At 44.1% G+C, this 121,978-nt stretch overlaps 2 protein-coding genes, 1 long non-coding RNA gene and 1 pseudogene across 18 annotated transcripts; 1 reads left to right on the forward strand and 3 right to left on the reverse strand.

The window, feature by feature from the left end:
• Positions 1-16,515: 16,515 nt before the first annotated feature.
• Positions 16,516-64,064, reverse strand: Cdc27 (cell division cycle 27). Of its 13 annotated transcripts, none has more exon segments than NM_001024793.2 (19): positions 16,516-19,599; positions 20,872-21,028; positions 22,115-22,189; positions 24,226-24,354; positions 27,412-27,529; positions 29,225-29,433; positions 31,186-31,338; positions 34,119-34,288; positions 34,871-35,078; positions 36,203-36,302; positions 40,612-40,727; positions 41,679-41,793; positions 42,899-43,110; positions 43,214-43,368; positions 44,019-44,116; positions 47,037-47,162; positions 50,737-50,884; positions 52,749-52,824; positions 63,915-64,064. In NM_001024793.2, coding segments are annotated over 19 exon segments (2,475 nt in total). In that variant the 5' UTR covers positions 63,942-64,064; the 3' UTR covers positions 16,516-19,516.
• On the reverse strand, positions 45,593-46,914 carry LOC148003129 (uncharacterized). The gene is made up of 2 exons (XR_015632160.1): positions 46,745-46,914; positions 45,593-46,623 (listed from the first exon to the last, which is right to left on the reverse strand). It is a non-coding gene; the product is annotated as an uncharacterized LOC148003129 (long non-coding RNA).
• Myl4 (myosin, light chain 4) lies at positions 63,688-99,449 on the forward strand. Of its 4 annotated transcripts, none has more exons than XM_087574347.1 (8): positions 63,688-64,311; positions 90,357-90,517; positions 92,855-92,882; positions 96,429-96,578; positions 96,853-97,026; positions 97,483-97,560; positions 98,289-98,332; positions 99,322-99,447. In XM_087574347.1, exons 2-7 carry the CDS (start codon positions 90,395-90,397, stop codon positions 98,315-98,317), a joined length of 582 nt encoding a protein of 193 aa, XP_087430473.1. In that variant the 5' UTR covers positions 63,688-64,311; positions 90,357-90,394; the 3' UTR covers positions 98,318-98,332; positions 99,322-99,447. The 4 variants fall into 4 exon arrangements, with proteins under 4 accessions (XP_087430473.1, XP_087430470.1, XP_087430472.1 ...); XM_087574344.1 differs by having other exon boundaries at positions 63,688-64,165; XM_087574346.1 differs by having other exon boundaries at positions 63,688-64,165; positions 90,364-90,517.
• A 13,891-nt stretch (positions 99,450-113,340) lies between these two features.
• Positions 113,341-114,102, reverse strand: Gstp1-ps2 (glutathione S-transferase pi 1, pseudogene 2; annotated as a pseudogene).
• Positions 114,103-121,978: the final 7,876 nt, after the last annotated feature.

Below are 121,978 nucleotides of genomic sequence, written 5' to 3' on the forward strand. Positions count from 1 at the left end.
TTCTATCTTTCTTTCCCTTTTCTCTATCCTTTTTTTTCTTTCTTAGGTGAGGGGAAAGAGGTTGAGAAGAAATAGAAGGAGATATAGAATTATGTAGAAATAACAGAATAAAGGGATTATTGAAGCCACTCTTCAACTAAGTTATACTATTCTCAAATGAGGTCATTTTTGTTTACAGTGATATGGATTATTGTATAATGATACAGATTTAAGGTTTCCATTGGGATAATCCTTTGTATATTGATACAAACTTTAAGGTAATTTTGTTACCAAATAATGTGTGCATGTTTCAAGTCTGGTATAAGTGTTATGCCTTTGCAACTCATTCAAAAATGCAAGGTTTAGTCCTAGTCTTTTTTTTTTTTTTTAAGATTTATTTATTGTTTATTTCATGCATGTGAGTACACTGTCGCTGTCTTCAGACACACCAGAAGAGGGCATCAGATCTCATTACAGATGGTTGTGAGCCACCATGTGGTTGCTGGGAATTGAACTTTGGACCTCTAGAAGAGCAGTCAGTGCTCTTAACCGCTGAGCCATCTCTCCAGCCCAGTCCTAGTCCTTTTAATAGCTGCTGTCCCAAACTGTTAGGAATGGTTAAGAAATACAAGTTAAGGGTCAGGCAATCAAACTCATGGTCATGTCAAATACTACTACAAATTTTCACAGAAATAGGCATCCTGGGGCTGGGGATTTAGCTCAGTGGTAGAGCGCTTACCTAGGAAGCACAAGGCCCTGGGTTCGGTCCCCAGCTCCGAAAAAAAGAACCAAAAAAAAAAAAAAAATAGGCATCCTGGGTATTAAACAGGTAGTAATTAGCTAGAAATAGGCAACATTTGCTTGTTCAGGTATGCTATGAATAGAGAGATGGTCTTTAGAATCCTCAGACATCCACAGAATATGGTATTTTTTAGTAATTTAAGGCTTTTTTTTTTTTTTGCTTCCCTCTTTTTTTTTTCTTTTTTTCGGAGCTGGGGACCAAACCCAGGGTCTTGCGCTTGCTAGGCAAGCGCTCTACCACTGAGCTAAATCCCCAACCTCTCCTTCCCTCTCTTCTCCCTCTCTTACCTCCACACCCTTGCCTCCACCATCCTAATAAACTGTTCTACATGGAGAAAAAAAAAGTTGTTTTTTTTTTGACATTGAGACATGTCAGCTCCTGGCAGCACCACGTTCGACTTGAAGAAGATGGCGAACATTGAAGGACCCCCATTTGGAGATGGCTTTATTTGTGGCAAGCTAGCCACCGGGCAAAGAAAATCTCCTAACTTCATTTGTAGACCGAATGCTGTCCCAAAAGGACAAACAGACTCAGGGAGGTTAACTGCCAAGCTCTGCCATGACAGGGTGAGCAAGTCTTCCATAATTCCCACTTCATAAAATGTCTGTCAGAGGCTGATGATCTAATGTTTTATAATACAGAGTAGCTGTCCAGAACAGTCAGATAATATTTATTTCCTTCTCCAGTCTCTGATGGGGTTGAAGACTAGATAGTTATAGTCTCACAATTCAACTTAAGTTGTTTAGGACTTCAGAAGATTTTTTTTAAGGCCTAAGAAGATGTTTTTAGGATAGTAATACAAGTTAGGATAGAAAACAGTTTTGATACAGAACTTTAAACTCACCAAGATAGGAGAGATGATAAAAGAATGTATCTAAGTTACCAAATATGAATGGACTGGACATTATGAATGTAAATCTTTTCTTTTTTTTTTTCTTTTTTTTTTTTTCAGAGCTGGGGACCGAACCCAGGGCCTTGCGCTTGCTAGGCAAGCGCTCTACCACTGAGCTAAATCCCCAACCCCATGAATGTAAATCTTAATAGTTTTCATCATTATCTCATAATTGCTATTATTGTAGCATTCAATTTATAGAGGAATGTAAAAAAGCCTTTCATTGTACTCAAAGGTGGAATTAAGAGAGAATATCTCATGTCTATGTGCATGTGGCACCTGCCAATAATAAATCTGATGGCCGATGGCTCAGGCAGGAAACAGGAGGTGAAACCTGTGGGAGGCAGAAAGGATTCTGGGATAGAGCCAGGCCCGGGGGATGCACCCAGGAAGATGTGACACGACTGACACATGTACCTGAGCACAGGTGACCAGCCACATGGCAGAACGTAGGTTGGAATACATGTGTTACTTTAAGTCGTGATCTAGTCAGAAATGAACCTAGCTGTGGCCAAGGTCTTTGTAAGTATATTTTGAGTCTGAGTCTTATTTCTGGGAGCCTGGGGCTGGGAGGAAGAACGACCAAACTTTTACAGGGATACAGGCCTGTGGATGTTTTTAGAAAAGACTAGGAGTTGATGGGATGGTTTAGCCTTTAAGAATGCTTACTGCTGGTCTAGGGGACCCCATGCCAGGGGATTCTATATCCTCTCCTGGAGCCTTTACAGACATTCACACACATTACGCGCGTGCGCGCGCGCGCGCACACACACACACACACACACACACACACACACACACACACTTTTGTTTTAAATATAAACAAAAGATCCTTTTTAGGGTACAACAGAATACAGAGGCAGTCATAAGAATGAGGCCTAGAAAGAACTTCGATTTGTTCTCCATCACCCCACTCTAACCCTGAGGCAGGAGAAGGATGGCATGTCCCTCTCCAGGTGGCTGGGTGTGACCCTCTGCTCTGCAGAAGGCATTGCACAAATACATGTAGGTTGCCCTCAAAAGGCTGCTATAAAGGGCATGGAACGGGGGGAATAACCAAAGTTATCAGACAGGGAAGGTGCTTCCGGGGTCAGTGACCTCTTACAGGCATTCACGTTACAGAATCCAGAACATCTTGTGACCCTTACTGAAAGCACAGATTCCTGTGTGATTCTGGGAACTCAATTAAGACAAAGCATTAGGACCAATCCCCAACACCAGCACCACCAGATCTATACTGTGCAACCCTCAGTCATCCTGGTAGACTGCAAGACAGCAAGCTGGAGCTGAACGTATATATGGTTAGTAGCAAAAGGAACAGGAATAACAGCAGGCAAAGCGCTGAGTTTTTTTTTTTTTTTTTTTTTTTTTTGGTTCTTTTTTTTTTTTTTTTTTCCGGAGCTGGGGACCGAACCCAGGGCCTTGCGCTTCCTAGGTAAGCGCTCTAACCACTGAGCTAAATCCCCAGCCCCAAAGCGCTGAGTTTTAACACATGTATCTGATATACTTTTCCCAGATACTTGTCCTGGGTCTGAACTTGGGACCCCTAGGCAAGATGGCTTGTTGTTTTGTTTTGTCTTATAGAAATAGGTAGTTATTTTTATTTTTATGAGCCCGAGTGTTAGTCTGCAGGTATGGGTGTGTGTCGCCAGACGTGAGGAGGTAAGAAGAGAGTATTGGATTCCTTGAAACTGAGATTAAAAATGGTTGTGAGTGGGCTGGAGAGATGGCTCAGTGGTTAAGAGCACCGTTTGCTCTTCCAGAGGTCCTGAGTTCAATTCCCAGCAACCACATGGTGGCTCACAACCATCTGTAAAGAGATCTGATGCCCTTGTCTGTACCTCGTGTGTATCTGAAGACAGTTACAGTGGACTTATATATAATAAATGAATAAATCTTTAAAAAAAATGGTTGTGAGTGACCATGTGGGAACTGGGAACCAAACCCAGGTGCTCTGCACAAGTGCAATCTCTCTAACCACTTTTGTTTTTATTGTTTTGGAGAAGGGTCTTGCCATATATCCCAGGTTAACCTCCAGCTCATGGCAATCCTCCTGCCTCAGTGGCTGGCTACATGCTAGAAATGATGCCCCACTAGTCTCAGTCTGGCCTGGTTAGTTCAGTCTTTGAGCTTCGTTTTATTCATCCCAATTTAAAAAGAGAGGTTATAGTGATTTGAAATAGGTATGGCTCCCATTTGACTGCTTGGCCCATGGGGAGTGGCACCATTAGGAGGTGTGGTCTTGTTGAAGTGGGCGGGGCCCTGTTGGAGGAAGTGTGTCATTGTAGGGGTGGGCTTTGAGGTCTCCTAGGCTGAAGTTCTGCCCAGAGTGGAACACAGTGGATCGAGATGTATAACGCTCCAGCACCGTGTCTGTCTGGACTAACCTTTGAAGCTGTAAGCCAGTTTCAATTAAATGTTTTCCTCTATGAGAGTTTCCTTGAACATGATGTCTCCTCACAGCAATGGAAACCCTAAGACAGCGGGAATAGGGAGAGGCTCTGTGGGTAACGTGCTTGCCACTAAAGCAGGACTTGAGTTCAGACCCCTTCCCTCTCCAACACCCACATCAAAAGTCTACCTGCTGGCAGAGGGGCCAACACAGCTGGGTTCCTACACCTTTCTTGGCCGTCCATCCTGAAACAGTGAGTTTCCAGTTCAGTGAAGAGATTCTGTCTCAAAAATAAGGAGCGGGGCTGGGGATTTGGCTCAGTGGTAGAGCGCTTGCCTACCAAGCGCAAGGCCCTGGGTTCGGTCCCCAGCTCCGAAAAGAAAAAAGAAAAAAGAAAAAGAAAAGAAAAGAAATAAGGAGCAACTGAGGAAGACATGAGATGTTGACGTCTGACCTCTACATGAACGTGTGTGTGTGTGTGTGTGTGTGTGTGTGTGTGTGTGTGTGTGTGTGTAGTGTAGTGCATAAATTTCATGTAATTCATTTGAAGGTGAGAGGACAACTTTGGAAGTCAATTTACTCCTATAGTTCTGGGAATCAAACTCAGGTTGTCAGGCTTGTGCTGAGAGCTTTTACGTGTTAGACCATCTTGCAGGTCCTTCTACTTTACTTTTTAGTTAAACGGCATTTCCTGGAAGTTAGTCTATGTAGTCCATAGAGACCACCTTCATTCCTTCATTCCTTCAGCCTTAGGGTAGGTATCCTATTGTCTATGTATTAGAGTCTGGCCAATCACATCTCTTATTTCTGGACATTTGTATAGTTTCTAATGTTTGCAAGTATAAAATGTATCCAGAAACTATACTTGTGTAGTTATGCTTTTATATTGCCGAGATGTATCTCAGCTGGAGAGACAGCTCGGCAGTTAAGAGTGTTAACTGCTCCTGCCGAGGACCTGGGTTTGGTTCCCAGCACCCACATGTTACAGATAGCTCACAACCATCCATGACTCCTGGTTTGGGGGATTCAGTGCTGTCTTCTGAGTTCCATGGGCATCAAACATGTGTGAGATACAGATGCATACATGCAAACTATAAGGCTCAAAGTGAGTCTTAACTACCAGGAGGCCTCCCCAAGTGAGACACGAGAACAGAGTTCGATGCAAACGCAAGAGGTTTATTTTCCAGCACATTGCGGTCGACCTTCAAACAGCCCCTCATGGCGAGTGAGTGGAAGGTGACCTCGAATGGCTATAACAGCAGTTTTTATACTTTCTAAGGGTACAGGTTGCATTAGCAAGGTTACAGTTTAAACTTATTGACCTTTGAATCTATTGGCTAGCAAGCATATGACATGCTTTTGAACTCTATCTGAGTGCTGGGATTAAAGTGTGCACCACTGTGCCCAGCTCCTTTTGCCCATTTTTTTAAGAGATGGCTTCTGGGTTGCAAAGATGGTTTAGTTCTGCACAAGTGTGAAGAGTGAAGTTTAGATCTCCAGTGCCCATGCTTGGTGGGTGTGGCAGAGACAAGGGATGTCCAGAGTAAGCTAGCTAGCCGGTGAGCACTGGGTTCAAGTGACAGGCTAGCTCCATAAAATAAAATGGAGAGCAACCGAGGAAGACATCCAACACCAACCTTTGGCCTCTACATGCAGACAGATAGACAGACAGACAGACGCACGCATGCATGCACGCACGCACACACACACCACATTTGAACACTCACACAAACGCAGGTGCACACACCACACACAAGGTATACGAAGTAAAAATCTTGGAGCTCTGGAAAGAGAGTGAAGTGGAAACTTAAGGGTTCTTTGGAAATTCAATCGGATGGTGTTTTGCTGGGGCAGAGTCGTGAAGGGACGTTTCACTGAAGCAGACACAGGAGAGAGGATGCTCTGCTAAAGTGAGCACCTAAAAGGAGACGTGATGAAGGGTCCTTTGCTAACACACACATGAATTAGCCTGCCTTACATTGCGTAGTTGAGCTGCATTTATCCAGGTGCCATAGAGAGAAGAGCACCAAAAACCTTCTGGAGGTGTGCTGCAGTTTGTTACTGCTTCCAAGGACCCCAGCTGACTGGATGCACACGCTGAGGCAAGACACGCGTGAAGGCAAGGCACATGGAGGACACATGATGTTGGAGGGCATAAATAGGACTCCACCTAGTGACGGAGAGAGTTTGGCTTGCTGGTACAGCCAGCTGTGCAAGGCTTGTGGGTCTTTGCTGATCTTCGCTTCCCTGAGAGAGGCACAGCTGACAACTCCTGATGTTCCTGTTGGTTCCTCCTGTGAGGCTGAGGCCTGGCTGTCCCTGCTAGGTCATGTCACCGATGTTGCTTACCTGACTCTACCAAACTAGACTGCTGGTGTATCCTTGAAGTGTTTGCGAGCGGATCCAGCTGCCGCTGCCTGCTAACCTGTGAACCTGAACTGCTGATTTCCAGACTAACGGATGGGAGTTACTCCAAAGAACCTTTCTTTTTTTTTTTTTTTTTGGTTCTTTTTTTCGGAGCTGGGGACCGAACTCAGGGCCTTGCGCTTCCTAGGTAAGCGCTCTACCACTGAGCTAAATCCTCAGCCCCCCAAAGAACCTTTCTAAACAGGTCTTAAAAATAGGATTTGAAAATATTAAAGCTACAGACAGCTCAGTGGTTGAGTGTACTTGTTGTTCTTCCAGAGGACTGAGGTTTGCTTTTTAGCCCCTGCGTCAGGCAGCCTACAACCGCCTGAAATTCCACCTCCAGGGGATCTGACATTCTCTTCTGGCCTCTCCAGGTACCCACAGGTTTGGGTATGGCATACATAACAGAGATGCAAAAATAATCTTTAATTTATTTTGTTAAAGATTTTTTTTTCTTTGACTGGAGATCTGGCTCAGCGGTTAAGATCACTGACTGCTCTTCCATAGGTCCTGAGTTCAATTCCCAGCAACCAATGGTGGCTCACAACCATCTGTAATGGGATCAGAGTGTACCAATACATAAAATAAAAAGATATTTTTCTTCTCCCTTCCTCAAAATTTAAAAAAAATTTCTTTTTTCGGAGCTGGGGACCAAACCCAGGGCCTTGCGCTTGCTAGGCAAGCGCTCTACCACTGAGCTAAATCCCCAACCCCCTTAAAAAAGTTTTTACAGTAAGAGTATTAACCTTTTTTTGTAGAAAATTTAATACATTGATATTTATTTGAATGTGCACCCAATTAGTCATATTTTTATCTCTAGCTTATTAATTTTATAAGGTAATTTAAAAATGTATTTTATTTTTATTTTCTGTACATTGGTGAATTGATTGCATGTATGTCTGTGTGAGGGTGTCAGATCCCCTATAACAGGGGTTACAGAGAGTTGCGAGCCGCCATGTGGTTGCTGGGACTTGAACTCAGGTTCTCGGAAGAGCAGCCAATGCTCTTAACTGCTGAGCCATCTCTCTCTAGCCCCTTTATTAAAGATTTATTTTTATGTGTATATGTGAGTAGTTGCATCAGATTCCCTGGTACTACAATTCCATTGTAGGCTGATATGGGATGCCGGGTATAGAACCTGGGTCCTCTGCAAGAGCAGCAAAGTGCTTTTAACTGCTGAAGCATATCTATCTATCTATCTATCTATCTATCTATCTATCTATCTATCTATCCATCCAGGGTCTCTCTATGTAGTTCTGGCTGGGCTGGAATTCACTACATATCCCAGGCTGCCATCAAACTCACAAAAATCTGCTAGTCTTTACCTCCCAAGTGCTGGGATTAAAGGCATGCACCATCATGGTCTAGAATATTAATCTTTTATCTGTAACGTACTGGTAAATATTTTCTTCCCAATTAGCCACTTTTTTTCCCCCATACAAATTGGAAGGGTCACACACAGGGCCTATACAGGTCTGGACCAGGTCCTCTGAATTATATATTAGCTTTCAATTTAGCAGTTTAGTTTTCTTTTTATATTTATTTATGTATACAATTACACTGTAGCTGTCTTCAGACACACCAGAAGAGGGCATCAGATCCCATTACAGCTGGGAATTGAACTCAGGACCTCTGGAAAAGCAGTCAGTGTTCTTTTTTTTTTTTTTTTGGTTCTTTTTTTTCGGAGCTGGGGACCGAACCCAGGGCTTTGCGCTTCCTAGGTAAGCGCTCTACCACTGAGCTAAATCCCCAGCCCCGCAGTCAATGTTCTTAACGGCTGAGCCATCTCTCCAGCCAGTTTTACCTTATTACATTTTGTTATGTTTCCTTGTTATTAAAGGCCTGTTGTTTTCTATTGAGAGACAGAAAGGGAGTGAACGTGGATGAAGGGGATGTGGGAGGAAATAGGACTGAGGGGAAAGTATAATCAGGATATATTGTACAAGAAAGAATATATTATTAATAAAGAAGAGAAATAACTCATGTAATAAAGACATTTTGGAGACTTAAAAATGTTTTAATATATCATTGCAGACATTTGCCTATTTTTTGTTTTTACAAATTTAGGGATTTAAAAAGCTCTATCATTATTTAAAATTATATTTCTAAGATTTTGTGAGGATCTCATCTGCAAAAAACCCTTTAACTCACAGTTTTTACTTTCCTACAGTAGGTTTTGTTGTGTGCATGCTCACACATATGTATGAGGTTGCACCTGTGTGTGTGATGTTGTGCCTGTGTGTGTGTGTGTGTGTGTGTGTGTGTGTGTGTGTGTGTGTGTGAGGTTGTGCCTGTGTGTGGAAGCCAGATAACCTTGGATACCCTTCCTCAGGTGCTACCCACCTTGTTTTGTAATCTTTATTTTTATATGTATGTATGGTTGTCCTGCATCCTGCATGCATGCCTGCATATCACATGCATGCAGTGCCCGGTGCCAGAACAGGACCTTGGCTCCCCTAGGACAGTTGTAAGCTGTCCTTTGGGGCTGAGAAGAGTGAGCATTGCTCTTAACTGCTGAGCCGCCTCTCCAGCCTAGGTTTGTTTTATTTCATTTTGAAGTAGGGTCTCACTGGCATGATGCTTATCTAGTAGCCCAGACAGACAGACAGACAGACACAGACAGACAAATGACAGACAGACAGACATGTGCGCACACAGTGGTGGCATTAATGTGCACCCCGTGCGTGGCTTAGTTTGTTTAGAGACATGGTCTTCCTAATGTAGTCCAGGCTGGTTTCAAACACATGGAGATCTGCCTCATAGAGTGCCGAAATTAAAAGACATCTGGTTCTGGCTCTCCCCAGCTTAACTTTCAGGGTTTTTGTTTTTGTTTATGTTTTGTTTTCAGTCAAGATCTTGTACAGCCTCTGTTGGCCTCACTGTTAACTGACAGTGAAAATGAGCTTGAATTCTTGATCCTCCTGCTTCTGCCTCTTAAGCGCAGGGGTGTAAGCAGCATTCTACCACAAGGGCTTCTCTACAGTAGTTCTATATGAATGAAGGCTTTATTCCAAATTATTCAATGGTAGAATGCTGACTTAGCCTCCCCCTTAAGCTAATCAATTTTAAGTTTTTGTTACGTTTATGCCCATCTGTGTGTATGGTATGCATGCGGACAACCTTCAGGAGCCAGTTCTCTCCTTCCACCATGTGCAGCTTCGCATCAGATTTGGCAGCAACTGGCTTTACTCGCTCAGCCAACTCATGGTCCCCGTCTGCCTGCCTTGCCTGTGAGAGCTATTGTTGGGGCTTAGGATTCACCACACAAACTGTATGAACATTGATCTCAGGTAAGCAGGAATAGTTTCCTGAATGCATATCCCAAGATTGATCGATCAGAACCACAAAGAAGGACTTCAGCATACCCCAAGACTGATCAATCAGGACCACAGAGAAGGACTTGTGAGCCTAATTGTGGCGCCAGCCTAATTTAGGGCAGGTTTTTTATAGGAAGAACCAGGCTCACAAGTTCAGAAGGTAATGGTGGAGGCAGTACCACATTTGGGCTAACTGGACAAAGTATTGTCAGCTGACTGTTAAGCTGATTGGTCCTAAGTGAGGTAAGGGGTTGTGATCGGTGGGGAACAGGAAAATTTCACAACAGAGTTAACAGAGCATGAGTAATACAACTGGAGTGTTATGACCTTTTAGGAGAATTTTTTCAGTGTCAGCTACGGATAATTACTCCTGGAAAGCAGAGTCTGAGAAACTGAACTTTACCTTATGAGCAAAATGGAGACTGAATACGAAATGGCTACACTTACGTTAAGATGAACAGGCAAGCCCCAACAGCTCTCTGGAATGAACTAAAACCCAAAAATGGAGGCACACACCTCTGAGGGATTTAAGTGGGAAGATCTACTTTTATTCCTGTTCTAATCCTCTGACACAGGAAGACAGACCTTTAATCTGGATTTTATAGTGATAAGATGCACCTTTAATCCAGACTTTTGAGCTGGGAAAACCCACCTCTAATCTGGGCTAAGCCTTCTGCTAGAAGCCAATGTACAGACACGGGAGAAGGAAGCTTTTGGTCTTCGCCTGCTTGCTCCCACTATCAAGTATATTCCTTCACTGCCATTAGAGCCTACTTCTTCAGGATTCCAATAAACTATATTTACATATATTATACATATATATGAACTCATATGTATGCTACATATACACATATGTCTATTGAAATCCTGAAGTAGGTTCTCTACATATGAATATATATTATAAATTACGTTACACATATATTCATATATATATGTTTGTATACATTAATTCTGTAAGATTTGTTACTCTTGGGAATCCTGGGAAATCCTGATACATAGTCCTTCCTACCCATCTTAGGGATTTCATGAGTGAGATGGGAGGAGATGCGCCTGCTTTTCTCTTCTTTCCCCTTCTCCCGACCTTGGGATTGCTTCTGCTCCAGGCCGTCACACTGCTCACCCTTTCTCTGGAGCCCAGGCCTAAGGGGAAATCTGGCCAATCTGTCCTCTGTTTCCCTCCTTTGGGGTCTCCACTTTCTTCTTGGAGACTCTTTTTTCCGCTGTGTTCCATGGGACGTCTGTTCCCTCGCCCCTCACACCCACAGGCTAATGGTGGCATCATTATCCTGCTGAAAATGTTTTTCTTTGTGGGCAGGTGACTGAAGTCTCAGTGACTACTGTAAAGTACAAGCCCTGGGTAGGGTTCATTGTATTGGACTCTGGCTTTGTTATTTGTGGACAGTTTCACACACCCGTACATTATATTCCGGTCACTTTGCCCCCACGTCACTTTTACTGAGCCCACCTCTCTGTGCAGGTGAGTGCTTTTTTTGTTCTAGTCTGTGGTCTATTGTAGAGTGAGATTCATACCCATACTATTACTATTCTCCACCCCCAGGTCATACTTTTCCTTCTTTTATAAAATGTATCTTTTAAAATATAGTGAGCTGGGCGGTGGTAGCACACACCTTTAATCCCAGCACTCAGCAGGCAGAGGCAGGTGGATCTCTAAGTTTGAGGGCAGCCAAAGCTACATGGAACCCTGTCTCCAAAAATCAAAAAATTGTGTGTCTGGGCACACACATGTGGAGATCAGAGGGCAAATTCCAGACACACTTTCCTTCCGCCATGTGATCCTGGGGATTGAGCTCAGGTTGTCGGCCTCAGGAGCACCGAGGTGTTTTTACCATCGGGCCATCTCTCTGGCTCCTAATAAGCTTTTCTTATTTCCTTTCTTCCTTTCATTTTAACAGACTATAATTGGCTGTAGAGATGGCTTAGTGGTTAATTCTCAGAATCCACAAGGCACCTCATGACTGCTCTTCAGATGCAGATCTGATGCCCTCTATTAGGAAACAAGGCATCAAGAAAGCACGTGGTGCCCATACATAAACAAATGCAAGCAAAGTCCCCAGTCACATAGAAATAAAAATGTAAGAGAAGAACTTTTTAATTACATTTCTTAGTTTATTATTTGTATGTCTGTCTGTGTGTTATGTGTATGGGCTCACACGTGGCTGAAGTCGGGATTTCTGGTTTCACTGGAGACTCACTTGTGTCACCTGATGCTTTGCTGGAGTGGATGCTCGAGAGGACACTCGTGGTTTGGAAAGAGTGAGTATGACCCAACAGACAGCGGACGATGCTCTGGCATTGCTTCACCTTGCTGTTGGCACTCATCTTCGCTCTTCTTGACTTTGTAAGAGAGAAGCACACCGTGGAAATTCTGGTGGTGTTCTGGCTGCTTCAGCAGACTTCTACAGCTTGGCAGAGCCTCTTCTGGACCGAGCTGGTGCTGCAGATCCAAGTGGACTGGAATCACAAGGAACTGCTCCTAAGCAGTGTTATTAGCCAGTTTCCTCCCCTACCTTTGCAGCGCTTTGTCAGCCTTGATGGTAGGTAGGCTCTTTTAGTTGCTGAGCCATCTTGCAGGCACCCGCCCTGCTTCCTTTTTCCTTAATATAGACTTGAGTTATGATGGAAACTATTAAACATTTCCAAGAGAAAGGATATGGCCAATGGTTATGATAGACAACTGGAGGAGAATCGAATGTTATGACTAGGGACAGCATTAGCAAAGGAGATACACTGTAACATTAGTGGCTTTACAGGGCACCCCGTAGAAAGAGAACATTAAGACTGGGGTTCTGGAGGGATGGCTCAGTAGCAGGAGATCTTTTTGCTCTTGGAGAGGGTGAGTCTACTTTGCAGTATCCATGTCAAGTGGCTCACAACCGCCTGAGTTCAGCTCCAGATCTAACCTGCTCTTGAGGCCCCTGCTCATATTACACTCACGCGGTGTATACACACAGGCGTAGTAAACACAAAAAGAAACTAAGAGCTACTGCCAAGTGTTGCTTCCTATGTCAGAGATATCCCAATGGACCAAGAACTGAAATAGACCTAGCACATTATATTTGTCCTTTGGGTGGGGTGTCTTTTAAGAGGTTGAAAAAGATCCAGCTGCAAGTTCTAGAATAGGGGGACCAGACGGAGGTGAAAGCAGAGGGATCTACAGTAGTCCAAGGCAACGCAGCCCCAATTAGACCTTGTCTTAAAACAACAGCAAAAGCAAACTACGATTCCTACCCCCCACCCCCCAAACCAAACCCAAAACCACCAAACCAAACGGGCTGGAAAGAGCTTAGAGGTTAGGAGCACTGGCTGGTCCCGAAAAGAACCAAGGTTGGGTTCCTAGCACTCACACAGCAGCTCATAACCATTTGTAATTCCAGTTCCAGGGGACATACATGTAAGCAAAACACCCATACACATAAAATAATAACAGTAACAACATGCTGGGTGTGGTGAGAACACCTTTAATCTCAGCACTTTGGAGGCAGAGGCAGGGAGACCCTGAGTTCAAAGCCAGCCTAGACTACAGAAGACAGCCAGGGCTACATAAAGAAACCGTCTCAGGGGGTTGGGGATTTAGCTCAGTGGTAGAGCCTGGCAAACGCAAGGCCCTGGGTTCGGTCCCCAGCTCCGAAAAAAAGAAAAAGGAAAAAAAAAGTCTCGGAAAAACATAAAAATTTAAAAAAAAATTGAAAGTAATTAAAGAAAACCCTCAGACAGCAAAGCCCGAGACAATTCTCACAACGAACCATTAAAACTCTGTAGGCATAAGGGTGTGTGCTGACCTCGCCAGACGAAGACAGCACACAGTAAAGTCAGTAGCACTTGACAGCCGCTCCAGACTGAATCCCGATCCAGGACGGTGTTTTGGGAATGTCTCACTGGTTTTTTGTATCATCTCCATTTGACTAATGCCAGAGTATTTGCAGTGCACTTTAGTTTTATAAAGCACTACTGAGATGAACTGCTAAGCTTCTCACAAAAGAAAAGTCCTGATGGGTTACTAAGGGCAGAGTTTATCTTTTGTACCAATGAAAAAAAGGTTCCTAATCTGTTCAAGTTAACTATTCTAGATCACTCAGCTATCGAAGGGTAAGGTCTACTACTTTCTTATGCCTTCAGAGAATATGGGGCTCCAGGGTTCTGGAGCTCAGCCAGCAGAGAGGGTGGCTACTGGCTGCCAAAGCTGATGATCTGAAATCCACCCATGGGTCGTTCGAGGTAGAAGGAGACCACTGGAAGTTGTCCTCTAGCCTTCGCACACGTGCCATGACATGTACTCACATGTGCTCTAGATTAGTTAGTGTTCGTGTGTCATTCCAGCACATTCCAGTTTGGGACGCTGAAGTAGGAGAGACAGTGAGTTTGAGGCCAGACTGGGCTACACAGCAGATGCTATTCAAAACATCCCAAACAGAAAAAACAAAAACAAAAACAGCAAACAAAACAAGTCATAGGGTTATGCTGTCCTGTAATCCAAGCTACTTGGGAAGCTGAGGAAGGAGGATCACAAGTTCAAGGCCAACGGGCTGCATAAATCCAAGGTCAGCCTGGACAACTTAGTGAAAACTCAAATTCAAAATACAGGGTCCCAACTCAGCAAGGAGAGGCAGGCAGATCTCTCTAGTTCAAGGCTCGCTTGGCCTACACACAACAGCCAGGGATCAAAAACAAACAGGAAACACAAAATAAAAAAACAAACCAACAACCCCAAACCGTCTAAACCAAACCACCTGTCCCCAAACAAAACCCCAAAACAGGGTCGAGCTGTAGCTCAGTGGCAGAGCGCTTGTTTAACATATACAACGCCTATTCTTCTCCAGTACAGGAGAACAACCACTCACTGGGGAGATGACTCGGTGGGGAAGAGTGTTTCCTGTGCAAGCATGAGGACCTCAGTTTGGATCCCCAGAAGACACAGTGTAAGCACCTGTAGTCCCAGCACCCAGCTACTCTGGTGCATGAACCTGGATTTGGTTCCCAGAACCCATATCAGAGCACTCACAACTGCCTGGAACTGGAGGTCCAGGGTACCCAACAACCTCCTGCTTCTGAGGGCACATGAATTCATCTCGGCACAAACACCACACACACACACACACACACACACACACACACACACACACACACACACTCTTTTGAGACAGTCTATGTATGTAGCCCAGGATGGCCTTGAACTCACAGACCTTACCTGTCTCTCCACAGTGCTGGGCTAAATGGCACTCACCATTATGCCCTGCACAATTAGTTTTAGGCTGTTGGGACGACATGGTGAAACCTGCTTTCAAGGAAATACTTGATTCTTTTATCCTGTTCTTCACCACACCATGGTTAGATGTCAATAGATGACAAGAAGTGACATGTCCCAGGGAAGTCACGCCCTTGGATTGGCTTAGTTAATGCTTCATCTGCTTTCTGTGTTGCTCTTCTCAAAGTCCTAAAACATCCTTCCGTTTCCCTTTCTCCGAGAAAACCTGAATAAATAAAAGGTCTGCAAACTATTGTAAAACCAAATTTTGTGTATTTTACTTTTTCCAGATCTTAGTTTTCATGTATGTTTACAGACAGGTGTAGGAATAATGTTTTTGTGCAAAGTGTAAAGTTTACTCTTGCTATTCAAATGCTGATTTCTCTCTGCCCTCATATTGTATCAATCTGACACAGTATCACAATCCTTATACCAAGAATCTCCTGTCTCGAGTCTGTGTAAACAAATCTTATTCTTTATTCTCTGCCTTGTTAATAAATGCTCATCACCCAAAGGTTGGGCAGAATAGAGAGTAGGGCAGGACGTCCACCAGCCAGAGGAAGGAGAGAGTGGGGGAGATTCAGATAGCAAGGAGGATGAGGATTTGGGGCCATGAAGGGGTCCAGAGAGATGTCACTGAAACACTCCTGAAGCCCAAAGAGCCAGATCAGTAATAACATACAAGTGCCATAGGATGAGGCTGGGAGGCAGACAGATTAGAAAGCAGATTACTGAACTGCTCAGCTATTGAGGTGCAATTCTAAATAAATCTTGGTTTATCTGTGTGGTTACTGAGGACTAACATAGGGTTAAAAAAAAAATATAGTCGTCAGATTGCCTCTAGTCCCTGAGTGCAGAGCTCCTACGTATGTATCCACCTATCCATCCATCCATCCATCCATCCATCCATCCATCCATCCATCCATCCATCTATCATCTATTTATCTATCTAATCTATCTATCATCTTCTTTCTCTTTGTGTGTGTGTGTGCGTGCATATGGAAATATGTACATGATTGTGGAAACTAGAAGTCAACACCAGAATATATCTTCAAGTCCTTAGCTCCTTTTCTGAGGCAGAATCTCTGAAACTGGAGCTCGTTGAATTAGCCAGACTGACAGGATGGCCAGGTATCTTCAAGAATCCTCCCATCCTTGCTTCCCAGCTTTTTACATGGTGATGCGGATCTAAGCTCAGCTCCAACTTTACCAAGCAAACCATCCCCCAATATCTACCCTCTCCTCAAGTTTGAGACAAAGTCTTACTCTGGATCGCAGACTGCCTTTGAGCCACCATGCCTAGTTTCAGATGTTAAATTGTAACACAAGGGGCTGTGTCCTGAGGGAACTTCAGAAATGACATCATTGAAGAGTGAGCTGTTAACTAGTTGACCTGCAAAGTTGCAGCTGCTAAGAAAGGTTCTGCAGTTTCAAAATAATATCTTCTAAAAATTACCATTGTTTTTTGTCATAATATTTATTTTGAAATTCCAAATAATACTAAAAAGGGTATGAATTTTAATATATATATATTAAAAAGTGTAAGTAAAAATTAGAGAAACATTGTCCTAGGCTCCTGTAGAACATAAAATGTGATCTTTCATTACTATGCTGCTGTGACTCACTATAAAAATGCAGATGACACAGCTTTTACATAGCTTTAACACCTTGATTATAAACTGCTTTCAAAAGTAATTTATTTGGATTTTCCATATCCTTTAATGAACTGTAAATATATTAACAGAAAAGACTTTTTCCCCCCCCAAAGACTATACAATTTCTGAAATAAGTCAGGAAAAGCAAAAAGACGACACAAAGGTACATTGTTTCAATGCAAATAGAACACACATGGCACACCCACACTTGCATTTCCCAGGGTTTCCCAAAGAAAATGGGCCATCATTTTTCTCAGTGAAGACCCAAACTGTACTCTGGCTAATCAGAGACTTTAAAACTGTTTTCTTCGAAAAGAGTGCTTTTAATCGACTAAACACTGGTTATCACTGAGTTTTTAAGGTACAACAGCAGCATGGTTCAAATGTTACTTGCAGTTCTTGGATAAAATAAAAAATGTAAGTAATGAAATACAGGAAAAGTTAAGAGACCCACCTTTCCTTATTCTGAGTACCATCTGTTCTCCTGAAAAAAATATACATCCTGGTATAGTAATAACCATTTCCATGAGGAAAATGAAATCCAATGCTCTAATATACTTCTGTGTGACTGTGTGTATTTGTATCCATATACTTATGTATAGGTGTGAAAAAGACGGTGAAGTCTTTAGTATTCTTAATTTCCTTCAAAGCAAGGTCTGAAATTTGAAACAATTTGCTTACCAAAATGTGTTTGTTTAGTTGATCCCTATTCTGTGAAAAAGAAATTAAAAAAAAAAAAAAGAGCAAAGACACAAAGAAAAAGAAACCCAAGAAACAGTCACTATGTGGAAATAAGGCTTCCTTATGTAAATGCTGTCAGAAGCAGGAGTGAGGAAAGTGCCAGCAGGCCAAGTGTCTGTGTACCTGCCTTTCAGCCAGCCACAGCCACAACTACAATGACCCCTTCCTTTGTCTTGAAATCAGCACCAGAAAGTTCCTCTGGCACAGGACATAAATTCCTACTAAAAGAAGATAATTACACTCTGACAATTCTGCTCTGAGCTTGGCTTTCTCTAGGTATGCAACAGAACTCAGGGTAAAGCCTTCTATGAAACTCTAGATCTGATGATGTAATATATATGTATATAGCTGTCTTATGATTCGCTGATTAAAAAAATAAAAGAAATGAAAATTAAGCTTTACATAACTAATGAACAATAAAATGGAATTGAAGTGCTAGCCTATGGGAATTTTTTATGATAGTCATTTATTCCCAACTTTCCTTTTCCACATAAATTATTTTTTTTTGAACGGCACACATACATAGATTTAGGCAGGAAATGTTCCCCTGGCATCTAATCCCTAACCCAAGACTTGGACTTTATAGTGGCATCTAATTCACATCTGCATGAGGAGATTAAGTAACTGACAGGAAAGGACTGAGTCTACAGGCTAAAACATTCTTTCCACAGCTTTTGTAATCCACCTTATCTTCACAGTTTGACTTACATATACAAGTAACCAGTGGGTAAGCTTTTCCTTCATCAAATATTCCAAAATAATAACTGTAGGCCTGTCACTCATAAGAAACTATAATTTGTTATATTCTGACATTGGCACTTAATAAAATGTTAACTAAAGTTTCTCTAAAATTTTCAATACATTACAATAAAGGAGATACACAATTTAAGACTGTTTAAATCTGTTCCTGTGAAATTCCAATAATTCCCATTTTATATGCATAATTAGATCTTTAAAATTGTGGCCAGTTCCCAAACACACAAACCCATATTATGATGATCTCAGAAGAGAATGTCTCTTTCATAAGAAACTTTTCCCTAGGCTAAAAATTTTCAGTATTTTTAAACCCAATTAATGACGCTCATTACAAGTTGTGGTGACTCACACTGACAATACGAAGCAGAGAGCTGAAAAGAACGGCCCTGACCTCCACAGAGGGCACCACACGTTCTTGCACTCCTGGGAAAGAGGCAGACTCACGGTTAGGTACAGCTCCAACTGTATTAAGGCTTCTTCACCATGATCTCGAAGGTCTCTCTTTAGTGTTCTCATACTGATTCTTCTGGTAAACACAGTGGTTATTAAGGGCCTGCTTGGCTTTTCATCCGGGAACAACTCTACCGTCTCTTGAGTGTTGAAGGCAATCCCACCGAGCTCAAAGAGTAAAGCCAGTATTGTCAAGACCAATTTTAAAGTTTCCAATACCAAGACAGCAATGATCAACACTTTGAAGCAAGATAATAAATTAAAATTCTTGGTTAGACATTAAAGTGTACACTGTATGGAGGGATATTTGACTCCTACATATGAGTCCAAACAGGCCCACTGCATTTGCTTAAGGTAAGCTATTTCCTTGGCAATGAACTTTACTCTGTTACAGGCAACGTCTTTTATTGTTCCATCTGGCACTTGCTAACACCATTCTTGAAGAACCTAGAAATGAAGGTCAGTCACTCTGTTTATCAGGAATAGAACCAAATAAAAAACAATTTTGGAAAAATGACCAAGAAATTCTGGTTCATCACCATTCCCATATCTAACGGTTCCTTCAAGATAAAACATAACTCTTCCTTCCATGATAGATTTCCAACTGAGGAGATTAAAGAAAAAAAGAAAAGTTCCTCACCCCTCCCCCAAATTGTCATTCACACTGGTAAAAGAGCCAGTCTTGTTAGCAGCTAAGGATTGCACTGCCTTCCATTCTGTGCAGTCAGGGTCCAATGAAAGCGGCACTCATGGTCTAGGTGACAAACGACGGCAATAGCGGCTCAAGAGTTGAGACTCAAGTGTATGGAGGGACAGAAACATGTCAGCACTAGCCACAGTCAGAGTCTGACTTCCACAAGTTAAAATTCATCACTTTCCGCTGCATGAAGTTGAGTGTCATCTGCATCTGTCATGCTGCTCTCCTGGGATTCATCTGTTCCCACTGTACAAACGGAACAAGAACATAAGTATAGGACAAATACGACTCCTTGGTTCACAAAAATAAGGAAAATTGCATTATATTCAGAGACCCCCACAGACCAGAAAATTCCAAATATTACCTTAAAAATGCATTTTAAGTATTCTCTCTCCCTCCGTCTGTCCCTCCCTGTCTCTCCGGTTTTTCAGAATGGGGTCTTCACATGTAGCTGTCCTGGAACTCACTATGTAGACCGCTGTCCTCCTGGACTCAGAGCTGCCTCTGCTCTCCAGCGCTATTTCCAGCAGCCTGGATGTTAACTTGCTATTTAATTTTGTAAGGTAATGACAGTAGTTCTTTGGGGACAGCATCTCAGGAGCCCAAGCTGAACTTGAACTTACAATGTAACCAAGGTGACTGCTCCACTTCTGATGCTCCTCCCTGCAGTCACCTCCCATGCTAGGGTTACGGGCACAAGCAGCACCACATGTGGTTTATAAAGCGCAGGGATAAGGCCAGGCCTTGTCCATACTCTGCCCAACTTTACTAACTACACAACATTTTTAGCAACCTGCCTTTTTTCCCCATGAACTCTAGGAGCTAGAAATAGCGGAGACATAAAAACAGATATAATAACAACAGCATCAAACAAGGGCTAACATTTCTGCTAACTCCTAACCACTGACTTAACTTTGTAGAAGTCCCTGACAGTATAAAGAAATGTGGAATATAACCTTCAGCTTAAAAGAGCAGTACTGAGACTGTAAATTTTACTTATAAGATGTTCACAAAAGGGCTGGAGAGATGGCTCAGTGGTTAAGAGCACCGACTGCTCTTCCCAAGGTCCTGAGTTCAAATCCCAGCAACCACATGGTGGCTCACAACCATCTGAAACGAGTCTGATGCCCTCTTCTGGTGTGTCTGAAGATAGCGACAGTGTAATCATAATATATAATAAATAAATAAAATATTTAAAGATGTTCACAAAAGCTAATCAGAATTTACCTCAGAAAATTTCCAATTCCCTTAGTATTAATATGCATAATCAATAAGTATACATACAGATTTTTTAATTTGTCCAGGATGAAACAGAATATAAACAGCTACTACAGAGCTGAGGTTCAAAGTCACACAGCACACCAGATTTAGAAATAGTTATATTTTCTGCAATTACATTTAGAAGTAATTTCATTTTCTGTAAAGAAAATGCCGGTTTGGAAAGAGCCAAAGCACCGCACAGGTTCTGCACACACACAGTCGCTTTCTGAATGCTACAGATCCTAGTGGGACACTCACTGATCTGCTCCTCCTGGGTTATTGGCTCCTCATCATCTGGAAGGTAGCGCTTGTCAATTGCCTCTTTAATCTGATTATTGGCTCCTTTAGGATCTAAATCCATAGCCCAAGAGAAATTCATCAAGGCGAGATGAGTTTGACCCAACTTCTTGTAAACCTAAAAAACAGGTGCACTCAATGCTTCAACTGTAAATCTTAAAACATAAATTAGGCTTCTGATCTTTGAACTCCGAGTCCATTCAGGTGGGAGGATGTTTTTATCCAACATATGACTTCACATTTAAGTGTTCTCTATATAAGCAGGTGCTACTTTTCAGGTAGGAGTTTCTGATAAATCTCACCAACTAGAACACCGACAGTGGGAAGGACGGACTACAGAAGCTGGTTGCGTAACTTTTATTTACCCAGCCTTATGCACTTCAGGTGCGTGATCTACTAATGGACGGCACAGCGTCTCACTGCCTAGCTCAGAACTGAGCTGAGAAGTTCCTGCTGCGACAGTCCTGAGATTACAGGTACAGACACAAAGCTTGGATCCATATCCAGGACAGCTGAAAACACAGGCATTCCAGACTGCCCTTAGCTCCACATTTGGTCTTTTAAGACAAGATGCCCATGACTATACAGTCCAGGTTGGCCTTGAGCTAGGATAGCCTGAGCTACACAGTGACACTGTGCAGCTTATTAGTAGATTTGCCTTAGCACACACCACCATGCCCAGCTAGAACATCATCTTTTAAATTGCTACTGCTAAATACATTTTTTCCAGGGCTCTTAGTCCAGGAATGTAGTTAAATTTGCTAAGTAGATGCCTTTAATCCTATCAAAACAAACAGACAAACAGAGGCGAGGCAGGTGGGTCTCTGAGTTCCAGAACAGTCTACAGAATACTACAGAGCAAGTATTGTATACACAATACATATAGTATTTTTCAAAATATAATAGTTGTTGAGGTTGGAGAGACAGTTCAACAGGTAAAACTGCTTGTTGTTCTTCTAGAAGATCTAAGTTTAGTTCTTGGAACCTTTCTCTGTGTAGCCTTGGCAGTCCTGGAACTTGCTTTGTAGACTGGGCTATCCTGGAACTCAGAGACGGACCTGCTTCTGGCTCCTTAGTACTAGGATTAAAGGCATGCACCACTGCTGTCTGGCAATAGAAACAAATATTTAAAAAAAGGAAAGAAAAAGAAAATTTACTATTTGTTACAAAGTTGTAGACTAACACCCAGAGGCCCCAATTTTACCTTTCCTATTAAGAAGTAAACGAGGGATTCTTTGGGGACAATCTGTTTTAGTTCTTCAAGTTCTTGTAAAGCAGACTGAAAAAAACAAAGAGAAAACTTAGAGGGGCAAAATCTTACAGAATTCTTACTAGACAAGTGCAGTCAGGGACCACACATAGACACAAATAGTTAAGAACAAACATTAAATATACAGTTTTTTTTTTAAAAAAAATCAATGTTGGGGGAGGAAAGAGATGGCCTCAGTGGTTAAGAGCACTGACTGCTCTTCCAGAGGTCCTGAGTTCAATTCTCAGCAACCACATGGTGGCTCACAACCATTTTAAACAGGATCCGATGCCCTCTTCTGGTGTCTGAAGAAAGTGATACATGCATTTGAAAAAAAAAAAAGAAATCAAAAAAAGTTATCTCTGAACAACAAGAAGTATGTTCTGAACTATTAATAAAAATAGTAACTGTTAATAGAAAAGTAAGCTTATGAGGCATATTCAACTTTTAGCAGTGATGCATTTTAAAAAGATGACAAGCCCTAAGACACAGCGTGAAGCAGGGATCTAAGATGAGGTGGTGAGAAAAATGAGGAAGTTAAGGAATTCAAATAACATAAGCAAATTTATTTATATAAAACTTCAGTACAAAGAAACATATGAATAAGACTAGGATAGTGGCTCAGCTTGTAGGGTGCTTACATAGCATACAAGAAGCCCTGGGTTTGATCCTAACACCACACACATGAGGCATGGTGGCCTCAGTAAAGTTAGCACTTGGAAGGCAGAGAAGTTCAAAGTCATTTTGGCTTTATGAGTTCCTAGCCAGCTTGGGATACATGGGTATTGTTGAAAGTAAAGTGTATAACGGGAAGAATATCATCCTATTCTACATTCCCAAAGGGGTTTTTAATCCCTGTCCCTTGGTTGTAACATTTAGTACCAACGGAAATTTCTTGATTCTCTTTTGTTTTACTTTTACTTCCCCAGTGCCAAGATTGCAGGTATAAACTACACAAGACTTATGTGATGTTGGGCACTAAGCCCAGCCAGGACGCTGTGCAGGATAGGGAGGTGACCACCTGACCGCCCCTCCCTCATTCTGTTTTCCGACTTCTCTTCAAAGACTAGGTTTCATTTGATCTAGCCTAGTCCTGAGTTTGTGATCCTCTGGCTTTCCTCTCCCCTGCCCTGGGATTAGGTGCGTGCTAACATATCCAGCTTAGCTTTCACTCCTTTGTATTTAGTTAGAACTTAAATTTATTCAAACAGGAAATGAATATTCAAATATTGTATGTTCATCATTTATGATCAAATAAAATCAAAAACCTCATGTCACTTCATGTCTTTTTGTCATATTTCTTTGTATCTCTTGGCAACACTTTAAGGGGCATTAAAATTCTTCAAGGCAGGAAATAGGACTGCATTACTTACCACTATTTTCCTAGTACCTGACAGACAGCAGGCACTCAGTAAATATCTTGTCTTCCCTTTTATCTCATGGAAGTGGTGGCTTGCACCGAGGGCCTTGTGCATCCCCCCAGTGACAGCGAGCATGCAGTCTCTCACTGTCACTTCATTTACTTTAGTCCCAAGAGGATGCTTCAAGTCTTTCAAGACAATTCTGTGTGCATAAAAGAGCAGCCCTTCTAGATGTGGAGTCCACACACATTTCTGAATTTCCAGCACCATCCTTCCTGGGGGACTGCTACTTTGTTTGTTTTTTGGGACAGAATATCAATCACTCTGTAGCTTAGAATGTATTGGCCACAGTGGACTTAGTGGGACTCTTCCTGTCTGAGCCTCCCTGGCACTAGAATTATAACTCACTTCATAGGGAGTATTTCGTGAAATAAAATGAAACCACACCCTACCCCAACCCCAGCCTTTAAAAACAGAGGAAACAGTTTCCAAGAAAACAAAACCAAAATAAATAAATAAATAAATAAATAAATAAATAAATCACCACATTAATAACATGTAGCTTTTTATTTTTGTTTTTTGAGATAAGATCTCTCTAGCCCTGGCTCTCCAGGAACTCACTATGTAGGCCAGGTTGGCCTTAAAGTTTTTTGTTTTTTTTTTAAAAAGAGACATAATACTGGAATAAACTGATATAAATCTCACCTTGTATTTTTCATTTGCAAATAAAACTGAGGCTCTGTGAAATTTGCATAGAGGGTTCTTGGGATCTATAACAATGGCTTTGTTTAGGGTATCCAAAGCCTTCTCAGACTTCTTAAGTGCATGCTGAACCTGTAAGAAATAAAGATCCATCTTGATATTAATGAAAAAATGATAAGCAAATAATATAACTCAAAACTGTAGTGGAGAATTAGTTAAACTGCTTTGGCTCCCAGCAGGTTGCTTTTCTAGCCACCCTCCAGAGGGTGAAAGACAGACAGACAGACACACACACATATGTTAATTTTGATATGCCTTGACTAGCTCAATAGCTAGGCACTTCTGAATTCCCCAAAAGCTAGCAAACACCCCTCTCTGGTAATCCTGAGTTAATATCTTTTAAAATCTGTATTTCGTCTCTGCTACTACTCCAGACCCAAATGAGGAAGTGGCCTCCAGGGACCTTTAAGTTTCATCGTTCTTTTACCCTGTCTCTCTTCCCCTCTCTCTCCTGGCCCCTTGCCTGCACAATCTAAAAGTTCTGCCGCTGCCTTTCTGCCCAGCCATTGGCTATATGGGATTGTTTTTTATTATCAATTGGGGCCTGCTGTGGGCAGGGCCCTCAGGTCTGGAAGCCTAGGTTTTTGGGAGCTGAAATAAGACAAAGCCTTAGAACCGATCTCCAACATCTCACCCTTTCTGTCCAAATTGAAAAAACAAAAACCAAAAAACTCTTCTTAGATATAAATCGAGCATAATCATAACAATTATGTCAATTATAAACTATGATATATAATTAACATCCATCCAGTCCATCATAACTGTCAATTAGATAAAACACTCATCTATCCTAACTTAAAAGCTTACAATTCTATATCTGAGTTATGAAGATGAAACTTTCAGAGATGAGGCTGTGTGATCTACCTGGATTGTCCACGGGGGTTTAAGTGTGCTAAGTAATTCACAACACATGTGTTGTTTAGAACACATGCTTCATGTTTGAATATTTGGTCACTAGTAGGTGGGACTGTTTGGAATGCATCGCTAGACCTGGTTTTATTGGAGGGGGTGTCACTGAGTGCAGGCTTAGAGGTTTTAAAAGACCACTGTCCCTAGTTTCTCTCGTTGCTTTGCTCCACCATCCTGACCTTTAACCCCCTGAAAAGGTAAGCCAGATTAAACACTCTGTAAGCTGCCTTGGTCTTGATGTTTTATCACAGCAAGAGGAAAAGAACTAAGACTAAGAGTGACTAACAGACTGTCAGTCTGAGTCCAGCAAGTGTTCCGTTTCAAAGACAGCGCTGAGGGCCAGAAAGATAGATCTGTTGGTAAAGAGCTTAATCTTAGTGCAAGTCCCAGAGCCCATTTATACATGTAAGGTGACTGTCTCCTGATCCTCCCCAATAGAAATAACTTTTAAAAAAGCATTCTGAACTCCAGAGATGCTAAATAATTTCTTATAGGATTAAAACCTAGGTACTCAGACTTCTAATCTACCATTGGGAGCCTATGACGATACTCATGACTCAATATTTTTAAAAAGATTGATTTTGAATTACGCATATGTGTGTGTGTGTGTGTGTGTGTGCGCGCTCGCGCACATATACACATGAGTGCAGGTGCCTATGGTGGCCAGGAGCCTCAGATCCTCTGGAGCTGGAATTACAGATGTTGTGAGCTGCCCGAAGTGGATGCTGGGAACCAAGCTTGGGTCCTCTGCTTAACCACTCGGTCACTTCTTCAGCCCCATGACTTGATCTTCACAGCAGATAACTACTACGAAGTCTAAAGTGAGTAAAACTTGGGTTTTACCCTTCACAGGAAAAGCATTTATCATTTATGCAGTTAACACATCTCTAAAGGATCATTATAACCCTCTAAATATTAACCTGTGTTCAAAGAACTTGTTCATGAATCCTGTGTCACTCAATTATACCTTACAGCCTGGGCTACATAAAACTGTCTCAAAAGAAACAAAATGAGGGGTTGGGGATTTAGCACAGTGGTAGAGCGCTTGCCTAGGAAGCGCAAGGCCCTGGGTTCGTCCCCAGCTCCGAAAAAAAGAAAAAAAAAAGAAAAGAAAAAAAAAAAGGGGGGGGGGGGCTGGGGATTTAGCTCAGTGGTAGAGCGCTTACCTAGGAAGCGCAAGGCCCTGGGTTTGGTCCCCAGCTCCAAAAAAAAGAACCAAAAAAAAAAAAAAAAAAAAAAAAAAAAAGAAACAAAATGGGTCACTGGAGAGATGGTCAGTGCTTTTGTCTAGATGCAGCTTGTGTGGTTCCCAGTGCCCACATCAGGTGGCCCACAACTGCCTAGAACTCCAGCTTCAGATCTGATGCCTTTGCCTTCTCTGGGCATCTGTAGTCAAGTAAACACATCCACACACATAATTAAAAATAAAGCAAGTCTTAAGCAATGAAACAAAACATCATTTGGGACACCCCCCCTCAAAAAACAAAACAAAAAACAAAGAGTATGCAAACACACAGGGACTCCCCAACTCCTCCTCTCTGGATCTGGAGACCGGTTTCACAATAGCCCCAAGCTGGCCTTAAACTTGCTTTGTTTATTGAGAGGAGAATGACCTTCAACTAGTAATTCACCTGTTTCTACCTTCCAAGTGTGAAAATTATTAAGTGAGGAGGCTCAATTTTATGTTGAGGACTAAATCTATGACTCCTGAGTCACAGCCTCAGCCCCACGAGGTAAACACTGAGACACCGTTCCATTGACAGAATAGTTCACTTTTTCACAGTAACCATTAAGTTGCCTGAACTCTTTTTTTTTTTTCCTGGAAATTTACTGATTGTCTAAAATTACTTGCCGACTCATGGTTAATGAGAACAAGTTCCAAAGCAGAAATGCCTTGCCTTCTTTATTCCTCCTCCTTTTTTGGGCTGTGATTATACCAGCTCCAAAGTTGTCAGAGAAGTAAATTCTTTTTTTTTTTTTTTTAAGGGTCTCCTTTTTATTTTTTATTTTTTATTATTAACTTGAGTATTTCTTATATACATTTCGAGTGTTATTCCCTTTCCCAGTTTCCGGGCAAACATCCCCCTCCCCTCTCCCCTTTCTTATCGGTGTTCCCCTCCCCACCCTCCCCCATTGTCCCCCTCCCCCCAACAGTCTAGTTCACTGGGTTGCCTGAACTCTTAATAGGGAGGTTACAGCACTGTTTACAAGGTTACTTACTACTCCAATGTGGCAAAGTAAAACTGAACTCTGAGGGTTGATATCAAGTGCTTTCTGGAAATGCATTTCTGCGAGGCTGAATTTCTCTTGCTTGTAATAAATCATCCCTAAACCATACCTGAAATGGTAAGAAAGTATGATTTTAAGGACACAAGTTTTAACTGTTAGTTTAGTTCATCTACTAATAAGACAGGGTATTTGGCATTTCAATACAAAATGGGAAAAAATAATGTCTTATGGGGAGACGAAATATATTGGTCATAATAAAAATCATTGAAATGTTTCGGAAGACACATTTTTATGATAATAGAGGAGAAGCCACATCTTTAAACTACCACTCTAATGTAGACGAACAGCCGATTCCTGTAGAGTGATTACGCATGTAGCAAACACTTTGCTACATTTTTTTTCTTTTTGTTTTAGACAGAGTTTCTCTGTGTAGCCCTGGCTGTCCTGCCTCACAGAGATGTGTCTGCCTCTGGCTCCCCAGTGCTGGCACTAAAGGTGTGCACCACCACTGCCCAGACTAAAGGTTTTTGTTTTTAATGCGCCTAAACTGGCCTTGAATTCCTGGCTCAAGAAATCTTCTAGTGTCCTCCCAAACAGCTGGGAAGTCCCTGCGTGTCCCACCATGGCTCTGGTTCTGGTTCAGCTGAATTTCCTTCTCTCTCTACACCATGCTTTATTATAGGCAGACCAATGGTTTATATAGCAATATAATTTACATATTAAATAAAACACCATATAGGGTGGTTTAAACAAAAGAAAAAAATGGGGTGGCGATTGCAGGTTAGAAAAACTCTTCTTCCTGAACATTTTTTGTTTTGTTTTTTAAGACAGGGTTTTCTCTGTGTAGCCCTGGCTGTCCTGTAACTCCTTCTGTAGATCAGGCCGGTCTCAAACTCAGAGATTTGCCTGGCCTGCCTCTGCCTCCTCAGGGCTGAGACTAAAGGTATGTGCCACCATCACCTGGCTTTTTTTTCTACCTGGGTGAATGCAACAATCTACTCACTGACCAGCGATGTTTAGTTTCTATTGGGTTAATGGTTCATAAAATTAAAAAAACAAAGACCAACTTTTCATCATCACTGTCTCAAAGAAATAACACATGGATTCATTTGGAAAGTAAAAATGGTTCTTCGAATATGAATATCAGTACAAAGGAAGAGTTAACACATCTACCACAAAATCCAAAACAGAACAACAAAAAACTTACAGTAGGGTTGAAACTGAAAAATACAAGTCTTATATCTGCTTCCTAACTCATGTATCCTTTTGCTTAAACTTTGTCCTTTCTTATTACCTAATAGTACCTTTTCTTGGTCTCTTTTCTAAATTTTTAGACTTTACTTTCTAGAATAGAAAGAATCCAGGGCTTCATGTACGTAAGGCAAGCATCAGCTTCTACCTCCGGGCCCTACTCTGTCTGAGTTCCTGTCCTGACTTCCTCTGAGGAGTAATAGCAATATGGAAGTGTAAGTCAAATAAACCCTTCCTTCCGTATTTGCTTTTTGGTAATGGAATTTTGTCACAACAATAGTAACCCTAACTAAGACACCAGGCCTGCATGTGATGTACGTAATACATACATATATACGAGCACAATAGGCATACCTAAAAAAAAAAATCATAAAAAGAAGAAGAGCCACTCCTTGGGTAAAGGTGCGCGTTGCCAAGCCTGGAGAAAAGGCTTGCAATGCTCTTCTAACCTCCACTGTTTGCTGTGGCCCACACAGCCCATACAGACACAATATACACAAATTAAATTAAATAAATAAAACGATCTTTAGTAAGACTTTGTCTCTTTACTTACCATGCATTATAATGTCTGGGATTTACTCTTATAGCATTTCGAAAACATGCTAATGCTTTATCTAGTTCTTCAGTTAACACAAATTCATGTCCTAATAGAGTATAGGCATAAGCATAATTTGGATCCACCTGGATAGCTCTTTGGAAGAATTTAATTGCTATATCATGCTCCCGTTGTAGACTGAAACAATTCCCTGCAGCACACCAAGCCTGACAAAACAGAAACAAGAACTAGTCAGTTAAAAGTTTTTATGCTCTATAAAGAAAACTATCGTCAAAAGTAACTTACAATTTTAATTTAATTTTGACCTAAAAAACTGTGTGTGGTGTGAGTGTGGATCCTTGCTTTCCAGCTTGTTTGAGTCAGGGTCTGTGTTGTCTGTGGTGTGCAGCAGGCTAGCTGCCTGCAAGCTTGCCAGGGTTTGCCTGTCTCTGCTTCCCATCTCCTCCCTGTAGAGGTGCTGGTATCCAGCAGTTTAACCACACTATGCCTGGCGTTTATGTGGGTTCTGGAGATTCAAATTCAGGTTCTCATGTTAGCACAACCATTGTTACCCATTAAGCCATTTCTCTGACCAAATTTTTATTTTACTTTTTAACAAAACCAATCCTGTGACAAAATCAAGTCTCAGATTTTATTTACAGGACAAAACCCTGAAGAAATTCAAATTTTTGACTATGATTTTCTCTTTTTAAAAACTCTTACTCATACACAAATTCCACATGTGCAGGTTAGAGCAGAGTGTTTTTCTTTGATAGAGTTTCTCTGTGTAATCTTGTCTGTCCTGGAACTCACTTAGTAGACACCAGGATGGCTTTGAACTTGGAGATCTATTTGCCTGCCTTTGCCTCTTGAGTGTGGGATTAAAAGCATGTGGCATCACAATTGGCTTAGGAGAATGGTTTCAGGGAGCTGGTTTTCTCCTATCACTATGTGTTCTGGAAATAGGACTCAGGGCGCCAGTGTGCACAGCAAATTTTCACCGGCAGAGCCATCTCCCTAGCACCTATTGAAGCTATCTTACTGGCCATGTTTTGTTTTTTTTTTAATTTTCTTAAAGATGATATAATATCAGTATTTAATAATATTAGTATTTAATCTGTCCTCCTGTGAATTTGTACACTTGTGAAGTTTACAGAGGCCAGAAGAGAACAGCAATTTGAATCCAGGTTTGCGTGCACTTCACTAAAGTATCACTAAAAACCATCTGAGTGGCTGTGATTCCGGCTGTGGGAATGAGAGGTTCAAAAGTTAAAGAACAGCCTAGAGAAAACAGCAAGGTCCTGACACCAGGGACGAACAAAGACCTTCAAATAAATGTCCTGAAATACTTACTACAAGATTAGTACATATGAATCAATCTATGTCTGTCTTCAAATGGCAATTAAGGGCCAGCAAAACGACTCAGTGGGTAAGAGGGCTTGCTGCCAAGCCTGATGACCTGGAGTTGAATCCTTGGAGTCCACATTATTTAAAGAAAAATGGACTCTCAAATGTTGTCTCCTAAAATCCAAATATACTCACTATGGCATGTATGTGCTCCCACACACAAAATCTGGTTGGATTTTTTGAAGGTTGAAGTTCTGTTTGGCTGTCTAGACAGGCCTTCCAAGAACTGAGTGACAACCAAGAGTCACCAAGCATGGCTTTTTGGCATGTGTGAGAAGAGTCTTTCTGAAACAACCTCATGAAGTCCAGAGTTAGTAACAAACTAGCTGTGTAGTGAATAACTCAATTGTTTTGTAATTATATCTTATGACACTTTGCAAAAATGACAAAAAATTACCTAACAATGCACTTGCCAGAATGTATCATTACGTGATACAGGACTATATTTGTTCTGGTGATCAAAAGCTATGTTGGGGTCAAAGATTATGTGCCTAGCATACCTACAGTGCTGGGTTCCAGACCAGCACTGCACCCAAAAATTAAACGAGTAAAACAGACTGCTGTTAGCATACCTCTGGTGAATTCTTATCCATGTCTGTTAAATCTTTTGAAAGAACCGAAAGAGCAACATCTTTCTGAAGATGCCAGAGTGTTGTAGAGTAGATCTCCATACCCTCAACTCTGAAACTCTCAATCCTTCTAACTTCTGAGAATATTCTTTCAGCCTAAAATTAAAGAACTAGTGAGTGAACTGTACAGACAGACAGACTAGTGCAGGTTATTGTCGTCACAGGACCAAATTTCTGCAAGGACTGTGCTTTATGGGAATCAGTATGGAGAGAAATCACTGTGAGAGGTCAAATACTGAGGCATTAGCCTAGTTCCTGTATTTTAACTAGGGATAAAGATGTAAAGTCTGAAAAAAAATTTCTATTAAAAAAAAAAAAAACAAAAAAAAAGACAAAGATGGGGCTGAAGCAATGGCTGCCCGACAGAGGACCTGGCTTTGGTTCCCAGCACTCACACAGCAGCTTACAACTATCAGGAATTGCAGTTCCAGGGGATCTAATATCCTCCTGTGGATGCAAGCACTCACATATGACACAATTTTAAAGAGAGAGAGGGAGGGAGAAGAGGGGGAGAGAAGACAGACACAGACAGACAGACAGAGAACATGAACTTAATGAAAAGCTGAGCTGAAACTTTTAGAGGCTAAAAAGGTGAACAGCTACCAACTCCACTGCACGCCGAGTGCCGAGCACCACCGAGCCCTGTGTCTGCTGGAGGCACAGGACCCACGACCAACAGACTCTTTCTAAGGCCTCCCCAGAGCTAACAGGTCACCTTTATCTCTCTCAAAATATTTACACTTTCTAAAACCGTGCTTCTTATAAATTTTATAAAAACTTCACATTTATAGGACTGATGTGTTACCTAGTTTTGACACCTTAGTAAGTCAAAATGTTCAAAGTCACAGTTGAGAATAAGGAATATTTGGGATGTATTCATAATGAACATGACAGAAATTAAGGAAAGAACTGTCATTTGACTTTATGTAAGTGGGTACTTGAGAGGCCAGACGAGCCCATCAAAGCCTTAGAGATGGAGTTACAGACGACTGGGAGACAACTGTGGTGCTGGGAACTGGACCTCTACAGGTACAGCAAGTGCTGTTAGCTGCTGGGTCAATCTCCAGTCCTGGGAAAGACCATTTATAAAACTGGAACCATTTGCCCCAAACACAGTGATTTGTCACGCAGAATCAGTTTACTGTTTTTTAAGTCCCCTTGAATCTCTTTAAAAGTTATAAGTGCTTCTAAAAAAACATACAAATTGTTATGTTATATGACATAACAAAGTAATTAACCACACAGAAACCTTTTGGCTTCAAAACTTTCAGAAGCTATTGTCACCTTTCAAAAATCAATTATCAGCTACAACTGAATACAAAAGCAACAACAGGACTAGCAAGTTGAGGCTGGCCTGGGCCATAGATGAACTCAAGGTGGCCCTGGTCTACACAGCAAGACCCTGTCTCTAAAATAAAGCCTGGTGGTGGTGGCACTGCATGCTTTTAGTCCCAGCACTTGGGAGGCAAAGGCAGGTGGATCTCTGAGTATGAGGCCAGCAGGGGATTAAACAGAAACCTCCCCGCCCCATCTCTCTCGTGTGCTCATGTGTGCACACACACACCCATCCGCCCAACAACAAAAAACCCTAAAACCCCCAAAACAAACTAAACTTCACAGGTGATTATGATCTCTGAGAACAAAAAAGAAACTGAAGTCTCTCTCAGTTGGTAAGGTTGGTGTAGCATGTATGGAGCCCTGGATTCAACTCCTACATGGGTTCATAAATTGGGATGGTAGGAGATTTCTGTAATCTAAGAGGGAAGAGAAGAGAATTAGGAGTTTGAGTAATCCTGGCTTATAGAATTCAGGGACAGTCTGGCCTACATGCAACCCTATCCCAAAAACAAAACCAGCCAAGTCTGGTGGTATATGCCTTTAACCCTAGCATTAGAGATGAGGCTGATGTAGATAGCGGGTTCCAGGCCAGCCAGAGCTAAGAGGTGAAAAGATTCTGCCTCAAAAGAAAAAAAAAAAAAAGCCTGTTATTAGGACATCTTCAATTAAATATAATATTCTTCATAGCATTAAGTTTATAAAGCACACTAAATGCCAAACATTCAGATCAGTGTATAATTTACATTAACTTGATGATTGTTCTCTAAAATCCTTTTCAAGAAAGCCCACTAAGGTTAGATTCTCTCAATATAAGAAATGATTTTATTTATAAGTTATTGTGTCTCTTAGTTTTATATTAATTTGATATAAGCTAGAGTTAATCTGGAAAAAAAAAAATGGAACCTCAACCAAGGAAACACCTCCATAAGATCCTACAGAATGGTGTTTTTTAAATTAGTGATTGATGGAAGAGGGCCCAGCTCATCATGGGTGGTGCCATCTGTGGGTTGGTGGTCCTGGGTTCTGTAAGAAAACTGGCTGAGCATGAGGAGTAAGCCAGTAAGCAGCACCCTCCACCTACATCAGCTCCCGCCTCCAGGTTCCTGCCCTTACTGCTTTTTTTAAAAAAATTTATTGTATGTGAGTACACTGTCACTGTCTTCAGACACACCAGAAGAGGGCATCGGATCCCATACAGATGGCTGTGAGACACCGTGTGGGTATGTGAATGCTGAGAATTGAACTCAGGACCTCTAGAAGAACAGCCAGTGCTCTAAACTGCTGACCTGAGCCAGCTCTCCAGGCCCCTCACTGCTTTCAATGATGAACTGTTACAAGGAACTGTGAGCAAAATAAACCCTTTCCTCTCCAAGTTGCTTCTGGTCTGGTGTTTCACTACAGCAATAGTAATCCTAATTATGACAGTTATACATACTAGGAAAACAATTATATAATAAATGAATATTAATTGTTAGGATCAGCCTTCAGCATAAAAGTTAAATTAATTCTAGGAAGTATATGTATCTTGGTATATTTACCTGCATGTATTCTGAAAGTTCAAAATAAGCCCGTCCAATCTGGCACAGGACCCAGCCAGTACTGTAGTGGTGAGAAGGTAGGTGGCTCAGAATATTTATAGCTTCTTTGCAGTTGTATGAACACAAAGCTAAATAACCTTTTCCCATTTCACGAAGAAGGCTCATCAAACCTTCTAGGAGAAAACAATATGATAAACAAAGGAGAAAAATACACACAACTTTGGTTTTCTAAAACCGTTAACTACAAACTATTCCTTTAAAAAATTTCCAGTATTTGGGCTGACATGATTGCTTGGTGGTTAAAGGTTCTTGACTGATGACCTGAGTTTGATCCCTGGGACCACATACATACATGTACACACACACACACACACACACACACACACACACACACACACACACACACACAACCTCTCTCAATGAAATAAAATAAAATGTAATTAAGTTAAAAAGGTTTTTAAAAGGGGCTCAGTTGTTAAAAGCACTTTTGTCCAGTTCCCAGCATTTACACGGTAGCTCACACCATCTACAACTCCCATCCTGTGGGATTCACACCCAATCTGGGCTTCTTTGAGATAAACACAGCCATAGAAACAGATAAGAGACACAAACTTCAAAACATAAAAATATCCATTAAAATAACCTTTAGTGCCAGCATTAATCTAAAAACAATAAGGCATGAAGAAACTTAATCAAAATAAGTATAAAATAAAGCAGAAATACAGGAAGTACAGTAAGCTTTATAAACAGACCTGCTGCTGCCTTTTGTAGGTTAAATGCCTGGATCTGAGGTGTGATTGTGGATATTTTCCCTTCTGAAATGATAGAAGAGTCCAATTTTGTAATTTCCAGACTATCGTTTATGTTGGGTTGAGTTATTCCTCCTTTATTAGTTTTACTTTTTGTTTTTCTGTTTGGGATTTTAGGTGGAAACTTCATTTTTAACTTTTTGCTATTCTCCTGTGGAAAGGAATAAAATCCAGGCTTATCACACTCACTCTTGTGGAAGTCTCCATCAACATTCCCTATAAGCGCCCACAGAAAAGAAGTGCACAGTCCCATTAGTCTTTACTTTTCTCATCAGTAAGTTTATAGCAAGTCTTCAAAACCAATTTTTTGTTGTTGTTTTTTGTTTTGAGACAGGGTCTTACTTTTTTGGCTTGTATTGACCTGGAACTTGAAGCAATCTTGCTTTACCCTCCCAAATCTTAGAATTACAGGAATGAACCAGCATGCCAAGAGTCATTTTATTTTAGATATAACGGTATGTTGCACAAATAACTGAGGTCAGTCTGCACTACGGGCAGATCTTTTCTGAAAGTAAGTCACATTCTCATTTAATATTTAAAAATGAAAAAATGCAACACTAATTCTACCAAAGCACTACCATCACATTATATCAAAGTACGAAGTAACTCACTGGGATGTGTCAAAGGTAAATTACTCATGTCAGTTGACAAAGACAAAAATGGTCCCCTCATCTTCTTTGCTTTAATTTAAAATTATTCCAGAAATATAGTAACAAGACCAAATTCCCGCTCATTCTTTCCTCAATGATAAGATATGAACTACACACCTCACTGGCATTTCCCAGTTTTCATATGAGCTCTTTTGCATGTGTATGTATAGTGCTGTGTAATTTATCAAGGGCATTTGTGCAATCAACTATAACAGTTATGATATAGAATTATTCTTCTAGAACAAAGAATTTCATTTGTACTACATTTAAATTGTTGTGTCTTTCCTCCAGTCTATTTCCTGAAAAAAGCCACAGACATTTTTATTATGATTTGGTCATTTCAAGACTTACATATTTACCAATGACCAAGGAGAGTCACAAAGATTACAGCTAGTTCTCCAAATAAGAAATCATGTTGTTCAGCATGGTGGCGTGTCCCTATAATCCTAGCACCCCAGAAGGTAACTAAGGCAGGAGGATGGCAACTTCCAGACCTGCACGATCTATTTAATGAGCCCTCTAAAAAATTACAACAAAATCCTTTATTTATCTGAGATGAAGTTAGCAATGAGTAGAAATTTCAGCATAGAAGTTTTAAATAAACATGACACACAGAAACCTTTACCTTGGTTGTAGAACTGTCACTAGTGAAAAGGCGGGAACTTCTTCGAGGCAATGCATTTGGGGGAGATGTAATAGTGGGGCTCAATACCTGAGGTGTTGTACTAAAAAAAACAAAGATATTTTTTAACATTCAACATTTAGCTTAGTAACTATTTTCTCAATTCTGCTTTATTAAAATATGCATTTATCATATAAATATTCTAAAACTGGTCTTTTGATCAGTTCCTTTTGTGTCTCTATGAAAACTCAGGATTTAAAAACTTCCCAGGCTTGAGGGGATAACACCCTGGTTAAGAGTACTGGATGCTCTCTCCCCCAGAGGACTCAAGCTTTGTTCCTAGTGTCCATATCTGGTGGCTCATATTGGCCAACAAGTCCAGTTCCAGGTGATCCTACCATCTCTTTTAGCCTGAGTGCACTTGAAAGTACTAGCACGCACACACACACACACACACACACACACACACACACACACACACACACACACACACATTATATATAGACAACTGTCTAGAGCAAATGTTGGCAACAACAAAATGTTAAATAAAAAAGTTGGGGGCTGGAGAGATGGCTCAGTGGTTAAGGGCACTGACTGTTCTTCCAGAGGTCCTGAGTTCAAATCCCAGCAATCACATGGTGGCTCACAACCATCTGTAATGGGATCTGATGCCCTCTTCTGGTGTGGCTGAAGACAGAGACTGTGTACTTATATTTAATAAATAAATCTTATAAAGAAAAAGTTGGACGTGAATCATTTAAATGTGGTATCTGTCAATAACCAATAATTAGAAAAGTAAACAAAAAATGCTAGAATAAATGAACTCAACCAGCTAAAACAAAGGTTTATTCTACTTAGACAAGTCTATGGTCATTACTTGTGCATAGATTTACTTTAAGTGCAAACCATAAGAAGTATTCTATTTTAAAATTTTACTTTCATGTCTATGAATGTTTTGCCTACATGTATGCATGTACCACAAGCAAGCCTAGTGCCTGTAGAAGCCAGAAAGGAGGGCTACATCCCCCGGAGTCACAGATACAGAGTTATAGGCTATTGTGAACCACCATGTGGGTGATAGAAACTGAATGGTGGTCTGCTACAAGAACAGCGAGTCCTCTCAAATGTTAAGCCATGGGTCTTATCCAAATGTAACTTTTTTAAAAAAAAATAAAAGGTCTTACCATGTACCCCTGGTTGGCCTGGAGTTTTCTATGCATACTAATCTGCCTTGAACCTAGAAACCTGCCTGTCTCCACCTCCTGAGTGCTGGAATTAAAGGAGCATGCAGCCATGCTTAGCTGAGAGTTAATTCCATTTTTAAGATTTGATTTATTTATTTTCATGACAGGGTCTAACTATGTAACTCTGGCTGTCCTGGAACCCATTACCTAGTGCAAGCTGACCTTGAACTCAGAGATCTACCTACCACAGCCTCCCAAGTGCTGTGATTAAAGGTGTATACTTCTGGGCTGGAGAGATGGCTCAGCGGTTAAGAGCACCCGACTGCTCTTCCAGAGGTCATGAGCTCAATTCCCAGCAACCACATGGTGGCTCACAACCATCTGTAAAGAGATCCGATTCAGGGCTGGGGATTTAGCTCAGTGGTAGAGCGCTTACCTAGGAAGCGCAAGGCCCTGGGTTCGGTCCCCAGCTCCGAAAAAAAAAACCAAAAAAAAAAAAAAAAAAAGAGATCCGATTCTCTCTTCTGGTGTATCTGAAGACAGCTACAGTGTACTTATATATAATAAATGAATTAAAAAAAAAAAAAAAAGGTGTATACTTCTATACCCAGATTTTTTTTTTTTTTCGGAGCTGGGGACTGAACCCAGGGCCTTGCGCTCTCTAGGCAAGCGCTCTACCGCTGAGCTAAATCCCCAACCCCTATACCCAGATTTTTTTATTCTATGATTATGTGCCAGTGCCTGTATGTAGCACCACAGGTATGCAAGTGGCTAGAAGAAGGCAGAAGATTTCCCGACACTGGAGTTACGGGTACTTCTAAAGCCACCCAAAGTGAGTGCTGAAAAGTAAAGCCAAGTCCTTTGCAAGAACAGCAAGTCTTAACCGATGGGCCATCTCTCCAGCACCAAGAATTCTATCTTAGAATGCAATTCAGATGGAGTTGGTAGTAATAATGCCTGCAACCCCACCCTAAGGAAGTCCAGACAGACAGATGGTCCTCAATTCAAGGCCAATCTGAAGTACAGACCTTGTCTCAAAACAAAAGCAGAACAGAACAAACAAACAGAAAACATAGTAAACTTAAAATGATCTAATGATCTAATCAAGACTGGGCAAACAGCAGACAGCAAGAGTAGGCAGTGACTGTGCTGAGGACACAGCTGGGCTGGCAGGGCCCCTCGTTAGCACCCACAAAGCCCTAGGTGTGAACTCTAGCATTCCATAGACTTGGTACACTGCTGCACCGATTGCAATCCCAGCACTTTGGAGGTGGTGGCGGGTGGATTAATAGTTTAAGGTCATTCTTAAGACACACACAGCAAGTTTGCAGCCATCCTAGGATACACGAGACCCTAATAAAAAGGGGAAAGCAGAAAGCTCCTGGACTAAATACTTCACAAAGCATGGTAACTCTACTAGTGATCCCTCTTGGCTTCTGAACACTTTTGGAACAACAACCTTAGAGACAAAGAATTTTACTTTAGGTCACAAGTAGACTGTGGTAGAGTTGGGAGATGTCATAGCAGCAGAAGCTATAGAAAGTTGACATTCATAGTTTGCATTCATAGTCAAGAAGCAGAGAGCTGTGTTCAGTTCCTCCTCTCCGGTTTGGTCCAAAGCCCAGCCCACAAAATGGTACCATCCATATTTCAGGGTGGGTCTTCCCACCTCAACTAAGCCTATTAGGAAAACTTTTCACAGACATGCCCACAGGCAAGCTACTCTAGACAACCCTTAAGAGTGATTCCAGGCCCTGCTACAACTTGACAAGTGAAATCAACCTTCATATCATGGTCAAAAAGTTTCTAAAAATAAGATACCAACCAGTAAGTAAAACATGCTCAGAGCTCTGTGTGAAACAGAGGGAACAATCTGGGGGAAAGCAATTCATTCTTAAAAGTTTTAATTATTTATTTTAATTTAATGTGCATGTGCGTTTCTGAGTTACATGCAGCACACACGTGCAGGAGCCTGCAAAGGCTATAGGAGAACATCAGATTCACTGAAACTGGAGTTATACAGTTATAACCCACCATATAGGAACCAAACCCCAGTCCTCTGCAAGAGCAGTTAACCTTCCTTTTTTTTTTTTTTATTTTATTTATTTACTTCATGTATGTGAGTACACTGTTGCTGTCTTCAGACACACCAGAAGAGGAGATCGGATCCCCATTACAGATGGTTGTGAGTCACCATGTGGTTGCTGGGGATTGAACTCAGGACCTCTGGATGAGCAGTCGGTGCTCTTAACCAGCAGTTAACATTCTTAAACACCCTTTTATTCCTTTCTACCCCAGCTTCAAGGTGTGTGTGCACATCTACACCTACACCTTTAAGTGTATAAGCAGAGATCAGAAGAGGGTCTCAGAGAGCTTCCTCTATGGTTCTTCACAATATTCTCATAAATTAGGTCTTTCACTGAACCCAAAGTTCACTCCTACTAGGGTAGCTGGCAGTGAAGTCTCCTCATCTTCCTGCCTACACCCCTTAGTGCTGGGCTTACAGATCAGTACCTGCCGTACCCAGGCACTGTTTCACAAGCAAGCAGTAATAACTGCCTGCCCTGGCAAAAAACCCCAAGTCAACCACCCAGTCAAGTAATTCTTACAACAGGACCCTAGGCAACCACAGTCTGCAAGCTATATTCCTGATTAGAACCTAACATTATAGGTATATTGATTCCTTTAAAACAGTTAAGCCTGTAACTGTAACTCTTAACAGTTTTAAGGCTTCTGGATCTGAAGTTCAATTTTATGACCTGTGTGCAGAAATAATAGGTGAAGAGAGAATGAAATCTGTATTTACTGTGCATGTTGGCACACACCTTTAATCTCAGCACTTGGAAGGCAGAGGTGGCCAGATTTAGCTTGGTCTACATAGTGAGTTCCAGGACAGCAAGGACTATATAATATCGACTCTGCCTCAAAAACAAAACTAACAGCGGTGGTGGTGCATGCCTTTATTTCTAGCACTAGTGGGGTAGAGACAGGCCTGAGTTTGAGGCCAGCCTAGACTACAGAGTGAGTTCCTGGACAGTCAGGGCTAACATAGAAAAACCTTATCCACACCCCTATCTCCCCCCAAAAACCCCATGAATAAACTCAAACAAATAAACACTACAAAAAGAAATCCATCTGTACTTACTCTAAAGGTCAAGTGTCTGTGAACAAAATAATTCTGAAGAAGCATATATGCTACCCTGACGAGACAGACACCATAATCAATACCTTGTTTGTGGGCCAGAGCTTTGTGTCTGGGCAACGAGCACCGGTGTGGCCTCCCGACTGTTCCCACTCTGTGAGAAGACAGACTTCGCTCCAGTGTGGCCCATTCTTGCAACGGACTACAAAACACAAAAGGTTTGTGATCACAGATTGCACTGCAAACCACAAAAGACACCACGGTGCTCCCTCCTGTCTTCACTCTCTCCACGAAGACAGCCCAGAACAGATAATGCCACCCTAAACAATCACCACCACTATACTGTGTTAAAAATTTAGGACAGCTATTACTTTCTTTTTTTTTTTTTTTTTGGTTCTTTTTTTTTCGGAGCTGGGGACCGAACCCAGGGCCTTGTGCTTCCTAGGCAAGCACTCTACCACTGAGCTAAATCCCCAGCCCCCAGCTATTACTTTCAATATTTATTAACGTGCTAAATATAAAGAAGATGAAACAGCAAGATTTTATACTATTCCTTTTGCACTGAGTAAAACAGTTAACTGGAAGTCGGAAGAGATTTAAAAAACTCGCCTGGTCCCTTTCTAAATTATAAAGACACTGCTCCTTTGCATCACCAGTTCTTCCTACTTTTTCTTTCTTTCTTTCTTTCTTTTTTTTTTGTTTAAATTTCTGCTTGCCTAGAAGGGGAAGAGAAAAAAAACCTCTGCTTGCCTCTTCTGACCTAATTGTTCAGCGTGACAGAAATGATCTTAATTTAGTTCATGGACATTTATATAGCTAGATATTTAAAAGAACTAGATGTGTAAGTTGGAAAAGCCAACACTGATGAGTCTGTCTGATACAGGTGGTAGGCTATGTATATACGACAAGGACATTCTTTCATGATTGGTCAGTAACTCTAAGGAAGTAGTAATTATATAAAGTTGGATTCTCTTGAAATTACCTTAATAGATTGTAGTTTTAAATAAGTTTCTTTCTTTTCTTTTTTTGGAGCTGGGGACCGAACCCAGGGCCTTGTGCTTGCTAGGCAAGCGCTCTACCACTGAGCTAAATCCCCAACCCCTTAAATAAGTTTCTTTAATTATACCCAAGCTACATTTTACACAGAAAGTACCTTTTTAGTAGGTGCTCCGGTGGATGGCACGTCAATTACAGAAGGTGTATTAGTGTAGTTTTGTAAATAGGATCCATCTCCAGGACTTGGGGTTTCTAATGGCAAAATCCCAAAACTGAGAAGAGGTTGAAATCAAGGTGTCAAAAAGTCATCAAGGCATATATAAAGCAGCAGTATACTTAAGTTAGAAGGTCTAAAAGGAAGAGAATGGCAAGTCAGTCACCTGAGGGGCAGGTTCAACATGAGCTGTGAATGTAGAGGGCTCCACCCCCCAGAACCACAGAGACAGGACAAGGACCTGAAGAGAACAGTGGCTATTTTTCTTAGAAACGGACTGCTGTTTAAAAGCTATGATCCAAATGATGAAAACAAACCCCAATTTTTGGAACAATGAAGACAATATTCTAGAGATTACTAGTAATTACTTAATAATTATCGATACAGTTATCCATTGGTCTCTGCAGATGCCCCAATCAATCTCCTGGTCATGCTATTTTAATAGCTTTCTGGCCTTGAGACTCCATTCATAGTCTATTTTTTCATGAGTTTGTTTGATAGTTCTGGTATGTTTGATAGTTTGATACGTATCCTTTGTGAAGTGTTATTGTATACGTATATAATACACTTTTAATAATCTTGACAACATTATTTCCCAATGACAGGTTTCAGAAATGAGGACTGGAAATGCTGCCATAAGCACACCATACACATACATCTGGAGGGATTCACTGCTATCTGTAGATGCACAGCCATAAAGACTGGATCTTTAATACACATATACACTAATTGATACATATTTAAAAAGCTTTAATATTTTCCTCTGCTTAATTTTACTTTGAGAAAGATCATCACATATCATAGGCTTTGACTTTTAACTCCTGGCTGAGGAACTTCTGACCTTCCTGCTTCTACCTCCCAAGTGGTAAAATTTCATGCATTTGAAACCTTGCCCAGTTTACAGAGTGCTGAGAATCAAGCCTGATCTTTGTGCATGCTCTACAAGCATTCTACCAACTGAGCTACATTCTCACCCTTTTAATATTTAATTCAAAAATGTTATAGATGTATTTTTTTTACTTCATTTTTTTGAAAACAGAACGCCAATCTGTCACACTGATTTGAGAGGATGCTGTTTAAATTAACTTACATTACTAGTAATAGGGTTCACCAAAGATCATTAATATATTAGAATACACTTTAAAATATCTTGTGTGACTTACCTTGGGGTTAATGGGCTAAGAGCAGTTGGTCCTCCTAATAAACTTCGACCAGTTTTTGGTTTATTTTGAACCTGTTTAGATAATATGGAAGGACCAGTTCCAAGGGGGACGTTATCTGGTGAAATTACAGCTGAATCAATGTAAGACACGGAGGAATCTGTATTCAAGGAGTACTTTGAATTGGAAGATTCTAAGTTCAGTCTGTTTAATTCCTGAAACAGAAATTTTCTACCATGTCACTTATGATACACTGCTAAGGCCCAATCACCCTTGCGGGTGTTCAGAATACTTGAGCATCAGAAGGAAAGCACTTACAATCGTGTCTTGGGGAGTTTCTGTAAGGACTGTCTCAGGCTGTCTGTGAGATAAACTGTGGTTAGATACTAGAGCTGTACACGTGTTGGGAAGACAACTGCTAAAATTCTGTAGAGATGTTAATTTAAATGTTTGGTCAGGATCTGGCTTCTCACCTGTGAAGACCAAAAGACAAAACAAAACAAAAAACTTGCCTCTGAGGGGTAATTTCTTTTCAAGTATACATAATTAGGTACAAATAAAGCCTTGGAGTTTCAAAATTCTCCTGCCCACTTATGTTATCAATCTTACCTCCCAAACGCCCAATCATTAACTTATTGTGGAAGTTAACCCTTACATTAAAGATTACATTTGGGAAATAAACTAAATTACAAGTTTTAAATATCATAACTCAGGGCCAGCATGAAGGTACAGCGGGGAAGGTGTCTGCTGCCCAACCTGAAAACCTCTGCATGAAGTAAGATGCGTTTTGAGATAGGGTTGCCTGCAAACTCCCCTAGTGGTAAAGCTGAATGCGGCTGAAGCTGGCAGTAAACTTAGATCTTGCTGCCAGAAGGCAGTGGCAAACACCTTTAGTCCTGGCCCTTGGAAGGCAGGGGCAGGTGATCTCTGTGAGCTCAAGGTCAGACTGGTCTACAGAGTTCCAGAGAAAACCCGAACTCAAAAAATACAATATAAAACAAACAGAAAGGAGAGAGAGAGAGAGAGAGAGAGAGAGAGAGAGAGAGAGAGAGAGAGAGAGAGAGAGAAATAGAAAAGGGGAAGAGGAAGAAGACCGCTCCCGCCACCGTCTCCATGAGCTTACCTATTTCACATAACGATTCAAAGGGAGACCAGAGGAAAGGATTTAAACTAAGGCTCTTTTGGTAACATTCTGATCCTTTGGCAAGCCGATCTGTCTTGCTGTGGAGAGAAACAATGGATTAAATAAACTATAAGCCCTAAAGCTTTTCTTATAATTTTTGATATAAAAAACCAGGTAAATCTTATAAAAATTCTCACAGCACTCTTTGATGCGTCCCTAAATTATAATTTTCTAGAAGCAATAGAAGTCATAAATAACAAATCAATCCATGGGTATTAACACCAATTAATTAATATTAATCCAAGGTTAAGGAAAAGAAAAATACAGGGGCTGTGGCACAAGCACAAGGACCTGAGTTCGAACCTCAGCATCCATGCCAAAAAAAAAAAGCTGAGTGTGACCATAAATGAGTGTGACCTCTGTGCTATGGGAGGTGGAGACAGGAGGATGGATGCGATCTGGTGACTGCCAGGCTCAGTGAGTGAGTGAGTGAGTGAGTGGAGAAGGAGAGAGGGAGAGAGAGAAAGGCAGAGACAGAGACAGAGACTGGACCCTGATTAAAAGAAGGTAGAATGACGTAGAAAGATCAACCTCTCCCCTGGCCTTACTGCAAACATGCAACGCACAGAAAATACATTCACTAAAGAAATATTAAAGGGAAAAATCCAATGAAATCTCAATGTTTGAGGATTGATCTAAACTCCTGTGATTAGCCTTCCTATATTTGCTTTTGGCAATTCCAAAATATACATATTTTTCTATCTAATCTAATTATACTTTAAAAGAATTTCTACATTTTTCCTTAAGATTTTTATTTTTTCAACCTCCTTCCCCCATCACTCCCTGTAAATCATTTATTGCCCTCAAACATCTACTTTTTTTGAGAAGCCACCATATAAGAAAAAAATGACTCTTTTTGCTGTCAACTCTCCTCTAGGTGCGTTCTGTTACTACTCCTTCCCGCCCAGCACGGAGGACGGAACACAGGCTGCTGCCTTTATTCTTAACCAGTTAAAACTAGCATTCCCTCACCTGATCAAAATACTGCCCAAACCTTATTACAATACCTTTTGACAATAGTAAAAATTTTAACTACTGTTTCTTCCTTCTCCATCACAAAATATGGTGGGGGCTGTGAGTTAGTCCCTTTAATATTCCCAGGACCAAGTCCTTACCGTCTTTAGGTATAATGGGAGAAGAACCTCAAGCATCCCTCGAATGAATGACAACAATAATCATAGCTGGACGACAGCACCCAGCTTCATTTCTTTTTTCTTTTTTTTTTTTTTTTTGAGACAGGTTTTCTCTGTGTAGCCTTAGCTGTCTTAGAACTCAAAGATTCATCTGTCTCTGCCTCCCAAGTGCTGGGACGAAAGGCGTACACCATTTTTCAACTCATTCTATCTTTCTTTATTCTAGTTCACAACTGTGGCATGAATGATTTGACATCACCTGAAAACCCCCTATTTAACCAGATAATTTATTCTACACAAAAAGTCATATGTATCCCTGAATGGCCCAGAGCTCACCACAAATACCAAGCTGGCCTTAAACTCTGCCTCCTGCGTGCTGAGATTAAAGGCATACACCACCATACCTGGCTACTTTTTTTTTTTTTCTTTTCTTTTTTTCGGGGCTGGGAATTGAACCCAGGACCTTGCACTTCCTAGGCAAGCGCTCTACCACTGAGCCAAATCCCCAACCCCCCCCCCTTTTTTTTTTTAACAGCAGTTCTTTTTCTTTCTTTCTTTGTAGGCTTTAATCCCCTTTTTCATAATATATAACAGATGGCATTTATTACATGCAAAAAATCCCGATGGGCAGTTTTGAATATTTTCTATTTTTCTACTCAACTTCAAACGTATTTTTTTTTCTATTCTTTTTTTCGGAGCTGGGGACCGAACTCAGGGCCTTGCACTTGCTAGGCAAGCGCTCTACCACTGAGCCAAATCCCCAACCCCTTCAAACGTATTTTTTAAAACAGGAGTGAGAACCATGTTACTATTATATAGTAATTCTGAGTTCATGGATGTTAAAAATCCTTGTTACAGGGCTGGAGAGATGGCTCAGCGGTTAAGAGCACTGACTGCTCTTCCAGAGGTCCTGAGTTCAAATCCCAGCAACCACATGGTGGCTCTCAACCATCTGTAATAAGATCTGATGCCCTCTTCTGGTGTGTCTGAAGACAGCTACAGTGTGCTCATATATAATAAATAAATCTTTAAGCTTTAAAAAAAAAAATCCTTGTTACACACTTCAAAGGTTACTACATATTGGAAGAAAATAACACTTAATTTGCATTACTGAAACCTACCTTCCACAACTCTAAGGGAAAGAGTAATATTTAATTTTAAGGAAAAGAAACCACTGGTGTCTTCAGTGGTGACAACTTGCTAGAACTGTAGCTACTATCACTAAGGAGCTAAGCAGAGTGCAAATGGGACGACGTCCTTACTAGGTAACGGATGGAATGAGGTCATGATGGGAAAGGCTAGAACTACAAAGCCAACTGGGTCTGTAAACATCAATATAGGCTACATCAAATGGGCACAGTCCAGAGCACTTCTATACAGGAGTCTATATCAAATGGGCACAGTCCAGAGCACTTCTTTTTCTTTTTTTTTTTTTTTTTTTTTTTTTTTTCGGAGCTGGGAACTGAACCCAGGGCCTTGCGCTCGCTAGGCAAGCGCTCTACCGCTGAGCTAAATCCCCAACCCCCAGAGCACTTCTATACAGGAGTCTATATCAAATGGGCACAGTCCAGAGCACTTCTATACAGGAGTCTATATCAAATGGGCACAGTCCAGAGCACTTCTATACAGGAGTCTATATCAAATGGGCACAGTCCAGAGCACTTCTATACAGGAGTCTATATCAAATGGGCACAGTCCAGAGCACTTCTATACAGGAGTCTATATCAAATGGGCACAGTCCAGAGCACTTCTATACAGGAGTCTATATCAAATGGGCACAGTCCAGAGCACTTCTATACAGGAGTCTTGAGTCACTGGCACTTACCAATATACATGTCCCAACAAGGAAAGAGTGAAGCAAGCTGAATCACCAAACTCAGTGACAAGGTCGTCATGGCTTTTTTGCTTATTAAACACTCCACCAGATAAGATTTGTTCCCCTTCTGCAAGCCTTTAAAATGTAAATTTATTTTAATGTCAGTAAACGCACTTCATGAAGACATCCTTCATTATCACCGTGAGTCTAATGACAGACGCAGTGAAAAGTTAATGGTATTTTTAGAACAATCATGTAGTTAGAATCATTAGGAAGCTAGTGATTTATGACCTTATATTTTCAGTCCTGCCTTTAAACCAGAACTCATTAAATTTTAATTGCTATGTGGACAAATCTAGTTTGAGCAGCATATGTATTATTCATGCTAAAGAAGCAGTTGATCATTTTATATGAGGGGAATATTAATGGCTTTACAAATGTGTGTGATTGTTCTTCATTTTGTATAGAAATGTGCATGCAAAACCTGATTTTTCTTAGTTTACTGCTTACTGCCCACAGCCATCCTAAGTTTTATAAAAATGTAAATTATAAACTTATAGCAACAGGTTCTTTTCTTTTTTCACCAAGTGGGTCCTAGGGATCAAACCCAAGAGTGTCAGCTTGTTGGCAAGTGTCTTTACATGTTAAGTCACCACACCAGCCCCATTTCTTTTAAAAGATTTATTCATAAATAATATGTATGTAAGTTCACAGTCGCTGTCTTCAGACACCAAAAGAAGAGCATCGGTTCCCACTACAGATGGCTGTGAGCCACCATGTGGTTGCTGGGATTTGAACTCAGGACCTCTGGAAGAGCAGTCAGTGCTCTTAACCGCTGAGCCATCTCTCCAGCTCACACCAGTTCCATTTTAAGAATGAAATATTAGTATCACTTTATATCTTTTTGTCAATTATATTTTCTTCATAAGAAAAGTAGTTCTTTAAATAAAAAAAAACTGCATGATTTCACTATATAATTTCAGCACAAGAGAGTTTGGAATGGTTTGATCTTTAAAGTGTTTGATTAAAAACAACTATGCTCATTATGTGGAAATTTATTTTATATATTTTTAAGTTTTACGCATATGAATATTTTGCTTATCTGTATGTTTGTGTACCATACTGTGTGTGTGTATATGTGTGTGTGTGTGTGTGTGTGTGCGTGCGTGCGTGCGCGCGCGCGCACACGCGCGCTTCTGTACAAAGGCTGGAAAAGATCAATCACATCCTTTGGAACTGGAGTTACAGATGATATGTGTGCTAGTAACTTAATCCAAGTCCTTTAAAAGAGCAGCCTGTGCTCTTAACTGCAGATCAATCTCTCACAGACATAATTATATATATATTCATATTACATATAATACATAATTATACACATTTATAGATATATATCTGTATCACACACACATCTCATTCATCATCCATTTATATCTTTTAAAAGAAAGAGACAGGGACCAGCTGGCCTGGAATTTGCTATGTAGTCTCAGACTCCCCAATCTCTGCCTCTTTAGTGCTGTAATTAAAGGTATACCTTACCACACCGGGCTTTTTTATACTGAGGGTAAATAAACCTCATTACTAGGCTGACCAATGTTTCTACATTAAAATGGATGGATTAAAAAACAGTTGTTCTTTTCAAACACCAAATACTAAATTGCATTCAAGAAAGAGAGAATCACTTTTATTACAAGTCATTTACTGGGGACGTGTGCACAAGCCATGGCAGTACCTGTGGCAGTCAGGGGACAACTTCAGGCTGGGTTCTCTTACATCATACATCAGGGGATCAAACGTGGTTGTTATGTTTGGCAGCAACTGAGCTGACCAGCTAAAACAACTCTGCCAGCCCCGTTATGTGGAAACATTTTTTTTTTTTCTTTTTTTCGGAGCTGGGGACCGAACCCAGGGCCTTGCGCTTGCTAGGCAAGTTCTCTACCACTGAGCTAAATCCCCAACCCCATGTGGAAACATTTTTAAGATTTCAAATTTTTAAGATTAAAATTTTTGGAGGGAGGGAAAGGGGGAAGAGAGAGGGAGGAAAGGGGTGTGGGGAGAATGACTTTCTACATAGCCCTGGCTCTCCTGGAACTATGTAGACCAGATTGGTCTTGAACTCAGAAGAAATCCACCTGCCTCTCTTTACCCAAGTACTAGGATTAAAGGCATGTGCTATCCCATGTACAGCAGAATCTTTGCATTTTTAAATAATCTAGTAATAAATAAATAAATAAATAAATAAATAAATAACTGACTCAATCACCCTTTATAGGGCTTATTCTAGTATTGCTTGTGTTCAAATGCCAAATTCTGTACCCCAAGACCTGGTTGCTCCAAGATGGGTAGATCCTAAGGTATACCAGCTTTTGTTGTGTAAACCTTGCCCCCAAAGTTACCACTGATGCTTACAGCCTGGACTGGGCAGAAGAGAAAGGGAGGAGCTGAAGGAGGAGAAAGAAGGAGGAAAAAGAAGATGCCATGGATCATAAGTGCATGGTGATGAGGGCTGGCCTGTTGAAGTAGGAGGGGCCCCAGGGGAGCATGGTAGTGACACCTCTGGATTACTGAGGAGCAGACAAAATAGCATAGAGGGTTGATATCGACACAACTCTATGCCTTAAGGCTTATTATAAATATCAAGATTATTGTGTATTTTATTTGGGAAATAAAATATTTATTTCTACAGTGGGATAGAAACCCCCAATCCAGAGCAATCCTTAAATAGTTAGTTGCTGGACAAATAGCATAGCTACTTACACGATAATTTTATGAACCTTATCTGTACCATCTATCTATTAAAAAAAATATACAAACAGGGAGCCCTGTTGTGGTGGCTCACGCCTTTAATCACAGCACTCGGGAGGCAGAGGTAGGCCTGTCTGAGTCTGAAGCCAGCCTGCTGTTCCAGGACAGTCAGGGCTACACAGAGAAACCCTGTCTACAAAAGCAACCTCAACCTCAAGAAAACCAAGACAAAACAAAAACCAAACAAAAAACACATATATGGGAATAAATATCCGTTTAGACACTTTTGCAAGTATTTCATCTATAGATGAATATATTTGCCAAAATGTAATCTGTATTCCAGCTGCGTCCAGATCTGGAATATGGTCAGATGACTTAGTTTTAATGGTAGTGAAACTTTGGTATGTCCCTTACTTTGAATGGTAGAGATGGGCTGTAATTCCCCAATGATCTCAAAGGACACATATGTCACCTATCCTTGTGAATTGTCATGCTTCTAGGCTTATTTAAGTTGCCTAACCATGAAAGCCAAGCCAGAGGAAATGAGACTAAGGATCATTTTGGGAGCTAGAAAGAATTAGTTACAACTGAAACGTGTCTTAAATTGCATTATTTTGGGACTTATAATGTAGATCAGCTGGTTTTATTTGACAGTCACAGGAAGTAAACCCAAAGCCACACACATGCTAGGGCAAGAGCTTTACCGTTACACCACAGCCCTGTGTAAGGTAAGAGTGACTGTCTGGCTTCCATGAAGCCTAGGGCTAAAGATCTCCAGCACTAAAAAGAATTGTTATTTATCACCATCATAATTAAATCTCTCCATGACCAAATTTATGCCTACGTCAGTGGTGCAAACCTTTCAACTGTTATTCAAGAGAGGAAAGGAAGTCAAGAGTTAGAAAAATTTGATGCAAAATTCAATGAAAGTCTAACCAAACTAGGTAAAGTAGATTTTAATACTCACTTGCTGAGGTCAACACAACATTTTGCAAGCAGGTATTTACACTGCGGGGTGGTACAACTGTGTCCTTTCAAGAGTCTATAGGCTTTATAGGCCTTTCCTGAGCGGTAGTAACAGGTCGCCAGTAGAAACAAGGCTTCTTCTGAATGTACTAAGACAAAAAGAAAAAAGAAAGATAAATTAGCTACTATTCAGTTTGCCAATAAACAAGCAAAAAAAAAAAAAAAAAAAAAGAGAGAGAGCATGTCACTGTCATTTAATTCAAAACAATTATTAATTTAAATTTGAATTATGGAGAAATCAGTTATTGATAGAACAGGTAAGGTTAGTAGTTCACATCTGTAATCTCAGCACTCAGTGGGTTGAAGCAAAAAAAAATCACTTCAAGTTCCAGACCAGTCAGGAAATATAAAAAAGCAAACAAGCCAGTTTGCCAGATCTGATCCGTCTCTCTATAAGAACTAAAGCAGTGATGTGATGGAGACAATTACATCCCCTGTAAATTCGTAAGAAATGCAAACACACATGCACACACCTCTACCCTTAAACAGACTACCAGGAAAGCATCTGATTTTAGATAATATTTTTTTTTTTTGGTTCTTTTTTTTTTTTTTTTTTTTTTCGGAGCTGGGGACCGAACCCAGGGCCTTGCGCTTCCTAGGCAAGCGCTCTACCACTGAGCTAAATCCCCAGCCCGATAATATTTTTTTTAAAGATTTATTTATATATTAGTACACTGTAGTTCTCTTCAGATACTTCAGAAGAGGGCATCCCATTACAGATGGTTGTGAGCCACCATGTGGTTGCTGGGATTTGAACTCAGGACCTCTGGAAGAGCAGTCAGTGCTCTTAACCACTGAGCCATCTCTCCAGCCCTAGATAATATTTTTAACAGACATGTTAGGAAGACAGAAGTTAAATCTTACTACAAAGGGAAAAATGAACCTCATTTCTGTGGTGAAAAATGTTTCTACATTAAAATGGACAGATTAAAAAATATCAAATAAGACAAATCAAAAGTTAGGGTCTGGGAGGTGGCTCAGTTGGTGACAATGCTTGCTGCCAAGCTTAAGGGCCTGAGATAAATCCCAGACCACAGTCAGAAGAAAAGAAACAACTCAAGTTATTTTCTGACATCTATACAGGTCATAGCACACGACTGGCCCATTAAAAAAAAAAAAAAGTAAAAATATTTTCTGGAGAGAAAAAACATGACAAGCATGGAGGCTCTTGTCCCTAATCTCACAACTTGGGAGACTATTGAAGGACAGTTCAGAGTTTAAGGCCAGCTTGAGATACAGAAAACTTGTCTCAAAACAAAAATGAAACAGCTGGGAGGAAGTCAGGAAGTGCTCGCCTTGCTTCTTGGGACCCTATGAAAAAGCTGGCACACGCTTATAACTCCAGTGCTGAGGAGGTGGAGGGAGGAGAATTCTGGGGCACAGCAGCCAGACAGCCTAACCTACTTCACAGGTTTCAGGCAACTGACAAATCATCTCAAAAAAACAGTAAAAGGAGCCAGAGGAGAAAACATCCAAGGTTGCCTGATGTTTCTAGCCGTCCATACTCAAACACCACAGGGGGCGGGGGGGGGGAGTTGGCGAGATAGCGGAGTAATTAAGAACATATGGTGAGGGGTTGGGGATTTAGCTCAGTGGTAGAGTGCTTGCCTAGCAAGCGCAAGGCCCTGGGTTCGGTCCCCAGCTCCGAAAAAAAAGAATAAAAAAAAAAAAAAAAAAAAAAGAACATATGGTGAGCTTAAAGAAGTTTGGAGTTCAGATTTCAAACACATTTGGGGAGGCTCACAATTCTAACCCTGGGGGATTTGATGTCTCTGGTCTTTGAGGACACTATATTCCAGAATTATCCATACACACACACATACATATACACATAACTAGAAATAACAAAAAAGTTAAAGACAAAGAGAATAAGAACCTTGCTAACCATAAAAAGTGATAAAAATTCCGTATTTTATTCATTTATGATTCTTTATAAATGAACAGATCACAAACCTTCTGCATATAGTCGTTCTGCGAGGAAAACTGCGTCTCGGTAAGCATAGTGGTTTAGTGCTTGCCATATAGCAGCCTGCAAATAGAGAAGGCACATTAGCACACACATGGTAACTTCTGGCACTGTCTTGAACATAATACTCAAGTTATTATGCATAATTTATTTGTATTATCTCTTTATTTACTTTTGTATTTGTATGTGTGTGTAGCAAGTGGGCTTATGTGTGTGGGAAGGAGGTAAAAACAACTTCTCCCTCACCATGTGGGTCCGAGGGAACTTGAACTCAGGTACTGGGCTCAGCAGCACGTTTGTTAACTTGCTGAGGCGTCTCACCTGCTCTGGCTACTTTGATCTACCTCTTTCTGTGCAAACATACGTGTGCAGACAACTGCAGAGACTGGGAGTGGGATGGATCCCTGAAGGTGGTTATGGGAGCCCTAATGCAAGTGCTGGGAACCAAACTTAGGTCCTCCATGAGAGAAGGAAGTGTTCTTATCAAGTGAGCCATTTTCCCAGCCCAATTTCACTAATTTAAGTCATAAAAAGCAACGACCTGAGTAAACCCAGTGTGCTATATATAAAGTTCCTCACTGTAGGCTTCCAGTATATCTGCATTTACTCTTCATCCCTGCATGAACTTCCAACCTTCTATACTTCTCTATACCCTACTTCTTCACCAATAACTTCCTCATCCCCAAAATCTAGTTTGAAAAAACATAATCTATACTAACGTCCTAGCCCATTCATCCTTCTATTCCCTACACTCCTTTTTGTGACACAGATTTTAAGATTTTACTAATTTGGTAGGAAAAGAAGCTTCTAACTTTTTTTTTTTTTTTTTTAAATAAGGGGATTGGGAAGATAGTAAGTCCATGCCAGGGAGAGCTCTTCTCCCCACCACCACATGTGTGTACATGTTTGAATAGATTTCTCTGCCAACACTTTCCTACATATCAATTTAATAATGCTCAACCTCGTGGAAAGGGATATTTATATTACTGATTATCACACCACAGTAATGGGACTCGTTAGGGCTAGAGGGTCTTTATTGTTTGGGAAATAAAGATGGGATGAGGAAAAAGATTCCTAAGGCCACTAAATGAAACTAGCACCTGTTAGAAAGGCTTGTTGGATTACTCCAGGATTCTGCCTCATTTAAAGCCAATTTAAAAAGTACCAAATAAATATATGCTGTGCAGGAACATACAGAACCCTCATGAAATGCTCCACCATATCTGCTGCTCACTTATCCACATGCTGTCTATCAGCCATGACTGCATTCCTTCTTACAGGATTTGCCTGTAATAGACAGCAGCATGCTTATCCACTTGGAGCACAACGGCAATACTTGGTGTGAATATTCTTCCTGACGTACCCCCCCGCCCCAGATTCTGACAAGATTCGCTATTGCTCACCTCTAGCCCACTCTTCCTTCTCCCTTCCACTCCTGTTTTTGAGACAGGGTCTCACCTTGCCTGGCTTTGAACTCACTTTATAGACCAGACTGGCCTCAAACTCAGTGTGCAACCTGCCTCTGCCTAGGATTAAGGATGTGCACTTCCCAAGTGAACCGTCTTTCCGTCTCAGAATCACAGCACCCAGCATAAATCCCAGTGTTCTAATACTGAAGTAAAACTACCGCTTCCTATACACTCTTTTTGTTATTATTTTTTGGTTTTGTTTTTCAAGATAGGGTTTCTCTGTGTGGCCCTGCCTGTCCTGGAACCTGTTCTGTAGACTAGGCTGGCCTCAAACTCAGAGATCTGCCTGCCACTGCTTCCAGAGTGCTGGGATTAAGGACGTGCACCCAACCTACCCACACTCTTTTGGAAATCTTGTGAAAACTACAGACCTCCCCAATAAAGGCAGATATAGTAAAAATAAGTATTGAAAACCTGGTGTAGGGCTGGAGAGATGGCTCAGCGGCTAAGAACCCTGACCACTCTCCCAGAGGTCCTGAGTTCAAATCCCAGCAACAACATTGTGGCTCACAACCATCTGTCCATCTGTAAAGAGATCCAATGCCCTCTTCTGGTGTGTCTGAAGACAGCTACAGTGTACTTACATATAACAAATCTTAAAAAAAAAAACAACCCAAAACCTGGTATATATTTGAGGTTTGGTATACATTTAAATATATACTGAAATGTATACAATCTGAAATTTATAAATACGCTTTTCCAATAAGATGTACTTAGTTCACGAGAGCCTACTCTGTGTGTGTGTGTGTGTGTGTGTGTGTGTGTGTGTTATAGATTCTTAATAAATATTTGCAGAATTGACTTAAGTGATTAAAAGGGCAAATTTACCAATCAAGGAAGTTCCTTTTATAAAAAAATTTGTTTCTTATATTTATTTACACGCTGGGTGTTTTACTTGCATGCATGTCTGTACAACATATGCATGCCTGGTGCCCAAATCAGTCAGTGTAGGTTTTTGGATCCCTTCAAATTGGAGTTTCAGATCTGCTGTGTGGGTGTTGGGGACAGAACCTAGTCCTCTGTAAGTCCAGCCCTAGAAATTCCTTTCTCTTTGTATTTTGAAGACAAGTATATCAACAATGTCTTAAAAATTACATGATTGCTAAGAACAGAGAAGAAATGGCTTTTAATCATACCAAATGGTATGTGCTGGCTAAGTGCACACGTGAACAGCATTGGAGATTCTGACACAGTCCATGTTGGAAAGGTCTAAGTGAATGGTCAGTGGCTCTAGCCATAATTTACAGAACAGCACAAAGAGATTAAGGCCAGGGGACATGCCTTTGATTCCAGCACTCAAAGACAGAGGCAGGAAGATCTCTGAGAGTTCCAAGCCAGCCTGGTCTACAGAGTAAATATGAGGCCAGGCAGGAATAGAAAGATCCTGACTCAAAATCCAAAAACACAAACTTTAGTCCATGACAGAATTTTCATTCCTTAAAAAATGTCCCCTTTGGGGTTGGGGATTTAGCTCAGTGGTAGAGCGCTTGCCTAGCAAGCGCAAGGCCCTGGGTTCAGTCCCCAGCTCTGAAAAAAAAAAAAAAAGAAAGAAAAAAATGTCCCCTTCAAGCTCCACATAACTGTGTTTGAGCCAACACACTAGCTCAGAGCGTAAGAGAGAAGCCGAGCCTCCCCAGATGTCCGTCTCATAGCACAGACCATAGCGGGGTTTTCAGCTTGTAACAGTAAGGTAATCTGACACACGGATGCATAGTGTGTACATGTGTACATTGTCTCATGCCATTTATTACTGCTCTAAAAAAGCCTCCTCTTGGAATTTTATCTGGTTTTACTGCCAGTTTTAACTAAAATCCATTGTAGAATAGGATGGACTTGCTTTCTGGCTTGTGTTTGGTTTTTTGAGATAGAGTCTCTTACATCTCAAGCTGGCTACAAACTTACTACCCAGTGGAGGATGAACTTTATCCTTCTGTCTGCATCCTAAGTGCAAGACTACAAACAAGTACCATCACTTGTGGTGCACAGTGCTAGGACAGAACCAAGGACTCTGCGTGCAAGGCAAGCACTCTAACAATAAAACAATATCCTCAGCCACCAAGTGCATTTCTGCTATGTGCTTGCACGGAGGTCGGAGACTCATGTAGGGAGTCCGCCTCAATCACTCTCCACCTTAGTTTTTGAGACAGGATTTCTCAGAGTCTGGAATTCACTGATCCAGCTAGGGCTGGCCAGCAAACCAGAGGGGTGAATCATATTTTCTTTCCCAGCACTATGATAACAGGTGTGTGCTGCCACACTTGACTTTTTACATAGATGTCAGGAGTCATGCTCAAGTTCTCAGGCCTGTGTGGGAAGTACCTTACCAAGTCATTCCCCCAACGCCTTCAAGTTCACTTAAAAGAAAAAAAAGTTAGATTAACTGTGCGTGTGAGTGCTTTGCTTACATACATTTATGCTACCACATGTGTGCCTCGTACCCAGGGAAGTCAGAAGAAGGCACTGGATCCCCAGAACTGGACGTTACAGAAGGTTGTAAGTCATCATATGGTGCTGGGAATCAATCCAGGTCCTCTATAAAAGCAACAAGTGTTCTCAACCCCAAACCATTTCTCCAACCCCTCGAAGTTCATTCTCTAATCATGCAAAATAATAGCTTTCATTGTGTCATCTTTGTATATGTGTATAATGTATTTTGATCATATTCTTGCCCTTAATTTTTACTTTTGTTTCTTATCCAGGAACCAGTCATTGCTGAGAAGACATGAGTGATGAAGTCAAGCACACAAGACTATGGAAGAGAAGAATCCTTTAAACTTATAAACAGTTTCCTCAGTAGTCTTGCTATTCCTATCTGAAAGCTGTGCTAAAATCACAGTTTCAGCATTACCTTCTTTAAACACACTATCACCACTGGGGACACAATACAAGAGCCAAGGACTTGGGTTCAAATCCCTGAACCAGTTGTGTCTTGAACAAGTAACTGAATGACTCTTAGGGGAAGACTTTATCATTTGTACAGTGATCAGTGTTTCTTCATTTAAAAGAAGAGTCAAGGGCTGGCAATAGGGCTCAGCAATTAAGGGCGTGTACTGCTCTTGCAAAAGAATGGACTTAAAACTTCCAGCACCCACATCAAGAGGCTCACAACTACTACTTGTAACATCAGTTTGGGAGGCTATAGCACCTCTATCCTCCACAGGCACCTGCACTCACATACATATACTGCCCCCCCCAATTAAAAGCATATAAACTATAAGACCACAGTGAAGAATAACAGGCGTTCTAGCACATATCTGGTAACTGCAATGCATTCTAGCCACTGACACCATTGTCTTTCTGATACCATCACGATTCTTTCATCCCTCATCAAATTAATTACTCTCCTTGGAAAGCCAGAGTTTACAAAATAAATATCTACAGAATAAAGAACAAACTTTTTAGATATTCAAATCAATTCTGTTTTAATTTGCTTTAACAGGATTTCAGATGTGTTGTCTAAAAGTAGAAAAATTCTCCATCATTCACTTAAAATTCAATATATTTTCAGTCTTCACATGTTTTTGTAGCTAGGTGTGGTAGCTTATGTTTGTAACCCCAGAACTTAGCAGGAGGAAGCAGGAGGATCAGGAGTTCAAGACTAGCTTAGGCTACATGAAATCTGCCTCAAACAAAACCAAGAAACCTTTGTGCAGGGATAGGGAGATGAGTTAGCTGGTAAACAGCTTGCCTGGCAAACACAAGGACATGAACATGAGTTTAATCCCCAGAATCATGGTCAAAACAAGAAAGAAAGAAAAAAAAAAAAAGAAAGAAAGATAGTGCAGGCTTCTAATTCCAAAAAAGCCGGTAGATTTCAGGGCTCACAGGTCAACTAGCAAGCAACCAGCCAGCCAACTTGCAAAGTTTCAGATTACCAGAGAACCTGTCTCAAAAAAAAAAAAAAAAAAAAAAAAAAAAAAAAAAAGAAAAGAAAAGAAAAAGAAATGAAAGCAAGCAAGCAAGCTGTGGGTAAAGTAATAATAGGGGTTAAAATCTTACAGAAATGTTAAGTCAGCCTCCAGGCCAACAGTGGTGTGATCTATTTACACGCACACCTAGAAGGCAGACCAGGACTTTCTGGTCTCGAGTGTCTCATGCATCTTCACTGCTCAGCTCACTTACTGAGCTTACTACTTTTAGAAAATTCCATTCATCCATTAATTCATCCATTAATATACCCATCGTGTTGGCTACATGATCCTGTTCCACATAAAGCAAGTTAAATAAGGCTCGGCAGATAACAGCACTTGTTCTAAGGCTGACAACCGGAGCTGGACAAAACAAGAACTCTTACTCCTTCCCCTCTCTCTACTACACAATCACTGCTATCTAGCCTGCATGGAAATAAAATGGCAAAGCAGGCAAAAGCATCCCAAGATGGACTAGTCAACAAACACTGACGGCACAACTGGATTTCTTTGGCACAACTGGATTTCTTTCTGCAGAAGAATGAGATTTATATCTTTCACTGCATAAAAATCAATGTACAGGGGATCAAAGGCCTTAACTTAGAACCTGAAACTCTGAGAAGAAAATAGAGACTCCCCTTAAATATACTGGGGTAGGTAAGAACTCTTTTGTTGTTTTTTGAGATAAGGTTTCTTTGTGTAGCACTGGCTGTCCTGGAACTCGCTCTATAGACCAGCTGGCCTTAAACTCACAGATGTCCGCCTGCCTCTGCCTCCTGAGTGCCACTGCTGGATGGCAAGAACTGTTTAAATAGAATACCAACAGCACAGGAACTGACCCCAAGTATCAACACCTGGATCTATACTACATTTTCAACTACATGAAAGATAAGGTGTTAATATCCAAAATTTAAAAAGAACTGTAAATTTAAATACCATAAACTACCAATTAGCAAATGGGCTAATGAACTGAATAGACAGCTTTTGAATGTCAGAATGACTGTCTTCAACAAATCTTTGACAAATAATGTCAGAGGCATGTGGAGAGAAAGGAACCTCTATTCACTGCTGGTGGACGGAAACTTAATATAGCCATTGTGGACTCAGCTACTCACTCCTGGGCTATATCCACAGAATGCCATACCTACCACAGGGGTGTCTGCACCCTGTGTTTATTGTTGTCTTATTCGATAAAAAAATTACTGGAACCAATCCCCCACCTAGTTTTCCACCAACAGATGAACAGATAATGAAAATTTGGTATATATGGATTTTATACTTGGTATATATAAAAACGGAATACTACTTTACTCTAAAAATATAAAGTTTAAAAATAAAAATACTGCAGGAAAATGGATGGACCTAAGAATTATAAAAAATATTATTTACCCAATATTATAAAATATATTTGAGTTCATACAATCTCAAAAAAATGTTTTTTCTCATATATGAAATCTAGCGGGCTGGAGAGATGGCTCAGCGGTTAAGAGCACTGACTGCTCTTCCAGAGGTCCTGAGTTGAAATCCCAGCAACCACATGGTGGCTCACAACCATCTGCAATGAGATTTGATGCCCTCTTCTTGTGTGTCTGAAGACAGCTACAGTGTACTTATATATAATAAATAAATCTTTCAGTGTACTTATAATAAATAAATCTAAAAAAAAAAAAGAAAGAAAGAAAGAAAAAGAAAAAAGGGTCTCTTCAAGTCCTGGAATTCCAAGTGTGCACCATCACACCCAGTTCAAGTATTTTAAATGTAAATTTTACTCAGATTTACAACAGGTTAAGAAAAGCTTCATACAACATAAGGGGTGAGAAAGGAAGGAAAGGGGGGAGAAAAGACCTAACCAAAAATGCCATTGTAGAATTTTCATTTTATACAATAAAATTTAATTTCTACTCCTGCAACTCTAGCTTTTAGTTATTTAATTGGTTGCTTTTTAATTTCTGCTTTTAAGGCAGGGTCTCATTTTGTCCAGTCTGGTCTCAAACTTACAACATAGCCGAGGCAGGCCTTGAACTCTTGATCCTTTTGGTTCTGCCTCCCAGGTGACGGGATTACAGGCTGCTGTTACCATACCCAGCTTTGATTCTTGGGTTCTACCAGTTCTTTAGGTGGTTTCCTGACCCCACATTTAGCCAGGACTGGTGGGAGGCATTTTTGGCTATCACAAATGGTAGAGACATCTGGTAAACAATCCTTCAGACACACATAATCCACTCCACTTTCTCTGTCAATCCTGCCAAACACAGTCCACATTACCATTGGCTGGGTCATCCTACTAGTCTATGTATCTAACTCCGGTCTCTTCCTCCTTACCAATAAAATCAGATTAATATTCCCAACACACTGCTTTCATTACATAGTTCTATTAAAATTCTCTTGCAGATAGGGGTAGTGGCACTCCAGAGGCAAAGGCAAGAAGACAGTAAGTTAGAGGCCAGCCTGGGCTACAAAGAGGGCACAAAGCCAGCCCAAGATTCATTACTAATACACTAAATCTAAACCCGATCCTATCAGGCAGAAAAGTAGCTTTCATTTTTCTGAGGGGTTCATTTTAGTTTTGAGGAATTAATGAATTTTGTTTTGTTTCATTTTTTTGAGATGGGGGTCTCATGATGTAGCTCTTGATAACCTGAACTCATTAAATAGACTGGGCTGACCTTGAGCTAACAGAGATCCACCAGCTTGGACCTCCCAAGGACTAAGATCAAAGGTATGTAATGTACCACCATACCCAGCTAGTCATCTTTGATACCAACCCTAGAAACCCACCCCTACTCCTTGCCAATGTTTGAACAGTTCTGCTTTCCAAGTTATTTCTTGAATTTCTACCTCTAAAGCCTTTATCTACTACTTTCTTCCCATCCCACTTAGATGCCTGCAGTCCCAGATGGCTTTGGTCTATTTCATTTTACCTCTCACATATACTCTTTGAATCAACCTTAGATGCTTCTTGGGGACATGTAATCTCAAGCCAAAAGTACTTTTTCACTATTTAATCAAACTTCAAAAGAATGGTATGTATATAGTACCCAACTTACTATATGTTTTTTGAGACAGGATCTTAGGCATTCTTGTACAAGGCTGACCTTGAACCCCTAAGTGTAGGGGTTTCGGATGCAGGTTACTATGACAGGTTTTTGCATCTGGTTATGCTATTGCATATTAAAATCATTTTCAAAAGTCTCTTTTCATCCAATACTTATGTGAAGCTTCACTTGCAAAAATAATTGATATAGTTTTACTGGTTGATGTATCTGTATAAAATGCCTCTTAAAGCAACATCAGGGTTGGTGAAATGGCTCAGGTGGTAAAGATGCTTGCCACCAAGATTCAGAGAAGCACATGTGCATATACAATAAATAAGTAAATGTCGGGTTGGGGATTTAGCTCAGTGGTAGAGAACTTGCCTAGCAAGCGCAAGGCCCTGGGTTCGGTCCCCAGCTCCGAAAAAAAAGAAAAAAAAAACAAAAACAAAAAAAAAACAAGTAAATGTCAGACAAAACATCCTACAAACAGAAATGCCACCTATTTTATTAAGTAAAATTTTACAGGCACCCAAGTTAGTATTGTGGTGCATGCCTTTAATCCCAGCCAGGACTACACAGTGAGACCAAGCCATAAAATAAATGTTTGCCCTGTAAGATGCAAGGTTTTTTTTTTTTTTTGTAAAGAGTCAAATAGAAGTAATAGTTTACTGTAAGAGCTAACATGGGAAGGGCTTTATTTAACTCTGTTGGGCATCTTCCTTCCACTGGTTGTTCCATGTACAGCTTTAAAGGAGGAAGGAAAATAGAAACCAGATGACCAATATTTATCTCTCTCTGCCTATCTTCTCCTACACCTAGAGACACCAGGAACAAAGAAAAAATGTTCAACACGTTTCCCCCAACACATGGAACAAGTAATGTTTTGAATAACAGCTTCCTTAACACCTCTTACTTCTTGCCCATCTTCAGCAGCATTCCTGGGCCTGGTTGGCTGCTTACTTGCTGTCATTTTGTTTTTTGAGACAGGGTCTCAAGCAGCCCATGTTGGCCTTGAACTTGCTACATAGCTGAAGATGACCTTGAACTCCTGATCCTTCTGCTTCCTTGCTATTCTCTAAATTAAAACTTCTCACTATTATCCTGAAATCTAGGGGGCCTACTATGGAGGGAAGGGAGATAAATTCTACTTTTTAGTTTTAAAAGATATTAAGGTGTGTTATTGCTAACAATGAAGAAAAACAGGAAACATGCTGGATCCCGTCTAGCATAAACAATATATTTGATTCTCCCAAGCTTTTATATAGATTAAAATTACTCAATAGTAGTTTACCTGTATCATCACAACTACTCTAACATTTTAGAAGACTTTTTAGTCACCAAATGCAAAAGAATCATTCAGATCAGCTATAATATGAAATAAAAAAACACCTGAATAACCTCTTAATAACCTGTTTAATTTCATGATAGGCCTCAATAGGGCCTTACAAGGGTCTCTACACTAGGAGGAGGAATTTGGAAAGAAATGAAGTTTTGGAAGAACTGATACATTAGAGAGACATGAACAGTTCAGCAGTAATAATTCTGAGTTGTATGTAGTAATTCAAATACTAATAGCTGTCACCATGTAAACAGCTAGAACAAGGCCAAACTAGGGGAAAACTAGGGTATTTTATGCTGCGATGAGAAATTAAGGAAATGCTACACTGACGCATTAGAAGCATTTACTGTTTGTTGTCACAGACTTACCTAAGGGAATCCACAATTTCTAAAATCGGTTTGCTTTATAACTTCAAAATAAAGTTCATGGATTAATGACAGTAATTAATGGAGGACAACTCTTTCGATCATGTCAAAGATCATACAGTAGGATGGAAATCTCCCAAACCTGGTCCATCACCAACGGACAAAAGGTTCAGTTTCTTCAGATCTGGCAGGGGGATAAATGACTTGGCACTGCATCACACACACACACACTTAAAAACCCAATAGGGTTTCTTCAATGACAACAGCACCGTGTGCGTCAACGCATACCCTGGTGTGGTCTCAGGAATGGACGGATATTGAAAAATGGATGGGAAAGCAATTATTATCTCTAATTTCCTAAGCACCTTCTCAACCTTCACGAAGCCTCTTGACGCCCAACCGAGGTAATGAAAAATCCAGACCTGCCCTTTCGCCCACTCCCCTGGCTTGGGTGTTTGCACCGCAGCACTGGGCCTGAGAAGGGGAGTTCCCTTCTCAGATCATCATTGTCCGGTGGGAAATCCACTGAACGAGAACTACCATGGACAAGAAAGTGCTAACGAAACAAAAACTAGTTATCAAAAATAAGGATTTTACCTTCTCCCCTCGACCATCTCACGTAAAACAAAACCAAGAAAACACCAGCAAACTTGCCCCACTAGTGTGAAATCCCACCAGTTCTGTTCAAAAGCGCTTCGGTATCGGCCCCCGGGACTCCATCTGAGCCCCTGGTCTCTCACCGCGGGCAGGGCCGGCGACTAATAGGAGGAGGAGGAGGATGGCCAGACGCCAGTACCGACGGAAAACCCCAGTGATTCCCGCCGAACTCTGCTTGCACAGGGGGCGAGAAGTAATGCGGGAACCCGGCTAACCTCGGCTGAGGCCGCGGCTAAGGCCTCCGGACTGACGAGAGACAAGCAGGGATCGCCGAAAGGGAGGCGGGAGAAGCCGGGCCTAGGCCGCAGCAGGCCGCGAAGTCTCTGTTCGCTTTGCGACCCAGGCATGGTGCCAAGCCTGGGAGCAGGGGTTAGCATTACCTGGACAGGTTCCTGCAGCACCGTCATCCTCGAGGCTCAGACCCACTTTCTGCAGTGCCTCAGGCCCCCCCCGTAGCAGCTCCAGCCCGGCCAGCCCCGGCTCATTTAAACTCACCAGCGACCGTTACCGGGGGATGGGGGAGGCCGAGTGGTTGCCGAGTTCCTCCGAGCGAGACACGGAAATAACCGAAGTGGAGAGAGCGAAACGAGAGCAAGACGGAAAATCCCGAAGGGTGTCGGAAACAGCCGAGGTGAGTCGGCGAAGGCGGAGCCTGTGGCCGGAAATTATCGAGTGCTACCGGAAACTGTTGGGTTGTACCCAATAGGAAGTGTCTCTTCTCAGCCACGCCTCCGCTCAATCAGCCACGCTAATTGGGCCACGCCCAAAGAGCAACCGGTAGGATGGGCTTGGAGGGGAGGGATCCTGCAGACTCGCGTTACATGGCGGAGCCTAAGTCTGACTTTGCGCCTCCGCCGTTCTGCTTTGTGGTGCACGGTGGATTCAGCGAAGAGTAAAATACTACTTTGGGGCTGAATTTAGTAGTCTTTTGAGTTTAGATCATTACCTACTCTTGGGCTTCCTACTCAGGCCTCTAGGTAATTCTAGGAACATTTGAAACGGTGCCATTCCCCAAATACACAGGATTCCTGTAGTCAAAGGGATTATGGTCTGTTTCAAAGAAAAATGACTAAGCTGGGTGCTTGCCTAGCATGCATGAAGCTGCAAGGTGGATTGCCGGTACCACCTTAATCTGGCATGTTTGGACATTACATACCTACCTGCCTTGGCAGAAGGACCTAGAGTACAAGATAATTAACAAGTTTGAGGCAAGCCTGGGCTACATGACACCCTAGCTTATAAAAGAAAAAAAAATCAGTGTAAGTGAGAATTATATTATCTGATACCTGTTATAGGTGATGTAAAACTTCAACTTCAGAGAAGTGGGAAATAAATACGGATTAAAATGGCGTAGCTGTTGACACAGAGGTTTTAACTTTCTGCTTTTTTGTCACATCCTCAGAATAACCATGGAACTGTTAAAAAAAAAAACAAGCAAACAACAACAACAAAAAAAAAACTATTGTGTTTCATCAGACAAGGAAAACTCTTGAAAGTTAATTTTCTGTTTGGACTGCTCTAAGCTAGACATGAAACTAGAAATCTCTTTTTTCCCCCTTGACATTAGGATTGAACCTCTTAATTCTGTGCATGCTACCATCAAAATGTACCCTCCCTCTTTGTTACTTGTTTTGTTTTTACATTTTTGGAAACACAGTTTCACCTAAGTTGGCCAGGCTATCTTTGGGCCTTTAAATCCTGCCGTAGCCTTTTAGACTACTACTGGTGCCAGGCCTAGGTCTGGAATCATTCAGTCTCAATTCCCTGCCCATTCCTCATTTCCACCAAATTAGCTTGGGCCCCTCTAATCTTTTGGCTGATGCTGAAGGGAATTCATGTCATGGTTGCCATCTTCTTCTTTCCTTCTGATAGATCTTTATCCTTTTCCACCAGCCATCCCTAGACACTGCCCACATACTTGTAGCCCCAAGAAGGACAGGTGCTAAGGCAATTTTTAGCTGCCCCGTGCCCTGTTCTTTTAGTAGGATTGTGTTGGGTGAATCAGAGTGGGAACAGACATCTGTGCTGACCTATGTAACAGTCTCTGGCTATTTAAAGTTCAGTTTAAATCAAATGAAATTCTTCAGATATTCTTGTCACATTCCAAAGACCTATGTGGCAAGAGATGGCCGGGTTAGAGAGTCACACAGACATAGAATGTTTACCCCTAGTTCTTGCTCTTAGCTGGGCCTTACACAACTGTTGAACTGTTGCTCATTAGGTAGTGCCCTATTCTAGCTTCATTTGGTGGCCTTCAAGCAAGATAACAATAGAAGCTGTGAGGCCCCTTTAAGCCTAGGTCTGTAATTCAAACCCATTGTTTCTTAATGATCAGTTTAAGACACAGGTCCAGCCTGGATTCCTTAGGAGGAAAATAAGCTTCATCTCTTGATGAGGGAGTGGTAAGATGACCTTGTAAAAGACCCGTGCTATAAGAGGGGTTGCTGGGTCATCTTTGACTTCTTCCCCCAACAACCTTGAACTGGAGATCAGACCCCATAGCTTTGCAAACGCTAGGCAAGCACTACCACAGAGGTACAGCCTCAGCTCGGGCCATCCTTGGAAAGATGAGAGATTGTGTTAGCGGGAATGGGAAGAAAAAGAAGATGGGTGAGAGGTGATATACTCCAAATTTGACCTTGTGAGTTAAGCAGTGCTGTGGATATAGTCTAATAATTCAGAATGCAGTGGGATGGTGTGTTAGTCATCTTCTTGCATGTTGCTCTGACAGAGTAACCGATGAGGCAACTTAATAAAAGGGGGTTACCAGGTGTGGTGTCACACGCCTTTAATCCCAGCATATGGGAGACACAGGTGGATCTTTGTGAGTTTGATGCCAGCCTGGTCTACATAGTGAGACCTAAGCCAGCCAGGCACCCTGTCTCACACAAGAGAGACGGTTATTTTGGCTCACATTTGAGTATTCAGTCCGTTCTAGTGGGCATGGCATGACAGGAAGAGCTTGAGGTGACTGGTCAGATTGCACAGGCAGTGAGGAAGATGAGAGAGGGAGGCCTGCTGCTGAGCTCCCTGACTTGTTTTTATTCAGTCTGGGACCCCACCCCACAGAGTCTCACATCCCACATTCAGGGTGGTCTCCTCAATGAACCCAATCTGGAAACCCACCCCCTCATAGACATTCCCAGAGGTTCTTTCCTGTGGTTGGCCATTTAAATCCTGTCATCTTGACGTCACTGATCATTAATTATTTGGAAACCTTTATTGAAACAGTCCAAAGCTGTGTTAAAACAACCCAAAGCTGTAATTGCATTCTGTAGCAACCACACAACACTGTTAATGCTGAATTTGTGGTTATTATACATGGAGCTCTTTTATTACATAGGGTGTGTCAACTCACGTCTTGATTTGTTTGACCGAGTTTTGTAAACCTAAAGTGGGTTAACCAGAGGGCAGTCTTTGATCTTTGGTGTCCCTGTGGATTTTGAGCTTAGAATCAAATTTTACCAAAGCCCCTGCCCCGTAGAAAAGGACATGTCAAGCTGGAGGGCTGGGTCTCTAGTCAGTAAGTGTTTGCCTCACAAGCAGGAGGACCTGAGTTCAATTCTTAAAACTCATGGGGGAAAAGCCACAGGTAGCAGCACACAACAGTAGAGACAGGCATTTCCCTGGCACTCACTGGCCAGCCCGTTAAGTCTACTTGGCAAACTCCAAGCCAATGTGAAACCCTGTGGGGGAAACCAAGGTGGAGCCAGGCATGGTGGTACACGCCTTTAATCCTAGCACCGGGGAGCCAGAGGCAGGCAGATCTCTGTGAGTTCCAGGTCAGCCGGTTCTGCAGAGCCCTGGTGCTGCAACAAAAGGGACGACGATAAAAAACAAACAAAACAAGTCACACAAACAAACAAAAAGTCTCACCAAGGAGGATGGTGCTTGGAAATGACACTGGAGACCTCCACAGATGTATATGCATGTGCATGTACACACACACACACACACACACATGCACGAACGCACGCACGCACGCATGCACAGCCTCTCTTCTGATTACTGTTCACCAGGTTAATAATATGTTACAGTGGTTTTCTACTGAGCCCCAGCAAGCCCACATTATTTGAAGCACTCTGGTGAGCACTTGTCCTTTTGGCTGTGAGTCTCGCCTTAAACGGCTGGGCCATCTCTTCAGCCTAGCAGATGAGCTCTTTTAGAATGTTTACTTATTTCTGTTCCTTGGTGTGTGGTTAGTTTTTGTCAACTTGACACAAATTACAGCTACCTGGGAAGGGAGACCATCAGTCGGGGAGTTGCCTCCCTCAGACTGCTTTGTGGCAAGTCTGTAGGACATATTCTTGATTGCTAATTGATGTGGGAGGGCCCAGCCCACTGTGGGCAGTGCTAACCCTAGGCAAGTATGCCTGGACTATATAAGAAAAACAGCTGACTGCACCTAGAGGAGCAAGCCAGTAACCGGTGTTCCTCTGCGGTCTCTGCTTCAGTTCCTGCCTTGAGGTTTCTGCTGTGGTCTCCCTCAGTGATGCACAGTTACCTGAAGTTGCTTTTGGTCATGGTGTTTGTCACAGCAATGGAAACCAAACCTACACCATCATGCAACTATTTGGATTCCCTGCTGCTGTCCAGTGTCTCATATGCTTGTCTAGGAAGCAGAGTTAGGTTACAGTAAGCATTACCTCCATGTGTACGTTATTTGTTTTAAAGCTAATATTTATATTTATGTATATATGCATATTTTTGTATGAGTTTATGCTACGTGTGTGTGTGTGTGTGTGTGTGTGTGTGTGTGTGTGTGCATGTCATGGTGTGTAGTACCAGGGAAATGTTACTGATCCCCCCCAAAAGCCAGACAGGAACCTATCTGATGCAGCTCACAGCGGGGTCTTTGTTCTACCCAAGCTAGCTTGCCCCCCATCCCAGTGCACCAGCATTACGAAAAAAAGTTTTGGTGGTGGGGAAGCCCCAAATGTCTAAGGGACAAGGCTTTATAGTAAGCAGCAGGCAGGGAGTACATTTGCAAGCATCTGATTGGAAAGCTACCGTGGCCTTTAACATGATCAGCTGACTCTCGGAGTCATATCATAAACTTAATTACTGTCCCGTTTGCATTGGCGGTTGTTAGGCAGGGGCGGGGGGGGGGACTTGTAACCTGGGGGTGCAGGTTTGTTGGGGGAATAACCTGGAGATACTGTTCTTGTGGAGGGTGATACCTGGACACGCTGTCTTGTTGGGGATTAGCCTAGAGAATGGGATTTGTTGGGGGACAACTTGGAAATTAATGCTAGGTACCAGCCTATTAGTTTTCCTGAGTTCAAACTTAGGTCAGGTTTTCTAAAATGGAGTCTGAACTTAAAAGATTTGACCCCTAGGCACACACATGGAAGTCAAAGGACAGGCAGCCAGTTCCTACTTTCCTTCTTGTCTCCCACAATGGCTTCCAGCCACCACATTCAGCCTTTTCACATGGCTTCCAGGGACCAAGATAAGGTTTTCAGGCATGTACAGCAAGCTCTTACTACCTGAGGCAAATCACCAGGCTCCCCGTGCACTGTTCATGGAGACATGGTCTTCTGTAGCCCAGGTTAGCCTCACACTCACTATACTGCTGAGGCTGACTTTGAACTTTTGACCCTTGTGCTGCCACCTTGTTGAGCGCTGGGATTATAGGGGTGTACCACACACACAGTTTATGCAGTGGGTGATAGAGCCCAGACCATCGTGCATGCTAAGCAGACACTCTATCCACTGAGCTACTCCTACTACCCAAGTTGTTTCTTTTCCTTGGCCTGAGTCTTAATATACTTAACATTCAGTTAAATGTGAAGGCCTGAACTTTTGTCAAAAAGCCAGTTGTAGGAGCTGGGATATGCCGTAGTTTGTAGAGTGATGCCCTGGGGTCACTGGATGGGTTTGGTGGTACAAGCCTATAATCCCAACACTTGAGAGCTAGAGACAGGAGATCAAAAGTTCAAGGTTATCACTGGCTACATAGTAAATTAGAGGCCAGCCTGAGTTACCCAAGACCCTGTATCAAAAAACCAACACAATATTATTGCCAAAGGTCAGATCCTCAGGAAACAGCATAGAGCATACTCAGCAAGTGCGTTCTTTTTCTGACTCCCTCACTTCCTGTCTGTAGCTGACAACTTGTTCCTGTTGTGTGAGGCCTCACACTGTCTTTATCTTACTTGACCTCACGGCTTCACCCATCCCACCATGTTTCCTCCTTTGATTTAAGTCACTTTGTACTTTGTGGCTTTGATAGTCCCCTGTTGGCTATGCCCTCAACTCCCAAACCCCCATGCTCTGGTCGTCGTCTTCTTCTTCTTCTTCTTCTTCTTCTTCTTCTTCTTCTTCTTCTTCTTCTTCTTCTTCTTCTTCTTCTTCTTCTTCTTCTTCTTCTTCTCCTCCTCCTCCTCCTCCTCCTCCTCCTCCTCTTCTTCTTCTTCCTCTTCCTCTTCCTCTTCCTCTTCCTCTTCCTCTTCCTCTTCTTCTTCTTCTTCTTCTTCTTCTTCTTCTTCTTCTTCTTCTTCTTCTTCTTCTTCTTCTTCTTTTCCTTTCTTTTTTTTTCTTTAAACCAATCTCCCTTGCAGTGCTCTGCCAGCCCCTTTGACCATTAGGGGCCTGCCTTAGATTTTGTTTTACCCTGCATATTCTTCCTGGGCAAACTTGCCTATTTTTGTGGCTTCTGTTTTCTTATCTACAAATCATTAAAAGAAATGGTATCTGTGGTTAACCACTTATTAGAACGCCAGGCTCAAATAGACTGCCAATTAGACATTTGTATTAGAACGTTTCACAAGGGATGGGACCTACACTACATACTTGAAATGTTTCCTAACCCAAATTCAAGACGTCACTGTACTTTATATGTCGTTCGGTCGTACTGCTGATATGGTTTCAGGCAGGTGCAGCGCAACATTGCTGACAGTGTACTCTGAGGAGACCCCTCAGTGGCTTGGGGCCTCTACTCAGGGGAGGCCAGAATTCTTGGTTAAGTCTGCAGAAAAGAATTTCAGGGCAGGCCATGGTGATGTGAAGTCATGGAGCTTATTGACTGAGAGAGAGTATATATACCCTCAGGGGAGCCAAGTGTGGGCGTGAGGAGAGCATCATCTAAGCGTCACAGCATCATCTGTATAAATGATGCGGGGGCTTTTGAGTTGCCTTGTTTTAAAGAGGAGGAAAACCATGTTGACTTACTTATTTCCATGGCAAAAGAATTTGGGGTCAGGGGCTCATTAATAGCTCGGCCTTGAATTCATGGGAATCATGTACATCAGCAGAGTCAGACCCACTGATACCAGACTGGACAAAGAACATCACAATGTGAAAACATAGCAAGACAAAGCGTGTGGGCCCAGGGGACTAATAACACAAGATTGACAGGGAGGTGAGGGCTAGCTGGGTGCTACCCTGGTTAGCTTTTGCCAACTTGACCCTGACTGGAGTCATCTGGGAAGAGCTGAACCTCATAAAGAAAATGTCTCCATCATGTTCATTGTCTCATAGACAAGTCTGTGGGGCATTTTCTTGGTTCATGATTTATGTGAGAGGGCCCCACCCATTGTGAGTAGTACTACCCTTGGGCAGGTCATGCTGTGTTGTTTAAAAGGGCAAGCTGATTGAGCTATGAGGAGAAAACCAGTAAGCAGCATTCCTCCTTAGTCTTTGATTCAATTCCTCCCTCCAGGTTCCTGCCCTGCCTGAGGTCCTTCCTTGGCTTCCCTCAGCGATGGACTGTGATCTGTCAGCCAAGTAAACTCTCTCCTTCCCAGGTTGATTTTGGCCTTAGTCTTTTATTTATGACTTGTCATGCATCATATGTTTGCCTGGTGCCTGTGTAGGGCAGAAGGGATGTTGGAGCCTCTGGGACTAGAGTTAAAGATGGTTGTGAGCTACAATGTAGGTGCAAGGTATTGAACCCAGATCCTCTGGAAGAACAGTCAGTGCTCTGAACCACCAAGCCATTTCTCCAAGGGCCTTGGTTATGACCAACAGGGCAGCAGAAACTAAAGTAGAAAAGATGGACAGGTATCTTTCTCCCAGCATAGTAAGGTTGTGTGGAGGGCTGCTTCGTATGTGGGATTTTCATCCCCTGTTTCTAGGACTGAAAAGGAAGGTCCAGAGCTCAAGAGTGTAGCTCAGGGGTAGAGCACTTGATCCCTGGGTTCCATCCCCAGGACTACAAAAAAAATCAAAACCAAAAGGAAGGTCAGGGCGCCCTTCTTGCATCTGCTGTTTTTCAAGTGCCTTTCGTTAAAAATAACCAGTGTGTCAAGGCAGCATATTTCATTCTCCACACCCCTCCAGCTCGTTACAAATATAACTCCTCATTTCTCTCTGCTTCTAGTCTTTCCTATATCCCAAAATAAGTCTGATCATCTCTGAACCTTCTCTCTCTCTACCATGGATTTCCTATCTCCCCCACCACAGCAGGATCTTCCAAATAAATGCCTTATCTGCCTCTCTAAGGCCTTCCCAGGTCTGGTCCCACCTGCTGGCTCAGCCCTGCTTACCTTTCTTACATTTATGAGCAGTATGTCCGCCATGCAAGGCATCTCCATCTGCCACCCTCAGGGGCTTTAAGTGTCTTTTCTTCTCTCCTAGGACCCTCCTTGTTTGTCTGCTTGTTTGAGATGGAGTCTAAGGTAGCCCAGGCTAGCCACCTCTTCTCTCCTCTCCTCTCGTCTCCTCCCAGTGCACCAAGGAAAGGTCATATATGGACACAGTAAGAAAGCTGCCAAGAAAGACAGCTCTCTCAAGAAGCTGTTTGCTGGCACCTTGACCATGGACGTCTAGCTTGTGAAGCTGAAAGAACATAGATTTCTACTGTTCTTGCCACACAGTCTGTGGAATTTTATTATAGCAGCCAGGTGCGATGACTATTCTATTTTAGTCTCGTGTCTCCCTGTAGGAAGGGCCCGCTCATTCTCTGTACTGCTCTTTGAAAAGCATCAACTGTATAGAAGAAGATTGGAAATAATTGATTAAAACAGAATCCTTTATACATGCTACCCTTTCTTCCCAAAACACTTTCCCTTTATTCTTTTAGCAGTGGGGTTCCATTTGTCTTCTCAACTTCAATGTCTGTGTGGTCCTCAGAGTGCATCCTGTCCTACCTCATTTGAATGACTAGCCTCACCCCATCCCCATCCTCGAAGCAATGCACAGACACACACACACACACACACACACACACACACACACACACACACACACACACAGAACAAAACTCCATAGAGGTAGGCTCAGTAGCCAAAACCTGATTTTCCTATCACCTTGCACAGCTGGTGAGACATTAAAGACACATGGGCTTTAGATCGCCTGCTGGCTAAATGACTTAGAGACTGGATTTTATCTCTGGTATTCTTTGTCTGCTTCCTCTGCTTTGTTTGTTTGTTTGAGTCAGAGTCTCACTCTGTAGCTCTGGCTGTCTTGGAACCTAATTATGTAGACCAGGCAGGCATTGGACTCAGAGCAATCCCCCTGTCTCTGCCTCCCAGGTCCTGGGAGTAAAGTCGTGTCCAACACTGCTTGGCTTCTATTCTAGATGCTGTTTTGAACATTTTTTTCCCCTCTCCTTTTGGGCATATAAGACCTGAAGGGATTTAGAAGGAAAGCGGTTTTTCCTTCCTTACTGCTTGAGAACCGGTTGCCATCTTGAACAGCATAGTTATTACACAGACCAGGACTTGTCGTGACCAGCCACCTACTTCAGGGGAATCAAGCAGTCGTCAATATCCTTTATCCCGTGGAGCCTGAGGGAGATAGCTCAGTTGGTAAAGTGTTGCCTCTTAAGCATCAGGACCTGAGTTTGGTGTTGTGAGCACTTATGCCGGGAAAGCAGAGACAGGCAGAAGCTGGGGCTCACCAGCCGGCCGGACAGTCTGGCCTATGCAGCCAGCTCTAGGCTATTGGAGGGTCGTCGTCGTCGTCGTCGTCGTCGTCGTTGTTGTTGTTGTTTTAAAAAATCCAACGACTTCAGTGGGGGAGGGGGCTGGAGAAATGGCTCTGTCAATGTCTAATACTGACTTCTGATGTGCAGATGTGTACACAGACAAAATACCCATATACATAATAAAATACATAAGCAAACAAAAATCCGAAGTAGATAACTCCTGGGGAAATGAAGCTCAAGGTTGACACTTGGCCTGGATGCACATGCACATACTCGAGCGTACACACACACACACACACACACACACTTTCACATTCTAACACACTGAGTCTACTTCACCCTAGAAGGCACCAGGACTAGACACAACACCGAAGTGAGCCAACATATTTATGACCATACCAGATAACGCCTTTGTATGTAAGTTGAATCAGAATCCATTTTGGTGACTTTAGCATGATTTATGATTCTCTGGATTAATGGCGGGGGCGGGGGAGGAGATGAGCCAGACATAGGCTTGAAAAACACCGCCTCTCATGAGAAGCAAATGTCCTGAAGGGGAGTGGGGCGAACCTAAGAACCCTGTGAAGGAGTGCGGGCTGTGGCAGCCAGGCTCAGTGCTAGAAAAGGGAGAAAAGCCTGGTGGAGAGAAAAGCCTGGTGTGGTGAGCGGCTGAGGCAGGAGGGAGGATCAGGGCTCCCAGTCATCCTCCTCTGTGCAGCTAGCTCAAGCCCAGCCGCATGATGCTGCCTCAAAAAGACAGACAGAAAACAAGGCAGAAGGAAAGACCCTGCAGTGACGTCACCTCCAGGGACCGAGAAATTTTCCTACGAGGATAACTAACACAAAGAGTTAAAACATCAAATCAAATCAAGGCCTGGTGTGTGGGACAGTCCAAAGCTGTCTCTGGTGTGGAGTGAACTATGACGTGTGCTCCTTGACCTAAGGCTTGTGGCGAAAGCACAGGTAAAGTCTGAAATGAGGGGGGCTGGGCCGTGGGCTGGACCGGCGGTCAACAGCATTTGCTGCTCTTATAGAGGACCCACCTTTAACTCCAGTTCCAGAGTATTCGATGCCCTCCTTGAACACCAGGCATACGAATACACGTAAGCAAAACATCCACACACATGAAATGAAAATAAATAAATCTTTAAGAACGGCGGGGACTGGAAGTAAGCTAGTTTGCTTGCCTGAGGTGAGGCCTTGTGTGCTTGGTTAAAATTATGGTGTTGGGGGACAGTCGTTGAAAGTTTAAGCTCCAGGCTGATGACTGCAAAACAGACTCAGGATGGTAGTGACGGAGTTGGAGAATGAGCTCAGGAGAAAGGAATTCAGGGAGATTATGCTAGCCACTGAGGGTTAAGTGAAGTGGAGGGGAGAAAGCCCAGTGGCTAGAAATGCCACAGAGATGACCAGGGAGTCTAGGCCATTCTGAATTCCCATTTTCCTAACATCCTAGCCAGTTTAATCTGGAAAAAAAAATCAGGAATCAAAACAGTTGTGCATTATGAATTTAAAAGGAATATATATATATTATACTTCGACTGTGTGTGTGTGTGTGTGTGTGTGTGTGTGTGTTGTGTGTGTGTGTGTTGTGTTAATGAAAAATATTGAGAAAGAGTCTGAAAGGTGTTGGGGATTTAGCTTAGTGGTAGAGCGCTTGCCTAGCAATCGCAAGGCCCTGGGTTCGGTTCCCAGCTCTGAAAAAAAGAAAAGAAAAAGAGAGAGAAAGAGCCTGAAAGCATCCACGATCTAACCAGAAGGCTGTTTGGTGTGTATAGACTTAGAAGCAAAAATATAAATCAAATTATCTCACTGGCTAGCATCTTTTTTCTCTCCCTCAGGCGGGGTCCGTATACCCACCTGATGGGTAGATGAAAACCCTCTGTTTCATTTGCACATCCATGGTGAGTGCTTCTCTGTTCACAGCGTTCATCAGCCCAGATGCCCACCAGCCGATGACTGGCTAGTGGACGTGCGGCCCCATCACACAATGGGATTCTATTCAGCTGTAAAGAAAAATGAAATTACGAACCTTGCAGGGAGATGGATGGGACTGGAAAAACATACTGAGCAAGATAACCCAGGCTTAAAGACAGCAGAGAGGATAGAGCAGAGAGAGGATTAAAAACTAAGAACGTACGAAAAAAGTCATGTGGAAGCCTACTCTTGGAAAGCTATCTTCTACTTTCCTGCTTCAATTGCCATCTCAGAGGCTTACCACCTCTCTCTGCTAACCTAGGCCTGGCCCTGGAAGCTTCTAGTCTAATCCATACAGTCTAATCTAGGCCTAGAATGCTTTCAGCCTCTGAGACTGACTGAATGATCTCACCTTTGCAACCTTCCCCTGCTCTTGCCGCTGATTCAGCTCAGCTGTCCCGACTCAAACTCCCCTCCAGGCTGACTGATTCGATCTGACCTCTCCCCCACCCGCTCCCTCTCTCCCTCTCCTGAATGGCTTTTCTAACCAAACTAACTCTTTTCTAATCTCCCGGCTCCTTCTCATTCTCCTGCTCACCTTGTCTTTACCTGTGTCTAGCTTGGTCTTTTGAGTCTGTCTCTGTAAAACTATCCCAGTAAAACTGCTTCCTCCTTTCTCTGTGCTGCTCGACTCTCCCTCCCAACATCACTGCACAGTCTCCACGAGCTCTACTGCTTTCCTGTTCTGCACGTTCTTCCTCTGGCACTGTCTGTCTCTCCCTTAAGTAGCTTCCTCCTCTTCTCTCTTCTCATGAGAGTTGTGCATATCCTTCTACGTCAAACCTTTCTCTGATTTGTCACTTTTTCTGCCACTTTTTCTAGAAATGACTGTTTGGGATTAAAGATGTGTGCTAAGGGTCGAGCCACACCCTAACTAGACGCAGGTTCCAATATCTTGCAACATACTTCTTTGTCAGCTATTTTTTAAAAAAATGTAAAAACATCTGAGTCGCCTAGGTGTTCTCAAACTTCCCAACAGCTCCTCATGTTGTGGTGACCCCAACCATAACATTATTCTTGTTGGTACCTTATAACTACAATTTTGCTACTGTTGTGAACCGTAATCATCTGTGTTTTCCGGTGGTTTCAGGCGACCCATGTAAAAGAACCCTTTGACACCAGAGGGGTCGAGACCCACAGGTTGAGAACTACTGATCTAAAGCGAGCTCTTTGACTAAATTCTTTGCCTTTTCTTTTGGTAGTTAGGTTTCATTTAATTCTGGATAAACAGCTGAACAGTGGAGTAAACGCAGACACAACGGTATTCTCCTACTTTTAGATAGTCTCATTTAGCCCAGGATAGCCTTGAGCTACATTTATAACCAAGGCTGGTGTTGAACTCCTGATCTTTCTGCCTCAACCTCCCAAGTGTTGGCATTACAGGTGCATGCCATTCCACTGATCTTGATATTGGGGTCTTTAGTATTTGCCATTGTTGGCTTGAACAGACTTTTGTCATTTTCCTGGTCTTACAGATGCTATGTGGGCAGACAAAGTCTGTGACCTCAGCACTCGGGGAGATGGAGACAGGAGGATCAGGGCTTTGTGGTCGTCCTCTGCTACGAAGAGAGTTTGATGCCAGCCAGGCTACTCTACACACTTTTTTTTTTTTTGGTTCTTTTTTTTTTTTTTTTCGGAGCTGGGGACCGAACCCAGGGCCTTGCACTTCCTAGGCAAACGCTCTACCACTGAGCTAAATCCCCAGCCCTACTCTACACACTTTTAAAAAGTAAAAACCAGATGGCTTCGTAAGAGTGCTCTCTCTGGGGGGGCTGGGGATTTAGCTCAGTGGTAGAACTCTTACCTAGGAAGCGCAAGGCCCTGGGTTCGGTCCCCAGCTCCGAAAAAAAGAACCAAAAAAAAAAAAAAAAAAAAGAGTGCTCTCTCTGCAGGTCTGAGGACTTGACCTTGGCTCTGCAGCACCCACACAGAAAGCTGAACTTGGCTGTGCTGCCCATAGCTGTAGCATCCAGCAGTGGAGACAGCAGATCCCAAGACAGCTCACTGGCCGGCTAGTCTGACCAAAATGGCCAGTTCCTGGTTCAGTGATAAACCCTATCTCAGGGCAAGACGGCAGAGAGTGACAGAAGAAGACCCCTGACATCATGGTCTGGTCCCTGCATGCAGTCGCATGTATACACACGCGCGCGCACACACACACACACACACACACACACACACACACACACACAATCAGAATAGAACAAAAATGCCCTCACAAATGTATAATTTGAATCATTGTGGACAAGCTAGATTTAAAACACACACCTTTTCCAGTGTCTATGGGATTGGTTTACAGGTTCCAGAACCCAGGGTGGGTACCCATATCCACTGTAGTCTTTTATACATAGTGGCGTAAATGGTGTAGTCTTTAACTATAACCTGGGTATATACCCCATTGTACTTTAAATCATCTCTGCACTGTTTTGACTACTTAGCACATGTAGACACTGCATGAATTATGGTGCGTTATGATGATCAGGTGGAAAGTTGTATATGTCCAGCCACAGTTGAGTCTCCTCCTGCAGTCTAGGCCTCCAGCGTCTGGCCATCCTCTTGCCTCGCTCGGCCACCTGAGTGCTTGGATTAGAATCAAGCACCACCACAAACAGCTCTTCACATAGTTTCCACCAGCAGTTGATCAGATCCATTCGTGCGGCTCCCACAGATATAGAGGACCAACAGCTGAATTCCTAGTGTCTTACATGAGCAATGTCCAGAAGTCAATTGGAAAGGTGGAGCTTGAGCAATTTGGGAAAGAAGCTAGCCCTTTGAGATATAGATTTTTACCCCCCTTATAAAATCTTTCTGAACGTATGTATTAGCATGTTAAAGCTATGCATGACTACTTTCCGAGCCTCTCATTTACCTTACCAACAATACTGGTGCATTATGGGTGCTCAGTACCTGTTGGTTGAGCAAATAGATGCTTGTGGGGCAGATACAGGAGACAAAAGCAAGAAGGGGAATGGGAGAACTTTGGCTCTTCAAGTGCCTCAGAGGCAACAGCACCAACACCAGCTTTAGGGAAGCCACTGGCAGTCAGCTAGGGAGGGGACCAGAGTTCCGGAGCCAAAGAGGAAGCTGGTATGGTGGGAAACATCTCTGGCATTGGGAGCCCATTCCTAGTCTAGAACATCTAGAAAAGATGCCTGCTCAGGCATCTCCTGTCTTTCCTCAGGTGCTATCCCTGCTGTGTGTGTCAGGACCATCTCTCAAGGAACCTCAGCTCTGCCTACTCCCAGAGTAGTGCCTTGGGTTTTAGTCTCTGGCTGATACAACCCAACTGTGACTGTGAACGAGTGCCCTCCCCCTTTCCTCTGGGCCTTTGTGGCCTCCTGGAGCTAGCACACATCTGGGCCACTGAAGTCTGGCTAACACCAGCTGTCCTGCCTCTGCTCACTGCTTTTAACTCCTATGGGAGACTCATCCAACCTGTTCCTTGGTCTCTCTGGGGCTCACTCAGAGGATGCAATTCACAAACACATCACTAGGCGACAGTGCTGAGTGGCTGTGCCAAAGCCACTGAAATTTGATTTAGGAGCTGGGTGTATAGGTTGGTTGGTAGATTACATTCCTAACCTGCAAAAACCCTGAGTTCTATCCTCAGCCACACACAGACTGGGCAAGGCAGCAGATGCCTGTGATCCTGGTACCTGAGGCTATAGAGACCGGAAGTTCAGAAGTTCAAGGTCACCTTTGCATAGGCAATGAACTCACTCAAGGTTAGCCTGAGCTGCTTGAGCTCTGCCCCTCAGAATAGAAGTAAAGATGTTCAATTTCAGGCACATTCCCCTGTAGGGCAGGTTTAACGACACTGCTTTGGCTGCTGCACTCTCAGCCACCCACACGCCCAGGAGCTCTTTGGATTTGCCGATGAAAAAGAAGCGCCAGTTAATTTATTATCTGCTGTGACTAGCTCAAAGATTGGGCACTGTTAAATCTTTCCCTGCTAGCCAATTCTCACATGGCTGGTTGGCTTTCTCTCCAGCGGCTCTTATATCCCATCCTGCTCCAACGACTCATGGTGATCCCCCCTCCTCTCTTCCAGTCTCTAGCCCCCTCAAATCCAAAGGTCCTGCCTCAGTCTACCTGCCTAGCCATTGGCTTTTGGATCTTTATAATCAAAAACCAATTGAGGACAAGGACCTTTAGCGTTTGGACATGCAGAGTCCCGATTTGGGGGGCCGGATTAATTCAAAGCATTAATCCCCAACATTCCCTGTTCTCTTTTTCCCCACCTTCTGCTTCAGAGCCAGGGCCTTACACATCTCTGAGCCTTCATTTTTTTCCCCTTCCTTCTTTGGTAGGGAGAAATCTTATATTCAGGGATTGACTTAGTCATTCTGATTTACGGTGTGTGTGTGTGTGTGTGTGTGTGTGTGTGTGTGTGTGTGTGTGTGTGTGTGTGTGTGTTCATGTGCAGTAATAACGTGTATGGTGGTCAGAGGACCACTTTCATGAGTCCATTCTCTCCCTCCTTGGATTCTGGGAATCAAATTCAGTGTGTGTTATACTCTGAAGCCATATCTCAGTCTAATTCTAAATTTTCATCTGAAATATTTAATCTGTGTTTCAGATTTCACAAAATTCATAGTTGGAAAAGTAGGTCCACCTACCTAAGTTCTCCCAGGAACACTTAGGTCTTGTGCTAAAATGTGCATGGGAATCGACAAATCTGCCTCCCTCATTTTGGAAAGACTGAGTCTTATTTGAAGTACATCACTTTCAAAACTATACCCGCCCAAGCCAGGCATGATGGACATACCTAATTCCTGCCCTCTCAAGGTTGATCCTGAGTTCAAGGTAAAACCCTGTCTCAAAAAACTAAGTTGGGGGGTTGGGGATTTAGCTCAGTGGTAGAGAGCTTGCCTAGCAAGTGCAAGGCCCTGGGTTTGGTCCCCAGCTCCGGAAAAAAGAACCAAACAAACAAACAAACAAACAAACAAACAAAAAACAACTAAGTTGGGCTGGAGAGATGGCTCAGTGGTTAAGAGTATCAACTGTTCTTCCAGAGGTCCTGATTCAAATCCCAGCAACCACATGGTGGCTCACAACCATCTGTAATAAGATCTGATGCCCTCTTCTGGTGTGTCTGAAGACAGCTACAATGTATATAATAAATAAATAAACCTTAAAAAAAGAACATTTAAAAAACTAAATCAACCAAATAAATGGAAACCATCTCTGTCCAAGTTAAATCAATCCTTGTGTCAACTCAGTATTAACATGAAATTCATCGGAAAAACTCTGAGAGGAATTTGAAGAACTCATCAATAATTTAATAAAATGTCTTTTTTTTTAACCCTCTTAATGTAAACGTGTGTGAGTTCCACGTCTGGTGCATTTGGGGGTATCTGGATGTTCTTAAAACTGTCCTTTTCTGGGGGTTGGGGATTTAGCTCAGTGGTAGAGAACTTGCCTAGCAAGGGCAAGGCCCTGGGTTCGGTCCCCAGCTCCGGAAAAAAAAAAGAAAAGAAAAAAAAAAACTGTCCTTTTCCAATGAAAACATTTAAACAAATATTATGCACTGCTCAGGTGGGCAGCATGAAGTGGACTCCCTCACACTTTTGGATCTCACTTCTTTTAAACACAAACGTCCCCTTCACCAACGCAAACCTATATAGACTCTTTTTAGAGTCCATTGGGAGGAGAAGCTCCCTCAAGAGTTGGTTGAGTACTTGCAACTCTGGGCCCCTTCCCCTCCCTCCCTCCCCTCCCCCCTCCCTCCCTCCCTCTTTTCCCTTCTCCCTTCATCATGTGCATACTGTGCCGTCATCTCTCACTGGATGACAGTTAGCTGGGAAGTCGCCGTGTGTCTCCTGTGTCTCCAGTGAGATCATGCCTTGCCGAGGACCTCTTACGTCATGCAGACGTTATGAAACATCACATGTGATGTGAAAGTTCAGGTTACATCCTGAGTTCCAGCGTCAAAGCCACACATGCACAGCATGCTTGTGTCATCTGAGCCTGAAACAGTGAAGACCCTCCCACGTTGTCCCACAAACTGATTAGTTGGGGTGTCTGTTTTCTTCTGATATTCCCTTGGAACAGCAACAGGTCATACTTCTCCAACCAAGGTCTCGCCAGTTCAGTTACTACAACGAACAACCGAGCAGCTGTGTTTGTCTTCTGAGCCCCGGATTATTGGAAGAAAGGAATCAGTTACACCTACTGGGATTTGATTCCTAGTCATCAAAGCCTGTTTTAAGGTCACACCTAGTCACGGGACATGGTACTAGTTCGTCTGAAAAAAACAAAACAAAACAAAACAATGAATAATTTTCTGTCCACATGACCACCGAGAGCTCTATCGGTGGAACCGCACTAGCCTCACATGTACTCAGAACCTTGGTTCACAGAGGCTCTGCCATCAACAGCAGGAAACCGTCTCCAGCTTCCAGCTGGCTCAGCCTTAAATGTTTTTACAGAAGTGTCTAATACTTTTATAATTTGCCCATCAGGGCCACTACAGTTTTATTCTGAGTTCAAGACCTGTTTTACTAGTTTTTGATGCAATTGAAACATGAAATAGATGTGTGTGAGGTCTTTAAAAAAGATTTTGTGTGTGTGTTTTCATACACATACATGCTTGTTGTCATTCCTCAGGCACTATCTAATTCTTTAATTATTAATTAATTAATTATTGAGACAAAGACTCTTACTGGCCTGGAATTCACCGTGTGTAGACTTTGCTGGCTGGTCAGTGAGCCCCAGGGGGTCTGCCTGTCCCACCTCCCAGCATGGGGATTACAAGCACGCTACCCCACCCCGAACTTTCTTTGCTCTGTGTATCACATGCTAAAGATATTTCAGGACTTCCTGGTTCAAGCACCGATTTAGCTCTCAGCGTTTCCAGATTCCTCAGTCATGCCGTCACGGGTGTCCCTCATTGCAAAGCTTTCTCCGTTTCTTCAGACTTGAAGTGATGAGTTGGAGGTGGCTAAATAAGTCACGTTTCACTGCTAGACCAATGACTTCCAGCTTTGCATCTCCAACCTTTTGTTTTCTTTGCGTGGTTGTGCCTGTGTGAGCCCATCTGTGTGTTTGGAGGTCAGAGGTCAGCTCTGTGGCTCTGGCTGGCTCCTTTCTCCTATCCTTGCCTGCTCTATCTGGGGTGCATAGAAATAGTTTTCCCAGTAAAGCATGAGGACCTGAATTGGCTCCTTAGCCCTCCTGTAAGAGCCAGGTGTGATGGCATATGCTTCTAACTCCAGTGCTGGTGCATGGGGGCAGAGATCAGAGGATCCTGGCCTCTTACTGGGCCTCCAGTTTAGCCAAAATGGCTAGCTCCGGGTTTGGTGAGAGATCTGTCTCAAAAGAGAAAGTGGAGCTAGGTGTGGTGGCGCACACCTTTAATCCCAGCACTCAGGAGGCAGAGGCCAGTAGATCTTTGTGAAGTCAGGGCCAGCCTGGGCTACAGAGCAAGTTGCAGGACAGCCAGGGCTACAAAGAGAACTGCTGTCTTGAAAACCAAAATCAACCAACCAAACGGACAAACTAATAAACATCAACAAGTAAAAGAAAGTAGGGGTTGGGGCTGGAGAGCTGGCTCAGCGATCCGTGGAAAGGACTCAAAGTCCGCTCTCAGTACCAAAATCAGGTACTTACAACTGCCTCCAATGCTAGTTTTGGGCAGTCTAACTATCTCTTCTGGTCTCCCTGGGCACTAGCACAATTGTGGCACACACACACACACACACACACACACACACACACACACACACACACACAAACACACGAATCCCCAGGAAAAGTCACACAACAGCACAATAGCTAGGTATCTCATTGAAGTTCTATCAAGAGCTCCATTTCCAGGGGAGAAAAACCATGGCATAAGAACTTAACAGGTGCTGGGCAATGGTGGGTCACACCTTTAACATCAGCAGTTGCGAGGTAGAAGTAGATGATGTGAGTTCGAGGACTGGCTGGTCTACAGAGCAAAAGTCAGGGCAGCCAGGGCTACACAGAGAAAACCTGTCTCAAAACAGCAGCAGCAGCAGCAACAACAAAACCAAAAGCAAACAGATTAACAGGTCAGCCCATTGCACTGAGTCAGGATTTCAACCCTGGTAGCCTGGCTCCTGAGGCCTTCAGCCTGTTCTGCCAGCTCCTTTATGGGCATGGATTAAAGCACTGTTGACCGCGGCAGTGCCCTGTGATACCCAGCTTTACGAGACACTGATGAGAAAGGAGGAGCGTGGGTGACAAGGGCAAAGCATTAGCAGCCAGGTCTGCTGTGGGCAGCACTCCATCCTAGGCAGGAGAGGCTAACTATCTCTTTCAGGGCAGGTCAGAGGCCACAGACAGAGAGGAGCGAGTGTTGATGTGCAGTCCAGTGAGGACTGGTGCGTTTGTCTCTGAGCTGACTTCTGACATACGCCAGTTGGTATGAAATTCTATCTTCTTTTCAACCCCCAGAATCTGAAACCCTTCCGGCGGGAGCACTCAGGTGGTACAGCCACCCTGGCTTAGGTGCCACTGGCTGCTCCCACGGAGGCAGAGTTTAGGCTGCCAGATGCCCACTCTCTGGAACCTCTTGACGTCCTTTCTTACAGTGGCCAATGTGTACTGAAGGGCAAGTGAGTCCCTGTGGAGGGCTTAAGGTGATCAGAAAGTGGGATCTCTGCCTCCAGCTGCTGGGATCCCTCTCCAGATAGCGAGTTTAGGTAATACGGTTCATTTCTCTGTCACGACTCGTAACCACATCCATGGCTTCTTCCCAGAAACCACAGCTCTCTTCCGGTTGCTTCAGGAACACCAGCACCTTTTCCCTGTGGTTGTTAGGGAGAGTAAGAAGGATGTAAAGGGCTCTCACCCAATCCCTGCCCCATGTTGGGGTACCCCATGGCCAGAGGTCTCAGACAGTCTGGCTTTTCTTCTGAGGAGGAAGGCTGCCTGGACCTAGAAACTCACAACCTGCTTTCAGGGTCAAAATACTCCACAGGCTCTTTTCCAAGCTTCAACCTTGCCCCTTTCCATCCCTTCTGCCTGGTCTGTCTGTCCGTCCGCATTCTTAAACCCACACCTCACAATCCCTTTAGCCACTTTATGCTGTCCTTCCGTCCTCTGCGCCTCTCTCTCTCTCTCTCTCTCTCTCTCTCTCTCTCTCTCTCTCTCTCTCTCTCTCGTTCCTCTGAGGAAACCTGGCTTCCACAGGAGAATCTACAGGAAATGAAGATCCCTTGCTGGGATGTTTTGCCTGCCTCAGGTGTCCTTTCTTACAAAGCTTGAGTTGTTAAAAGGTCATGACCCTGTACTGGAAATGGTAAAAACAGGCTTCAGATATACCACAGTCTACTCCAGAGAGCCCTGCAGACCTATAGATTTCTAGTTTTAATATTTATTTGTATTATTTTAAATTATGTGTAGGGGTGTGTGTGTGTGTGTGTGTATGTGTGTGTGTGCATGTATGTGTTTGTGTGTGTGTATGTGTGTGTATGTGCATGTGTGTGTTTCTGTGTAGTGTGTGTGTGTGCGTGCATATGTCTGCGTGTGTGTATATGTGTGTGTGTGCGTGTGTGCGTGTGCGCGTGCGCGTGTGTATGTGTGTGTGCATGTGCGTGTGTGTATACATGTGTCTGTGTGTGCGTGTGTGTGTATCTGTGTGTGTATCTGTGTGTGTGTCTGTGTGTGTGTATCTGTGTGTGTGTCTGTGTGCGCATGCATGTGTCTGCGTGCGTGTGTGTGTGTGTGTGTGTGTGTGTGTGTGTTTGGATTATGTGCGGTTGAGTGCTGGTACCTAGGGGGCCAGCAGCATTGGATTCCCTGGAGTCAGAATCATAAACAGTTGTGAGCCTCTTGACATGGGTGCTGAGAACCTGTCCTCTGGAAGAGCAACAACTGCTCCTGACTGCAGAGCCATCTCTCCAGCCCCTCTGGATCATTTACTCAGTCACCTTTATGGTGCCGGGGACTGAAGTTAGGGCTTCATAAATACTAGGCAGACACTCTACCTCTGAGCCACATCCTTGCCCAGCCTCTGTCTTTTGAGGATCATGTTACTACATTTCTTTCCAGAAGAACAAGAATGACTGGTGTTTAAACTGGTCAGCAGGTGAGAGCATTTCATTCACTAGTAATGTAAAGACTTTAAAATAGCTGACCCATTTCTTTGAAAATGGTTGTGAGTGTGTAAATCACAGGAAGGAGATCACAGGCTTGGGATGTTGTGGTTTGAATGAGAATGGCCCCCCATAGGCTCATTTATCTGAATGCTTAGTCACCAGGGAGTTGAACCGTTTGAAAGGATTAGAAGGATTAGGAGGCGTGGCTTTGTTAGAGGAAGTGTGTCACTCAGGGTGGGCTTTGGGGGTTTCAAAAGCCCATGTCAGCCTTCCTGTCCCCCCTCCATACTTCTTGTCCTGTGGGTCAGAAGATAGCTCTCAGTTACTGCTCCAGCACCACGCATGCCACCATGCTCCCTGACCTGATGATAGTGGATTAAGCCTCTGAAACTGTAAGCAAGCCCCCACCTGTTTATAGGAGTTGCCTTGGTTATGGTATTTCTTCATAGCAATCGAACAGAGGCTAAGACATGGGGCAAGAATGAGAATCTGAATTCGGATACCTTCGTGCCTCCTCTACCACGCCTGTAACCCCAGTCCTGGGGTGTATGGTTTGGAGACAGGCCGATCTCCAGAGTTCCATGGCTAGCCAGTCTAGCCAGGTTTAGAGAGAGAATAATAGAGTAAGACATTAGGCATTGACTTCTGGTTTTCTCAGGTGAAACACACAAAATTAATGAATGAATGGATACACACACATGATGTGTATTATACCTTGTGAAAATAGGGTTCATGCCTGTAATCTCAGTACTTTAAAGTCTGAGACAGGAGAATTACCATGAGTCTGAGGCCAGCATGAGTTATATTATGAGTTCTAGGCTAGCCTAGCCTACACAGTGAGACTCTGTCTCAAAAAACAAACAAACAAACAAAAACATCAACCAAACAATAAATACTGAGAAATGGCTCAGCATTTAAGTGCTCTTGCTGCTCTTACAGTGGACCTGAGATCAGTTCCTAACACCCATGTAAGGCAGCTCATAACTACCTGTAACTCTAGTTCCTGGAAATATAAAACCTCCTCTGGTCTCCACAAACATGTGCACATAAACACACACACACACACACACACACACACACACACACACACACACACACACGCACACAATCTAAAATAAAACAAATCTTTTAAAATCTTTTAAGAGTTTAAAAATGGGACTGGAGAGATGGCTCAGTAGTTAAGAGCACTGATTGCTTTCCCAGAGGTCCTGAGTTCAAATCCCAGCAACCACATGGTGGCTCACAACCATCTGTAATGGGATCTGATGCCCTCTTCTGGTGTGTCTGAAGACAGCTACAGTGTACTTATTATATGTAATAAATAAATCTTTTAAAAAAGTTTAGGGGCTGGGGATTTAGCTCAGTGGTAGAGCGCTTACCTAGGAAGCGCAAGGCCCTGGGTTCGGTCCCCAGCTCCGAAAAAAAGAACCAAAAAAAAAAAAAAATAAGTTTAAAATGAAAATGAAAACCCAACAAGTAAAAAACAAGGAATCACATCAAATTAAATATATAAGGGCCAGGAAGATGGTTCATTGGACAAAAGTAACAGATGTGCTCCCAAGCCCGATGACCTGAGTTTGATCCCTGGGACCCGCACGGTGGAAGGAGAGGACTAATTTCTATAAGTTGTCCTCTGACTTCCATATATACCCATGGTTTGTCTCCCCCCACCAAAATAAATAATTGTTAAAAACAAAACAAAATCCAAAGAAACTGGAAAAGACACAGGATAGGGTGCTGCTTAGGGAGTTGGTGGTAAAGAGGAACCCCTGACCTGGCTTCTCCCCCTCTTAGTGTCAAGAGTGTCCTGGCATGAGGAATCTGTTGTTGGGCGTTGAAAGCTCTCGGTATCCTCCATGTCAGAGGTCAGCTGGCTGTGGCTCGCAGAGACTTGATGGCTGGTGAGTTAGGATGTCGGTTTCCAGTCTTCCAGCTGAGATGCTTTTCCAGGCTCCCCAGGGCGTTTCTCCATGCGAACACTCCAGGACAGACGCTTGTCCAGGACGGACGCTTGTTCAGGACGGAGGCAGGGAGGCTGTGTTTCAGATTTTCCTTCCTCACCTCCACCCACCTAACTTCAGTCCACGTGAAGCAGGCCATGGAGGGGACTCGAAGGGAATACAAAAGGATGCAGATCAAGAGTGGGCAAGGGGTTAGGTTTGCAAAATTAATCAATTACTTTGTATCTGTGGGAGTTGGGGAGCATAATGCGTGGCAGTCAGAGGACAACTTGTGGAACTCAGTTGTCCCCTTCTGCCTGGCAGCTGTGGCAGCAGATGCCTTTTCCTTGGGCACCATCCCAATGGCTTCAAAGGGTCGGATTTGGTGTGTGAGAAGCGAGAGAAGTGAGGCCAAGGGAGGGGAAGAGGCGATATGAGAGCAGCCCAACCCAGATTGAGGCTCAGGCTCCTTTCCTGCTTCCAGCAGCTGGCACAGGCGTAGGCAGGCCGTGGGAAGGGACGGGTGCTGCTGTAAGACTTTAGCCAGCCCTGCGCTGACAGCATGGGAGACTCAAAGGCCTCTGTGGGCCTCAGGGTCCTCCCCAGTAAGTCTGTAAAGCACAAGGTCGTCTTAGCCCAAGGGCACTTGAGGCTTTATTAACAATGATCTGGGGTTGTGCTTAGGGAACTGGGGGAAGGCAGATGTTTGGCTCCAGGGTACCTGGAATTGGAAGCTTAGGCACTCAGTGGGGGGGGGGGCACTCAGTCTACCAAATTTGGTTTCTTGTTGTTTGAGGCAGAATCTCATTATGTGGCCCAGGTCAGAGATCTCAATCCTCCTCCTTCAACTCTTTTTTTTTTTAAAGATTTATTTATTTATTTATTATAAGTACACTGTAGCTGTCATCAAACACACCAGAAGAGGGCATCAGACCTCATTACAGATGATTGTGAGCCACCATGTGGTTGCTGGGAATTGAACTCAGGACCTCTGGAAGAACAGTCAGTGTTCTTAACCACTGAGCCATCTCTCCAGCCCCTCCTTCAACTCTTGAGCGCCGGGTCATAGACATGTTCTACGACCCCCGACTAGCAATCTTTCTTTCTTTCTTTATGTAGCCTAGGCTGGCCTAAGGCATACGACATAGCAGAGGATGACCTCCAATTTCTGACTGTCCCGCCTCCACTTCCTGCGTGCTGGGATTATAAACACGTGTCACTACCGTCTCTGTTTTATGTGGTGCCGGGGATCTAGCCCAGGGCTGTGTGCATGTTAGGCACGCACACTACCAACCGTGCCACTCCTCAGCTCATACAGTCTTGCTTTTGGAGGTGAAGACATGGCTTAGAAAGTCAAAGTGACGTGCCTTGGTTTTCATCTCGAGAGCTCTACATCGTCTAAACTCTAAGCTCAGCGTAGGTATGTGTGGTAGACAAACTTTTGGATGTCGTTTTTTTTTTTTTTTTCTGAATTATTGTTGACTTTCATCCCCCCCCCCCCCCAAATATCACATGGTTGTCTCAAAAAATTTTTCATTGGGGTTGGGGATTTAGCTCAGTGGTAGAGCGCTTGCCTAGGAAGTGCAAGGCCCTGGGTTTGGTCCCCAGCTCCGAAAAAAAAGAACAAAAAAAAATTTTTTTTCATTAGTTTAGGAAGTGAAAAAAAAATTAAAAAGCTTCTGTCATCCTCCCTCTCTTCCTCCCTCCCTCCCTCCATCCTCTTCATATCCTAGGTCCCAGGGGCGTGGCCTGTGAACAGTTGATTCCCACCTCCAGTGTTCTTTCCTTCCAGCCGTCCTCTTCCTCTCTTTCTGTTTTTCTCTGTTGTTGTTGTTTTTTAATTAGGATCTTGCTACCTAACCCAGACTCTAGCCTCAAACTCATGGTCCCTTCATCCTGTCCTATTTCCATCCTGTCCTTCCCCATGACTGCTCTGCCCCACTTTTCTTTCTCACATAAATGAGACGGCAGTATAAATTATTCAACTACACACCTTAGGATCAGTCCTGCCGGTCTTCCAATCCCAACTCATAATTAATCATCTAAGTGACCCTGACCAAGTTCTTTTAATGTGTGTGTGTGTGTGTGTGTGTGTGTGTGTGTGTGTGTACGCGCATGCACGCGCGTGTGCTATCGGAGTAATAATGGTATCTGTTTTATAGAATGATGGAGGTTTTAATATCTTATAGGAATAGTGTCTAGTAGTACCTGGTGCATAGTAAGCAACAGGTAGATCTTGAGTTTCCTAACCTCCAGCCTCCCAACTTTTTGCCATATCTCTGTTTCTTACCCAGATTCCCACACACACATGTGCAATACTTGTTCTAGAACAACTGCGGGCAGAGGGTGGATCCAGGGAGCTGAAGTCTATGGAGTTCTTGAGATGCCTGCCCTGGACAATGAAGGGCTTTGGCCTGCGGTTGGGAGAGTGGGGACGGCAAAGCCAGCTCAACCAGCTGTTGCTTCAGGGTTCCATGCCTGGGGTGTTGAGCCTCAGGGCAGGGCTCAGGGCTAGCTTAAAGGCTCTTGGTTTAAAAGGAATGTGTAGTGGGCTGCCACTGTTCAGGAGGGACTAAAAAAAGCCTCAACTTTCCCTGGGCTTTTTGTGAGGGTTATCAAGGGCTCAAGTCTGCTCATCCCTCCCTGGCTGCCCTGGCACTTTGGAGAGGGTCTGTTTTCCTGCCCCTCTCCGGGTTTCCACCAATTGGCAGGAAAGACATAATCTGTCCCAGGGGTGCTAGCTGTGAGGAGTGAGGTGTGTGCATGGGGGTGGGGTGAGAGTGGGGGAGGACGAACTGGTGACAATAATGAGATGTCAGCTGCACCCTGCTGGTGTCCCTTCCTTTTATAGTCAGCAGCAGTTGCTCCAGCTCTCACCAGCCCCTCTGTGGGGGCTCCTACCCAGAATAAAAGCAGGGGAAGGCCTTCCAGTCTCCCATCTTCCTCTCAGGAGCCACCTTTCCTCAGTTTTTAGGTCCCACGTCCACTGGAGATCCTAAGGCAGCATGCCTCCCAAGAAGCCTGAGCCCAAGAAGGAGACTGCCAAGGCAGCCGCAGCCCCTGCCCCAGCTCCTGCCCCAGCTCCCGAGCCCCTCAGGGACTCTGCCTTTGATCCCAAGAGTGTGAAGGTAAGTGAAGGCCAGCGCTGACGACAGTCAGGATCCTGTTTTTCCTGTTGCAGAGAGATCTATTCTCTCAGGCCAGAGATGAGAGCCATGACCTATAGCCTTAGATCCTAGCCCCAAGGGCCAGTAGAACCAGTAGGAGACTGGGGTCAGAGGCTCTCTGTTTTAACAACAGGCTGCTGCTATGTGCGGAGAGCCTCAGCCAGGCCACCCCGGATTAGCCCAGCAGAATCAGAAATGGTGGCAGGTGCAGCCAACCAGGCAGCTTTGGTCAAGCATGGTGCCTGGTAACCATAGTGACATAAAGATTGGCTTTGGCCTGAAGTAAGGAGATATATATATATATATATATATATATATATATATATATATATATATATATATATAAATTTTATTGCTTTATTTTCTGTATATGGGTATTTTGCCTACACGTGTGTCTGTGTATCACATGCACGCAGTGCCCATGGAGGACAGAAGAGGGTATCGGATCCCCCTGGAACTGGAGTTACAGATCCTGTGGGTAGTAGGGAACCTTGGTCCTCTGGAAAAACAGCTTAACCACTGAATCATCTCCCCATCTGAGAGGCAGAACATGCTTATGGGAAGTAGACACACGGTGGGATTCGCGGCGAGGTTGGGAATGCAGGAGAGGGTCAGGGAGGGTGCTGTTGTGTGTTGGGGTATGAGAGACTTCACTCACAAATACACTTCAGGCAAGAGGGGCAGGGAAGGCAAGGGGAGCCTGAGGGTTTCTCTTCCTCTTTCCATACAATGATGGGCCACTCTTTCGCGGCCCCAGCCTGACTGGGCCCTCTCTAACTTGGTGAGGGAGCTGGGCCTGCTTTCCTCAGCCTCCCAGTGTTAGCCCTGCTTCATCATTTCCCCCATCCCCCCTCTTATCTGGTAACACTCCTCTCCCTGGGGCTGGTGTGGGCCCCTGTGGACTGATGCAGTCATTTCAGGCCTCCGGCAATCTGGCCCAGCTGTTGAAGGAATGAACTGGGAAGGGTTGGGCCTGGGAGGGAGGTGGTCTGAAGTCTCTGGAGAGAAGCAGTTTGACGACTTGGCACCAGATGGGAGAGGTCAAGTGGCTACTGGTATGAAGGGCTATTAATATCAAGTCTGGAGTGGCCGGCCCCCGGGGATCTCAGCCTCAAGACAAGGCTGGGGCGATGAGAAATGCTGACAAGGTTCTGTGGCACTCAGGCAGAGACCCTGAACCCTCTAATTGTGTAGTCTACTCAGAATCACAGCCTACACGAGAAACTCCACACAATACCATGCCAAGGCCCTAGTAAGGGGCTTAGCAGGCTTAGCCTGTAAGATAGATGAAGGCAATTTTACTGCCCCAGCCTCGTGCCTGACTCTTCTTGCAGAAACTGAGAATAGTGGAAAACCCCGAGTACCTGGAGGCTTTCTGCACCACCTGTCTCTCCTAAAGGCCGACCATCCATGTCCCCAGGAGCCCCGCCACTGCCTTTATTTCTGACTTGTCTGATTAAACACCATGCTTGGTTCCTGTTGTCTGGACAAGAGCTGCCCAGTGGCATCAAAAGAGGGCTCTCCTATTTCTCCCATTTCACCTGCCACTTCCTTCCACACAGCTGGCTCTCCTCATTGCCCATCCTTTATAACAGGAGAGAGGGAGAGGGGAAGGGGGGAGGGGGAGAGGAAAAAGGAGAAGGGGAGGGAGGGAGGAAGGGAGGGAGGGAGGGCATTGGTGGTATTCATGGGAACTATCCTTCTGTTCCCATAGTCACCTAGTTCTTTTGTTTATAGGATTCCTTGATTTGGGCCGGAGAGATGGCTCAGTGGTTAAGAGTACTGGCTGCCCTTCCAGAGGTCCTGAGTTCAATTCCCAGCAACCACATGGTGGCCTGTAATGGGATCCAATGCCCTCTTCTGGTGTGTCTGAAGACAGCTACAGTATACTCATATACATAGATCAATCAATCAATCAATCAATCAATCTTTAAAATAGAAAGATTCCTGGGTTAAAGTGAGAGCAGAGGCAACCCCGGAGCCCAGCGTGTCAGTGTCATGATGAGCACGTGGTCAGGCTGTGTGCTTCTGTCCTGGTTCCTTTTACATGCCTGCTCCTGGGGCAAAGAACATTGCAAAGCAGTGCAATTTCTCCAGAGGCTCAACCTTGGTTTTGACAGAGCTTTGATGGCTACATTGTTTCAAGGACAGCCAACCCCGCTTCTTCATCAGGAGACTGGGTTACACCCAGCTCAGTGTTCTCTGCTGCTCAGTGGCCTATTAGAGGTGTCCAGATTTGCCTCTGGAAGCCTTTAGCAGTCCCTGTCCTCACCCCTGTGGTTTTTTTTCCCCCTACAGATAGACTTCAGTGCCGACCAGATCGAAGGTGAGTGTGGACAACCCCATGTTCTGTTGCATTTTCCAGAGAAGAAGTGACTGACCCTTTTGGTCACAGATCTTATTATCATTCCATCGGGTCTGCTAGGCAGTCGTAGGTGTTTTACTCGGATCGAGCCGCTTTATTCCTCAAGTAGCCCACTGAGGTATAGTAGCTCTCACTGCTCTCAGGTAGCAGGTGGCAAAACGGAGGTTCAGAGAAGTTAAGTGTCCATTCTCACAGGGCCTGCAGTGGGGCTTCTTCATCAGGAGACTGGGTTACGCCGGAATTGTAATTCAGGTGTCTGATTCTAGACCTTTACTTTCAATTGCATTCTCAGAGGGCTTGAGGTACAGTCGACGCTCAGTAAATGCTGATCCCTTTACCGCCCCATCCTTCCACTCATCTGTCAAGAGATCTTTCTCTCTGTTCCTGACACGGGAAACCCTCTTTAGCTTATGGGCGCTCACTCCTTTGTGATGAAGTAAGTCTGTGACAAGTCCATCTGTCCTGGTGGTGACTTGCAAGCACAGGAGTTCGTCTGTGGTCTCCATCACCAATTCTTCTCGTTTTCAATAGAGACAACTTCTCACTCTTATATAAAGTGTCAGTAGATGCAACTTTAGGATACATCTCAAGGGCAGGCAGGAGGGGGGGGGTGGCCCAGTGGTTAGCAGTGTGTACTGTTTTTGCAGAGGATCTGAGTTCAGTTCCCAGCCCCCATGTCCGGCAGTTCACAACCACCTCTAACTTCAGCTCCTGTGCTCTCCCGGTCCCCACGATATACACATGATTAAAAATGAAATTAATCTTAAAAGAGAGAAATCTCAGGACTCCTTACACGTGGATGTACTTAAATAATCAGAGACTCTGATGCTGTTTCTCTTTGGGGGGACGTTAACATGTGGTCTCCCTGGCCCCGGGTGAAAGAAAGGATGCCTGGATCCATGTTGTAAGATTAATAGCGGTAATTACCAGTCACCCCTCTAAGAACGAGGATCCGTTTACACAGAACACGGGAACCGGCACACGCGTTTTGGAGCTGGCTTCTGTTTCTGTCGTCCGTTGTGGAGACTCGCCGTCATGCAATCGTTGTAGATGCCATGGATTTCTTAGTGCTTTCTAGTTAAATGTTCTGTAGCCACAAGTCCACGGCACGAGTGAGGCCTGGAAACTCAGTTAGTAATCAAATTCCTTCATCACCCAAGGGGAATCCAGACGCAAGCTTGCCAGCACAGCTGGGTGAGCTACTCTCCCCGGCGGCCTTCAGGCAGCGCTTTTAGCTCTCTGTAACCTTCCACACACGCCCTGGCTTTGAAGCCATTTCTCTTCCTGTTGGATTTCGATGGTTTCTTCTTTAATCCTCATCCCTGTTGTCTCCTCATTTGCCCATTGGTGAAGCTGTGGCAGCTGGTGAGTGGGTTTTTTTCCCCCCGCAAGACAGGATCTTAAATAACCGAGCCTGGCCCAAAATTCACTTTTTAGCCGAGGATGGTCTTGAACTTCTGATTCTCCTGTCTCCATCTCGTGAGAGCTGGGGTTAGAAGCGTGCACCATGTCTGGTTTCTGTGGTGCCAGAGACTGAACCCAGGACTTCATCCACGTGAGGCCAGCACTCTGCTGACTGAGCTACATCTTCAGCCCCAGCTAATGCTTTTCTTCGGTTACTGGGGAAAGGACACTTTGGGACCTAGGAGACTTATGTCACCAGTTCTTACACTCGGAGCCTTAAGAAGTCGCTCTCTCCCCCTTCCTCTTCCTCTTCCTCCTCTTCCTCCTCTCCCTCCTCCTCTTCCTCCCCTCCTTCCTCCTCCTCCTCTTCCTTCTCCTCCTCTTCTTCCTTCCTCCTCCTTTTCCTCTTCCTTCTCTTCCTCCTCCTCTCCCTCCTCCTCCTCCTCCTCCTCTTCCTCCTCCTCCTCTTCTTCCTCCTCCTCCTCCTCTTCTTCCTCCTCCTCCTCCTCTTCCCAGGCTCTTTTATGTGTGCCCAGAGACCAGAAGCCGGCACTGGAGCTCTTGGAGCTGGATGTACGGGCTTTTGCGAGCTGCCTGATGTGGGTGTTAGGATCTGAAATCTGTGTCCTTTGATAGACAGAGCAGGAAGCACTAACCACCAAGCCATACCTCCAGCCCGGAAGTGACTTCTTTAAAACTTAATTTTCTCATCCTCAAAGTAAGGAGGGTATTTGGTTCAGTTCAGTTCAGAGATTTGTGACTACTCGGAATCTTGTCCACATCCACCCTTCGTCTGTCTGTCTGGAGCCAGTCACCACATGCTAGTCAGCTTCGAAGCCTCTGGGCGACATGGCTCCAGCTTCCTTACCCTCCCCCATAGGAACTAGCCTGGGACCATTGATTCCTCTGAGCCCTCACAGATTTGCATATTCTTCCACCACGGGGGATTTTTGTGTTAGAGGCAGCTGCAGTTCGTTTGTCAGTTGTGGTTTGTGGCTGTCCATTTCTTTGGGGGACAGCATGAGGTGACTGCAGTGTCACTGCCTGTTCATATTATTCTAATAAAGTAATCGAATCTAAATTGACTGGAAATCAACCAGACGTGGTGGCTGGTGCCTGTCTATAATCCCAACATTTGGGAGGCAGAGGCAGGAGGATCGGGAGTGCCAGGACATCTTCCGTGACAGAGCACATTGGGCGTCAGCCTGTACTACATGAGACCTTGTCTGAAGGAAACCAAAGCAAACAGACGGTGGTGGAATTAAGGCTATTTACAAAGAGCCCAGGGGTGCCTTAATTTGGCCTCAGCCCTTAGATACCTGCTCTGCACCCTTCAAGGTGTCAGGTCTGTCTTTCACAGAGCTAGCACCAGAGGCAGGAAGACGCGAGAGCCACCTTGGTCTGTCACCTCTGTGACGCATACACTTGGCACACTTTTCGACCCCACCAGCCACCCATGCATGTGGATATCGTGTCCACACTTAAAGCTAAGCAGCAGAGGACCCACAGAGGTGTCCATTTACCGAAGGCTGGAGTGGCTCAGCGGCAGGTCTGGTGTGGTCTAACTTCAGCCCCAAGGTCACCTTGTCTAGCTAGGAAGCTCTTGCAGCTGGGGACAGGCAGTACTGATAGTAGGCCATTATCACTTTGCAAACTGTCTCCACATCCTGTCCCCTCTTGGGGACACTCACGGTGACAGGGAGGACAGGGAGAGCAGGAGGGAACTCGGACCCAGCCTGGCTTTCCTACTCTCCTAGGCTGTGCCAAGCTGAAAACCTGAGAAGCCTCATTCCGGTCAGGGATATTTTTACGTCTCTACTGTTTTCTAGTCAGAGACTTACCAGGGAGGGGTGTGGGATGAGGAGAAACAGGAAGTAGTCAAAGCCTATAACTGAAGGAGAGAGGAGAGCCAAAGACCAGTGTTGGATGGGTCATGGTGTCCCCACGGCTTTGGTTGTCAGAAGATGGGGTAGGATCAGTTTCCAAGGACAGCCTGGAACAGCGACCGAAGGGATCCGTTACATCCTTTAACTACCCCACCGAGCAAGCCACAGCTGCCGCCTTTTCTCAGGCAGGGGTTAAAGCGTGGTGTCTTCTCTATAGAATTCAAAGAGGCCTTTTCATTGTTTGACCGGACTCCAACTGGAGAGATGAAAATCACCTATGGGCAGTGTGGGGACGTGCTGCGGGCCCTGGGCCAGAACCCCACCAACGCAGAGGTGCTGCGAGTTTTGGGCAAACCCAAGCCTGAAGGTCAGTGTGGGGTCAGAGCCTAAATGTGATTGATTTCAGGAACCAGACAGAACGGTCCAATGACCGGACCCAGTGCAGTTATGGGACGTTTGTTCTTTCTGATCCTATTGTCTTATCTCCACGACTCTGCCTGTCATTGGTGGAGTGTCTCACCCAGAAGCAGTTGGGGCCAAGCCCTATGCCATCAGGGCTGGGAAGAGACCTCTTGAGCCTCTCCTCCCCTGAGCACCTACTTACGTAGCAGTCTCTGTCTGCCTTCATTGCCCTTTGGTAGAGATGAATTCCAAGACACTGGACTTCGAGATGTTCCTGCCCATCCTGCAGCACATCTCCCGCAACAAGGAGCAGGGCACCTATGAGGACTTCGTGGAGGGGCTGCGGGTCTTTGACAAAGAAAGCAACGGCACAGTCATGGGCGCCGAGCTTCGGCATGTCCTCGCCACCCTGGGTATGTCCGCTGGGCCGCGTGAAAGCCGCAGGAGCACGTCTGGACAAGAGGGGGCGAGGGCATATGGTGGGGTGTAGCCAGGGGTCCCTGCATCTGGCAAATTCTAATTCAGGACCTGTTTTCCTGGGCTATAGGACTCTGCCCCCATCTATCCCAGGAACTGGGTTTGCCCAGCAAGGAGCAGGGGCTGGGAGAAGAGAGCAGCTGGCAGAGCAGGGGTGACTCCCGAGGTCTGGCACGGGTTTGGGGCTCCTTTTCTTACCCTCACCACCGTGCTGTGAGCGGAGGGGAGAGGCTTCAGAGCGTGCCGAAGATCCTTGGCCCCACCTTCCAGAGCCTTCACTGAGACTTGGCACTAACCATTTCTCAGACAAAGGGCGGGCTTTAAGCCTTACGAGGGCGTCAGTTTCCCCTTCTCGGCCACTCGCCGTTAAGACCCTGTTCCCACCCCCTCAGGAGAGAAGATGAGCGAGGCTGAGGTGGAGCAGCTGTTGACTGGGCAGGAGGATGCCAACGGATGCATCAACTATGAAGGTAAGGCCCTTCCTTTCTTTCTGGGGTGCCCAGAGGAAGAGAGTGGCACGGGATGGGATGAGCCAGCCCAGAGGCTCAGGATGTGTGCCTCAGATGGGTTGTGGCAGATTCTAACTGGATGCTTTTTTTTTTTTTTCCCAACTTGGGAGTGATTAGCTGGTATAATGGAAGGGACATTAAAATATGTATTTATTATTATTGTGTGTGTACTTATGCTATGGGTATGGGTATTCAGAGACCAGAAGACAATTTTCAGAGATTAATATTTCCTTCTGCCATTGGTTCCTGGGGACTGAACTCAGGTTGTGAGGCTTTCATGACAAGGGATTTTACCCATATCATCTCATCGGCCCAGGAGTTTGGGTTTGGGAGACAGCTCTGTGATGAACCATCCGAGTGACTTAGAACAAGTCACGTATTGTCTCTGAGCCTCAGTCTTCTCAGATGGGGAGTGGGCATGCTGACACCTTCCTGAAGGTTGTGGGGGGTCTGTAGTGATGGTGCTATTCATGTCATCTGTCTAATGTCAGCCCAGAGGGGACACGGCAGAGTTTAGGTCCTTTTGCTCTTCTGCCTTCTCCACCAGTCCTCCAATAAGAGAGCTGCCACTCACCAAAAGGGCACGGTAAGGTTGGAAGTGTGGGGACAGGAAGCGGCTTAAAAAGTGGAGAGGAGGGCAGAGCTCCAGGGGACACTCTATGTGGCTGATTCTTCTCTCCTTTTCCTAGCCTTTGTCAAGCATGTCATGTCCGGGTAAAGACATTTCTCCAAGGTGAGTTCTACCTCTTCCTCAAGGTCCTTTTTGGAGCTTATGGACAGATGGTATCACATGCCCTGGAAATCTTGTGCCTGGAATGTGGAGCCATGTTAGGAGGGCAGCCTGGGGCTTGGTGTGGGCTCCAGCCCTCTCTCCTTTACTGTACAACCTCTTCCCCACTGTCTTCTGCCTCCTCTGAGGTAGGCTTTCCATTGCTGTGATAATCACCATGACCAAAAGTAACCTTGTGAGGACAGAGTTTACTCAGCTCATAACTCTCAGGTCACAGCCCTCAGGGCTGTGGGAAGCCAGGGCAGGAACTCAGTGCAGGAAGCTGGAGGCAAGAACTGAGACAGAGGCCATGGAGGGACACCATGAACTGGCTTGTCCTTGTGGCTTTCTCAGCCTGCTTCTAACATAATCGAGGGGTGTCCTGAGGTCCCACTCTCTCCAGTGGACTGGATCTTTCCACACCAATCATTAATCAAAAACTAAAACAAAGTAAGACAAAAACCCAACAGACTTGCCTACAGCCAATCTGATAGAGACATTTTTTTCAATGGAGGTTCCCCTTCTCAGTTAACTCAAGCTGGCATTAAAAAAAGAAAACACAAGGGGCTGGGGATTTAGCTCAGTGGTAGAGCGCTTACCTAGGAAGCGCAAGGCCCTGGGTTCGGTCCCCAGCTCCGAAAAAAAAAAAAAAAAAAAGAACCAAAAAAAAAAAACACAAAACAAAACAAACAACAACAACAATAACAACAATCCGGCCAAATCCTGTTTTGATCTTTGCTCTTACACCCTTTTGTCTCCCCCTAGGTCTTTCTAGTCTAGGTGCAGCACAGGCTTTGGGTCAGGCAAAGCCCCGCCCCAGGTTGAAGCAACCCGTTTCTGCCTCTTTCCTTCAGTCCCTTCCTTGCTGTAGTGCCCTCCCAGTGATGTGGGCTGTGATGAAATCCTGGGCTGTGGGAGGCTGACGTGTTCTCTTGTCTGGCACTGTCTTTCAGGTGCTTGGCCCCGCGTGAGTAAGGGAGAGAGCCATGGTGGTTGTTACGGAGCACTGGACTCATACTGGCCTCGCAGACCCACGGCCTCCCCTGTAAATAAAGAAGCCCAGTGTGGAGTCTCACCAATCCCTCGGTTGTTTGGTTGTTTGTTTTAAACCTTAATTAACAGAGTCTGTGTGTGTGTGTGTGTGTGTGTGTGTGTGTGTGTGTGTGTGTGTGTGTGTGATAATGTCACCTGAGGCCTGAGGCCTTGTGTCCTTGAGAAATGATTTGGATCTGGGAGACAAAGCCAAAAGCCAAGGATCCATCTAGAAGTAGAGGCATCAGACACATGAGCGAGAGGCCTTGGAAGGGCAGGCACATGAAAGAACCACAAAGTTCTTCTCCTGCCCTGTCACCCCTAGGTAGGAAGTGGGGCCCTCTGGGGCTGTCAGGGCCCCTCACAAAGTCTTTGCTTCTTCCTCTCCTTTTCCTCTTCCTTTAAGTAGCTCCAGTCCTGGAAACACGCCCCTGTGATCCCAGTGGTGGAGAGGTGAAGGCAGGAAGATCCGATCATCTTTAGCTACATAGTGATTTAGAGGCCAGCCTGGGCTACAAGAGATCCTGCTTTAAAAAAAAAAAAATTAGGGCCAGAGAGATGGGTCAGCAGTTAAGAGCACTGACTGTTCTTCCAGAGGTCCTGAGTTCAATTCCCAGCAACCACATGGTGGCTCACAGCCATCTGTAATGAGATCCGATGCCCTCTCCTGGTGTGACTGAAGATAGCTACAGTGTACTCATATATAATAAATACATCTTAAAGAAAAGAACTTTAAAAAAATTAGCTCAGTGTTAGCTACACCCTTGCTCAGTGTGTGAGGCCGTATGTTAGGTCCCCAGCACTTTAAAACACCTGGAATACAGACTTTGGCATAATAATCATTTTTAAAATCAATTCAACAATGTTAAGAATACTCACGTTGTGGGCTGGAGAGAAGGCTCAGTGGTTAAGAGCACTGACCACTTGAGCTCAATTTCCAGCAACCACGTGGTGACTCACAACCATCTGTAATGGGATCTGGTGCCCTCTTCTGGTGTAAGTAAATAAATAAATCTTTAAAAAAAGGAACGGTCACGTTGTCAGGCTGGAGAGATGGCTCAGTGGTCAACTGTGCTTGCTGCTCCTGATCCCAAGGACCTTGCATTTGGTTCCCGGCATCCATGTCCAGTTGCTCATAAGCACTTGTAACTCTAGCTTCTTCAGGGAGTCAAATACCATCTTTGGCCTCTGAGGACACACACACACACACACACACACACACACGCACAATCTTACAAAGGGGGGAAAGGAAGACTATTTACATGGGGTGGAGAAGCAGCTCGATGGTTGAGCACTTGCCTAGCATTCAAAGGACTCTGGGTACTTCCCCAGGAGTACTTACTGGTCCCACCCCCACCCCAGTCAATCAGCAGTGTGTGCTCTGCGTTTGTGACTTTGACTACTGTAGATGAATGAGTGCACGCAGCGACTGTCCTTTCCATTCCATGATACTCACTTTGTAGTTTGTGTCAAAATCGCCACCCTTTTTACAGCTGAGGAGCACTCCACCGCGCTGTCCTGATAGAGCGTAGTTTCCCCCTTTGGTCCTGGTTTCCTGATGTTGTCACCGGAGGTGCTTCCTCTGAGCACCGAGCCCCTGGTACCTGCTTCATCCTGGCTTGTTCTGGAGCACTGGCTGCTCTTGCAAAAAATCCTGATTCAGTTCCCGCCACCCACGTGGTGGCTCACAACCGTCTGTAACTCTAGTTCTTCAGGATTCAGTTCTGGCCTCACCACCAGATACACACACACACACACACACACACACACACACACACACACACACAGAGTACACAGTACACAGACAAATGTCCAAGCAAACTACTCAAACACATAAAAGTAAATGAGTAGGATATGGTAGCACAAACCTTTAATTCCAGCACTTGGGAAGCAGAGGCAGGTGGCTCTCTGGGAGTTCAAGGCCAGCCTACACAGTGAGCTCCAGAATAGCCAAGGCTACATGGAAAGGCCCTGTTTCATAAACAAAGAAAACCAAAGGGGAAAAAAGTAAATCTGTAAAACCTCTAAAAAACAAACAACAGTAAAACAATAACCAACCAACCGGCCCAGCAACTAAACCACACTCAAACTGAAAGGAAGTGCGTTCACTGGTCTCCTTCCACTGAGGTCCAGGGCTGGTGTCACTGTCATCCTGCGCACACCCTCAGGAACTCGAGTCCCTTGTTGAGTCCCACTGTCTTCTCATGTGTGAGCTGTTCTGCTGATCTAAGAAGCTTGTTGCTTCTTGGCCATCTTGTCTACTGAGGAAAAAGTTCAGGAGCACTTCCTACTCTTCGGGAACTGCCATGACTAATGTGTTTCCTTTGTGGTGTCCGGGGCTGTGGTGAAGAGATTCCTGTCCTTTCACCTCAATTCGGATCACTCAAGGAAGGCTCTGACCCTGCTGTGGGTTGATGGGAAGTGATTTGACACAGGGCAGTTGCTGTGAGGAAAGCCCTGAAGGCCTCTCTTGGCCACCCAGGTTGTAAGACAGCAAAGCTCTCGGTGCGGGTTTCCAGGGAGCTGTCTGCTCCAGGTCAGAGAGGAAGTGCAGCTTTCTGGAAAGGTCGGCTTGCCAGCGGGAATGAGTTGGAGGCAGTGAACAGAGAAAGCCTGGCTTGGAGCAGGCCTGACACTCCCCCTCCCAGTGATGACCTCACCTTCTCCCCCAACTCAGTACCAAGTCCTGATCTGGTCCACAGTCTCTGCTATTTATGGGAAGAATTTGAGGAAAGTGGACATTAAAGATGATGTGACCATGAAATAGGGACCTTTGAGGACAAAGGCAAGTTTTAGAGTAATAGTAAAAAACACCATCTATTTCCCGAGCACCTACTGTGTGCCTGTACCTGTGCCGAGATGATCACAGCCATTCCCAGCAGCCCAGGAGGTGGGAGCTACAGTCACCATTCAAGAACATTCAAATATGCTAGTGGTAGTAATGACTGAGAACATAACTCAGTGGTTAGAGCTTGTCTAACATCTATGGTTCAGTACCCACCACCACCACCACCACCACCACCACCACCATCATCATCATCATCAACAACAACAGCAACAAAAAGCCCAAATATTTTTGGGTTGGTGGTAATTGTCAACTTGACACAATGTAGAATATCACAGGAGAAGGTAGTCTCAATGAGGGATTATTTAATTAGGTTGGCTCGTGGGTTTGTCTGTGTGTGAGGGATTATCTTGATTTTATTAATTGAGGTTTGATGACTCACCCACTGAGAGTGGCACAATTCCCTAGGCACAGAAGCCTGGCTTGTGTAATAGCAGAGAAAGCCAGTAGAAGCATACATATCACAGTCACTTAGCACAAGAGCTGCAGCTTCCTCACTAGGGACTCCGATCTCCCCAGCTGTGGGGTTTTGGCCAGTTTTTCAGTATCAGATGTGAATTCCCTCTTGTGGAGCTGATCTCAGATCTGCTACCATTGTGGAGGGGGTGCATCTTCCCCAGCCAATCAGTAGGGCAGCAATATTAAAATTATTCTAACCCTTTGAGATATGACTCAGCCTTGCCCCATCTCTAATGCTTTCCCACTGTCACAGATAAACACACCCCTTAAACAGAACCCTCAGCTTGTTCTCTGTAACAGAGTCACTAGGTTGAGACGGATGAAGATGTCAGAACTAGAAACCTTTCGATTTCTAGTGTCACGTAATCAATCACCTGAAGGCACCTAAATCACCTGTGTTTAGCAGCACAGCGCCACCACGTGCTTGGCATCCTACAAAACCCCTGGTTACTGGGTCATTTAAGGTAATAGTGTGTTGGTGACGGCTGGGGGGTGCCATGTTCAGTTCTCGCCAGTAGATGGCGGAACTGCAACAGGGTGCTTCCACTAGGAGGCCCAAGTGTGTCTGAGGTTTTTAGCCCGGGCTGGAAGAAACTTCAGAAGTCACTTAGCTTATCTTTGGGCCTTTAGACAAACGGAGAGCTTGTTTATTTTACAAGATGCTCAGCCATTAGTTAGCCTGCGAGCTTCGTTACAAGGTTTTGCAATACAGGTCGCAGAGAGGACATTGTTGTGGAAATACGGATTCCTGGCATGACCCAGTTTGGCTCCTAAACCTTGTTCTCACTTTGTCTTGGTTCCATAGCTTGTAAGGTAAAAAGGCAGACTGTGTCATCTTTAAAACTTTTTCTTGGGGTTGGGGATTTAGCTCAGTGGTAGAGTGCTTGCCTAGCAAGCGCAAGGCCCTGGGTTTGGTCCCCAGCTCCGAAAAAAAGAACAAAAAAACCCAAAAAAACCAAAAAAACCTTTCTCGTATGCTTAGTTAACTAATGTGTGTGTGTGTGTGTGTGTGTGTGTGTGTGTGTGTGTGTGTTTAATTGTGAGCTGTCCGATATGGGTGCAGGGAACTGAACTCAGGTCCTGTGGAAGAACAGCCAGCACTCTTCACTGACGAGCTATCTTGCTTGCCCTCTACCTCATTCATTCATTCATTCATTCATCCATCCATTCATTCTTTTTTTTTTTTTTTTTGAGACTGGATCTCTCACTGAACCTGCAGCTCACTGATTTGGTACAAGTAGCTGGAGAGTGATCTCCAGGGACCCACTTCTCTCTACCTCTGTAGGGGGATTACAGACAGTGCTCGCTAGTTTTATGTCAACTGGACAAGCTGGAGAAGAGAGAGAAGGGAGTCTCAAATGAGAAAATGTCTCCACAAGACTGAGCAAGTCTATAGGACATTTCCTTAATTAGGGATTGATGGGGAATGGCCCAGCCCACTGTGGGTGGTGCTGTCTCTGGGGTGGTGGTCCTGGGTTCTATAAGAAAGCAAGCTGAGCAAGCCATGGGGAGTAAGCCAGTGAGCAGCACCCCTCCATGGCCTCTGCATCAGCTCCTGCCTCCAGGTTCCTGCCCTGTGTGAGTTCCTGTCTTGACCTCCTTCATTGGTGGACTATGATGTGGAAGTGTAAGCCAAATAGACCCTTTCCTTCCCAGCTTACCTTTGGTCACAGTGCTTCATCACAGCAACAATAACCCTAGTGAGGACACAGAGGTAGGCTGCTGGATATGTTTTTGTATATGGGCTCTGGGGATCTGAACTCAGCTCCACATGCTTATGTTGGATGAAAATTATCTTGTGTATTATGGGCTTTGACCCTTACGTGGTGAGAGAGAACTCATTCGAAATAATTGTGAATGCACACTAGTACATACTTTAGGAAACAAAGTCACTCATGGCTTCTCCTTTCATGAATTTATACTCTACCCAAAGGAAAATAACATAGATGTGGGAAGCAAATCTATGTTAGAAGACAAAATAGACTGTTTCTAGGGATTGAGGAAGAGGTGGGGATGAGGACAAGAGATCAGAGGAAAAGAAGGAATAGGAGGAAGAGGAAAAGGAGGAAGTAGAGGAAGAAGAGGAGAGGAGGAGGGAGAGGAGGAAGAAGAGGAGTAGGAAGAGAAGGAAGAGGAGAGGGGGAGGAAGAGGAGAAGGAAGAGGAAGAAGAGGAGAGGGGGATGAAGAGGAGGAGGTAGAGGAGGAGAGGGGGAGGAAGAGGAGGAGAAAGAGAAAGAAGAGGAAGAAGGAGGGGAGGAGGAAGAAGAGGAGGAGGAGGAGCAAGGGAAGGAAGAAGAGGAGGAAGAAGGAGGAGGAAGGGGGAGGAGGAGAAGGAGGGGAAGGGCTTCATGAAATAGGTGTGGCAAACATGAGGATTGACAAGGAAGCTGAGGCAGGAGGCCAGTCAGGCAACTTAGTTGGCAAGATGCGGTCTGAGAAAGAGTGAAAAATGAAAAAAGAAAAGAAAGAAACCAAAATCAGGCATGGTGGCCAACTCGTGTAATCCCAGCTCTCTGGAAATAGACAGGAGTAACAGAGGTTCAAGGTCATCCTTGGCTTCATAGTAAGTTCCAGGTTAGCCTGAGCCATGTGACTCACTACCAATCAATCAATCAATCAATCAATCAATCAACACACGGGGGATATAACTCAGTAATAAACTACAGGCGTAGCATACACAATGCCTTAGGTTCCATCCCAAGGTTTTTGTTTGTTTGTTTTTAAAGCAAGAACTATATTCATTGCCCTGAATTTTAAGGTTTGACTAAAAAGAGAGAAGAATGAGGAAAAGTTCCTGAAAACAGGACTTGAGGTGGGTAAGAAGGGAAGGAAAAGAAACTGAGGGAGGGTGGGAAGAGATGTGTGCTCAGGGATGTGCAGCCACTCAGAGGGAGAGGAGGCTTCAGAGAATAGGCTGGGAAAGACCCACTCCTCTCACCTGCTCTGACAGGACCTCAGAGGCATCCAGGGGTAGGGCAACCTCTGTTGCCCTTCCTTAAAATCCCTATAACACAGCTCACTTCCACAGTCCTGGCACCCTGTTAGTCTGAGACAGGAAGGTTGCCGTGAGTTTGAGGCCAGCCTGGGCTACAGAGTATAAGACCCTGCCTCAAAACCAATCAACCAAAACCAGCAGCAAGAGGAACTGGAGAGAGATGGCTCAGTGGTTGAGAGCACTGACTACATTGGCTGCTCTTCCAGAGGATCTGGGTTCAGTTCCCAGCACCCTTATGGCAGCTCACAACTGTCCATAACGCCAAGATCTGACACCCTCACACAGACGTGCGGGCAGAATACTAGTGTACATAAAAACAAAAGAACCAGCAGCAAAGAAAGATCCCTATAACACAAATTCTGTTTCCACCTCCATATCTACCCCAACATGAGACTCCTAATTTCCCAAAGTAGGCTATTCCCTCAGAGGAAAAGCCCTAAAACATTCATTCCCAGACCCGCCCCCAGGTTGGTCCCCAGGGTTTCCACTTGCTCCTCTCTATTTGTCTCCCAAACTGACTCAGGAGAGACCTAACACCACATAGCTGGAGAGAGGGATCAGCCGTTAAGAGCGTCTACTGCCCTTACACAGGATCTGAGTTCAGGTCCCAGCACCCATGGGCAGCACACAACCACGTACAATTGTGGCTCCAGGAGACCTGATGCCCTCCTCTGCCTTCTGCAGGCATCTTATACGCATGCACAGACCCCCTTTCCCTTACTTAAAGATAAAAGCATGTTTTTAAAAGATCTAAGACCATTCCTTGAAAACCCAAGTTACTCTTTTTCTAAGGCAAGCGCCTAGTAGGTACTGCTTCCAGGCCAACATACCTGAGCGCACACAGTGTGACGGCTTACTCTCTAATTTGTGCTAGCATGGGCCTCAGTTCCATCTAAGTGATGCATTTCCATATTTGCAGTGTGAATGTTATTAATCGCCAAGGCCCAAATAGAGGTTGTGAAATCCTGCTCTAATTCTAGACATTGGTGAAATCGTGTTTGACACTTTTTAACATCAAATCTATCTATCTATCTATCTATCTATCTATCTATCTATCTATCTATCTATCATCTATCTTTTTTTTTGTTTTTTTGTTTTTTTTTTTTTTCCGGAGCTGGGGACCGAACCCAGGGCCTTGCGGTTGCTAGGCAAGCGCTCTACCACTGAGCCAAATCCCCAACCCCTATCATCTATCTTTATTGGTGTATGTGTGTGGTGTTGTAGTTCTTACTGTAGGTCTGTGTGTATGTGTGTATGCACGCACAGGCACATGCACATGTGTGTCTATGTGCACATGGACACAGAGACCAGAAGTAGATGCCAGTAGATGCCCCCCCCCCCGCTTCCCCTCCCCATACCTTTCCCCCTTCTCTTTCTCTCTTTGGAGACAGCTGAACCGAAAGCTCATTTATTTGTCTAGGCTGCCCAACAAGTTTCAGGAACCTATTTATTTCTGTATCTGCTCTCCTTCCCCCACCCTAGTCCTGGGTTTCAGGCACTGACCATCCTACGGCAATTTTTATGTGCGTTCTGAGGATCCAAACTCATGTCCTTGCCCTTGTGTGGCAGGCTCTTTACTGCCCCAGCTAACACCCAGACTTTAATATTGTATTTAAATCCCGTTTTGGACGCAGGTCTTCTAAGGTTTTGTTTGCCAGCTCCTTGTCAGCTCCTTGTCATAGCTTTTAGTCTAGAAGTAGCACTTAGCCGTGTCCGTCCTGATGCATGAGAGAATGCCACTGAACTCTTCCTTCAGCCCCGTCAGCCTCACCTGTTTCCTTAATTAATTGTTTGCAAACTACATAGCTAGAATTTCCCCGCCAAGCACCACTCATTCCTTGAGCGATAGAAACAGGAATTCTTAACCATAAAAGACGATTGCGGGCCTGTGTACTCCTTTTCCAAGAACAGGCTTTGTGCTTTGCTATCATACTTTCCGGGGGGGGGGGGTCAGAGATCCATAAAAGGTCAAGAAGCGCTATTTGGAGTCTTTGTGGGATTCTGTTTATCTTCTCGCTGGATGTTTTGACATTGCATCTGGCCAGGACAGTCTTCCTCCCAGGCCACCATGAACTTGACAACAGCGCTTCTTATTTTTCCCAGAACACCCTTTATTCCCACCCCCTGACCCCTGACCCTTGCCCTTCCTTGGGGGCTCACTTTGGTTTCGAGAGGCAGTTGCTGCTCTTTCTCCCGTGGTCCCACGCTTGGCAACCGGAACGTTCTCACGGAACTCCCCTTGCGTCTGCTCCGAGGTGTCTCGCTGCCGAGCTGGCCTGCTCCTGCTCTGCTTCCTGACTCTCTTAGGATTACACGTGTTCGTTAGGATGCCCCGTGCTTCTCTGGAGCTCTTTCCAGAACGTTCTAGATCTGTGTAGGGCATGTGCCCCTCACCCGGATCCATACATGGGAGTCACATTCACAATTTTCCTCCCTCGGAGGACCATGGCGTGTTCCCTCCCTGTCTTCCTGACGCTCAGCACTTACGTGCACCTTCTCTTACTAGTTTAGCTTTTCTTTAGGACGGGATCCATTGTCAAACCAGAATAATTTCCATCTCACGAACTCATGCAGAACAGTACATGCACTTTCAAAGATTTATTTATTTATTTATCTATCTATCTATCTATCTATCTATCTATTTATTTATTTATTTATTTATTTGGTTTTTCCAAGACAAGGTTTCTCGGGCTGTCTTGAAACTCACTCTGTAAACCAGGCTGGCCTCAAACTCAGTGATCCACCTGCTTCTGCCTCCTGAGTGCTGGGATTAAAGGCCTGTGCCACCACCACCGGGCCAAAGACTTATTCTTTAATTCTGTACATGAGTGTAGTGTGTCTGTGCAGGTTTGCGCACGTGACTGGAGGTGTCTGCAGAGGCCAGACGCACTGGATCCCCTGGAGCTGGAGTTGTAGCTGGTTGTAAGCCATCCAGTTAGGGTGCTGGGAATAGAACTCTGGTCCTCAGTAGTGGCAGTGCACACTCAACGTCTGAGCCATCTCTCCAGCCTCTACATCATTTTGCATTCGCCTCCATCAGATATGGTATGAGTTGTTGGTGACACACACCAACACGGTGTAACGGAGCCGATGTAGGGACAGGGAGTGAGAGTGTTTCTGTTTTCCTTGGGAGACTTTGACTTGAGAGAACCTGGTGAGTTAGCTGCTGAGCCTGGCCTGTCTGGTCTGGTTTCACCTTCTCAGGCCTGGGGCATCACAGGCCTCTCAAATGATGGCCTTAGCCCTTCTCCTCTTTCATCCTATTCCCACCCACACCAGCTCTCAACTCAGCTCCCCTGAACTTCCACAAGAAGGGGCAGGGGCCGGAGAGATGGCTCAGCTGCTAAGAGGACGCAGGTTTGATTCCCAACCCCCACGTGGTTGCTCACGACTGCCTGTAACTCTGGTTCCAAGAGATCCAGTGCTCTCTCCTGACCTCCACAGGCGCCAGGCTCACATGTGGCGCACAGACATACATGCAGGCAAAACACCCACATGCACAGAGTAAAGAGTAAATAAATCCAAAATTAAAAAAAAAAATGAAGAGAAAGGAAGCTCCCAGCCTAGTATAAAAAGCCCTGTGACTAGTTAGAATGTAGTACTTTGCTATTTATTTGAGGTATTTTAGTGCCAATGTTGTTTTCATTAGAATTAATTTTCCCTTTTTTCTCATCCCTCCTCCTCCTGGAAATAAAACCCAGAGCCTTGCTCATCACACTGTGTCACAATCCCTCCTCACTCTTGAATTAGAACGAAGCCTTTGTAATGTATGCTAGCATCTGGTTTCTCACAATGATGACTGCCTGATACTTTGCTTGGACTTTGAGGTTTTTTTTTTTTTTTTTTTTTTTTTTTTTTTTTTTTTTAAATAAACTCAAATAGCATCAAATTCTTGCCCCTAAGGAATATTAAGTCTAAAGTCTAGCATGGAAACAGAGTCATGTCTTGCGCACAACACATCTAAAATGTACCGAGTCGAAGGCAGATGTTGGAAGACATGTACTATAAAAGGAAATTGGGCTGGGCTGGTGAGATGGCTCAGTGGTTAGGAACCATGGCTGTTCTTGCAGAGGATCCTGGTTTGGTTCTCAGCACCCACATGGAATCATGATGAAATGTATTTTAAAATGATCCTTTGCCATCTATATCGCTGTACCGCTGACTGAAGATAAGGCCAATTTGCATGTAAAAAGATGCTTGCTTGGGGTTGGGGATTTAGCTCAGTGGTAGAACGCTTGCCTAGCAAGCGCAAGGCCCTGGGTTCGGTCCCCAGCTCCGAAAAAAAAGAAAAAAAAAAAAAGATGCTTGCTTACTTTTAGATGGAGAACTGAATCACGTCTAGGCATTTAATTAAGGAAATAAATCTAGATCACCTTCAGGGTTCTCCAGAGATGCCCGATACTTTTGATTTTATAACCGTCACTGCGAAGAACATCAATACATAGGACAATGCAATTTACAGCAACGCATCGTATGGAATGGCAGAAATATATTCAGGATCATTTCAGAAATTGCTCTGAAACCCAAAATTCATTTAATAGTTAGGTTTTTTTTTTTTTAACTGACCGAGAATTTCACGCATGCGTATGTTTTGATCAAACCCTCTTTCTGTCTCCTTTCCTTCCAATTCTTCTCCTAACCTTCCCTCTCACCACTTCTTTCCACATTTATGAACTCTCCCTTCTCAGACAGGCCCACGGAATCTCCTTCAGTGCCGTCAATGTGTGTCTACAGGGCTAGCTGCAGGACTGTGGGCAGCCTCGCAGGAGCCACATCCATGAGGAGAGCCGACTTTCCACCAGTGGCCCTCAAACAACCAGTTTTGAGATGGGGTCCTTTGAATTCTTCATACGTAGCCAAAGCTGACTTTCAACTCTGACCCTCCTGCGTCTACATCCCAAGTGCTAAGATTGGAAGTGTATGTGTCACCACACCCAGGGCCTGGCCCATGTTAGGCAAACACCTTACTGGCTGAGCTGCATCTTTAACCCTCCTTTAATGATTCTTAAATAAAAGGCAAGGCAGGGACTCAAACTGCAAATTTTAAAATTAAACATTCTAACACAATCCGATCCAAAGTTATACTAATTGAATACATACTGAGGAATGACGGGTAGGAAAATATTTAAAGTCTTTGTTTGCCAGAAGCTATTGTGTTTTTATAAAAATGGAAAACTTTGTATGCACAGGAGAAACATTGTAACTAATAACATATGTCTTGGGCTGCTGAGATAGCTCAGAGGCTAAAGGCACTTGCTGCCAAGCCTAATGACCGGAGTTCAAACTCCAGGACCTCTGTGGTGAAGGGGAAGAACTGACTATCCCAAACTGTCACCTGACCTCCATGTTCAGAAACTTTAGAAAGTGAGGCTCTCATTGACGTAGGATAGTCCGAGTCTGAAGGTTTGCTATGCAAAATTCTCTGCGCACTGATGGAGTGGATTTGAGGGTCCAGATACAGACCCGAAGGTCCAAGGTAGAATCTAAGAAGCAGGGCGAGGCAGGCAGGTGACGACAGCCCTGGGGTTGTCTCAGGAGTACAAGCCTCTGAGTGTGGGAGGGCTATGGGTCACAAGAGTAGAGAGAAGCGATAGACAAAGGAGGGTGGTGAGGCAGGGGTGTCCTCCTGCCTGGAGAGAAGGAAGGGTGGGCTCTTTCCTTCTGTTCCTTCCTGGGACTTCCTCATGGCTTTCAGGCCAGGGCTGACACTACCAGGCTTCCCGGGGTTGGAAACAGTGAAGCGAGGTGGGCTGCTGTGGCGGAGTCTGTTCCGAGCTCACAGTCACCCTACTCTTGGTCATCCTTTCAGGGAAAAACTGAATCCTGGGGGGTTGGGGTGGTGGATTTCTGTGTTTCACCGAGACCTTGGTCTAATGCCTGGCTTTTTCCGGTGCCATATCAGGATTCAACCAGGCAGGGCTGGTGACTTCTTGTAATAGCCAAGACAGGAAGTGGTCAAGACCTAGAAATAGAGCAGTCCGTGGGGGTGGGAGAGTGGAACTCCTGGGGCCAGTGGTACAGAATTGTTGGACTTGGCTTGGGCTGAGCAGCCCAAGAGATCACTTTTTTTTAAATTTTTTTTTTTTTTGGTGGGCTTCTCAGTTTTATCTCTGCAAACAAAATATCCAAGGGTGTTTTAGCCAAAAGATGGGCTCTTTCCCCACCAACTCGCAATGTTAACTTGATACAGACAAGGGTGTCTGGCACCTTGCACCATATTTACAGTAAGGGAGACAGCAGGTTGTAGAGTCAGCGCTGAGACAGACAGACAGACCTGTTTTTAATCCCATCTTTGCCACTAACTACCTGGGTGCTCTGAAGCTAATTGCCCCATCTCTCTGAGACTCTATTTTTGCCCTTGTAAAAAATCAGGATTCTCGTGTCTACTTTGTGTCAACTGAAAATAAAAAGTATTGGGGAAAAAGATGTTCAGAATAGTGTCTAGGCCCCTAGTACAACAAAAATAATGGTAGGTAATAGAATAATAATGATTATAGATAAATATCTTTTCATACCTTCAATGCTCAGTTTTCATTTATACAGGATGGGCTATTATGGGGAATATGTAGTGCCAAATATGGTGGGTGCTCTCAATTTTTAGTTCCTACTTTTAGGAGAAACTCTGGAGAGAAGGGCCTGGGTCAGGAGCTCTGTGTTGTGAGGGAAAGTAGGCCAGAATGATGGGAGAAGCCATTCCTTTGCTTGAAGACCTGTGGAGCTAACTCTCCTCACCCCCCTTTTTTGAGGGCTTGGAGACCAAATCCTGGGTTCTGCATGTGCTTAGTGAAGTGCACTGGAGCCCTAGCCCTGGAGACCACTCTTGGAGAGAAGGTGACATGGGACTTGGGGAGCCACTGATTAGGTCCTGCTCCACAGAGAGACTGTAGAAGAGGGAAAAGGAGTGGACAGACTGTGGCCGGTGGCTAGAGCAAGACCTTCCACATCACAGAGCCCCAGACTTTAGGATCTGTCTTCTGAATTTGTTCTGAACCCTCGAGGCCACAGACCCATTTGGGAAATTGGTGACCCCGTTCCAAGCAACGTTAGACACCCAAGCCAATTAGAGGGATTCACAAAGCTCCAGAAACTCTGCAGGTAAAGTAATAAACCTCACTGGGTTTAAAAGAGATAAGTTCTCCAGTGCTTGGGCTGAGGGGGCTTGTCCCTGAGGCTCTACTTAAGGACCAGGGATTAACCACTGCGTCCTCCCAAGGTTTAGCATGGGGCGGAGGACCTGGCCCAGAAATTCAGTCAGTTTGTCCAGCAGTGACAGCGGCATAGCTTACAGCATCCTTACGATTCAGTCAGCACTGGCGTGAGGGGGCAGCTAAGGAGAGACAATAGCAATAAAGTACTTGGTTTCCTGGTTTGTAGGTAGCTGTCAGGGCCAGACTGAGAACCCAGACTCAGTCAGCTTTTCGTCGTTGTAAGAACACACCCAGGTCGCCTAAGTTACATGGGGAAAACATTTATTTGGCTCATAGCTATAGAGCTTTGAAGGCATGGTGCCTGCATTAGCTCAGTCCTAGAGGACCCTTTGGAAGATGGCAGATGACCAAGGAGAAGTGCATGTTGGGGGGAAGAAGAGCATTGTTTGGCCAGCCCTGCTTTTTTTTTTTTTTTTTTTTTTTTTTTTGTCTTATAAACTTTATTAGTCTGGGAAAAGGGGGACAAGAAGAAGTTCTGGTCTCTTCAGTCCACTACTGTTTACCATTGCTGCTGATGGAACGGTTCACATGGTCAGGGGAGGACAGAAAGGCCTTGATCTTGGGCCGGGCACTGAGTCGAGCCACATAGGCAGAGAGCAGGGGAAGTTGTCCAGGCAGCCAGGGGCCAGCACTTGGTGGACCAGCAGCAGGTCCAGCAAGTTGTAATCGGCAAAGGCAATCTGGTCACCCACGATGAAAGCTTTGCCTCCCTGGTCTGGGATAGCAAGGTTTCAAAGGCTTCAGATGCCCAGGCAGGGCCTTCACATAGTCATCCTTACCATTCTCATAGTTAGTGTAGATGAAGGTACCATATTTGCAGCGAAGGTCGTCCACCCCATCACCTACCATATCCACCAGGGCGGCCTCCCTCTGGTCTTCCCCATAAAGCCCTAAAGAGCGGCCCAGGTACCTCAAGACAGCATTATATTGGTAAAGGGCAAAGTCTCCACCCTCAAACTTGGGGAGCTGCCCATACAGACAAGTGGGCTTGAGTGAGCCTTGAAGCCAGACATCTATGGTAACCACCTCCTCCTTCCAGCTCTGGCCCTGGTCAGCCAGCAGCATGCGCATGGCCTCACAGCGCCCTGGAACTGGGATGTAGACAATGGTGTATGGCGGCATAGCTGCTGGGTAGACAGAGGTGTGGACTCAGAGCTGCGTAGACGGTGAGGTATCTGGGACGCGGACGCCCGGCCCTGCTTTTTTAATAATAACTCTCTTAGGAAGAAATACCAAGGGGATCTTAGGAGATCTCAGTCGGTCACATAGCCCCATTTCAAGGCCCCACACTGCTTCCCAGTGAATATTCGCCTCTGGTGAAGGCACAGTTAGGCCACACCTATATAATCACAAGCACATGTGGATTGATGCTCACACATATTGAACACTTATTGCATGTCAGCTATGGAGCTGAATGACTTCCACGTCAGGCTCATTCTACAGAGGAAGGAACAGAGCTTTAGGACAGGTAGGCAACTTACCAAGGTAAATTGTGAAGCTGAGATTGAAATCCTAGCTATCTTCAGCTAATTTGTCTTCTGACTTTTTTTTTTAATTAAAGAAAAAAGTTACCTTATGCATGTATGTATTTGTGTATGTATATATTTCTTTGTGTTTGCGTTTGTGTGTGTGTGTCACAGCTTCGGTGTGAAGGCAGGATTCTTCCTCCACATGGGATCAAAGGTCACCAGGCATAGTTACAAGTGCATTTACCCGCTGAGCCATTTCGCCACGTCTCCTCAGCAGGTAAAGAAATGCCTAAGAGACTGGAAGAGCTTGAAGGGGCTCAAGACCCCATATGAACAACAATGCCAAGCAACCAGAGCTTCCAGGGACTAAGCCACTACCTAAAGACTATACATGGACTGACCCTGGACTCTGACCCCATAGGTAGCAATGAAGAGCCTAGTAAGGGCACCAGTGGAAAAGGAAGCCCTTGGTCCTGCCAAGACTGAACCCACAGTGAACGTGATTGATGGGGGGGGGGAACACACTTATAGAAGGGGAGGGGGAGGGTTTAAGGGGATGTTGGCCGGGAAACCGGGAAAGGGAATAACAATCGAAATGTAAATAAGAAATACTCAAGTTAATTAAAAAAAAAAAAAGAAATGCCTAAGAGGCTCAAATGCATGATGAGAGCATGGCGGCAGACCTCTTTTTACTAGAGCAAGACCCTGGAGCGGGAACTAGGGACTTTTAGAGAGGTACCACAACAGGAATTTGGTGCCAGGGTAATTTTGGAGCTAAGCAGCAGCAGCCTGTATTAGAACGAGGCATCTGTCACTTTGGGGATTAACTGGGGAAGTGTTGTGGATTGCTCTGAGGACATGGCATGGGTCATCCCGTGATGCCCTTGTGGGCACAGAGCTTCAGTGCAGGCTTGACGAGGCAGTCATATATAGGTGAGGCTGGGATGGGGGTTCTCACTTTCTTCACAGCAGAGGAAGGCCTGGCTTCATGACTGGGAAGTTTCTCTCAGCCTGGTTTCCCAGGGCTCTTTGCCATTGCATCTTTAGCATCCTGGAAGCCATCTGGCCCATGGCAAACACCGCCTAATGAGAGTAAGGGATTGGATGTTGAATGATAAGGCCAAGTTCATTCCTCCCAATTTCCTTGGTCAGTTCCAAGAATACTTTCGAAGACAGCCTCCAGAACACAGAAATTCTAAACTATGCCATAAAAAAAAATCAGTATGAACTCTGAATAGCCCATTCTTCTACAAGCCAAGGGACAGATGGGTCATTTCAATAGACAGAAGGAGATCCTCTGCCAAACAAGTAGGAGGAGAAGCCTTTGGGCCAGCAAGCTACATCATGCTTAGTTTCCTCAACCAGAGGAACAACTTTTCACCAGGGGTCTGTAATCCCTCCACAAATAACAGCGAGAACACAGTTCCTCTGTGCTCTGTAGGTTAAAGATTTTCTCCTAACTGTGGTCTCCCAGAACCAAGTAGCCTTGAGTGTGAGTTGAGATCAGCCATGTGAGTGGGTGAGATTGATATTAAGAGGAAATGCACAGGAAGCTATTCATTTTTATGGATAAGAGAAAAAAGAGTGAGAGAAAAATTTAAAGGCCTTTTCAAAATTCTGTGATGGCTAAGGTTGATTGTCAACCTTAAGGGATTTGGAGTCGCCATGGAGACAAGTCTGTGGGCATGGCCACCAGGGGTTTCTACATTAAGTTAACAGATGTGGGAAGATCCACTTTAACTGTGGTTGGCACTGTTCTCTGGGCTGGGATCCTGGGCTGAATATAAAGGAGAAGGTGAGCTGAGCATAAGTTCAAAGCTCCCTGCTTCTTGACTGTAGTTGCAATTTGATTATTTGCCTCAAGTTCCTGATACTGTAACGTCTCACAGCAACAAAGTAGCAAACTTTATCCTTCCAGTACGTAGAGGACCTACATGCAGAACCTCTGACTCTTTGTATAAAGGGATTAACTGTGATCTTTGAACAGAAGAAGTCCAAGATACAGGACTGTGGCTGCTTCGGTGGGGCTGGATTTGAGGCCATGAAGGAGCTCAATCCTGGTGTCAGCCTGAGTTGGGGAAGGACTGTGTTATGTGACTCTTGTTTTTTTGGTGCATCTTGCATACGGCCTTCCACCTGCTGGATGCTCTTCCCTGGTCCTATCTGCTGACTGGGTTATAGCACAGGATAGACAAGCTCTTCTCCAATATCGTTGGTAGGACAAATAGATTGTTAAGATTATTTTGATTTTTTTAAAGATTTATTTTGTATATATAGTAGCTGTCTTCAGACGCACCAGAAGAGAGCACCCGATCTCATTACAGATGGTTGTGAGCTACCATGTGGTTACTGGGATTTGAACTCAAGACCTTTGGAAAAGCCATCTCTCCAGCGCTATTTTGATTTTTATTACATTTCATTTATTTATTGTGTGCAGTAGGCACACATGTGGTGTGTGTGTGTGTGTGTGTGTGTGTGTGTGTGTGTGTGTGTGTGAAAGGACAACTAGTAGGAGCTGGTTCTCCCTAGCACGTGGGTCCTAGGGATTGAACTCGGGTTGTCAGGCTTGGTGGCAAGCGCTCTTACCTGATGTTGAGTCATCTCTCTGGCCTCTCAACTATGAAGCGCTGTGGTGAAAGACAATAAAGGGGGGAAGGGATATAGATTCTTTTATTTACAGAGGGGTTGCCTAGGACTGGGAAGAGCAGTCCCTGCCCTCACAGTGTCTGTATTTTAAGTACTGATCAAGGAGGAGTAAATGGAGAATCTCAGCTTCTAGTTCTGACAACAGTTGACACGGAATCACTCCCCTACAGTAAATAACAGTGAGGTCTGGCAAAATATTTGAGAAGATGCTTTTCAGTTCTGAACATCATGAAGGATAACACTGCGGTACCATGAAGGAGGGGAGCACACGAAGCGAGCCTCATTTGTCAGTCTTTCCGTCTTGAGGCTGTTTCTGGATTGAAGAGCTGGAGATTGAGAGAAGTGCATGCTGGGTCACTAAGCAGAAGAGCAGCGTTCAGTGTTTGCAGAGGAGGTGATCTGAGAAGGACCCTCTTTAGAGATGAGGAGGCTAAGTGAGCGATGCCCTCAGGAGTCTCCTGACGGCAGCTGATATGGAATTGGGTCTGTGGTGGGGTAATGGGATGCATGAGGGGCTGCATGTGTACACGGGGGATGTCTATGTTCACGGGAGACTCTCCATGGCTTTCAGAGTGCAACTGAGAGCTGAGCAGACTGGAGGCTGCTGCCCATTGCTTGGATAGGTTGGTGGGTGGGGGAGTCAGTCTAGCCAGATGGTGAGCTCTCCCTTAGGTGACTCCCCAGAAAGCTCATGCTCTAGGAACAAGGACCGTGCTCTAGAGGGAACAACCAGCTCCAGAAGGAGATGCTCCACATTAATCAATACAAACCCAAAGGAGTAGGATTGGATGATCTGTTACCACGGCCCAATCCAGAACACTTCTATCTACAAAAAAAAAAAAAAAATCCTATCTACACAAGCATGTTTACACGATACATATGAAAAACTAGGGGTTGGCACTCAAGCTAGGCATGGTAGTGTATTTTCATATTCTTAGTAGTGGGAGAATGAGGACCCTAAGACTACAGCTGATACTTCTATAAAACAAAACAAAACAAAACCCAGCATAAAACAAACATAGAAAAAGAAGCCCACGGGGATGGCTGAGGACGTCTGGATTCACGAGTTTGATCCCTAGATCCCCGGAAGGAGAGGACTAACTCCCAGGCGTTGGCTTCTGACCCCACACAGGTGCAGCTGCACACTTGTGCTCCTTCCTCGACAGCGATAATTTTAAAACAAAGGAAGAATGGAAAAGAATTGATGTGGAGACTGGCAGGTGAGTCAAATGTATGCTTATAAACAGACAAGCCAACAAAGTGCAAGAGAAGCAGAGCCTTGGGTGAAACAGAACTAGCTAATAAAATTTTTATGTGTTTGCGCACATAGGCACACACATACCCAGAAATTAGAGCTTGACATCAGATGCTGTCTTTCGTTACCTCGCTGTCAAAGGGTCTCTAGCTAAACCCGTGCTTCACCAATTTTCTTTTACTTTTTTTAAAAAAAATGCAGGTATTTGGGGTTGAATTTAGGACTCCATGCTCATGGGGCAGATGGTTTATTTACTGAGGAATCTCCCCGGTCCCAGCTGACTAGAATTTTAAGCAATTGTTACGAACAGACATATGAACTTAAGTAATAGGGACATGACAGTTGAAGAAATAAGGAGTCTGAAGAGAGAAATTGAAACCACAGAGGGAACCAACAGGAAATTCTACAGTTAAAAAAGTAGAATTAAAAAAAATAAATGTGGGGCTGGGGATTTAGCTCAGTGGTAGAGCACTTACCTAGGAAGCGCAAGGCCCTGGGTTTGGTCCCCAGCTCCGGAAAAAAAGAACCAAAATAAATAAATAAATAAATAAATGTACTGAAATGAAAATTCTCCCTAGATAAGCTCACGAGACTTGTGAGAGGCAGAAGAAAGAGTTAGAGGCCATGAGAAGAGATCAGTAGACCAGCATACAAGATGCTCAATGATTAACGGATGAAAGAAACTGGGGTGTGCTGCTGGGGAATTGTGGGACTTTGTGGGGGTCCATCTCCAGCACTGAAAACCAGAACGAAAGCCTCACCTCGCCAGTATGTAAGATATCACTTAACCTCGAACACATCACTTGGAGTTTCCATAGGAAAAGAGAGAAATTATTTGAAGAAACAATGGCTAAAAATTTCTCATATGTACCATGAAAACAAACCAGTTATATCTCCAACTGTCTTCCCCAGAACCCAAACAGATAAGTGCAAAAGAAAATACCAGTCACTATAGAGTGGAGTGGCTTAAAAAAATCAAAGGGGAAGGAAAAAAGCCTAAAAGTAGTCAGGAAGAGAAAAACTGGGAGAAACTGAAGGACAGACTAATAAAGGATGAAGACTGTAAACTGTGGAATAAAGTGAATTCATAGAGATATGAATCAATCGGTTTTAGAAATAGAATCAGGACAGCTCTTCTTTATGCAGAATATTGATTAATAGCGCTGGAAGGAGGTTGGAAAGCCAGGTTAGATACATAGGAGCAAGTGCTACATAGGAGACAGGGATGGAAAACAGATGGATCAGTGGGTAGTGACGTCTGCTGGAAGGCGTGAAAACCCACTAATTTTACTGTATGTCCATTTCATTTATTTATAATTTGTGTGTATGCACACACGTCATATCCCCCTTTCTGCCCCGAGGGCTCATTCCATGATGGAGTCTGTTCTTTCTTTCTACCATGCGGGTTCTGGGGTCAGAACTCAGACCTTCAGATACAGAACTAAAGTACCTCTTATGAAATTTGCATTAATAACAGAGAGAAAAATGGTGGTTTATAGTGTGCAAACCTGGGCTACACTACCATAACTATGTCATCAAAGTCAACCATGTAAGTAATAAGACATTAACATGTTGTACTCTTAAGTTACTTAAGAGGCACATCATTTTGACCTGTGTGTGTGTGTGTGTGTGTGTGTGTGTGTGTGTGTGTGTGTGGTATTCTTGCCTAAAATGGCCCAATCATGAGAAAACAGAAGACAAACTATGAAAAAACTGGCCTTGACCTTTCAAATGTGTGATAGAAAAAAAAAAAAAGGAAAAATAACAACTTCCTGTTCCAACTTCCTGGATGCTTTCTGACCTTTAACCCATAATGACTAGTCTTCATCTGAGACTGTCTGAGCGAGAGTTTAGACTTTGGCCTCCATTCTCCTGCACTCTGTTCAATATGACTTCCCTGGCCTCAGCCTTCAGGAAACCCACAGCTCCCAAGCTGGGCTGCATAGACCCTGACAGTAAAATCTGGGTGTCTCTCCTCAATTCAGGATTCTGGAAATGGGCTCTGTCTGGCTGAGCTCATAGTGTACACATCCCTGTCTACCCATCAGTATCCAGAAAGCACACCCTAGGCTGATATACGATAACCAGGAACTGCCCTAAGGAGCAGACACTGCCCTTGCTCCCTCAGGGTTTCGGGCAGTTACAGCAGGGTGCTAGGTCAGGCGCAGGCTCAGGCAGTGTCCGCATCTCTGCCTAATGTCCCGTGTACTCTTAGACACTATCCTTTTTGTTTTTCAGTCAGGGATGGTGTTTAAAAAGAATGAGTCTGAAAATATCGCAGGTTGAAGGAGAATTGGGAGACGTGGTGACTACAAGAGAGAGCCCGGCTCAGAAGCAGGGTCATGGGAAAAGCAGCACAGGCCACTCTGTGTGGCAGGATCGGTTCACAGTACTGTGTCAACAATCGTATGTTTGGTAATTATGATTTGGCAATCAATGCAAGCTGTGGACATTAGGGGAAGCTGGGGAAGGGCTGAGGGGAACTTAGTGCTCTATCACTACAAAATAAACCATAGCTAGTTTCAAAATGAAAGGTTGAAGTGGGGAGGGGGCAGCTGGAACAAGAAGATAGGGAAAAGAATGGGGAGAAGGGTAAGCTTCAGCAGAGGCGGTGGGGGTCAGCACACAGTGGGACGGCTTTGTTACAGCTTGAACTCATGTCTCCCCCAGAGGCTCATCTGTTTGGATTACTGGTCCCTGGTTGGTGGTACAGCTTTGAGGTTTGGAGTGCAAAGGTTTGAGGTTTGGAGAGCTGGCTTCTGGCTGGTAGAGGAGAACCTCGGAAGGTAATAGCTCAGTTCCATCCAGGTTTAAGTCTCTTTGCTCCCTGGTCTCCTGTCACAGTGTGACAGGCTGCTTTCAGGTTCTTCTCTGTTGAGACAGACTCAGACTTTAACACTAGGAGGAGGGCCAGCGAGAAGGCTCCCTGGGTAGAAGTGCTAGTTAAGCGAACTTGATGACCTGAGTTCCATCCCTGGATCTCACGTTGCCTCGACCTCCATGTGTACCATGGCATGCATGCACCAGCATACACCACACACACACACACACACACACACACACACACACACACACACCACACACCACACACACACCACACACACACACACCACACACACACACAAACACACACACACACCACATACACACACCACACACACACAAACACACACACATAAACACACACACACACAAACACACACACACACCACATACACCACACACACACAAACACACACACACACCACATACACCACACACACACACAAACACACACACACCACATACACACACACACCACACACACACAAACACACACACATAAACACACACACACAAACACACACACACCACATACACCACACACACACACACAAACACACACACACCACATACACACACACACACCACACACACAAACACACACACATAAACACACACACACAAACACACACACACCACATACACCACACACACACACAAACACACACACACCACATACACACACACACACCACACACACAAACACACACACATAAACACACACACACAAACACACACACATAAACACACACACACAAACACACACAAACACATACACACACCACATACACCACACACACACACACACACACACACCACATACACCACACACACACACAAACACATACACACACCACATACACCACACACACATACA

Source organism: Rattus norvegicus, chromosome 10 (genome assembly GCF_021556685.1).
Source record: "Rattus norvegicus strain SHRSP/BbbUtx chromosome 10, alternate assembly SHRSP_T2T, whole genome shotgun sequence".
NCBI classification, from domain to species: domain Eukaryota; kingdom Metazoa; phylum Chordata; class Mammalia; order Rodentia; family Muridae; genus Rattus; species Rattus norvegicus.

What these genes read in the sequence shown, in the direction of transcription:
- Myl4 (XM_087574347.1), top strand. Translation starts at nt 90,395, where the DNA reads ATGCCTCCCAAGAAGCCTGAGCCCAAGAAGGAGACTGCCAAGGCAGCC. An exon ending in CAGTGCCGACCAGATCGAAG is followed by an intron (nt 92,883 to 96,428) that starts GTGAGTGTGGAC and finishes TCTTCTCTATAG; the next exon opens with AATTCAAAGAGGCCTTTTCA. An exon ending in GGGCAAACCCAAGCCTGAAG is followed by an intron (nt 96,579 to 96,852) that starts GTCAGTGTGGGG and finishes GCCCTTTGGTAG; the next exon opens with AGATGAATTCCAAGACACTG.
- Cdc27 (XM_087573235.1), bottom strand. Translation starts at nt 52,857, where the DNA reads ATGTGTGTGCTAATGTGCCTTCTCTATTTGCAGGCTGCTATATGGCAA. An exon ending in TGAATCGTTATGTGAAATAG is followed by an intron (nt 43,369 to 44,018) that starts GTAAGCTCATGG and finishes TGGTCTTCACAG; the next exon opens with GTGAGAAGCCAGATCCTGAC. An exon ending in CCGGAGCACCTACTAAAAAG is followed by an intron (nt 40,728 to 41,678) that starts GTACTTTCTGTG and finishes TGTGTTTTGTAG; the next exon opens with TCCGTTGCAAGAATGGGCCA.